Source organism: Pelophylax lessonae (assembly GCF_965119305.1).
Source record: "Pelophylax lessonae genome assembly, chromosome: 3".
Taxonomy (NCBI): domain Eukaryota; kingdom Metazoa; phylum Chordata; class Amphibia; order Anura; family Ranidae; genus Pelophylax; species Pelophylax lessonae.
Window position 1 is genome coordinate 261,421,566 of NC_138770.1, and position 107,562 is coordinate 261,529,127.

Consider the following 107,562-nt stretch of genomic DNA (forward strand, 5'->3'; position numbering starts at 1 on the left):
GCAGGAGCTGGAACATGTTACACACACCCTAACTATGGGTGGAGCATTTAACATGTTCAAAAGTTGAACTTATCCTTTAAGTTTGCAAGCAGTTTCTATAGTCACAAGGCAGAATGTTCAATGGCTGATCAAGGTTCAAAAGATGAACCTAAAGCAATTTCTCTATCGCTCATTGACAGACGTAGTCTTCTTGATTCTCAAGAGCTGGGTTATGTTGTCTCCGCAGGAGTAGGACTAGGCAGAAAGACAAAACGTTCTGGCTCCACCTTAGAGGCAGTCCCTGAGGGTATATCCTCCCTCTCTCTGCTACAGGGAATCAGTTTTTTTCTGTCTAGTCAGGAGTAAGGACCTAAGTTCCTTGCTGGGATCTTTTTGGTCCTGGCAAGATTTTTTCTTTAAAAAAAAAAAAAAAAAAAAAAGATTTTTTTTAGGCAGTTTTTCTCCAGTGTTTTTTTCCTGTGAGATCTTCAAGCAAATACGCCGGACTGGGCGACACTAGTGGTCACCCCAGCCGGCCTACGAGCGTGCGCAGACCATTGCATTGCGCTTGGTCGGCCGCTACACATTCAAGTAAGTATGCGGGGCCGGGCGACGGGCTGGGTGTTGAGATCCAGTGGTCACCCCGGTTTCTGCCTACGAGCGCGTGCAGACCAGAGCTCCGCGCTGGGTCGGCCGCGACGGAGTCCCAGTGGAGGGACTGACCTTGCGAGTTAAAAGTCTCGCTTGGACGCCAGGAACCAGAGAGTCGAGGCGTCCGGAATGGTCCACAACCCCCCACCCCGGTGGAGAGGGTATTGTGAAGAGAGGGTGCCTGTCGGTTCGGTATGGTGAGTAAACGTTCCCTTTTTTCCTTCCTCGTTATGAGGCAGTATGAATTATGGGCCCCTCCATACATGGTCAGTGTATATCTGACACTAAAAGTCCCCCTTGTAAATACAGTATGTGTTTGGTGGGAAGTGGACTTGGTTTGAGAGCTAACACTCTACCCAGCAGACTGTAGCATTACAGCAGACATAGGAGGTATAATCCTACCTTATTTGTAGTGTATCTCCTGTAGATAAATAAATCGCCACTTAGCAGAGATGCAGGTGGATGTGCTGGGAAAAACGATTTTGGCGGTCCGCCGCCATTTTGCCGTAGACCAGGTGCATGTATGTCCTCAGGTCACGCCGGCCGCCATGTTTTTGGAGTCTATCGTCTCTTGTATGGGGGCGGCCATGTTTCATGAGCCCAGCTACCTCGTGGAGAGCTGGGAACGCCGGAAGGCGTACACAGGGGGCGGAGCCACGTCCTTCTACCCGGGAAAAAGCAACAGCTCCTTCCAGTCTGTAAAAAACAAACGCTGACTGCAGTTGGTTGGAAACTTCACTGCATCGGTTGGTGAGCCTTGGGGGTCCCTCTCTCTCTCTGTGGGGATCGAGAAGCAGGTACTCTGAGGGGCGCTATTGCGCTAGGGGGAGACACATAAAAAAAAAAAAAAGTTTTTTTTTGTTTTTTCTGGCAAAGGTGTCCTGAATTAACATGGACCCTGCCACTCATGTATCTCCTCCGGATCCCCTCGAGGGGTCTGCAGGATCCTCCAGCACCCCACTGACGATTGAATCATTGTCAGCTATTATGGAAACTTTTATGTCCCGGGTGGAAGTGGCTTGTCAGGGACAGGGCGCAAGAAAGCGTCCCCGCCTAACCCCTTATTATCTGAAACCTCGGATTCAGACTCTGAGCCTATTTCTGCAGTTGCAGGTACTTCATCTGGGATTGGTGTCTCGTGTACTGTCTCTTCAGACAGTGAGGAGGATGTTTCGGCATCAGCCATAGCCAAAGAGGAAGCGTTGGTAAACGCACTCATTGTATCTGTTCAAGAAACCTTAAGATTACAGGGTATTCCGTCGGAAATAGCTGAAACTGAAATCCCTTTTGGGACTAAAAAACGCATCAAAGTGGCAAAGGTTTTTCCATTGCCCAAATGTTTTGGCAATCCAATCGAAGAAGAATGGCGTCTGCCAAAACGCACTTCTGCTATTTCTAAACACATTAACAGGCGTTATCCGTTTGAGGAAACCCTCATTAAGAAATGGACAAGAACCACCTGTGGTGGATTCACCAATTGCTAGATTGAATAAAGCCACGGTTATTCCTCTAGAAGACGCTCCGTCTTTTAAAGATCCAGTGGATCGCAAGATAGAAGCTATGTCTCGCACCATGTTTACCTTGATTGGATCAGCTTTCAGACCAATAATTGCTATTGGTCTGGTTTCGCAGGCTGTAACTGAATGGACCAAGTGGTTACGCCGGGACTTAGAAGAGGTCCCTCAGGCGGTATCAGATTTGTTGGAACAAATGATACAGGGGTTACAGTTTGTGTGTGATGCGGCGTTAGACGCCACTCCATTATTGGCGCGAGCATCAGTCTCAGCGGTGGTTCTCAGGCGTACACTGTGGCTAAAAGGTTGGTTAGCCGACCAAGGTTCCAAAAAAGCATTGGCTAATATCCCCTTTTTAGGAGAGCGTCTTTTTGGAGCCAACTTAGATGAGATCATTAAGGATCTCACGGGTGGAAAGAGCACCTTTTTACCGCAAAATGTTAAAGGTAAAGGAACTCGTCAAAAACGAGGGCCTTCTTTTTCTGCTCACAAAAGGTTTTTTCGTCCCGCGGGTGAAAAAATTAAGTCCTCCAAAGCTCCTTCAGGAGGCTTCAGGGGACGTTGGTCGGGCAAGCAAAAGCCCGCCCCCTCCAGACCTGAAGATAAATTGTCCAAAGCCTGAAGGTGCGCCCCCACCCATAACTGGGGTGGGGGGACGTCTTCGCCGGTTCCCGGATCCATGGCTTTCCAGAATCCCGGACAAGTGGGTTTGCGAAGTCATAAGGTCAGGGTACAAGATCGAGTTTCGATCTCTCCCACCGGCGCGATTCTTCCCTTCCAATATTCGACTATCCCCGGATCGTTTAGAAGATCTGCGGAGAGCAGTCACGGATTTACTACAACAAGGAGTGGTAGTCCACGTTCCTTGGACAGAACGTTTTCAGGGGTTTTATTCAAACCTATTTACAATACCCAGGAAAGAGGGCAAAGTGCGTCCAATTCTGGACTTAAGGGCACTCAATTCTTTTGTCAACATAAGAAGATTCAGAATGGAGTTCATTCGCACAGTAGCAGCCTTCCTGCATCCAGGGGATGTCCTAGCGTCCATAGACATCAAGGACGCATATCTTCACATTCCCATTTTCGCAGGACATCAGCGGTTTCTACGCTTTTCCGTAGAAGAGAACCACTATCAGTTTGTGGCGTTACCTTTCGGTCTCGCCACGGCTCCTCGGGTCTTCACAAAGGTGTTGGCCCCAATGTTGGCACTACTGCGCCAAAGAGGCATATCGATTCTTGGTTACCTAGACGATCTTCTGCTTCATGCAGAGTCTCCTCAGACCTTGCTACAAAACATAGAAATTACTATAATTTCTTTACAGGAATTCGGGTGGCTGGTGAACCAGCAAAAGTCATTTCTGGTTCCCACCCAGAGGCTCGAATATCTGGGTCTAATTCTAGACACAGTCAGGACAAGAGTTTTTCTTCCGGTAGGGAAACTCCGGAAGATTCAATTAGCAGTCCAGTTGTTACTATCCAACAGCTGGTCTTCTCTTCGAACTTGCATGAGGGTTCTGGGGTTGATGGTGGCTTCCTTCGAAGCAGTCCCATTTGCCCAGTCCCATACCCGAATTCTTCAGCAAGAGATTCTTCTCAGATGGAATCGGAATCCGGAATCCCTGGACAATCAGATCCGATTGAGCAAACAGACCAGAGAGTCTCTGGTCTGGTGGCTTCGGTCTCCGATGCTCAGCCAGGGAAAGTCATTTCTGTCAATATATTGGACGATAGTGACCACGGATGCCAGTCTATCCGGATGGGGAGGAATTCTCGGTCAGTTATCTGTCCAGGGACTTTGGTCCCTGGAAGAATCCAGGTGGCCGATAAATGTATTGGAACTGAGAGCGATCAGACTTGGTCTGATTCACTGGACCGAGAAGCTCCAGGGCAGCCCGGTTCGGATCCAGTCGGACAATGCCACGGCCGTGGCTTATGTCAATCACCAGGGGGGCACCAAGAGTGTCCGAGCGGCCAAAGAAGTGGCTTGCATTCTTCGCTGGGCGGAACGATTTGTTCCAGCTATCTCTGCGGTGTTCATTCCGGGGGTGGAGAATTGGCAGGCAGATTATCTCAGCCTTCAGACTCTGGATCAGGGGGAATGGTCCCTCCATCCAGAAGTTTTCCACCAGTTGTGCCTACGGTGGGGCACCCCGGATGTGGATCTGTTGGCATCACGATTCAACAGGAAAGTACAGAGATTCGTGGCTCGCTCCCGCGATCCTCTAGCAGAGACCGCAGACGCACTGATCGCCCCGTGGGGGCAATACCAGCTAATGTATGCCTTCCCTCCTCTCGGGTTACTGCCAAGACTTCTTCGCAGGATAGAGGAGGAAGGAATTCCAGTAATTCTGGTAGCTCCGGACTGGCCTCGTCGAGCTTGGTACGCCGACGTGGTCAGACTGGTGGCGGACGTCCCGTGGAGACTTCCTCTCAGGGAGGACCTACTGTCTCAGGGACCGATCTTCCATCCTGCTTTACGATCGCCTGGCTATTGAGACCCAGGTGCTGAAGGACAAAGGTTTGTCAGCTTCAGTTATTCCTACTCTAGTTGAAGCAAGGAAAGCGACTTCCAGAAAGATTTATCATCATACATGGAAGTCCTACATTGCATGGTGTGAACCTCTGGGGTTCCGTCCACGGTCTTATTCGGTTAGTCGAATATTAGCTTTTCTGCAACAAGGGGTTGAGCAGAAACTGGCCTTGAGTACTATCAAGGGTCAGGTCTCAGCATTAGCTATCTTCTTTCAGAAGCCTTTGGCTACTCATTCCTTGGTGCGGAATTTCATCCAGGGGGTGTGACATCTGGCTCCGCCAGTGCGCGCGCCGTTACCACCCTGGGATCTTAATTTAGTATTGTCGGTTCTTCAGAAACCTCCCTTTGAAGATATTAGGGAGATTCCTCTACCTACGTTGTCCCAGAAGGTGGCCTTCTTGGTGGCTATTACTTCTGCACGCAGGGTGTCAGAACTGGCCGCATTATCTTGTTGTTCCCCATATCTGGTGGTTCATAGAGATAAGGTGGTTCTTCGTCCGAATCCATCCTTCCTACCAAAAGTGGTTTCAGAATTTCATCTGAATGAAGAAATTGTATTACCTTCCCTGTGTCCTAAGCCCAGTCATCCCCTGGAGTTTGCTTTACACTCCTTGGATGTGGTCCGGGCGATCAGGGTATACTTAAAAACGACAGACTCGTTTCGCAAGACGGATTCACTTTTTGTGATCCCGGATGGACCCAAAAAGGGGTTGCCTGCATCTGCCGCGACCATTTCCAAATGGATCAGACAGACGGTGGTACAGGCTTATTCTATTAAGGGTCGGGAGCCCCCGTTCCCTGTTAAGGCGCACTCCACTCGGGCGCTTAGTGCGTCATGGGCCTTTCGCCATCAGGCGTCAGTGGTCCAGGTGTGCAAGGCGGCTACCTGGTCGTCGGTGCATACCTTTACAAAACATTATAAAGTTGATGTAATGGCATCATCTGATGCCGTGTTTGGCCGCAAGGTTTTGCAGGCCGCCATTTGAGGAGACCAGTGGTCTGCCTCAAGGGTTTTTTTCCGTTGGAAATTTTTCTTTTGAGTCTCATTCTTTGTTTATAATGAGCCTTTAAAACTTCTAGTTTGGCACCGGTTGGGCCTTCTAGATTGGATTTTGATTTTTGTCAATCCCACCCCTCATTTGTGGCACTGCTTCTGGATGTCCCAGCTCTTGAGAATCAAGAAGACTACGTCTGTCAATGAGCGATAGAGAAAATCGGATTTTTGTAAGATCTTACCGTAAAATCCTTTTCTCTTAAGCTCATTGACAGACGTAGTACCCGCCCCTCTATCATTGAGTTGGGTTGTGTTAAATTCTCTGTTACTGCTTTAGAACAGAACTGATTCCCTGTAGCAGAGAGAGGGAGGATATACCCTCAGGGACTGCCCCTAAGGTGGAGCCAGAACGTTTTGTCTTTCTGCCTAGTCCTTCTCCTGCGGAGACAACATAACCCAGCTCTTGAGAATCAAGAAGACTACGTCTGTCAATGAGCTTAAGAGAAAAGGATTTTACGGTAAGATCTTACAAAAATCCGATTTTCTTTATATAAATCCGCTAGTAATGTTTTACATAAATACACTTTTAAAAAACCTATTGTTGCTATATAGAGAAAATAAGTAGTGATCGACCGATATTGTTTTTTTAGTGCCGATACCGATATTTTGGTCATCGGATATCGGTATCGGCCGATATTTGCCAATATTTTCGGACATTTAAAAACATTTTTTTTTTTAAAGTTACTGTGGTGGAGGGATCTGGGGGTCTGAAAGACCCCAAACCCCTCCTCTGCACTTAAAAGCATTCAAAAGGCCAAGTTTGGCTGTTTTGAATGCTCGCATTTTTTGAATTTGCCACCGAGTACCCAGAAGTGATGCCATGACATCAATTCCTGGTTTTTTACATGGAGACCCGATCAGAGCCAAATGCAGCTTTGATCGGGTCTTCTCTTCGGCGGCCGGGCAGGTAGGATCCCCGGGTCTCTCGGTGGGACGGGTGACCCGGGCAAGCTGCGGAAGGCGGCGGGAGGGGGGGAGACGACCCCTCCTGCTCCTTGTAATGACAGCCGAGTGGCTTCTCAGCCACATCAGTTGTCATTACAAGACAGCCGGCCATCGGCTACGGACGCCGATACCGGGGTGATGCCTCTAGCTGCAAGCATCACTCCGATACATGCACTTTCCTTAAATATCGACAATATCTGTAACCTCAGGGGCCGATTCCGATATATCGGGGAAAGTGCATATCGGCATTGCCGATAATGGGTCGATCCCTAATAATAAGTAAGCTTTGTTTAATCGTCTGGAAAAATGAGGCAATGAGAGGAATATATGCTTTCCAGTAAGGGGCAGTCGACAACTCGAGATTCCAGTATAATTTCATCATAGAAGTTTAAAATGCCATCCTAACACTGGCAGACTTCAAAAAATGGTAAATATAGCAGTCACCCTCATTGCCAACTAAAATATTACAGAATCTAAAACATAGAATATAAGTTACAGATGAAGTATTAACCACTTGCCGACCGCTCACATGGAGCGTACTGCGGCAAAGTGGTTTGTTATCGTCCAGCGACGTAGACCTACGTCGCTGGGCTCCTCACCTTGTGGGCGGCGCGCGTGCACCGCCGAAGGCTCGCTCCCGCTGTATTCAGACACAGCGGGAGTCGTGCCAGGGGAGGAGAGGCGGATGATCACCGTCAGCGGGATCGAGTGAAGAGATCCGCCCGCTTGTTTAAACAAAGCGGGCGGATCTCCTATGTGACAGGCAGGGACAGATTACAGGATTCAGCATAGCTGAACCTGCGATCTGTGCCTGTGTCACACAGTCCCCTCCCCCTACACACGTCAGTAAGCACCAGGCATACATTAACCCCTTGATCACCAATAAAGTTAACCCCTTCCCTATCAGTGTCATTATTACAGTAACAGTGCATATTTATAGCACTGATTACTGTAGTAATGTCACTGGTACCCCCAAAAGTGTAAAAAATGTCAGTTAGGGGTCCGATCTGTCCGTCGCAATGTCGCAGTCCCGCAAAAAATCGCAGATCGCCGCCAGATTGCCGCCATTACTAGTTAAAAAAACCAAAAAAATAAAAATGACATAAATTTCCCGTAGTTAGTAGCTGCGATAACTTTTGCGCAAACCAATCAAAATACGCTTATTGCGATTTTATTTTTTTACCAAAAATATGCAGCAGAAAACAAATTGGCCTAAAATGTTAAAAAATTAGATTTTTACATTTTTTGGGGGGCATTTCATATAAAAAAATGAGAAAAATATTGTTATTTTTTCAAAATTGTCGCTCTTTTTTTGTTTATAGCGCAAAAAGTAAAAATCGCACAGGTGATCAAATACCACCAAAAGAAAGCTCTATTTGTGGGGGAAAAAAAGGACATAAATTTAATTTGGGTACAGCGTCGCACGACCGTGCAATTGTCTGTTAAATTATCGCAGTGCCGAATCGCAAAATATGGTCTGGTCAGGAATGGGGTAAAATCTTCCGGTCTTAAAGCGGTTAAAAATACGCTCATTGAGAATTTTTTTGTCAAAGACATGTAGCTAAATACATTTTGCCCTAAATATATGACAAAAATTGAATATATTGGATATTTTTTAACTGTCAAAGTAGAAAAATATTGTTATTTTTTCAAAATTGTCGCTTTTTTTTATTAATATCTCAAAAAATGAAAAGCGCAGAGGTGATCAAATACCACCAAAAGAAAGCTCTGTTTGTGGGAAAAAAAGGACGTACATTTCGTTTGGGTACGGCGTTGCATGACCGCGCAATTGTCAGTTAAAGTCGCACAGTGCCAAGTTGCAAAAAGTGGCCTGGACGTAAAGCAGGAAAATCCTCCGGTCCTAAAGTGGTTAATATCTCAATATCACTGACTGGCTTAGGATTGTTTTTTTTTCCCCTACATAAATTCTGCATTTATTTTGGAGTCACAAACAAACTGTTGCTATTTAAAGAGGATTTGTAGGCTGTCATTGCTGAACTCTGCTTTTGGTAATGTTCATTCCCTGGCCGTCATGCTGATGTTTTGACGTTAATTCATTCTGATATACTGACCCAGAATAAATCTATACATAAGGAATTCTGTCACTTTTCTGACACTTGCACCATGCTTATTTTGGGACTCTGATTCTAATGTATTGAAGGCAGGCAACTATTTTAGAAAGTGGCCAGCAATGGTGTCTTCTATTGGTCTCATGACATAAAAATAACCAGTCTTGATTTGGATTATACAAAAAATGTAATATCTGGTATTAAAGTTACATGAAATGTACATTATGAATTACTTATCCTTTTGGCCTCTGAACATTTATCAAAAACGTTGTCAACAAGTCCTATTTTTCTGGTGAGGTGACAACCCTACATTGGAAAGTCACTAAAATCTTCACCATATATAACAAGTGTAATGCCTACATATCCTAATTGCCTCAGCAATGTGTTTATAATGAAGTACAGTTTTTCTATAACTATACCAACAAAATACATATATGTTGTTTAAATGTTTTTTACTTTTTTTTTTTTAATCACTTACATTTTTATTGAGTTTATAGAAGGTGATACAAAGCCATAAAAGGCTACAAAGTGCAGGTTAGCATGCAAAATGCAAACATATATACAGAGCAATAAACATCAGTAACATCTGTAAACAGAATTCAGAAGGTGAAACTAAATATTGCCTAGGGCAACGTAGTAGGGACCGTAATGCAAGTGAAGCAAACAAGCGCTTTAGATCTTTAAAGGTCAATACGTGGGTTAACAGATAAATACACAATGACTATAGGGGAAATACTGTTTGTTGATCCGATATAGTGGAATACAATAGCAGGTGTAGGATCTGTGGGTCCTAATAAAGTGGGTAAGGCTAGTGGAGACTGTGAGAATTAATGATGGAGGGTACATCTAGCGCCTAGAAGCCACAGCTCCCGTTGTTTAAGAAATGTGTGGGCAGTCAGATGAGCCTTGGTAAAAGTGTTTCATGGCACAGTGTTCTTTAAGGGTATTGAGTACTAGTTGAAAGGAGGGAGGATTGGGGGTTCTTCCAGCAATGGGCAATTGATAGCCTGGTGGCGATTAAGAAGTGTGTAATCAGTGAGTGCATTGGAGTGGGCCAAGCTTCTAGTCCTATTCCCAAAAGGGCCATCTGAGGGATTAGTGAAACAACAGTTCCAGTAAGTGACTTAATGCAGGCCTCTATTTTTAACCATAGAGGCCTTAATACTAGGCAGTCCCACCAGATGTGACAAGGGGATCCCTCCAAGGAGCAATTCCTCCAACAATTGGGGGAAAATGTAGGGAAAATAATGGCTAACTTTGAAGGGGTGTAGTACCACTTGTGGTAGATTCTCATGACTGTTTGCCAATGTGCAATGTTCCTGGAAAAAGTTTGGGGTTTCTGAAGGGCTCTGTACTACAGAGCGCGAGGGGCGGAGAAGTGAACAGATGTTTCCCAATATATCATATGAGGGGATTTACAGTCTGTTTGAGGAGCAGTGAGCAGTTTATATACAGTATAGTAGATATTCCTTTGATGAATACATTGCGAGATTTGTAAAAAAGAATAAGGTTTTAGGTTAGCTGATTGGGGGACCAGTCTATGGATGATAAAGCATTGCGAATTTTGAGATGTACATAAAAGTCTTTGTTGTGAATGTTGAAAATAGCAGACAAATTCTGGAAGGAAACCGGATGACATTTGGTGCTTGTGTACTGCAGCTAGTCCAACAGAAGCTGGACCGATGGGGCGTGACCAAAAAAGATCTGCTGATTGGCTCCCGCCAATAGCTGAGAGCGGTGACCGGAGTTTTTCTGGTGGTGGTGGGGGTGTCCCCTGTCAGAACACAATAGCACAGCAGGTGGGATTGCTGTTCTAACATTGCATGCAACGGCTCTGCTGGGTTGAAAAAAAAAAACACTTGTGTGTACTAGACCCACATGTAACAATCAGTCAAAGATTTTTTTTTTTTTGACATGTGTGCTGATAGGTGGCTCTATAGACATTAATGTCCAACTTTCTAATCAGCCTCTAGTGATTTTGTTAATCTTTTATGGGATGTTCAATAAAATGTATTTGTTTTATATTTGTGGATTCTTTTGGTGCCCAAAAAAATCCAGTCACTTGGATCTTTTGGGATGCAACACCTCGGCTTATATCAGACTTTACTGTGAATTTTGAAGTGGTCTATAGATTCCTCCTCATTTTTTTTTTTATTTTTTTTTTACATTTAAATTTTTTTATTTATTTATATGTACTTTTTTGTCTGAGTTTAGATCTATGTGTGACCCAAGCATATTTTAATCCACTTACTGTTGACTGACTCACTACCTCTGCTGGAAGTCTATTCCAAGATTTAACTACTCTTTCAGTAAAAAAAAACTTTCTTCTTGCTAGTTTGAGGTCATGTCCCTGTGCTCTTGATTTTGACTTCGTACTGAAAATACTACCCTCTAGAACCTTATTAACACCCTTGATGTATTTAAAGGTTTCAAACGTGTCCCCCCTTTCCCTTCTTTACTCCAGACTGTATATTTTAGGTTTTTGAAGTCTCTCCTGATATGTTTTATCCTTCAGACCTTTCATCATTTTTGGTCTATATAGAGGAAACCAGATCTCAGGTCCCGAATCACCTGGTGAGACTGTGGATCCCTGGGCGTAAAGTTGTAGTTCCAGTGTCCACCAGCAGGTGTCTCCCAACAGTCAGCAGATTCTATATATCAGTCATCACCTGATGCAGGGTGCTGGGAGGATACACTGGTATTTCCTGTTACCCATGTTCCTCATTTTGTGTGTGTATATATATATATATATATATATATATATATATATATATATATATATACAGTATCTAACAAAAGTGAGTACACCCCTCACATTTTGTAAATATTTTATTCAATCTTTTCATGTGACAACACTGCAGAAATGACACTTTGCTACAATGTAAAGTAGTAAGTGTACAGCTGTCCCATTCAAAATAACTCAACACACAGCCATTAATGGCTAAACCGCTGGCAAAAAAAAGTGAGTACACCCCTAAGTGGAAATGGCCAAATTGGGCCCAATTAGCCATTTTCCCTCCCCGGTGTCATGTGGCTCATTAGTGTCAAAAGGTATCAGGTGTGTTAAATTTGGTGTTATCGCTCTCATACTGGTCACTGAAAGCTCAACATGGCACCTCATGGCAAAGAACTCTCTAAGGATCTGAAAAAAAAAAAAAAGAATTGTTGCTCTACATAAAGATGGCCTAGGCCAGGGATCCTCAAACTACGGCCCTCCAGCTGTTGCAGAACTACACATCCCATGAGGCATTGTAAAACTCTGATATTCACAGACATGACTAGGCATGATGGGAATTGTAGTTCCTGAACAACTGGAGGGCCATAGTTTGAAGACCCCTGGCCTAGGCTATAGGAAGATTGCCAAGACCCTGAAACTGAGCTACAGCATGATGGCCACGACCATATAGCAGTTTAACAGGACAGGTTCCACTCAGAACAGGCATCTCCATGGTCTATAATTCCTGAAGGAACATGGTGTTTGGCTATCCTTAAAGATATATGGACATTTTATGCTATGGATTATTTGCTCGTACACTTAATTGCGATTTTTGTTTTAGTTTATTTCTGCATTCTTGTTTACACATGTTTTTATAGATGCATTAGCTCACACATTTTAGATTTAAAGGAACAGAACCTTTCCTTTTATTTTATATGTTGATTATCACTATAGTGTGGTTGACAATATTAAAGGGTCATCAGCCTTATATCGCTCTATATAGGTCTTCTAGCACTGGCGATGGATGACTTAATAATCCCTTGGTCTCAATTCAGGCTACTCTATTTCTTTCTATATATCTGCATACAATACAGAGCACAGTACACCCTCCCTTCTATTCCTGGGTTATTCTGCATTGCTTGCCAAAAAGCTAAGGACACTTGAAGTGGGGTGAGGGTATAGAGGAGGTCTCAAAAGTTTTGCCAGGGTCCAATCACCTGAAGGTATGAACCTATAGCCCAGGGTCTAGAAATATTCAGCCTATGTTGTTTATTGTGCACCAAGATATGGGATTTAATGGTAAATCAAAATTCCTCCTATTGTGTTCCTTTCTCTGTCACATTTGTCTGGTTTGGCATGTGATTTGACATGTCAAATCCCATGTCAAATCTGAGCCAATTGACAACAATTGCACCGTCCAAATTGGTGCGACCCCAATTTTGCAGGGCCGCAATGATTTCCAAGAGTAGTTTCTGTACTACTTCTGGCGACTTCAGGGGGCGATTTCCAGAGACATCTGTGCAGGAACCCGCACAGATATCTGTGAAATCACCTCCGAAGTTGGATTGAAATGCTGGCTTGAAATCTTGCAAGTTTAGCTGAATTCAGCACAATTTCAAAATGGCCTCAGTGTAAACATAGGCTTAAATAGATTTCCCATGACTTTCTGTCTATCTGACCATTATAACCATGACAGGAAATGCATTGAAAATCTGTGGACACAGCAGAAAAAAATGTGACTTAGCCCTCGTTCACGCTGAACTCGGCTTTGAAATTGTGCAAGTTCATCTGAACGTGCACGGATTCAAAGCCGCATTTCAGGTCGACTTCGGGGGCCACTCGAAAGACATCAGTGCGGGTTAATGCCCAAGTGTCTATTGAATCGCCTCTGAAGTCACCAAAAGTTGTGCAGGAACTACTTTTGGAAATTGGTGTGGAGCCACAAAGTCTGCGTCGCACTTATTGGGACGCTCCAATTCCCATCAATAGGCTACGATTTGACATGCAATTTGACCTGTCAAATCATGCTGATGTGAACAGGCTAAATCTCTATTCTTTCCACAGTGTATCCAAAACTAAAAATATTCTGGAATTTTTCAGTAACATTCCAGTATGTTTTTTTTTTTTTTTTTTTTTTTTTGCAAAAAGGGAAACACCCACATATAAATTGTATTCATGTTTCACATGCTTTACTAAATCCAGCTGTCATCAAGAGTTGGTCATGTGCCTGCTGCATTTGTCATCATAACATTTTGACTTAACAGCCTAAGGTGTGTATGACTAAAACATGTCTATTTTCTTTAATTTCACACTTTGGTAAATCCAATTTACATATCTACAAATAATGAAACGTGTAACTATTACATTGCTTATCATTCTGGCATCATAGGCAATTGTCATCCAATTGAGAAACATGTCTGAGCAAGAAAACCATATACCTGCTACAAATACAAAGAGGTCAGAAAACAATATCACACAGAATCTAATTAGGTCATCCATTATCATCGTCAAGATAAATATACTGTACATAAATTTTCTTGTCTGATATTTGCTCACATGTAGGGGAAAAGCTATTTAGTCTGCTTTGTGTGTGATTTAGACTTCCAGTAATGTAAAAAATAATTTTGGATTCCTTAGTGTAGCACCCTCCTAGATAGGTGCTAGAGAGTGAGTATAGTTTTTTGATCTGTCTGCCTATCAGAGGAGCACCAGGTAAATTTTATATTCTTTCTGCTTAACAGGGAGCAGGATCTGTAAGTTAGGTCTGCTCAATGTGCTCAGTGTGTGATTCATGTGGTCTGAGGGAGTGTCCCCACTGGTCCAATTGGGAGGCACATTGCACAGTGGAGGAAACCTGACCAATGGATACACAGGCTTTGATACAGACCCAGTGATTGGCACAAGACTGTTGTCTCGGTGCATTGTGGGGTATAGTATATAAAGCCAAGGGCAAATCTGTTCAAGATCTTTGGCTGATGAGCAGAGTCCCGGAAGGAGGGTGGTGGCTGCCTCCTCTTCTGCGGCAGTTGGTGTATGGTCACAGGCAGTTGGCCTAGTGAGCAAGAAGCATGGAGCTGAACCCAGAGGTCCAGGAGAGCTGACTAGGAGGAGTTGGGGCACTGGAGATCCTGGAAAGCAGTATCGTGAGTACAGAGGATCGTGCCTAAGGGCCTGACCATGAAGGGGGCCACTCCCGAGTAGAGTAGTCAGTGGACGGTGTCAGCTGGAGGATAGAAAGGGGGTACTAGGTGTGTGCCCTGAAGTTAAGTCCCCTCCTATCTCGGTCGGAGTCTCGTCAGATGAAACACGTAAGAGAGGAGGCGTGTCGCGCCGTCACTCGTGTCATCCCGCTCGTCCGTGCTGCAGCTGGACGTGGGACCGCTCAAGACTCAATTCTGCTACATGCTCGTACTCTTGTGGATACATGTAAGTGTTATGCCTCGTTTCCACTGAGTGGTACTGTACTGTACGGTACGGTTCGGTTCAGTACGGGACGGTTCGGAACGGTACACCTTGCGTTTCCACTGCCAATAGTACCCTTTCATGATAGGCGTGGTGTAGCAGGAAAGCTTTGATAGACGATTCTCTGTCAACCAATCAAAGTTCTGCAGAGTGTAGCTCCATCCTGTTGGTACGGTACTAATGTGCTTGGTACCCCAACAAAAGGGTCCCAAAAAGTGGTACGGTTCGGAATTAGGGTACCATTCACAATGGAAACGGCATAAATAGCGTACCGTACCGAACCGTACCAGAAAGCTCAGTGGAAACGAGCCATAACTGCCTTAATTTTATGCAAAAAACTGGGGGTAATGCACTATTGTTGGTCCATTTGAATCTTTTTGCATATGCTAATTGCGGAGCCATAAGGAGACAGGACACCATCCATCTATCAATCTTAGGATCGTTACATCAGCTAACAGCTATATTCTGGAGTGAGGAGAGCTTTATTCCCTATGCCAAGTTCATCTGACATCTGGTAAGCGGCTTGTAGTGTGCTCAAACGCCGGGTGAAGGTGCATGGGAATTGAGTTGGCATTGTTGTATGCAAATTACTCACGCTATATATAGATCTATCTGGTAAGAAGACTAACCTGTTGGTGGTGGGGATCGTCTCACGTGGATATCACAATTATTGAATTGAGTTATATTATTTATATCATCATCCAAGTCACAGAAATTTAGGGGTTCATTTTTGCACGTTATTATACACGGATGGACTTTCATTTTTTGGCCTTTTTTTCTTCATATATGTTTTAATCATATTTTCACTATTGTGATTAGTGGTATAATTTTTATTAGGTTTAGCGCACCAATTATTTTCTACACACATTTAAGTACAAAAAGGAACATTACCTCAGATTCATCTTGTGGCAGGCTAAAGCAGCAGCCTTGCCACATTCTCAGATAGAAGTCCTCAGAATTTGTGAATAGTTCAAGTGTTGGAGTATCCCACTCATCCCTATTCCCATCCAAATATCAAATAAAACAACAAAAACAACAATCCCTAGACTGTTTATTAACTGAGCCAAGAAAGTGTTAAGATTCTGCATGCAGTTGCTATGGGTAACAAAGGGGAATCCAAAAAGTGTAAAAAAACTTGCAGCTCCTAAGGGGGCAGTGCTACATTAGCATAAACCCAATCTTTGCTTATGTAGAAGTATTATTTAATGTGAATTTAACCCAAAAACAAAAATGTAATATATTGCAGCTTACCAGTGCTTAGATACTGTATGATGGCTACATTCGTTTTTACTTTTCAGGATAACAGCATTTCAGCAAGTACTAAGACTCGATTCACACTAGCGTGACTTGTCAGGTGACTTGTCAGCCTGACAAGTCGCGCTCCCTCACGGTCCATTGACTGCTACAGAACCCGTTCTAATAGGAGTGACACAAGTCGCTCCGACTTAGAAAAAGGGTCCTGTACAACTTCGCGGCGACCTCGGAGCGACTTGCATAGACTTCCATTATGTGAAGTCCATGCAAGTCGCTCCGAAGTCGTGGTGCATGGGAATGCACAAGTCGCCCCTGAAGTAGTACAAAGTCGTGCCGCCCCATTCTGAACCGAGCCTAAAAATACCTGTTGATATTACCAGAAATTCAGTGCCCTTGTCACTTCTTGTAAGCTTAAAGGAAACAACAAAACACTTTATATTTATTAAAGTGATTGTAAGTGATCACCTTGTAAAACACCCATTTAGTTGAAAATAGAAATGAAAGGCAAAACATTTTTGTATAGATAAAAAAAAATAAAAATAAATTATAAATACCTTTTTTCCCTTTTTTATAAGTAATCACATTCCCTCTGTTCTCAGCTGCATAAGAGCTGGGGGAGGAGAAGCAACAGCACACCCAGTATAAAGCTGAGCCGGTGGGGTGTGTTAGGACAAGTCTGATCATTGGAGGAGAGTACACTGAGTTATCAGTATAGCTAGATATATATAGAATAGCTAGATATATACTATATAGAAATTAATGTAGACATGAAGGGATAGGAAGTGCAATATTCGCAGGATTACTTGGTGAAAATATTTTTAAAAAAGTCTGAAAAAAAGAAATCCAACGCAGCCACCTCATCTAAAGACTAGTGTGTGCTTTAATACATGACATTTTTGGTTCTGTGATAGATATGCTTTGAATTCTAGAGATTTATGTCCACCCAGTTTACCTTATCTGAATGGTATGGATCAAATCAAATGAAAAGCAGCTAGTCTGCAATACTTTTGTTTAGATATGTAAGATCCTGGCATCAGATAATTGTGGCAGCAAAAAGTCAAGCATCCGATGTATGGAATGTTTAGCAGTTAAAAAGGAAAACCATTAAAAATAAAATCCATTTTCTTTCCCTTTACCACATGGCTATGTTTTCACTCACCTAAACCATATTTAAAGAATCAATAAATCCCGACTATGAAAAACTCTCATTACATGTTATGTAACAGTCACTAAATAAATTGTTTTGTGTAGTGTGAAATATACCTGGTTGGTCTTCCTGTAACTGTCCCTCCCATCTTTTCTGTGTCCCCATTGCACCCTGAGCATGTATAGACCAGCTGTTGTCATCTATTGAACATGCTCCAGGGTCACTTCCCTTCTAAGCTCTTCATTTCCCCCTTTATTTTATCTGTTCAGCCTGCATGACTATAGAGTTACACATGTGGACATATACACAGTGGTAAATTACTCTCCCCTCCCTCCTCCTCCATGTCCTCCTATTGCTAAACAGTATCGGGCGGGATATAGTATTCTGATTTGATTACATTCACTAAAAAAACTTAAAAAAAAGCTTAGTTTTAATATAAATCAGTATTAAATACATCAAATGTAATTGCTACTACTGATAAGGCCTCTTTCACACTTCTGCGACTTGCCCTGCGACTTGGGACTGCAAATTCGTATTACAAGTTGTACCCCATTATTTCCAATGAAGATTGTTTACATCTGTGCAACTTCAAAGTAGTCCCTGCACTATTTTGGTCCGACTTTGATGCAACTTGATAACCATGAACCTCAAGATTACCCAGGCATTGTTCAAAGTCTGGTCAGAATCGCAGCAAAATCACACGACTTTCAGGTCGCACAAGTGTGAAAGGGGCCTAAAGCAAAAATGAGCCTTCTGAATAAAATGAAAGCGAGTGTCACACATCTTTAACTCGCCATATAAATACACAAAAATACACCTGTGATGTTCAATAAAGATTTATAAGGAGCTGTAAAACCTTTATTTGATATTGATAATCTAATTTGAATTGCTCTTCCGAAACAGTCATGTTACTGACACAGCACCAATCAGGGCTGTGCAGACACAGAGTCATACTGTAGAGAGCATACATCAGCAGATTAATAGAAGCCCCTCCCAAAGACCTTTCCCTGCAGATGCCAAAGAACAGGGAAAGATCACATGACCACATAACAGTGCTGCAGGAATTAGGTACTTTGAGGTTTTACTGTAAAAAAAATGTTTTAATACATTGGTAGGATATATATAGTTACATAGTTACATAGTTTGTGAGGTTGAAAAAAGACCTCAGTCCATCCAGTTCAACCTATGATGTGTGTGTTTGCTGTTAACCGTACATTGTATACCCCTGTATGTTGTGGTCTTTAAGCTGCCCATCTAATAGTTTTTTGAAACTATCGATGCTCCCTGCTAATACGACTGCTTGTGGAAGCGAATTCCACATCCTTACTGCTCTGACAGTGAAGAACCCCTTACGTATTTTAAGGTTAAACCGCCTTTCCTCTAGTTTTAGTGAGTGGCCACGTGTCTTATTGTATTCCCTTTCTCTGAATAGTTTGTTCCTTATGCTCGGGTCGCCAGTACAGTATTTGTACATTGATATCATATCCCCCCTCAATCGTCTCTTCTCCAGAGAGAATAAGTTCAGTGCTTGTAGTCTTTCCTCATAGCTGATGTCCTCCATTCCCCTAATTATTTTTGTTGCCCTTCTCTGGACTCTCTCCAGTTCCAGCACATCCTTCCTGAGGACCGGTGCCCAGAACTGGACAGCATACTCCAGATGTGGCCGGACCAGAGTCTTGTAGAGAGGGAGAATAATCTCTTTATTTCTGGAGTGAATCCCCTTTTTTATACATCCCAGTATTCTGTTGGCTTTGCTTGCAGCCGCTTGGCATTGCATGCCACTGCCAAGCCTGTTGTCCACCAGAACCCCCAGGTCCTTTTCCATCTTGCATCCACCCAGAGGTTCCCCCCCCCCCCCCTCCTAGTGAGTAGCTTGCTTTCGTGTTTCTGACGCCCAAGTGCATTACTTTACATTTTTCAACATTAAACCTCATCTGCCATGTAGTTGCCCACCCCATTATTTTGTTCAGGTCCGCTTGTAAGGTTTCCACATCCTGTATAGAAGATATTGGCATGCTTAGTTTAGTATCATCTGCAAATACTGAGATTGTACTCGATATCCCCTCCTCTAGATCATTTATGAATAAATTAAAACAGGATTGGTCCCAGGACAGAACCTTGAAATATATGATTTATTTGAATGAATTATGGCAATTAACACTTCTCTATTTAGTATCACTTTAACTTTTTTTCTTTAACCACTTAACGACCAGGCCTATTTCTGACGCTTGTTGTTTACAAGGTAAAATCAGTATTTTTTGCTAGAAAATTACTTAGAACCCCCAAACATTATATATATTTTTTTTAACAGAGACCCTAGAGAATAAAAAGAGATCAATGCAATGCTTTGTCACACTGTATTTGCGCAGCAGTCTTATAAATGCAATTTTTTGGGAAAAAAAATTTTAAGAATTAAAAAATTAGAAAACAGTAAAGTTTTCCCAATTGGTACCTAAAAATCTCCATAGGCGATGCTTTAAAAATTCTACAGGTTACCAGTTTAGAGGTACAGAGGAGGTCTAGGGCTAGTATTATTCCTCTAGCTCTAATGATCGTGGCGACACCTCACGTGTGATTTGAACAACGTTTACATATGCGGGCGTGACTTGCGTATGCATTCGCCTCTGCGCGTGAGCTCAGAGGGACGGGGCGCTTTACATTTTTTTAATTTTTCTTTTCTTATTTATTTTACCTTTAACTTTTTTTATTTTTACACTGTCCCTTTTAAATAAACTTTTTTGATCACTTTTATTGCTATTACAAGGAATGTAAACATCCCTTGTAATAGAAATAAGCAGGACAGGTCCTCCTTAATGTGAGATCTGGGGTCAAAAAGTCCTCAGATCTAACATCTACACTTAAAAGCAAAAACATTTTTTTTCAGCATTAAAAATGGGCCCTTTAAGGCATTGGGAGGAAGCGACATATGACGTTGCTCTGGTCCTCCAAGGCCATAGAGTTGAGTGGGGGCAATCTTGCCCTCACGTAACTTCTTGCCTAGGACCTGAAAGGACCGTATCATTTTCCCCGCTACCAACAGCTCCAGTAAGCGGGGAAAAAGACCGGAAAGTGAAGGGAAAGGTGCCCCCCCTCCTGCCGCTGGGACTACTTTTATGTGAAAGAGGACATCCCGCTCTGTAAGAAAATACCAGGGTTTTGGCAGCTATTTGCTGCCATAACACTGGTATTTAACATCAAAGTAGCGTCATAAAACTGCGGCGGGTGGCCCGGAAGTGGTTAAAGTACATCTCCAGCATACCTCCCCCCCCCCCCCCCCCACGCCCAATCCATATTAAAAAAAAAAAATCCTCAGATACATACCATTAATTCCAGATGTGCTCTAGCCAGTCCATTGATACCTTGAGTCATTGATCTTAAGCTCTGGTGAAGATGGTGGTTGGTCATTTTGCATCACAGAATGGCTCTCACGATGCCCAGACCATCATGATTCATCCCCAGAGGATGTGTCTATGAAAGTGTGGACCCCACTAGAAGTCGATTGAATGATGTTGGACATCATTTAACCCAGAAGGGCCATTCTATGTACTGGATAAGAGGAATTTCAGCGAGGGACCACACTAGAATAGAGGTGAGCATTACTTTTTTCATTGCTGGGTAAAAGACTTTTAAAGGAGTTGTAAAGTCAGAAGGGTTTTTATCCTAATGCAATCTGTGCATTATGATAAAAGAAACATCTGTGTAGCAGCCCCCCTAATACTTACCTGAGCCCATCTCTGTCCATCGATGTCCATGAGTCCCTCAGTCATCGGGGAATCACCCTCCTGGTTGGCTGAGACACAGCCATGGCGCCATTGGCTTCTGCGACTGTCAATCAAAGGCAGTTAGCCAATCAGGAGAGAGAGGGGGCGGGGCCGAATGGTAGCTCCATGTCTGAATGGACACACAGAGCTGCAGCTCGGCTCGGGTACCCCCATAGCAAGTTGCATGCTGTGGGGGCACTTGATAGGAGGGAGGGGCCAGGAGCAGCAAAAAGGTACCCGAGAAGAGGCGGATCTGGGCTGCTCTGTGCAAAACCAACTACACAGAGGAGATAAGTAGAACATGTTTGTTATTTTAGAAGAAAAAAAAAAGGAGACTTTACAATCACTTTAATGATTACATTGACCAGGAATTTTGATATGAATACTGGGTCTTTAAAAGGGTGCACAACTGACACAAATTCACAATTTGAATTTTCCAATTTAAATATCCTCAATGGGAAAGCAAAAAAAACTGACAGGCTTTTAATGCTTACAAATTCTATCCAAAACCACCAAAAAATGTTGTCTTCAGTTTCCATACATGGATGAATTCAGTTACAACACTTTTCTGGCATTATGGCCTCTTTAAAACGGTCTGCACCCAATTCTGAAAAGCTTTGTGGCAGCTTCATGTCAGAACTTTGACTTGTATGCCCAATTAGGGTATTTTCTTTTCCCACTATTTTAAGAACATGTTGCTCGGGCTGTGACATATTCAAAAATAATAAGATAAGCAAACTAGTGGTACTCGGGACCAACTCTGAGTTGGTGCACAGATAGGCACCAGTGCTCAGGAGTGGGGCATGTATGTGCTGGGAAGCTGTCATGAATGCGGCAGCTTCCCAAACAGGGTGTTTTGGTTTGATATGAAGCCAATCGCCGCTGGCATCCTAGCAACCAACAAATCATACAATTAGCTTTCCCTAGCTGACAGATAGCTGTAAATAAAGGAGCAGAGAATGCTGATGATGTCATTACCTAAATATGCCAAAAGATATACTGGGACAATGACAGGAAGCTGAATGGGGATCAGGATGAGTCATTGATTATTATGAATTTAGAAATGCAAAAAAGGGGGGACTTTGAAGGTGCCAAAATAAAAAACAAACAAAAAAATATATAAAAAATAATACATTTTATTACATAATAGACCACTTAAAAAAAAAAAAAAAAAACAATTCCACAATCGTGAATATTAATTAGCATTTCTTAATTCATATATTATTGATGAGACCAGTGCCTTTTATCTCTACGTACTTGGCATCTTTGTATATGCGTTAATTATTATGGTGATGTAGGAGTGTCCAGTATATGATTTCTATGGTGATGTAGGAGTGTCCAGTATATGATTTCTATGGTGATGTAGGAGTGTCCAGTATATGATTATTATGGTGATGTAGGAGTGTCCTGTATATAATTATTATGGTGATGTAGGAGTGTCCAGTATATGATTTCTATGGTGATGTAGGAGTGTCCAGTATATAATTATTATGGTGATGTAGGAGTGTCCCGTATATAATTATTATGGTGATGTAGGAGTGTCCAGTATATGATTTCTATGGTGATGTAGGAGTGTCCAGTATATGATTATTATGGTGATGTAGGAGTGTCGAATATATGATTTCTATGGTGATGTAGGAGTGTCCTGTATATAATTATTATGGTGATGTAGGAGTGTCCAGTATATGATTATTATGGTGATGTAGGAGTGTCGAATATATGATTTCTATGGTGATGTAGGAGTGTCCCGTATATAATTATTATGGTGATGTAGGAGTGTCCAGTATATGATTTCTATGGTGATGTAGGAGTGTCCAGTATATGATTATTATGGTGATGTAGGAGTGACCAATATATGATTTATATGGTGATGTAGGAGTGTCCCGTATATAATTATTATGGTGATGTAGGAGTGTCCAGTATATGATTTCTATGGTGATGTAGGAGTGTCCAGTATATGATTTTTATGGTGATGTAGGAGTGTCCAGTATATGATTTCTATGGTGATGTAGGAGTGTCCAGTATATGATTATTATGGTGATGTAGGAGTGTCCAATATATGATTTCTAAGGTGATGTAGGAGTGTCCCGCGTATATAATTATTATGGTGATGTAGGAGTGTCCAGTATATAATTATTATGGTGATGTGGAAATGTCCAGTATATAATTGTTATGGTGATGTAGGAGTGTCCATTATGTGATTATTATGGTGATGTAGGAGAGTCCAGTATAGAAACTCTAGCCTAAGACCCCGTTCACACTGGGGCGATCCGACTTGCCGGGGCGACCTCACATATCATTGAAGTCAATGCAGGTCGCACCGGGTCGCCCCAAAGAAGCTTCGGACCCTTTTTCTAAGTCGGAGCGACTTGTGTCGCTCCTATTAGAACGGGTCCACATCTTCTCTATGGCAGGTGACCTGTCAGGCGACCAAGTCGCCTGACAGGTCGCCCCAGTGTGAACGGGGTCTCAGTGTCACATTAACCCATTATGATACTTCTCCCTCTGTAAATGCCATCACATTTTTTTTCTTACTTATCTCCAGAGCAAGTAGGAATTCTCTCCTTAGCTTATAGGACATTGTCTGAGGAGCAACACATCATTCCCTAGAGCTAAGATAATGGATTAGGGCTAGGTTCACACTGGTGCGAATTGGATGCGGGTTTCCCAGCATCCGATTAACACGTTAGGAGACTGTGACCGGCTCTCAATGGAGCTGGTTCACACAGCTTCAGGACAACTGTGTAGCAGTTTGCTGGAAATTCGTGTGCGTCTTCTGGTCCATTTCACGTCCGAATTCAGCCAAAAATTCAGACTGAATTTGGACCTGAAATGGTAAGCAGGATGAACCAGACATCCAGCTGTGAGCGGCTCCACAATCCAGTGTGAACCCAGCCTTAAAGTGGAACTGCACTGCATCTGAGGACCACAAACCAAAAATGCTATTTAACTAATGTTTAATATTCAAAGCAAACTCCCCCCATCCATCCATATCTCCATGCTTTATTTTGCTGAGAAATCATTTTGAAAAGCACCCCCTGACATTTCCGGCAGTAGCCATTTGAGTAAGGGCACATGATTTATGTATCATTTACTTCCTGGAATCTATTTGCCCTCAGCTCAGGGATAGGCTGAGCTTAGAACCCTCCCTCTCCTCCTGAAGACTGCTGGGATATATGACATCATTTACCTAGGCATAAAAAAAACAGGAAGTAACAAAAGAAATGTAAAACAAAAGTTGAAAACAAGTAAATATGATATACTTTCCTATCAAATTACTAACGCTAGCAGCATAAGGATTAAAAATAGTTCATGCTGATTGAGAGAGTGAAGTTCCGCTTTAAGAGGGTGTGCTAGGTCTCTTCCTCGCGATTGAGGGCACCCATTAGATTCCATTTCTCAAGAACACTGTGCCTATAGGTAGACCCTTCGTAAATGTAGGCAGTGCAGCTGGCATTGAGTAGTAGGCTTCACAGTGTGAGGACAGCATAATCAGCACTTTAGTCCAGGCAACTACAGGTGAAACTCGAAAAATTAGAATATTGTACAAAAGTTAATTTAATTCAGTAATGCAACTTAAAAGGGGAACTGATGTATGAGATAGACTCATTACATGCACAGCAAGATAGTTCAAGCCGTGATTTGTCATAATTGTGATGATTATGGCTTACAGCTCATGAAAACCCAAAATCCACAGTCTCAGTAAATTAGAATAGTACATGCAATCAATAAAACAGGGAGTGTACATAGAACAATATCGGACCTCTGAAAAGTACAAGCATGCATATGTACTCAGTACTTGGTTTGGGCCCCTTTTGCAGCAATTACTGCCTCAATGCGGCGTGGCATGGAGGCGATCAGCCTGTGGCACTGCTGAGGTGTTATGGAAGCTCAGATTGCTTTGATTGCTTGCATTCAGCTCGTCTGCATTGTTGGGTCTGGTATCTCTTATCTTCCTCTTGACAATACCCCACACATTCTCTGTGGGGTTTAGGTCAGGCGAGTTTGCTGGCCAATCAAGCACAGTGATACCATAATCATGTGACCAGGTATTGGTAGTTTTGGCAGTGTGGGCAAGTGCCAAGTCCTGCTGGAAAATGAAATCAGCATCTCCATAAAGCTGGTCAGCAGAGGGAAGCATGAAGTGCTCTAGAATTTCCTGCTAGAGGGCTGCATTGACTATGGACCTCATAAAACACAGCGGACCAACACCAGCAGATGACATGGATAAATTAACTTTTGCACGATATTCAAATTTTTTGAGTTTCACCTGTAGAGTGCTGATTATAAGAAGCAAAAAAGAAGGCTTATAATATTTATAAATAACCCACTCTTGCCTACACCTGTGAGGTGTCTGTCAACATAGCCCATATAGCATACAGAAAAAAAGTACCCTGCATAGTCACAGGAGAAGAAAATGGGACTACTGAGTTAAGAAAAAAATTGCAGCGAGATAGAATAGTAAAATCTTATCTGTATAACTTTATTGGTGATAAAAATATTTCATGAATGTGCATATACACATCCCGGACAGGAAAAAATACCAGAACCACATCTAATGCATGAAACCATGCTGACATAAAACAAAAAAACACACAGAGCATTTAACACTAGGGATGATTGAATGGTTCGGGTCGACCATCGGTTCGACCCGAACATTGGGTGTTCAAGATTCGGCCGAATTCCGAACTTTTTGCTGTAAATGTTCGGAATTCAGCCACCAGAACCGCCCAAAATGCAATGGGACAGGAACTGGGCTTTAAAAGCCCGTGATTGGCCCAGAAACATCAGTAAAAGCCAATTGATGGGGCAGGAGTCTGCTAGGAATGTGATTGGAGTGACTACGGGGTCCAGAGGCCAATCAGGAGTGAATACGCCACCATACGCCCCCCAGTATATAACATAGCCCCGCCAAACCTCTAGCATTGTAATACAGAGGCTGTGGAAGAGAGTGGAAGCATTTGTGTTTCTCCTGCTGCTTGTAAAGCTCCAGTGTCATTTTGCAATTATTAGTGTGAGGAAAGGAATATGCAGTGTAGTTAGGGTACTATATACCACTATAGTTAGATTCAGAAATCTAGTTTTTGTAGGGATAGTATTAAGTGTCAGGGTGACCGTAGTGTAATTTAGGGTGAACTGACTCTGCCATGTCAGGGTGACCGTAGTGTAGTTTAGGGTGAACTGACTCTGCCATGTCAGGGTGACCGTAGTGTAGTTTAGGGTGAACTGACTCTGCCATGTCAGGGTGACCGTAGTGTAGTTTAGGGTGAACTGACTCTGCCATGTCAGGGTGACCGTAGTGTAGTTTAGGGTGAACTGACTTTGCCATGTCAGAGTGACCGAGCTCTGCCATGTCAGGGTGACCCCACTATGCAGATTCTGGGTTAGGGGTATACATATATATACACACACACACACACACACACACATATATATATATATATATATATATATATATATATACCCCTATACAGAAGTAAAAAAAAAACGCCTAAAAAACGCCTGAAACAAAAACGCCCAGGTGTGAAAGGAGGGTAACACCATCCCTGCGCTACTGAAATTCTAAGAAAAATAATCTGGTTTTTTTTTTCTGGTTCTGGTAGGGCTGGGCGATAAATCGATTTAATCGATTTATCGATTTTTAAGTGTGAAACGATTTTTTTTTTCAAACTCGAGTTTTCACAGGAACCGAACTCCCCAGTAACGGACCACCTGGATGTGACGTCAGCTGCGGGCGGTGCGTCTGTACAGGGGCTGCGGCGCGCTGTGATAGGAGGTTGTTTGTGTGACGGAGGTCCTGTTGTTGTGGGCATGCGCAGTGTGCAGGATCTGTGTGGGGGAGATTGGACGCGGTAAAGCTTTGAGTGCTGAGCAGAGGCGTATGTTGCTGGAAGCGGAGAACGACGTGTGTGTGTTCGGGGAGGAGGCAGAGAAAGTCCCGGGCTGGTGTAACCTGCGTCCTCAGTACTGGGCCTTCCACCTGGACGTATAGTGGTGAGTTCCGCCTGTTCCTCCGGACAGCATCCGGCCAGCCTGCTCCTCTCCTCCCAGGTGTACAGGAGAGGCGAAGTCCTCCCTCCACCCTCTGCAGATCACTGTGGGTCTTCCTCTGCCACATGAATTCTTCCCTGCTGCAAATCGTATGATCAGATTGCATGGTCAGCTCACACACCTTACTATCTGATTGTATGATCTCTGTTATAAGTATGTAGTGCCAGGGCAGGCCTGCTTGTATGGAGGTGGGTGAGATGGAGTAGGTAGGTCCTTCTATTACATACATACATACAGTAGATCTCAAGCTGATGGTGTGAACAGGTTGTAATGTGTGGGGTGAGCCTACAGGAGATCGTACAATAAGATTGTATAGACTCTGTACAGTTTCCTGTAGGGTCACCCCACACACACACACACTACAATCAGATTATATGGACTCTGTTCAGTCTCCGGTAGGGTCACATCACACACACTACAATCAGATTGTATGGACTCTGTACAGTCCCCTGTAGGGTCACCCCACACACATTACAACCAGATTGTATAGACTCTGTACAGTCTCCTGTAGGGTCACCCAATGCGTACAGGCAACCTCAGATCTACCGAGTCTCCGTAGGGTCACCCCACCTGTCACAATCTGATTGTACAATCAAATTTCAGATCTACTGAATCTTTATAATATATGAGGACCTGGCCTATCCATCTCTATACAGTCAGGCAGGTCCTTGTGCCTGGTGTTGGAGTGTTGGATGATCTAAGAGAGATTGTACAATCAGATTGTATAGACTGTATCTGCTATACACAGTACAATCTCCTTTGTATCTCCCTTCAGCTGTGTAGTGGGTGTGACTGATTGGATGCAGACTGAATGGATTGTTCAGGTTTGCTCTGATATAACACTCTTGTTTACAGGGAGGGGTGCAGTAAAATCACGTTGTTAAGCCAGGTTTGTACCGCTCCCCTTTTAGCTGTAGTCGCTGGGGAGGGGGGGAGGGGGGTGTACATATGCTGCAGTCGCAGTGTTTTGCGGTCACACCAGGAATTACCTACTGTCGTGTTTGACCTTTGCTGCTGCCAGGAATTCGAGACCCATTCATGTCCAATGCAGTGTGTGCGGGACACAGGAGTGTGACATTTAGGGGATAAAAAAAGGCATCCTATCGCCTCACTGCCTATTCAACACTTCTGAAAAGTACAGATCACTTTTCAGAGGAGTCCTTGCCTCTAGCTAGTGTAAAGAAGCCCTTATGGTGGCCATACAAGGCCTTCATAAATCATCAGTTTCTTCTCCCTTCTGATTGGAATAATCAGTCCAGTCTCTCCAGAAGGACAGTCACTAAGAACTGTATTCTGCTCTCTCCACAAAGTCGGTCTACAGACTCTCTATACTGCTCTCTCCAATAGAATTCTATACTGCTCTCTCCAGCAAGACCGTCATCAAACATTCTACATTGCTTAGGACAGTCAACAAGCACTCTATTTACTACTCACTCCAATAGAACTCTACTATGCTTTCTTCAGCAAGACAGTCTACAAACACTTTATAAAGTTGCACTTTTGACACTATATCTGATGTCTGCAGTAATTTTTTAAGTGCATTGAAAAAAAAATCGAAAATCGAATCGAAACTCGAATTTTTCTTTAAAAATCGAAGATTTTTTTTTTTTAGACAAAATCGCCCAGCCCTAGGTTCTGGACATGCTACAGAGCTGAAACTTCACAGGTAAACTTTTTAGACCCCCCAGACACTAAATCCAAAGAAATCTCATTTTTTTTTTTCAATAATTTTTTCAATAATTGGCTCTCAAAAACGAAAATTTTTAAGAACTTTTAAGATTCATTGGGTTTTAGGGCTTCAAAATGGTGTTTTTTGATTCCAGAAGTTCGGGTCCCATTGATTTCAATGGGGTTCTGGAATACGAACCGAACTTTCGGGAAATTCGGGTCGAACCAAACTTTTCAAAAGTTTGATCATCCCTATTTAACACTACTAAACGAAAAATACATCCAGACGCCAGGAATATCCACCACACAGGGGGATTACCAATGGCAATCATCTGTCTCTCTTATTGTAAAAAATGCAGTGTAAATGGAAATATCCATGTGTGGCCCCCTGGGAGCTGGAGCTATGGAAGCATGTGTCTAAAGGGAAAAACTGGATGGGGGAACCATGGCGTGGAAATAGATGCAAGAGCCCTGCTGAGAAGCCCCTGACCAGCTATGAAATCTTGCTTTCTTTGGGAAATTCCCTAGGTATGGCTGATTGTTCCAGGTCATAAAGCTATAACGGTTGCTTGTAGGGCTGTGATAAATCTGCAATAGGACAGTTCATCCTAGCTAAATTGCTTGGTTCCATGAAACCATGTCCCAAGAAGACAGCTGTATTCTCTGCCAAAGTAAATTACTGCTTGTCCTGTGCCTTTAAAGATTTGTGCAACAATACGGGTTATATAATGTACCCAGACGTGTATGGACAAACAGCAAATCTCGGCTTCCACTGGATATGGTATATTATGCGATGAGGATCAACTAATGTGTGACGCTTGAGCATCTATGGAGTGCTGTTTAGTCACTGGGGATACAAGTACCTTAACCTCCTGCATGAGATCAGTCACCCGGTCAGCTCAACTGTGATCCTAGACCGTTGTGTTCCAGGGATATTGTGAAATTCCAAATAGTATGCTTTCAAACCATTAAGACATGCTTGTATATAAAATTAGTTTGGTTTGGTCAAGGTATGGAGAATCTTTCTCCTTCCATCCATCCCGGTTTGCATATATAAAGTCCGCCACCCATCTGGGGATGTCGGAGATGGTGTCACGATGAGGGATGACATCAACGCATTTCGCAAAGCAGATGCATAGCTTCATCTGGCCTGACGTCCGGACGTTTTTTTAGTTTGATATTTTTGAATGTTCTCTGTGTTTTTTTGTTTCATGTATTAGATGTGGTTCTGGTATTATTTCCTGTCTGAGATGCTTATATTTACATTTATGAAATATTTTTTATCGCCAATAAAGTTATACAGATAAATTTTACTATGTTGTCCCTGCTGCCATTTTTTGTTAACTCAATGGCCCCTTTTTCTTCTCCTGTTACTATGCAGGGTACTTTTTTATTTTATTTTTCTGTAAGCTACAGCGCTGAGTAGGTTGACAACACTGCAATTAATTCACTACAGGCTCTTCCGTGTTGAATAGGAGTAAGGCAGATTCACTGGCAGGACCACCTGAACAGGACAGATATCCACAACAAAATAATGTTTGAATAGTGCAAGATGGTCATATTAAATTTGCACTGTTTTTTTCCTAACTTGAATCTTCTTACTGCAACTTTGACTAAACAAAAATATCTAATATGTTCCTGGCTATCACATCTTTTCTGTGTAAAGCCTCGTACACACGTACCGATTGTCAGCCGACCGATCGGCCGTCTTTTGTCCGGTGCTGTTGTGTTGGTTGAAATGTGCTCTAGACTGCACATGAATTTTGTCGGCCAACAACAACCAACTTCAGAAGTGATGTCATGTGCTGGTCTACTTTTCGTGTGTTTTTTCTTCACTGAGCATGCCCAGTCTTGCTCATCACATTTTTGTCGGCCGAAATCTGTACTGACTGACGAACAATCGGCAGTTCCTTGTTGGCCAACAAAAATTTTAAAGCCTGCACACCAGATTTTGTTCGGCCGAAAAGTCGCAGTCAGTTGTCGGAAGCATCATACTAACAAGCCGACAATCGGCCGATCTGACGTTGGCCAAATATTTACGGCCGACAATCGGTACGTGTGTACGGGCCTAAAGTCAACTGCTTGTATGAGCTCATCATCATCACCACCATGGATGGATTCTGCAAGAAATAGTGCAGACATCTTGCCAAGCACTTAAGAGAGGGACAGTGTGTCTCAGACAAAGTATATGAATACACATAACAGTTTTTGATGACTTATAGGATAATATGAAAAGGTCTCCTCTGTGATTCTAAAAAAGCATTTTGCCCCTTCCATGGTCAGCTGAACAACCTGCAATGTGACACATACATGCTTGCATGCATGGCAAATGTTTTCATTTTTTCCAAATTTTAATTAGCATAGCTTCTTCTTTTTAGTACATGAAAACACGCCATGGCTTATTTACCAGTTATTGCAAAAATATACAGGTTCATCTTAACAGCCTGTATTTTACTGTTAGGCTCATATGGTTACTTTATAATTACAAAAATATCCAGATAGATGATAATAGTAACCATCATGACCTTCTCTGAATGAAAACTTAAAGCGGTTGCGGCTCAGAATAATTTTTTTGAAATAACAAACATATTATGCTTACTGGCTCTGTGCAATGATATTGCAGAGAGTGGCCCAGAACCTCCTCTTCTCGGGTCCCCCGCCAATGCTCTAGGCTCCTCCTCTTCTCGTTGCACCACCATAGGAAACTGCCTTCTATGGTGGTACACCTGCGGGCTCGAGCGTGAGCTGGTTTGTGTGCATCCATCGACACGCGCAGTGTGGCTTGGCCACACCCCCATACGCTCCTCACAGAATTTGATTGAAAGCAATGGCTCCCGCTGCCTCAGCAAAGCCTGTGAGAGCAGGGAGAGGGGAGAAAGCCACTACAGATGGGCACAGCGCTGGAGCGAGTGAGTAGGGTGGTGGGGGGATAATATTATCACTGGGATATTATTTTACCTTAATGCAGGGTATGCATTAAGGTAAAACATGTCTAGCCTTTAGAACCACATTAATTAGTATGTATACTGTTGAGTCTCTAAATGTGAAAACAGCGAATTATACCAAGGTAAAAAATAAGCTCTGTATTACCAGATGTGTCAGAGTAGCATAAAATATCATTCATATTTTAACTGTTAATATTATTTAACTACAATGTAAAAATTGTAATTCATTGTATGTTGTTTACACCATTGAGTTAATGTAATTGGGACTCTGTAATATACATGGAGCAGAAAACCTATATCTGGCAATATCGTATATTAAATATAAAGAGAAAAGCCTATTTTAATGACTAAGATCAAATTCTAACTGTAGTTCCAAAGTAATTTACAGGATTGGAATAGTTACAGGAATTACTACATTATAGCAGATACATTTAGGTAATACATTACCAAGCTTAGTACATAATAACAGGTGCAGATCATTGTTTCCATCTGCTCTACCAACAAGGGGGACATAATAAATGACAGCTGGTTTATAATAAAACAGAAGTATGGTTGCTTATAAAAATATATATATATGTGCGGCGGCACTTCATTATAATTGCATCTGCAGTTACAATTTTCTCCTAATCCCCCTGTGAAGTCCCATAAATACCTGTGGAGACTGACAGTGAAGTCCACTTAACCACTTGCCGACCAGCCGCCGTAGTTTTACTGCGGCAGGTCAGCTCTATTACGCAAAACGACATACCTGTACATTGCTTCGGGTAATAGACAATGGGTGCGGTGCATGCCCATCCATTGGCGAGAGAGGGAGCCAATCAGCGGGTCTGGCAGACCCAATGTCCGCAGGCGACCCGCGAACACTCCCCATGGATACAGAACGGCGGTCTGCCTATGTAAACAAGGCAGACCGGCGTTCTGTCACAGATGAACACAGGGATCCTGTGTTCCTACTATTTAGGAACACAGGTGTCTGTGTTCATCTATTGAGTCCGTACCCCACACAGTTAAAAAGCACTCCCTAGGAGCACACTTAACACTTTGATTGCCCCTGGTGTTAACCCCTTCCCTGCCAGTGTCATTAGTACAGCAACAGTGCACATTTTTAGCACTGATTACTGTAGTAATGTCACTGGTCCCCTCAAAAGTGTCAGTTACGTGTTAGATCTGTCCACCGCAATGTCACAGTCCCGCTAAAAATCGATTGCCGCCACTACTAGTAAAAAAATAATTAAATAAATAAAAATGACATCTATCCCCTAGTTTGTAGACCCGATAACGTTTGCGCAAACCAATCAATAGACACTTATTGGGTTTTTTTTTACCAAAAATATGTATCAGAATACATATTGGCCTAAATTGATGAAAAAATTAGATTTTTTCATTTTTTTTATTATTGGGACTGTTTTATAGCAGAAAGAAAAAATATTGTTTGTTAGTTTTTTCAGAATTGTCTCTCTTTTTTTGTTTATAGCGCATATAATAAAAATCACAGAGGTGATCAAATACCACCAAAAGAAAGCCCTATTTGTGGGAAAAAAAGGACATCATTTTTTTTTGGGTACAGCGTCGCACGACCGCGCAATTGTTAGTAAAAGTAACACAGTGGCCTGGTCATTAAGGGGGTAAAACCTTTCGGTCCTTAAGTGGTTAATGCAGCTTCCTGTGCCAGTGGGACAATGGTGCTGCACTCACTGCTCCTGAATTCAGAGTAGAGTTTGCACTATCATGTAGTTTGTGTCTGCTTGCATTACAGTGAGATGAATAAATGTCAAAGGGGATAAAGTAAAAATTCCTGCAAGCTACTATATTTTTACAGGAAAGGTTATGCTGCTTGCACTGATCACTCCCCTTAAGGTAAGTGTAAATAAATAGGTAAAAATTATGTAAGTGCTGCGCAAAAATTAGTATAAATGAGTGTATTCAAATACGTGTGTGAATATCCGTGCTATCCTATGTGGATTTATTGTGACAAACTCGTCTAAAAAGCATATATCATTAAATAAATAAATAAATTAATATATATTTATCTCATAAGTGAAAGAAAAAAATATATATTGAAGTGTTAAAATATATAGATATATAAAAAAACCAAAATGGTGCTGGGATAAAGATAAAAATATTGTCCTTGATCCCAGGATAAATAAATAGTCCCAGTCACCAGTGTTCATATAATAAATTGGCAATCTGTGAACAATGGTTGTTCTGACGGTTTGTCCAACGTGTCAGCTCTACCCGTGTGCCCCCCTCAAGGTGGGTTCTCACCTTAGGAAATGTGACCTCATGGCTAATCTTGTGACCTCATGGCTAATCGTGGTAAAATAACAGCATCAAAAAATCCCTGCAGGTGAAGGATGGATGATCTCCGGTGTACTGGCTCCCAGCCTATTTAGATGGACTCACCAGCTCTCATGCATAAGGAAAAAATACAAATCCATAGTGCAAGTATTGTTTTGTATAAAACAAATATTTATTAAAATTATTAAATCACTCACATGTGTCAGGTGCATGAAGCGCACCGGACTATCCAGACGGGAAGTTTAAAACCAATATAGTGACAGAGAAGCCCGACATGTTTCTCACTGTTAGTCTTTGGCGTTCCTCTCACTGCCGAACAGCCTGTTTCACTGACGTGGACTTGGCCCCTCCCCTACGCGTGATGACACAGGGACTAAGTGTCTTCCTCAGGAGAATAAAAAAGGGGGTGCATTTAAGTGCCCACTTGCATGGGATTGTGGCCACCCTCAGTTTAATTTTAATATAGTATAGCCTTAGGCTTAGTGGAAGTTTTTGTACAGGTGGGCTATTACTGGGTTAATTTCCCCTCTGGTGCTGGGGCAGGTATCAGCCAATGAGGTAACATGGAAGGATCTGGATTGCAGGTGCAAGGTGATAAAAGCAAGTGGCAGTCTGGAGTTCCTCCTTTTGCACCTGAAGAGCAAGAAGGAAAGTTCTCTGCAGAGTTACCTGGTCAGCATGGAAGCTTTGCTGAAGCAGCTCATTGAAAAGGCGGAAGGAGCGGGCGGCGAGGACTGGCTGTGGCGGTGTTTAAGCTTGCAGTTTACCAGCACAGGACAGCAGGAATCATAGGTGGCCGGGATCATGTCGGGTGTCGGTGGTGGACCCCCCTCCCCCCCAAGAGCCAGTACAGGCCGTGCGTAGGATGGAAGCAGAAGAACTGAGGAGTCAGGCACCGGAGAGAAGGCAGCGTTATGTGGAAGATGGCGAGCGGGAGGCAGAGCGGCCAGACAGAGTGCAAGATGCTGGGAAGATGGGGGCACACATGCGCCGCCCCAATAAGAAGATGAGAGCCGCCTCACAGTCTCCAGGAAGGAGAGGAAGAAATAAGGCTGACACTCTGCAGGCAGGTCCAAGGACTGGGAGAGGGTGTCTCCTTTCTCCTATACAGGTTGCTGCACTGCCTGTTAACCCCTTGCAGGAGGCATCACTGCTTACCCCCCCCCCCCCCGGACACAAGGGACAGCTGCTGCTGGTGTGCTGCTGGAGGAGATGGCTGGACAAGAAGCTGTTTCACCTCCAGCAGCTGGTGAGTCTTGTCAACTAAAAAATCTGTCTGTGTTGATTGATTCTTTATCTTCACTTGTTAACTCTTTGGCTGTTGGTATTGCTGTGGCTGCAAAAGATTTAACAGCACAGCAATCTCATAGTGCTCCTGTTTTTTCTCCTGCTGTGTCTTCTCATGTCTCCTCTAAAGAACATTTTCAATTTAACTCAGAACAAGTGTCAAACATGTTTTCTCTTTGACCCCATTGACTCAGGCTGGTTTTAGCGTGCCAGAGGCGTGCATGAAAGATGTCATGCCCTGTGAGATGTCGCCTCTGGGTTACCACCTGAACCTGTCGGGCAAGGAAAAAATTTCGAGGGACGATTTTGTGGATTTATTGTCGCTTTTGCCAACGCACAGGGAATTCCTGAGAGGTGCGGGGGGTTGTTCCAACATTTGGACCATATATTGGAAGCTTACAAGAGCTTTGGGGGGCTAGGCTGGTATTTTTAGGATGAATCCTTCAGACAGAAGTTGTCAGTACACCCGTCCTTGAAATAGGGAATGAAGGATGTCGGCCTTTGGCTGAATTTAATAGCCCCCCAGAAACAGGTACCCCCTAAAAAATTACAGGTTAGCACTTCTAACATGGCCTACTGCAAAGGGTTTTGTTTTGCTTTCAATGAAAGCCAATATACAGGGCCGGTTTTAGATAAAGTGTGGCCCTGGGCAAACCTAAAAGTGGGGCCCCAAATTTTTTTATATTCTACCAAAAATATAGCCGCATTTAATCAAATTTAGCCAAATAAAACATACAACTACATGAAAATATGCTTTAATTAAATAACATTAAATAGAATAAATAAGAAATCAAGTGAGCTTTGCACACCTTCACAAATCAGATCACCCTAATTCCTGCACCTTCACGCCTCAGACCACCCCAATTCCTGCACCTTCACACCTCAGGCCACCCCAATTTCTGCACCTTCACACCTCAGGTCACCCCAATTTCTGCACCTTCACACCTCAGACCACCCCAATTCCTGCACCTTCACACCTCAGACCACCCCAATTCCTGCACCTTCACACCTCAGATCACCCAAATTTCTGCACCTTCACACCTCAGATCAGCCCCTGGTAGGCTGGCACTGGCAGCAACAATTTTATTCAAATCAGGATTTCTTCTGCAAATAGCCTGGCAGGCTGGCACTAGCAGCAAATATTTTATTCAAATCAGGATTTCTTCAGCAAATAGGCTGGCATCAGAGTCAGACAATTACCAAAACCAATATCATCATGACACATGATCAAAAAAATGAGGAAAAATAAGGATTTCTTCTGCAAATAGCCTGGCAGTGACATCATCAGATCAGACAAGGCACTGGCAGGCATTGTACTAGACTAGTACTATGCCTGGCTGCCAGTGCCAGGCCAGCCTATTTGCAAAAGAAATTCTGATTTGAATTAAATTGTTGCTGCCAGTGCCAGTATATTTGCAGAAGAAATCCTGATTTCTTTGAATAAAATTGTTGCTGCCAGTGCCAGCCCAGCCTATCTGCAAAATAAATCCCTAAGTAGAAGTCACTCCTCTCTCCAGTCCTCCACTTACCTTGGGTGTGCTGTGCGGTGTGGCTGCAGAGTGTTCCCGCTGGACATAGTACAGGAAATGGTCAGAGACTGCAAACATGATACAAGAGATGGTCAGAGACTACGGACCTGATACAAGAGATGGTCAGAGACTGAGGACATGATACACGAGATGGTCAGAGACTTAGGACATGATACACGAGATGGTCAGAGACTGAGGACATGATACACGAGATGGTCAGAGACTGAGGACATGATACACAAGATGGTCAGAGACTGAGGACATGATACACGAGATGGTCAGAGACTGAGGACATGATACACGAGATGGTCAGAGTCTGAGGACATGATACACGAGATGGTCAGAGACTGAGGACATGATACAGGAGATGGTCAGAGACTGAGGACATGATACAGGAGATGGTCAGAGACTGAGGACACGATACAGGAGATGGTCAGAGACTGAGGACACGATACAGGAGATGGTCAGAGACTGAGGACACGATACACGAGATGGTCAGAGACTGAGGACACGATACACGAGATGGTCAGAGACTGAGGACACGATACAAGAGATGGTCAGAGACTGAGGACACGATACAAGAGATGGTCAGAGACTGAGGACACGATACAGGAGATGGTCAGAGACTGAGGGCACGATACAGGAGATGGTCAGAGACTGAGGGCACGATACAGGAGATGGTCAGAGACTGAGGGCACGATACAGGAGATGGTCAGAGACTGAGGACACGATACAGGAGATGGTCAGAGACTGAGGGCACGATACAGGAGATGGTCAGAGACTGAGGGCACGATACAGGAGATGGTCAGAGACTGAGGGCACGATACAGGAGATGGTCAGAGACTGAGGGCACGATACAGGAGATGGTCAGAGACTGAGGGCACGATACAGGAGATGGTCAGAGACTGAGGGCACGATACAGGAGATGGTCAGAGACTGAGGGCACGATACAGGAGATGGTCAGAGACTGAGGGCACGATACAGGAGAAGGTCAGAGACTGAGGGCACGATACAGGAGATGGTCAGAGACTGAGGGCACGATACAGGAGATGGTCAGAGACTGAGGGCATGATACAGGAGATGGTCAGAGACTGAAGGCATGATACAGGAGATGGTCAGAGACTGAGGACATGATACAGGAGATGGTCAGAGACTGAGGACATGATACAGGAGATGGTCAGAGACTGAGGACATGATACAGGAGATGGTCAGAGACTGAGGGCATGATACAGGAGATGGTCAGAGACTGAGGGCATGATACAGGAGATGGTCAGAGACTGAGGGCATGATACAGGAGATGGTCAGAGACTGAGGGCTTGATACAGGAGATGGTCAGAGACTGAGGGCTTGATACAGGAGATGGTCAGAGACTGAGGGCATGATACAGGAGATGGTCAGAGACTGAGGGCATGATACAGGAGATGGTCAGAGACTGAGGGCATGATACAGGAGATGGTCAGAGACTGAGGGCATGATACAGGAGATGGTCAGAGACTGAGGGCATGATACAGGAGATGGTCAGAGACTGAGGGCATGATACAGGAGATGGTCAGAGACTGAGGGCATGATACAGGAGATGGTCAGAGACTGAGGGCATGATACAGGAGATGGTCAGAGACTGAGGGCATGATACAGGAGATGGTCAGAGACTGAGGGCATGATACAAGAGATGGTCAGAGACTACAGACATTATACAGTAGATGGTCAGAGAGTGCAGACGTGATACAGTAGATGTTCAGAGACTGCAGACATAGTACAGGAGATGGTCCAGAGACTGCGGATGTGATACAAGAGAAGGTCAGAGACTGCAGACATGATAGAAGATAGAAGGACACTAGGGGGGCTGGAGAGCACAGGGAAAGCAGATAGCACTGGAGGAGCTGAAGGGCAAGGGGGGGGGGGAACTGGAGAGAATTAAGGGGGGGGTTTGGAAAGCATTGCAGGGGGGTTGGAAGGCGCAGGGTGTGGATAGCACTGGGGGGGGGGTGGTGGGCAGGGAAAACCAGGGGGATGGAAAGCATGGGGGGGGGTGGTGGGCAGGGAAAACCAGGGGGATGGAAAGCATGGGGGGGGGACTGGATGGCACTTAAGGGGGAGCCAGGGAGCACAGGGGGGTGGAGAGCACTGGGGGAGCCAGAGAGCATAGGGGGAGACGAAAAGCACTGTGGGGACTTGAAGAGCACGGGGGGGCTAAAGAGTACAGGGGGTTTAAGAGCACTGGGGGAGGGGGGCTAAGATCACTGGGGGGGCTAAGATCACTGGGGAGGGGGGCTAAGATCACTGGGAAGGGGGCTACGATCACTGGGGAGGGGGGCTACGATCACTGGGGAGGGGGGCTACGATCACTGGGGAGGGGGGGCTACGATCGGGGGGCTACGATCACTGGGAAGGGGGGCTACGATCACTGGGGAGGGGGGGCTATGATCACTGGGGAGGGGGGGCTACGATCACTGGGGAGGGGGGGCTACGATCACTGGGGAGGGGGGCTACGATCACTGGGGAGGGGGGCTACGATCACTGGGGAGGGGGGGCTACGATCACTGGGAAGGGGGGGCTACGATCACTGGGAAGGGGGTTTACGATCACTGGGGAGGGGGGCTACGATCACTGGGGAGGGGGGGCTACGATCGGGGGGCTACGATCACTGGGGAGGGGGGGCTACGATCACTGGAGAGGGGGGCTACGATCACTGGAGAGGGGGGCTACGATCACTGGAGAGGGGGGCTACGATCACTGGAGCGGGGGGCTACAATCACTGGGGGGGGCTAAGAACACATCACGGGGGGGGGGCTAAGATCACGGGGGGGGGGGCTAAGATCACTGGGGGGGGCAGTAAAAGAAGTTGAATAGGAGGGGGATGGGACAGCTCAGCTGCATATACAGAAATTGATATTTCCATATCTCTCCTGCAGCCGCAGAATGCCTGCAGAAGGGAGGAGAAGAATCCATCCATCCAGCGGCATAAGGAGACATCAAATCCTCTCTATATGCAGCCGAGCCGAGCCGAGCCGCCCCACCCCCCTCCTATTCAGCACAGGCTGCAGTGGCAGTCACTTACCTTCTCTCCCCGCAGCCGCCCCCCCGCGAGCAGCCCGAAGTCGGGCTGAAGGAGCTCCCATCTACAGTGGCTGCCTTCAGTGATCATCGGCGGCCGCGCGGGAAGGAACACACAGACACACACTGACTACTTGACTTCCGGACCGGCTCCGCGGCCAATCAGCCTTCTGCTCAGGGGGGGTGTAACCCACACCCCCCCTGAACAGAAGGCTGATTGGCCGCGGAGCCGGTATAGCTGGCAAGTACACCGGCCGGCGGCCGCCCGCAGTGAGGGAATGTCTTCTAGTGTCTCAGTCTGTGAGTGAGTCTGATGACTCTGAGCGCCGCGGCCCACCGGGACACTGCCCGGTCCGGCCCTGGCTGACAGTGACACGGGGCCCCTGGACATTCGGGGCCCTGGGCATTTGCCCAGTTTGCCCCCCCCCTAACGCCGGCCCTGCCAATATAAGTGGAACGCATCTTGTAAGTACAAGCACGTTCATTTTGTGCAGGACCGCATCCGTTGGCTAAATGCTTTAAGAAGAATGCGGCGACAGCAGTTCTCCCGCAGAAGAATATTTTTCCGAAAAGCCTACACGCCTGTGAGGCTGGAAAAAATGTGTTCGTGGCTGGACACATACCCAAACAGGGAGAAAGCAATTTTTCTCACTGAGGGTTTTGATAGGGGTTTTCCGCTACCTTCTTTTACAGGTTCTGGCTGTGTAGGGGTTAAAAATTTGAAATAGGTAGAGAATTTTCCGCAGGTGGCGCAGGATAAATTTTCAAAGAAATTGAGCAAGGTAGGATTGCGGGTCCTTTTTGAAACCCTGCCTTTTGCCAATTTTCGCATATCGCCTTTGGGAGTAGAGCCAAAAAAGGAGCCTAATGAGTTTAGGGTTATTCACCATTTATCCTATCCCAAAGGCAATTCGTTAAATGATGACATTGCCGAGGAGTTGTGCTCGGTCTCGTATGCGACTTTTGAGGAGGCAATCGCTAGGATTAAAGTTTTTGAGCCTGGGGCTTTGTTAGCCAAGGCAGATATAAAGTTGGCTTTTAGGTTGCTGTTTATAGCACCAGAGGCTTTCAATTAGTTTTTCAGTTGGACGGTTTATTTATTTATTTATTTTTGATAGATGTCTCCCCATGGGGTGTGCATTGTCTTGTTCATATTTTGAGGCGTTTTCAATTTTTTTTTTTTTACACTGGGTAGTGTGCAGCAAGTCGGGTAGTGACGGAGTGGTGCATTACCTGGATGACTGTTTATTTGTCGGGCCTCCAGGTTCGGATGGGTGTTTGCTTCTATTGCAATCCTTTAGGGAAGTTGCAGACGAGTTTGGAGTTCCGGTGGCTGAGGAGAAAACGTGTTTGCCGGCCACGGATATTGTTTTCCTGGGTATTCACATTGATATCGTCCGTTTAAATTTTCGGTTGCCTGTAGATAAGTTAGTTAGATTGAAAGCTTTGATTCAAATGTTCATGGTCAGAAGGAAGGTGTTGTTAAAGACCATGCAGTCATTGTTGGGCATGCTGGCTTTTGCGTGTAGGATTATGCCCATGGGGCGCGTTTTTTCACGCCGTCTTTATTTGTCGACTTCAGGTTTGAAGTCGCCGTACTCGCACATTAGGCTGACTAGCTTGTTGAAGGAGGACTTGTTGGTGTGGGCCAATTTTTTAGACACTTATAATGGGCAATCTTTTTTTCCAGGCGGATTTTGTTTTTGTACCGGACTTTCGTTTATTTACGGATGCAGCAGGCTCAAAAGGTTTTGCGGCAATTTAGAAGACGCATTGGTGCTGTGGTGAATGGCCGGAGTTTTGGAAATGCAACAAACTAACGAAGAATGTGGTTTTGCTGGAGCTTTTTCCAATTCTGGTGGCTTTGGAGCTATGGGGTGTGTTATTCGCGAATAGGCGTTTTTTGGTTGAGACGGACAATAAGGGAGTCCTTTTCGCGGTGAATTGTTTGTCTTTCAAGTCTATTTTTGTCATCAAAGTGCTTAGGCGAATTGTATTTTTGTGTTTGAAGTGTAACATCTGGCTGAAGGCGAAGTATACCCCGGGAGTGTTGAATAATTTAGCCGACGCATTATCTCGGTTTCAGATGGATCGTTTTCGAGAACTATTGCCGGAAGCCGACGAGGAAGGTATCTAATGTCCGGGCCATTTGTGGGAGATTGTCGGGATGTAGTGGCAAAGGCGATTGAAGGTTCGGTGGCTCCTAAAACTTGGGCGAGCTATTCTCCTCCCTGGAGAGACTGGTTATTATGTACGGAAGCGAGAGGTTTTGTTGACGGCCATACGTCCGAAGGGATGGTGCTGGATTTTTTGGCCTCCCGGAGGCGGCAGCAGGTGTCTTATAGTCACTTAAGGAAGACGCTAGCGGGCATTTCATTCTTTTGCCGCTTGAGGGGTTTCGGTCATGTACAAGCTATTTTGCTGTACAACAGGCATTGAAGGGTTACAGGAAGGCGGTGTTCTTGACTGATGACGGGAGACCTATTTCCATTGAGTTGCTAGTAGATATATGTGCTGTAACCTTTGAAGTGCGTAGCTCGGGTTACGCATCCATGCTGTTTAGGACAGCCTTTGCGCTGGCCTTCTTCGTGGCCTTACGCATTGTACCTTTATCAAAAAGGGCTGGTGGTGGCATTTTGTATGAAAATGTAGTGTTGGGTAGGGATGGAGTTCATATTTGGATTAGCCGTTCAAAAATGGACACCCTGGGTAGGGGGGTGGGAATTACCCTGAAGGCTCAGACTGCTGGGAGGGTATGCCCTTGGGCGATGGTCCGGCAGTTTTTGGGTATAAGGCCTCAAGGGGGTTTGCAATTTTTGATCCATCATGATCTTTCCCCTCTTACAAAGTATCAGTTTGATTTTGTGTTTCATAAGTGCTTAGAGTGGTTGGGTTTAAAAAAAAAATTCTGATTTTCCTCCCATTCTTTTCGTATAGGGGCAGCCTCAGAGGCAGCGAGGAGGGGTATTTCGGAGGCTGCAATTAAAGATATGGGGAGGTGGAAATCCAACTGTTTTAAATCATATGTGAGACCTAACATGTTTGTTTAATTCCTTTAGGTGTCCAGCGCACAGTGTGGATTCTGGGCCATTCCTTCATTTTCTGCAGCTCAGCGTAATTATTCTACAAACTTGTCTCTTCCTCAGGAGTCCTTTAAATTATTTTGGAAAGGCATTAGGGGCCTCCAGTGGCATCAGCTTTATTTTCATTTAACTAGATTGTATCAGTCATGGCCCCCCTCCATCCATTTTACTGGTACATGCGGGTGGAAATGATTTGGGGAATGTAAAGACATTGGAATTGTTATTCATGATCAAACGGGATTTGCATTTTTTCTCTCTTTCTTCTCCTAAAACGGTAATTGTGTTTTCAGAAATGGTCCCTCGCCTTCCTTAGCTGTCCTCATCCCAGAGGAGAGTTATGGAAAAAATGAGGAAAAGGATAAATAGGGCCATGGAAAAATATATGCCTTTAATCAGCGGCTTATCATATCGACACGTAGATCTGGAAGGCGGAATACAAGGGCTGTATCGGCAGGATGGTGTTCACCTTTCTGATGTGGGTCTCGATATATTTAACCTAGGTCTGCAGTATGGTATTGAACAGGCCGCGGTGGTGGGGCTGGGCCGTTCTTGATGCTCAAGCCCGGCTGGTGGGGACGTGTATTTTTGTTGGTTAAATCTTGTGATTACAGTTTGCTCGAGTTCTAAAAAACTGAGCAATTACAATTATGGTTTCATTAAGTGAGTTTTGGTTTTAAGTATTATTATTTGATCATTTTAAATGTTTGCTTTACTTATATTGAAACCAATAAAGTGTGCCGCGGCCATTTCTTTGCCAAATACTGTGGATCTGTTTGGTTTATTTCACTAGTTTAAGTTATAGCATAATTGGGCGAGGGTGTGGCCTACAATCCCATAAGAAAGGGGGTGCATTTAAGTGCCCACTTGCATGGGATTGTGGCCACCCTCAGTTTAATTTTAATATAGTATAGCCTTAGGCTTAGTGGAAGTTTTTGTACAGGTGGGCTATTACTGGGTTAATTTCCCCTCTGGTGCTGGGGCAGGTATCAGCCAATGAGGTAACATGGAAGGATCTGGATTGCAGGTGCAAGGTGATAAAAGCAAGTGGCAGTCTGGAGTTCCTCCTTTTGCACCTGAAGAGCAAGAAGGAAAGTTCCCCGCCCCCCCCCCTCCCTTTGTCGCGTGCACCTTTGTGTGGTTGGATCACCCTAGTATTCTAGGGGGGACGTGTATTTTTGTTGGTTAAATCTTGTGATTACGGTTTGCTCGAGTTCTAAAAAACAGAGCAATTACAATTATGGTTTCATTAAGTGAGTTTTGGTTTTAAGTATTATTATTTGATCATTTTAAATGTTTGCTTTACTTATATTGAAACCAATAAAGTGTGCCGCGGCCATTTCTTTGCCAAATACTGTGGATCTGTTTGGTTTATATATATATATATATATATATATATATATATATATATATATTTCACTAGTTTAAGTTATAGCATAATTGGGCGAGGGTGTGGCCTACAATCCCATGTCACAACCCCCCTGAGGAAGACACCTAATTGCTGTGACATTGTTTCGATAAGCTTCTGCAATTTCACAAGATTTATTTCCATCCAATGTTGCATTCATTTTTCACCAAGATCTTGTATTGATGATGGGAGAGTCAGACCACTGCGAAAAGCCTTCTCCAGCACATCCTAAAGATTCTCAATGGGGTTAAGTTCTGGACTCTGTGGTGGCCAATCCATGTGTAAAAATGATGTCTCATGCCCCCTGAACCACTCTTTCACAATTTGAGCCCGATGAATCCTGGCATTGTCATCTTGAAAAATGATTGATGGAATAACCTGGTCATTCAGTATATTCAGGTAGTCAGCTGGCCTCATTCTTTGGGCACATGCAGTAACTATCCAATAGGAAAAAAAATTTTGGCCAGGGAGTGTGTGTATGTGTGTATATATATATATATATATATATATATATATATATATATATATATATATAGAATATCCTACATAAATTGGCCAACGATATATACCTGTTGACTTTTAGGTATAAGGTTTGGGTTTGCCACTACCATGGAATCATAGTGGGTCCAGCATGTTCAAAATTTGTGGTCCCCTTGCATTAAGCAGAAGTCTTCAAACTGCAGTACTTTGCTTGCCCTTGGTGCACTTTCCATCCACTGACACTGACACCATCAAAAGGGCACAATTCTTCCCACTGACTCTGACGATGGGGCACAATTCCTTCCATTGATACCAACGATGGGACACGATTCCATCTAGTGATGCCAATAATAGGCCACAATTACTCCCACTGACACAAACGAAAAAGTATAATTCCTCCCACTGACTCCAACATTGGGGCAGAATCAATAACAACAATGGGGTACTTTTCCTCTAACACCAACAATGGGGCACTATTCCTTCCACTGACATAAATTTCTACTCCCACTGGCCCTTGTCTGGCTCCCCTAAAGTCTGAAGGACAGTGAACTGGCCCTTTGTTTAGAAGGTTTGGAGACCCCTGCATTAAAGTATACATTTGCCAGACCAAATTCTATGTAACTATAATCCCCCACTGCCTTTAAACTGAGGTCTGTGGGTTTACAATGACCAATAATTGTAGCCTTGCTATGTGCTAACCCCCTCACTATAAAAGGATGCCTAGCAGCCATTTGTCAGTCTGTTTAGGAAAAGTTTGTTGATATAAGGTGCTCCACTCTGCTATATTGAACTAAATTGTTGTCTATTGCAGTGTGTGGGCTACATATCCTTGTGTACCCCCCACTCTCCACTCTGTGTTTACATTTCAGAGACCCAAAAATTCTTTTAACTACTTTCTTTTGGTGATATTTGATCACCGCTGTTTTTTTATTTTTTTGCTATAAAAATGAAAAAAGGTTGAAAATATAAAAAAATATTTTTTTCTCAATTCGGTTATAAAACATATCCAATAAAATCAAATTTCTTCATACATGTAGGCTAAAATGTGTTTTGCTAGTACTGCTACATGTCTGTTATATTGTTATGTTTTCTTTTTGTCACCTTACTGTGTGGATTTAAATCTTTAATTACCAATGAATACAAGATCCCTGCGGTTCATGTTACAGACAAAGTGTTTAAGTATACTAGACAAAGTGTTTAAGTATACTAAATTATAAAAAAGAAATTATATCTACCACCATTACCAGCTTCTGTCACCCCTCTTGGACTATCTGGGTTCTCTGTGAAGGTGACACACAATGTTTCTGTTTTGGCAGTGGGGGCTCAGCTGCCACATTTCCAATATTTGTTGCAGAATAAATCCTGTGTTGCACCTCAAAGTTTGTGGGCTTTTCCAGTGCTCTGGCATTGGCACAATGTTTCTGCAGCTGGACCCCAACTGATACACTTTTAATGATTGCTGCAGGGTATATCCTCCTTTGTGTCTAAAAGTTTGCAGCATATTCTCTCTGACTCAAAAATATTTGTGGCTATTGTCTATCAAAAAATACATTCTAATGTTTATTTCCAGATAAGACCTACCTCATCTCTCCCTTTTACTCTGTGACCTTACCAAGCTACTTTCATTAAACACAGCCACTGTACAATATTTGTGGCTGCTATCTCTCAAATACTACACTCTTGTATTTCAAGAGCAAAATCTGTCTTGTCTTTCTTTTTTACATTGCAGCCTAGCCAAGCTGTTTAAATACTGCCCAGCCACCGAACAATATTTGTTGCTATTTTCTTTCAGATAATACACTCTAATTATTATTGCAAGATAAAGCCTACCTTGTTTTTCTGATATGCTGCCTAAGTGGTCTTGTTTTGTCACATGCCACTTTTCAAAGTTGATGGCTTAATTTTTAAGAGTAAACTTTCCAAAAGCTTTAAAGGATAAGTTCAACTTTAGGGAAAAAATAATAAATGCACACATTTTTGCAGGAAAAATGTGCATGTATTATTTTTTTCCTAAGGAGCCTGGGAAGAATTACACCCATAATCAGTGGATCAGGGGCACAATGCCAGACTCCAGCAGACAAGCCGCCGCAGTCTATTCAGAACTACAAGCAATCAGCCGCAATGGCTGACAGTACTTGTAGTTCACAGTAAACTGTGAATGAATGATGTGGCCATGTGTTAATAGTGACAGAGGGTGCCAGGCTGCTACTTTCACTGTCCAATTCAGCTGGATTTAAAAAATAAGGGGTACAATCAAAACTACTAAAACATTTTATATTTCAAGTTGAAGTAAATGAGATTAGGACACTCCTAAAATATTTATGCCAAGTTAAATGTACAAATTAAAAAATAAATGACATATCTAAAATATGTGATATCAGAATATGGTGTCGCTGTCCATGAAAATTGTATGCCAACACCACAAACAACTTAAAGGCATCTCCCAAGCATATAATTTAAAGGATTGCTGTTTTTCCATGTTGCCCTCAAAGTCCCAATAAAAGATCTCTCATCCTGGTATATGGTATTTAAAAAAAAAAAATGTTTTGCTTTGATAAATGATCCCCTTGGCAGTGCCTAGCTCCCCATGCCCTTATTTTATTTTTTTTAAAAACTTTATGAATTTTTTCTAAATATTTGCTTTACAGAAAAAAACAAATAAATGACATTTTAAAAAGAAAAAGAAGTCCAGTATTTAATAATATCAATTATCTGGGTCTTTTCCTAATTCCTTCTCTCTATTACCCTTTACCAAGCCAACTCTGGCAACTAAGTTCCTTTATGCTTCATTCATGATCAATTTCTCACTTCCACCACTCTCTCTTAGTATATAAGCTTTTTTTTCTCTCCGATAGATCAAAATCTGGAGTCTTAGATGTGAAACATAGCATAAAATAAATAAATGAATAAAATAAAAAAATAAATAAATAAATAAATATTGTAACAGAGCAAAAAAAATGAATAAATGAAAAATAAAAAGGGGGAAAGAAATGAATGAGATAAAAAATAAAAATAATATGTGAGCGCCCCTCATATTCTAGATTTACAGCTTGTATACACCCAATTAGGTGATAACATAGCTTTCTCCTGTACAGTTAAGGATTTCTCTATATATAGAGCCCACGGTTGATTCATTTTCTTCGACTTTTGCTCCCCCCATCACCTATTTTAATTGATACATTTTCTAAATAAAACAAGTTCTTTATGTCTGTCTGTACTCTTTCCAAAGTTGGGGGCAATGGGTTGAGCCATTCTCTAAGTTTGCACCTTCTTGCTGTTATTAGACAAATGTGGACCCATTCTGCATTACAATTTTCTGACTGCCCCCTTGGCGCTGTCTCCCAGTAGCTAAACAAAACTAGCATTGGATCTTCCAGAATTGTGTCATTTTAGATGCATAACTTAGTACTTGCTTCCAAAAGTTATTAACTAAGGGACAATACCAGAAATAGTGTGCTAACATGACCTTATTTTCTCCACATTTTGGACAACTAAGCTTGAGTCCTGTCTGCGGGTCATAGCTTTGGACTGTTATCTATGCTTGATGCATTATTATTAATTGTGACTTTTGCCATACTTCGTTTATTATGATTTTACAAACTGTTCGGTATCCCTGAAGTTTTTTAGGTGAAAATCCTGGGACCATTTTTGGATATCAGATGTACTTAACCTCCTAGGCGGTATGATTGTTTCCAATTTTAGGTGCTGAAAGCAGTACCATTATTTTGCTAGTAATTTTTAAGGACGAGCAGCCCAAACCAACTATTTACATATGATTTTGTTTTACTGTGCGTTCTTCTATATACATCTCGGGTATGATAAATTTTGAAACACAAAATCATAAATTATAATATAATAAATAACTATAAATAAGTTTATATATATATATATATATATACAAACACATATATATATATATATATATATATATATATATATATATATATACATGTATACATGTATACATTATATATATATATATATATGTGTATACAGATTATATATATATATATATATATATATATATATGTATGTATGTGTGTGTATGTATATATATATATATATATATACGTGTATATCTATATCTATATATAATATATAAAGAGTAGGGCTGAAACAATGAATCGACTAAATCGATAATAATCGATAATTACAATCGTTGTCAACCACTGTCATTATCGATTAGTTGCTCCGTCGATTAGTTGTGCTGCTTTCTGAACTTTCCCGCCTGTCAGCGAGCTCTGTCTCCTCTGTGAAGCCGATGGCTGCATTCACTGTCTCTCTCACAGCTCTGCACTTCCGTGACCTCCCTCCTCCCTTCTCCCCCCTCCCTACTCCTTTCCTCTCTGCCTTTCCTCTCCGCCCTCTTGCTGATGTCAGTGAAGGAGTCAGTGAGTCATATCGAGGTGAGGGAGAAAAGAGCACAGAAGCAGCAGAACGTGAGTGCCGAGCTTAGTGCTACAGTGTCCTGTGACTGTCCATGCAATGCAGCCCGCCAAAAAATATAATAAAAGCTTCTCCAGATAAAAGAGTTAATATTCCTTATAAAGTGCAATATTCTAATAGAAAAATAAGTGATTAAAACCGTCCATATAGCACATATAGGGGGTCTTTCTATGCTCCCTATTTCATATCTATGGCTGACATGGATGTTTTTATTCACTTATTTTTCTATTATAATATTGCACCTTATAAGGAATATTAACTCTTTTATCTAGATAAGCATTTATTATATTATTTACAGTATATAGCAGCTTAATTAAAAAAAAAAAAAAAAAAAAAAAAAGTTTTTTGGTATAATGCTCGGTTCACATTTGTGCGATGCGGGAAGGCTGCGAATATGCAGCCTGTTCCCGCATCGCATCCGCACAAGAGGCAGTTCACACTGCCATATGCGATACGCAGGGGGTGTCAATTAAATGTTAACGACACCCCCAGTTTGATTGCATATCGCAGTGCGATCTGACAGTTCTCACAGGATCGGATCGCACAAGTGTGAACCACTGTGCGATCTGATTCTGAGGCGGCTCAAAAAATGCCTCATGTGCGATTTTGCTGCGGATGCGCTGCTCCACCTTCTATTTGAGGATGCCCCACAGATGCTCAATAGGGTTTAGGTCTGGAGACAAGCTTGGCCAGTAAGGCAGTGGTCGCCTTGGAGGTGTGTTTGGGGTCGTTATCATGTTGGAATACTGCCCTGCGGCCCAGCCTCCGAAGGGAGGGGATCAGGTTCTGCTTCAGTATGTCACAATCAGTGTTGGTAGTAACTGCATTTAAGTAAACGGTGTTACTTAACGCAGTTACTTTTCAGGGTGACGAGTAATCTATGAGATTACTCGTCCTCTCCCTGTAACGCCGTTGCCGCTACTTTCGGCAGCGTTGCTGCAATTACTAGATGGCAGTAGATGTAAATGTATTCCCCCTCTCTTTCTATGACCGCTGTCCGCGGTACTGGAGAGAGAAGAGGAGGAGACTGTCGAGTGAGTCACACTCACGTCTCAGACAGCACAGCACAGCGCGCCATAGCATAAGAGAGAAGACGAGGAGACTGTCGAGTGAGTCACACTCACGTCTCGGACAGCACAGCACAGCGTGCCATAGCATAGGGCACAGGGCAGGGCATAGAGTCCGGTGGGCGGCGGATTGGCGATCCGACCCAGCCAAGCGGCTGCTGCATATTGCATTGCCAAATAAATAATAATTAATGAGACTTTTGCAAGCCTGGGCTGATTAATCAAAAAGTTAAACAACATAGTCCAGACCAGGACCAGGACTCCACCCACCCACAGGGCTAAGGGCAGCAAGAAGTCCACCACCACCGACTCCACCAACGCACACAGCCCAGAAGAGGAGAGGAGAGAGGCACAGACAGGCAGGCCTGAGGCCTGGAGGAGGACGGAGCCAGAGGGACCCGGACAACAGTGTGCCAGTGCCTGCCAGGCCACACCACCACCAGCAAGCACAGCAGGTACCAAAAAAAAAAAAACCTCACAGACTCAGTCAGTCACAGTCACAGACAGTCAGGACCCCCACCAGCCACCACCAGTGTGCCACGCCACCACCATTGTGCCACGCCACCACCGGTGTGCCACGCCACCACCAGTGTGCCACGTCACCAGTCACCACCATTGTGCCACGCCACCACCAGTGTGCCACGCCACCACCAGTGTGCCACATCACCACCAGTGTGCCAAGCGCCCACACCACCACCAGTGTGCCACGCCACCACCAGCCAGGCAGCCGCCCCACCCCGCAATTGCATTATAGAATATTAAAATAAATCACAGTTACTTTGCTGAGTAACTAATTACTTTTACAATGTGGTAACTGAGTCAGTAACTCAATTACTTTTTGGGAGAAGTAATTTGTAACTGTAACTAATTACTTTTTTAAACTAAGATAAGCAACACTGGTCACAATACATGTCGGCATTCATGGTTCCCTCAATGAACTGTAGCTCCCCAGTGCCAGCAGCACTCATGTAGCCCCAGACAATGACATTCCCACCACCATGCTTGACTGCAGGCAAGACACACTTGCCTTTGTACTCCTCACCTGGTTGCCACCACACACGCTTAAAACTATCTGAACCAAATAAGTTTATCTTGGTCTCATCAGACCACAGGACATGGTTCCAGTAATCCATGTCCTTAGTCTGCTTGTCTTGAGCAAACTGCGGGCTTTCTTGCGCATCATCTTTAGAAGAGGCTTCCTTTTGGGATGACAGGAATGCAGACCAATTTGATGAAGTGTGTGGCGTATGGTCTGAGCACTGACAGGCTGACCCCCCACCCCTTCAACTTCTGCAGCTATGCTGGCAGCACTCATACGTCTATTTCCCAAAGACAACCTTTGGATATGATGCTGAGCACGTGCATTCAACTTTTTTGGTCAACCATGGTCTTGGCCACCGTGCTGCAGCTCAATTTCAGGGTCTTGGCAATCTTCTTATAGCCTAGGCCATATTTATGTGGAGCAACAATTCTTTTTTTCAGATCCTCAGAGAGTTCCTTGCCACACGGTGCCATGTTGAACTTCCAGTGACCAGTATGAAAGAATGAGAGCGATACCAACAGCAAAATTACACTGTTATACCAGCTGTACACTCACTACTTTAAATTGTAGCAAAGTGCAATTTCTTCAGTGCTGTCACATGAAAAAATATAATAAAATATTTACAAAAACGTGAAACGTGAGGGGTGTACTCACTTTTGTGAGATACTGTGTGTGTATATATATATATATATATATATATATATATATATATATATATATATATATATATATATATATTTATATATATATATATATACATACACACATCGCTTCTCGGCCTTTTGGCTAAGATCAAGTGTAGTATCTGTTCTTATCAGTTGGTATGGACCTTGATGGTTAGTATCGGCAGGGACTGAAACAAACCAGGGCACTTCAGAAGAATCTGGGGGACTGGGAAGTAGGCACTGTCAGAGAAAGCAGGATGGGTCCATTTCCTTCTGATTTGAATGGGATCCGCCCCTATCAGTTTGAAGGGAGCAAGAAAGCCGGTTTCGCCAATTTCCGGTTAGTACTGCTCCGGGATGTAATTGGTAAGGAATAGGGATGGCGGTGGGAGGGCCTTTTCCTCCTGGGTTGAATCTGGCCTTTAAGGGAGGGCCTTTTTCCCCAGTTGAAGGCAGGCTCTACCTAAGCTGTCCACATTCCAAGCCTCCTGGTTGGGATGGGCTACACCGGGTCTGGCCGGGTGCCAAGACCAAAAAAGCCTGTGGTGTACATGCCCCTGGGGTGGCAGCCCAGGGGTGCCTTAATTCTCACTGGTGAGGGGCAGCTCACATGAGTTTTTTGGCACCTTGGTCACTGCACCACACACACTTTTTCCACACCTGCCTCTTGGGACGGGCCTTTTGGCTGGCACCAGAGGAATTTGTTATTCCAGGCCGGGGGGCCTGTCAAGGTCTTGCACTTTGACACTACCCAGCACTTCTCCACTTCCCTTTCCCTACTCCTTTTTCTTTGTTGTGTGTCACGTTTGTCCCTTTTTGGTTGATCACTTGCACGACAAGTATGAAGTAGGTCCTCGGGCCTGCCCTGAACGTCTTGGGAGGGGGTGGATATGGCCTTTTGGCTTAGTTCGCCCTCTCTCATGGGGTTTCCCTTTGGGGGCGCCCCACCAAGTACTCGAGGTGGGCTGTTTCGGCAGTTCCCCTGGAGAACGGAGTCTGCCTGGCTTCGGCTGGGCAGGCCATAGTGAGTACCTTAGTCCCCGTCAGGAGTCTTGCGCCCCGGGGGATCAGGGTTAAGGCATTTCCTCTTCGGAGGAGGGCTATGTGTACGCCTTGTGCACTTTTTGTGTTTATCACGTTTTGCGTGTGTGGACTTTTTTATGCACCGAGTGTAAGTCTTTTGAGTGTGTTTTACACACCACAGGCTTTAAAAAAGCAAAAAAAACCCTTCTTCAGTCATGTGGTGATCACAATGGTGACAGTTCTTTGTTGTGGATGGTCATAAGGTCCATATCAGGGTATATAGGGTGTATATTGTGCAGGCAGCTCCTCAAGAGGTAGGGAACCCTCCAAACATGCAGCAGGAAAAAAGAAGAACAAGGGTGCCAGGTCACAATAGAGAATAAACAGATGACAATTTATTGCAGCAACTTACATGTTAAAAACAACGATCCAGAGTACAACCAATGGGACATGAATCAGCAGTACCCGCAGTAGGACACGTAAGGGATGATCAGATCTAGCAGCCTACATGACAGTCCTGTGCTGTATGGCTGTGACTCAGTTCCAGGTGCCGGCTATTGCTGTGGATGGCGTAGGCTCCCTGGATGGGCAGAAACGAGGTTGCGGCCCGCCCTCCACGTTCTATCCAGTCCTTTGATCCCTGTCGGATTCCGTGGAGGAACCGACAGGTCGTCCACGCTACTTCCGGTTCTGGGTCATCGCCCTTGCCGGCCCCGCTGCATACGGCACCTGCCAGGCTGCCCAAATTGTCATCTGTTTATTCTCTATTGTGACCTGGCGCCCTTGTTCTTCTTTTTTCCTGCAGTATTATGAAGAACTATTTCCCGACAGTCCCAAATCAGATTCATACTTTCAGAACTAATCTGAATTCAATTTGTGCCAATGGGAATCAGCTTATATATTAATGTAGAAACTTTGATACATTAAGTCCTATGTTTTGCTGAAGCATAATACGGTTGCCAATCTATACCTAAAAGAAACTTCTATGAAGGGAAATGTTTAAGTTTCTGATCAATTTTCCAAAAATGCTAGCTACCTGATTGCTTGATTTCCATAGATGTTTCTGTTGGGGACTCAGATAACCACCAATGAGAGCCCTTTTACATCTGTGTGGTCCGTTTATGTGTAGTAAGGCACAGTCATTGTTACCACAACACAAACTGTAGGTCTGAAGGGGGCCTTAGTAATGCAGACAGGCAACAAGCATTTTCAGAAGCATTAGTAGCCCACATACTTCGCTCAGAAGTCTTTTTTTATTTAAATTGAATGGAAATTATCCACTGGACCTAACCCCCAGAAAGAAAATTGAGCATAGATTAAGTAACCTTAAATTCAGACAAATACTTTTTCTGACTGATTGCTGTGCCCAATGGGTGTGAAGCATTTAATTTACTTTTCTTTGCAGAGTATCTTCTTTGCATGTGCAGAATTCAGCCATAGAGAATAATGGCAATTTTTGGATCCATGTGTCAAGGTCAGCCATTATTCACTATAGCTGGACCTCAGGCATGTGCAAGTTGCGGGATGGTGGCCTGCAGGATCCACATGAAGTAAGCACTGCTCAGCCACTGGACAAGCCAGGCAGTTAGAAGAAGATTTTATCTGCATCTGAGGTTTATTTATATACAATTTTAATTAAGTAACAAGGTGTGAGCAAGGTTTTTTTTATGATTTCTCTTCCACTTTCATGTCTCTCTTTGGGATAAAGGGGCAGTTCAGTTGTGGATGTATGTGGACTGATTATGTTGTTCTTGTTGGCTCAGAGTGCAGCAGTTTTATACAGGGCAGTATAGAGTAGAATCTTTACATGGGTAGATCTTATGCCCCTTAATTCTGAAAAGAATGGAAAATTAGATGAGACCATCTTGAAAATGAAATTAGCATGCTGACTGCTAAATCCATTTGTATTTTAGAAAATATTCCAATTCAGCTCTCATGAGAGTAGCAAAATTGTCAGTTTATGTTTTTTTAAAACATATTTTATTATTACATCTGATTCATCTGATCAAACAGTATATTCAGTGGATATAAAAAGTCTACACAGTGTAAAATGTCAGGTTTCTGTGATGTAAAAAAAAATGAGACTAAGGTAAATCATTTCAGAACTTTTTCCACCTTTAATGTGACCTATAAACTGTACAACTCAGTTGAACAACAAACTAAAATCTTTTACGTGGAGGGAAGTAAAAATAAAGAAACTAAAATAATATGGTCGCATAAGCGTGCATGCCCTTAAACTAATACTTTGTTGAAGCACCTTTTGATTATATTACAGCACCCAGTCTTTTAGGTATGAGTCTATCAGCATGGCATATCTTGACTTGGCAATATTTGCCCACTCTTCTTTGCAAAAACACTCCAAATCTGTCAGATTGCGAGGGCATCTCCCGTGCACAGCCCTCTTCAGATCCCCCCACAGATTTTCAATCAGATTCAGGTCTAAGCCCTGGCTGGGCCATTACAAAACTTTTAGTTTCTCCTGGTGAAGCCATTACTTTGTTGATTTGGCTGTATACTTTGGGTTGTTGTCATGTTGAAAGATGAAGTTCCTCTTCATGTTCAGCTTTCTAGCCTGAAGGTTTTGTGCCAGTATTGACTCGTATTTTGAACTGTTCAAAATCCCCTCTACCTTGACTAAGGAGCCTGTTCTGGCTGAAGAAAAACAGCCCCAAAGCATGATGCTGCCACCCCCATGCTTCACTGTTGTTATGGTGTTCGTTTGGTGATGTGCAGTGTTGTTTTTGAACAAAACATATCTTTTGGAATTCTGGCCAAAAAGTTCAACCGTGGTTTCATCAGACCATAACACATTTTCCCACATGCTTTTGGGAGACTTCAGGTGTGTTTTTAGCTGGGCTTGGATGTTTTTCTTCATAAGATGTTTTTCTTTGTAAGAAAAGGCTTCTGTCTTGCCACTCTACCCCAAAGCCTAGACATTTGAAGAATACGGGAGATTGTTGTCACATGTACCAGCCAGTACTTGTCACATATTCCTGCAGCTCCTATATTGTTGTTGTAGGCCTTTTGGCAGCCTCCCTGACCAGTTTTCTTCTCGTCTTTTCATAAATTTGGGAGGGCGTCCAGTTCTTGGCAATATTTCTCCACCTAATGATGACTGTCTTCACTCTGTTCCAATGTACCGTATATCTAATCAATATCTAATCAAATTCCAAAACTTGGGAACCTAATTCATAGTTAGCTTTTTCTGCCCTGAGTGTGGCCTGCAGGCATTGCAATATTTAACAGCTGAGAGGCCAGATTTTCTGAATGAAAGATCGCTGATTTTGTTTTAGTTGCAAGAATCAAATGGATTTAGTAAGGAATGAAGAAGAAACAATCAAAAGGGTAATATGTATGCAACTAGGAGCAGGTACAGGGGCCGCATGGGGTTCCCCATTGAGGAGCAGGACCTCCCTGTTAAAAAGATTATCCATGCTACCTCAATGACACCCGTTCCTTTTGTTTTAGAGCCCTCACTCTGTTGCTTTTCTTGGGACAGGGCTTCAAAGCATGAAGCACGTGACCCCCTTCATCCCATGAGACAACATTGGTCAATTGCCAGGCCAAACATTGTCATAGGGGATGGCAGTGAAATCATCCACTAGGATAAGCTCCCTGCAACACCATAAAAAAACAAAATGTGTCCCAAATGCTGGAAATTGTAAACCCGCACACTGTTTGGAACCAGAACTAAGGCAGCGGTCTGAATGCATAGAAAAGGGAACTATGAACCAAAAAAACAACAGGATAGACAGCGTTCTCTGGACTGGTTAATAGTGATCCATTGAGCCATGAAAATACATTCTAAAATGTATTCAATGTAAGACAGGTGTCAAAGCATCACAGTTTATTATAAAAAGTTAAAATGAATATGTAAAATTAATGATACCATGCTGGAAGCTTATAGGCATTGGTGGGCTAATTTCCTCAGGTCCGGCAAGTAGAGATACATAGAAAAGCACGTCTATCCATGCCCTGGGGGAATAACTCCTGCTGCTCGAAAGGCCAAGCCGGGACATACCGGTGTGCCTGGATGACGTCACAACAGGCCAGAAGACGTATTCTTGGGACTGGTGCTGGATGCCACTTAAACCAGCGTGGAATGCAATCAAGTCTGTTTCTGTGACGATGTGTTTCGCATGCATGCGCTTTGTCAAGTCCTTTTTATATCATGGACAATAAACTGTGATGCTTTGAATGGATCATCATTAACCAATCTAGAGAGTGCTATCTATCCTGTTGTTCCATGCAAAACCAGACTTACCAGTGGCCTGCAGCAGGGAGGCAGTGATAACGTATGGATTGATAAGTATATCTTGCTTGGCCTGCAGCAGGGAGGCAGTGATAAAGTATGGATTGATAAATATATCTTGCTTAATAAATCTGCTAAATTCATTAAGCCAGTGTAAACTAGATTGGGAAGAGTGCTTGAACAATGGTTACAAACACGGAGGGTTCTCTCTAAGCTACTAAAAGAAAAAGTCTAATTAAAGAAACTGTTTGTTTTTTTTACAAGTTTTATCTGTTCAGATGTAAAGCTGTTCTTAGAACCCTAACGACAATTTTCACCTGTAACAGTAGTAAAAGTAAGATATTAGATCTTCATTATTGAACTTAGAGTGGGAACTTAAGCTGGACATACTTGGTGGGGTTTTTTTTTTTTTTTGCATCTGTTCAACACAGGGTTGCTCTATTGATCGACTTCTGTCAAACAGGGAGGGCCACACACCAATTGAAATTCAGCAGGACCTTACTGAACCAGACAAATTTCACTCTGTCTGTGCCCAACTTCAGAGGCTTGGGTCCCTGAAGTAAAACTGGATCTGGTACTAATCAAGTGTGTTCACATCCCCGTTGCGTTCCTGCACATTCCTTGTCTGTCGTGATACATTTATTGACACCACAGTGATTAGATTATGGTGACTTTTATAAGTTAATTGTGTTGATATAAATGCAGGGGTGTGAGTCCCCACGCTCAAGAAGTGAACTTGAATTGAAGAAGCCATTTGGATGAGTGATGAAATTTGTTCAACATTTTAGAACATGTCCTGTTAAATGTAACTATTTACTTCCAACTTATCAAGTGTATTCTTTCAAATGTTGATTATTACTACAAAAAAACAGCCATTGTTTTGATCCTGTTGTATTTGCTCCAGGTTTTGTAAATTGCTCCTTTTTTGTTGCTATACAGAAGATTGTCCATTTTGGTTTACAGTACAAAACCCTGTAATAAATGTCACTGTTTTATAATTTATTAGAGTCTTTAATAAAACATATTCAATTCAAGATGAATTTCCTTTATTTAGTTGCTTTTTTTTTATAAGGATGGCGTGATCACAGCCTACATAAGCACAAATTGCTGAACAATTTATGGTTTTGGAGATACAGTTTTAATCTGAGCAGTAATGCCTGGCAGCTTTTTATTAGCACAAGGGTTATACAGTAAAAGACAGATGTATGTGTGTATTACTGTATTGTGCTGTCTCAAGACATTCTGCAATGAGGATGGATTGCTGTAATGAAATGAATAGCACATAGAACCATTACATAAAATGGCCTTGTGATGATCTTTCTTTTTTCTCCATCTGCAGTCTCTTCCATTAGAGGCCGATACAAGCAGCATAAAGTCAGGATTATAGTGTACAAAATGTACAGAAAAGTGTACAGCAGAAAGTATTTATATCCAAATGTAGACCATTTGTATTGAAGCAGCTCCTTTAAGGGTGTTATTACTAAGAGATTGAATGCCTAAAGTTGTGAGAACAAACACAAAGTAACGGGTTAGTTGTTGGAGAGTGAAACTTTTGATGATTTCCTTACTGTGCTTTGTGTTCTTTTAATTTAGACATAACTTTACAAATTACTCTTAGGCTTACTAAAAAATGAACCTTTAACTTTTGAATTAACCTAGTTGCAGAAAGCTAAAGTAAAGTGGGGTACACGCTATGAGAAAATCGGAAGAAAAATTCTGTATGAGGCACAATCGTTAAACTTTTGTATAGTGCACAGCTTTCGACATCCGATTTAAAAATCAATTTAAAATTTCGAAAGGAACAAACAAATTACCGCATACGTGAACAAAACTTAAGATTTTCGTTTAATGTGTACTGTTTTCGTAGGAGAAAAATCGGATACGAAAGACTGCACATGATCAGGTCCAAAAAAATGTTTTTGTCGTACGAGAATTTCACCTGCTGCAAAACATCAAGGAAAACCAGATGATTGTTTGCCTGATTTTCTTCTAGTGTGTACTGGGCTTAACATGAAACTCACATGTAACTCACTCTTTTAGCAGTTGTACTAATTATAGGTTTGAATGTGAGAAACCAAACTAAACTGAAGACCTATGTAGACCCAACACAATTTCTACAATACATAGTAATACACTGCTCAAAAAATATTTAAGGAACACTTTGAAAACACATAAGATCTCAATGGGGAAAAATGTTATGCTTGCTGGATATCTATACTGATATGGACTGGGTAATGTGTTAGGAATGAAAGGATGCCACATCGTTTGATGGAAATGAAAGGTATCAACCTACAGAGGGCTGAATTCAAAGACACCCCGAAAATCTAAGTGTAAAAATGATGCACCAGGCTAGTACATTTTGCTGAAATTCAATTGCAGCAACTCAAAATGATACTCAGTAGTTTGTATGGCCCCCACATACTTGTATGCATGCCTGACAACATCGGGGCATGCTCCTAATGAGAGGACGGATGGTGTCCTGGGGTATTTCCTCCCAGATCTGGACCAGGGCATCACTGAACTCCTGAACAGACTGAGGTGCAACCTGGCGGCATCAGATGGACCAAAATATAAAGTCCCAGAGGTGATCTATTGGATTTAGGTCAGGCAAGCGTGGGGCCCATTCAATGGTATCAATTTCTTCATCCTTCGGTAACTGGCTGCATACTCTATTCACATGAGCCTGGGCATTGTCGTGCACCAGGAGGAACCTAGGACACACTGCACCAGAGTATGGTCTGACAATGTCTCCAAGGATTTCATCCTGATACCTAATGGCAGTTAGGATGCAATTGTCTAGCCTGTAGAGGTCTGTGCGTCCCTCCATAGATATGCCTCCCCATACCATTACTGACCCACCACCAAACCGGTAATGATGATTGTTGTTACATGCAGCATAACATTATTCATGGTTTCTCCAGACCCTTTCATGTCTGTCACATGTGCTCAGGGTGAACCTGCTCTTATCTGTGAAAGCACAGGGTGCTAGTGGCGGACCTGCCAATTCTGGTGTTTAATGGCAAATGCCAATCAAACTTCTCAGTGCCGGCCAGTGAGCACAGGGCCCACTAGGAGACGTTGGGCCTTCAGGTGCCTCTCATGAAGTCTGTTTCTGATTGTTTGGTCAGAGACATTCACACTAGTGGCCTACTAGAGCTCTGGCAGTGCTCATCCTGTTCCTCCATGCACAAAGGAGTAGATACTGGTTCTGCTGATGTATAAGGATCTTCTACGGCCCTGTCCAGCACTCATAGAGTAACTGCCTGTCTCCTGGAATCTCCTCCATGCTCTTGAGACTGTGCTGGGATACACAGCTAACCTTCTGGATGTACCATCCTGGAGAAGTTGGACTGCCTGTGCAACCTCTAGAGGGCCACCTTCTTTAACTCTAAAAGAATAATGTTGCTGTCTAAGGTGACCTTATAGGAAAGATATGCTGTCTGTAACCACCTTCTACCACGGCATAGAAATAATCTGCCTGTCTAAGGCCATCTTCTACCACCTTAACAAAATTGTATACTAGTGGTGTCTAGCGCTTATCATTAGTGGTACACATATGAAGGAACTTAAAGCAGCCCACAGAACAATACTCATGACAGCAACTGTGACAATAGTTGGAATATTCTCAGTGAATTTTGCCTCCCCAATTCTCTCGTGACCACAAAAATGAAATGGCACCCCAAGTACTAAGATTTTTGTTAGTGGAGTAAATGTCCATGCCCTGCCCCCACCCCGCACTGGATGCTCAAAAAGTAAGAAAAGCTGTTATACATTGGATTTTTTGCACAGAGCTCCGGATGGTGAGATTAATTCCATACCCTTTGTCTCTATAACATTAGCCCCCCTTGCAACTTCAACCTTCATACTAATCCTCTCTATAAAGCTGAACTCCAAAAAACCTAAAAATCCTCCCTTGCAGTTGGGCTGTGCCTGCACTGCAAGGGTCAACTGCTTGATTCAGAACATGTGACTTGGAAAAACATTTTTTTCTTACCTGATCCTGCTCCTGTGGGGTCCTCTGCATTGCTAGACCAATCCCTGCAGCCTCATCTTCCCTATGCACCACTTGTCTAAGGTCCTCTGACATCATGAAAACCGATGCAGGTATCATAGCCCTGCATTTAATGTGAGGACACTGAGGAACAGACCAAAACGGGGTAGCCTTTCTATCTCCTAGATATAAATAAGCAGGATTTTTAGGTTTACTGGAGTTGTGCTTTAACCTCTCATTTGCTTGCTCCCTTCATCTGCACATAGGATCTTAGGGACAGAATCTGCTGTACTGAGAATGCTGTTCCTAATCACTAGGGATTATGTAGGGATGCTAGGGACTGTGTGGAGTCATCCTCCTGAACGTCACAGCAAATGCAGCAGAACAATGACTCAAATTGCAATTGAATAGGTCAGTAATTATCTGTGAGCATCTGCCTTAAACAAAAAAAATCTTATCTTCTGCTAATAAGGTGCAGATAGCTTTGCTCATCCCTAGTTGTAAGTGTAAAGCTGGCTACACACTATACAATTTTCTTGTTCAATTTCCTTTAGATTTACCATCAACTATGTAGTGCAAGGGCTTGGCTGATTGCTTACAATTTGAAAGTGTTTAGGTTTAACCTCATATATTATTTGGTAAATCTAAAGGAAAATTGTATAATGTGTAGCTAGCTTAAAGTAATTGTAAAGTGTCATTTTTTTTTTTAATAACAAACATGTTATACTTACCTGCCCTGTGGTTTTGCACAGAGCAGCCTGGATCCTCAGTTTCTGGGGTCCCTGGCTTGACCTTCTGGCCCCTCCCTCCTGTCGAGGGCCCCAACAGCAAGCAACTTGCTATGGGGGCACCCGAGCTAAGACGCAGCGCCGTGTATCTGCAGTTCGGCCCCACCCCATTCTCTTCTGATTGGCTAACTGACTTTGACAGCAGCGGGAGCCAATGGTGTGTCTCAGCCAATCAGGAGGGAGAGTTCCAGATGGCAAAGGGACTCGTGCACATCGCTGGACCGAGAGGGGGCTCAGGTAGGTATTAGGGGGGCTGAGGGGGTCTGGTGCACGCAGAAGGTTTTTTATCGCAATGCATAGAATGCATTAAGATAAAAAAAAAACCTTCTGTCTTTACAATGTACAATGTACATATAACGTGAATTGTTGATTGTTTAAGATGTCAAGGGAAAGAGTTAAAATTCCTGTCAGACTTTTTTTTTTTCTGTAGAACCCAAAGGAAAACTTTTTCTTCACTTCTTTCCCCTGTGACACCAAAACAAGAAATAAGGGGAATGGTTGAGACCGAGAAGACACAGACAGTGATAAACGCATCCCAACCTTCCCTCATTCTAATGCAAATGTGGGTGCGCTGATAGGAGTGAAACTGCTACCTGAACTATACCTAGTGAAAATGATGTTGAAAAAATAGGTGCGCTGAACAAATGTGCTGAATAGGTTGTCGTATAGGCACATATACACAATGAAAACAATCAAGTTAATAAATGATATTGAACAATCAATAAACCATGGTGAACGTGATTCAGCTGAAAATTGAAACCCAAAATAGGTGCAAAAACTAATATGAGTCCACAAAGTCCAATTAATAAAGTCTTCACCAAATTATGTGTTGTGAAAAATTATGAGAAATCAACTTCAAGTGATATTTCCAGTGCTGTGAAACAGTGATTCCCACCACCGACAGGCTTTCCTCCTTACCAGATAGGATAAGGTTAGGCGCAGAGTAAAAACTCAAATAAGCCGGTTGGAAAGGAGGAAACTTCCACTGCAATTCCACCCTGTGAGATGACGCAAATTAGCCTCTTACCAGATGGTGTATATATCAAAGGCACAGGAAAATCTCCTAAGTGGATGTCCCTTCTGTTGATCAGATACCAGTGGTCCTCTCCGCTAACCATATACGTCCGTTTTCTTATTATACTCCCCAGGATGTCATGTGAGGAAGAAGGAATAAGCAGACGATAGTGTAATACCCCGGAGATGTTTATTTAAAAGATGATCATACACTTACATGGGTATGCGGGGAAACGAACAAGAGTATCCAGTAGGTACGCCTATGCCCGGCTGCAAATCGGGCAATGCGTGACGTCTTCTGCTGAAGCCTTGTCAGAGGAAACGCGTCAGAGAGGAGGCGTGTCGCGCCGCCACAGACGTCACGCATTGCCCGATCTGCAGCCGGGCATAGGCGTACCTACTGGATACTCTTGTTCGTTTCCCCGCATACCCATGTAAGTGTATGATCATCTTTTAAATAAACATCTCGGGGGTATTACACTATCGTCTGCTTATTCCTTGTTCCTCACATGACATCCTGGGGAGTATAATAAGAAAACGGACGTATATGGTTAGCGGAGGGGACCACTGGTATCCGATCAACAGAAGTGACATCCACTTAGGAGATTTTCCTGTGCCTTTGATATATACACCATCTGGTAAGAGGCTAATTTGCGTCATCTCACAGGGTGGAATTGCAGTGGAAGTTTCCTCCTTTCCAACCGGCTTATTTGAGTTTTTACTCTGCGCCTAACCTTATCCTATCTGGTAAGGAGGAAAGCCTGTCGGTGGTGGGAATCACTGTTTCACAGCACTGGAAATATCACTTGAAGTTGATTTCTCATAATTTTTCACAACACATAATTTGGTGAAGACTTTATTAATTGGACTTTGTGGACTCATATTAGTTTTTGCACCTATTTTGGGTTTCAATTTTCAGCTGAATCACGTTCACCATGGTTTATTGATTGTTCAATATCATTTATTAACTTGATTGTTTTCATTGTGTATATGTGCCTATACGGCAACCTATTCAGCACATTTGTTTAGCGCACCTATTTTTTCAACATCATTCCCTCACTCTACTATGAATGTTTTTTTTTGTTTTTGACTGTGGCCCATTTGGAGAGATTATTAATCACTTTCCCATCTTACCGGTAGTGTGGGGAAAATAACTCCGTCCAAAGCAAAATAAAACATTTTGTCTGCAGTTGGGCTTTAAACTAAACCTGTGTAATATTTTTTAAAATGTTTATACTATATAAACAGATCTCCAGTTCTATTTTTACAGCAGTAGATATGGTGAATCATGCCGTAACACACATTCAACGAAGAACTATTTCCACAAATGAATTTTTTTTTAATTTCACATGAAAATTTCTAAACCAAGGCTATTAACTGGAAAGTATACAATGTTTGTAATTAGACTACAGTCATTTTCTTAGTAGCACTCCAGATGGCGTTAATTATCTTTTACAATTTCAGAGATTATTATTCTTTTTTTTTTTAATTGCACAAAGAAAGTCAGTTTTTGATTTTGTTCAAGTACAGCGTACTTACAGCATTGTTGTTCCAGGTACATATAATATCACTGACTGACAATTTGTCATTCCACCAGTCGATTCCTGGTAAATCATACAGTGTGGACTTGAGGGGGCCGAAAGACCAGCATACATTTTTTTTCCATGAAATAATTAAAAATCTCAGAAGGTTATTCATTACTACTGTAATGCAATTTTAAAGAATGTGCAATCTAGTTATTGGAAAAACCTGCATTGTAAGAGACATTTCACATTACACATAAAAAAGAACAGAAAGTCTTTCAATTTCTATACAGATTGACCGGGGAGCTGAATGAAATAGGGAAGCTGTTTCCACCTGGGGAAGCAATTAGTGAGAGTGAATGATTTAATTAATGCTATTTGTACAGAGCAAAATGAAAACTATCCTGCATATTACATTTGTAAATTAAATATTTTATTTCCTTTGCTCCTTCAGTTATTCCTTTGTTACTAAAGCTGCCAAAACAACCTTATATTTATAAATGAAGTGCCCAAATCAAGCACATTTTGCAACAACTGGGTAACTGCTGGTCTGTGTAGGGCAGAGGTCTTCAAACTATGGCCCTCCAGTTGTTCAGGAACTACAATTCCTATCACGCCTAGTCATGTCTGTGACTATAAGTTTTACAATGCCTCATGGGATGTGTAGTTCCGCAACAGCTGGAGGGCCGTAGTTTGAGGAACCCTGGTGTAGGGCTTTGCTAGATGGTGATACATAAACACCATAACTTTAAGCAACACGGGGAGAATTCAATAAAACTGCTGTGCCACTTTGCTGACATTATTTTCTCTTGCTCTAACAGCAACTTGTGCGCCAAGTTCAGGTAGTTCTAATTTGCTCCACTTCTGCTTTGTGGGGCAACACATGAGTCACCAATCAAACAGATACTCTTTTGACCAACTAGAAAACATTCTTTTGGTGAACAGAGACAGTTTGTGAAAGTGTCTCACATGCATTACTAAAGTGGCACAGCACTCAACAAATTCAAGTACAGGTTGTAGACAGCACACTACACCACTTTTAGAATGCATGCAACGCACTTTTGAAAAAATCTGTCTATGCCAATCTTTATGAATTTCAGGGACAGTGCATTAAGGCATTATAAGGGGGATAGGCTCAACTTGTATAGATAGCAGGCACGAGACAGGAACAGCCAAGAACACTTCAAGCGGGCTATCTGTCACTTTGTTCACATGGCAGAATACATACCTAGTTTCAGTGCAGAAGGGCTTTGTACAGCAAGTCCTTAGCATAAAACAAAACATCTGCTCATTTAAATGACTAACTTTTCTTAGGTCTGTTCCTGACTAACAGGGTGTTCCCTAATGGGTCCCCCTAAACTATTGGTCTCCTAACTGTGGGCCACAGACCAAATGCGGCCCCTTGCTTGCCTTTATCTGGCATTATTTCTTCTACTGATACCAATGATCGGGCACCATTCCTTCCAAATGATACCAATAATGGGCCACTATTCCTCCCACCGATACCAATGATGGGGCACTATTTCTCACAATAATACCAATGATGGAACATGATTCCTTTCCTCTAACACCAATGATGGGGCACGATTCCTTTCACTGACACCAACAACGGGGTACTATTCCTCCTACTGACACCAATGATAGGGCACTTTTGCTTCTCCTACTGAACACAGGCGCCATGTCATTTTCTTACTCTCACTGACCACCAGGCCTGAGGCATTGTTTGATCCCACTGACACTGGGACATTTTCAACTTCTGCTGGCCACAGTCTGACCCCCTTTAAAGTCTGAGGGACAGTAATCTGGCTCTTTGTTTATAAAGTTTGGGGATTCCTTGCCTACACAAACAAACCTGTCTTCTCCCTTTTTAGTGTCCTGTCAGCTGTCAGTCTTTCCACATAGTAGCAGGCACCCAAAGTAGAGAAAGAAGGATAGAGCCTTGAGCATCAGTCGGCTCACTTAAATAAAGGCTTGTGCACAGCTACGACTAATAATAAAGTCTAGTTACCAGGAAGATGTGGACCTAGGCATTGGAAGCATTATCCCACCCAACGCTCTACAAAGCCTGCAGACTTTAGAACCCAGAACAGGGCTTATTCTGAGAAAATGAAAAGTTTGTATCACATAACTGGCGATGACTGTAATGTTGTGGAGGCCTCTCTTGCGCCTCCTGTATCTGTCACAGAACAGAGAATGGATTGCTCCTAATTATAAAAGGGGCTTGCACCCCCTTTTTAAATTAGAATCATCATCATCTCCATCTTTTAAATTTAGAGGAGTTGTTAAAGCATGCCCTTGCACAACTCTTTGTTAAAGTGGTTCTAAATCCTCAAGGTTTTTTCTTTTTACCTTAATGCATTTTATGCATTAAGGTAAAAAAACCTTCTGTGTCACAGACTTGCCCACTCACCCCCTAATACTTACCTGAACCCCAGTCCTGTGCATGAGAACTGTGGCTCTCCTGACTTAGTCCCACCTCCCTGGGCAGATCAATAGCAGCGGGAGCCATTGGCGAGTCCCACTGTTACCTAAAAGAAACCAGAACTCTTTAGGCATTAGGTAAAAAATTATTCCAGTAGATGTTCAGTGTATAATGTAAATAAAAAGCAGTACAAAGGCATACAGATCTTGCCTGGCCATTAGGGTTGAGCGAACCTGGACTGTATTGTTCGGGATCGTAGCGGACTTTTGAGTATTCGGTACCCGAACATTTCACTGTATGTTCGGGATACAGTCCGTTGTTCGGTAATGTTATTTCATGTTTTGGTGCGGTTTTAATGGCGCAGTTTCAACAGGTGCAAGGCAGCCAATCAGCAAGCGTTTAACTAGTGTGCCCTTAGAAGCCATTACAGCCATGCCTACTAATGGCATGGCTGTGATTGGCCAGTGCAGCGTGTGACCCAGACTCTATATAAGCTGGAGTCACATAGCGCCACGCGTCACTCTGCTCTAACTATACTAGGGACAGGTTCCTGATGCTGCTGAGGGAGAGATAGGAGATTATTGTAGGGGCAGGCTGGAGATTGCTTTCAGGGAAAGAATAGGAAGAATCTTCTTTAATCAGACAGCGATCTACGTTGATTTTATTGTGTGGGGGTGCAGTGCACAATCTTTTTGCCCGCACCTGAGCCCAGTGAGGAGGAGGGAGAAAAAAAAAACTTTTATCAGTCTGTTAGGTGGGCGACGTGCGGCGTGCAGCGGCCATGTAATGCAAGCTCAGTGCATATGTGTCTGCTTAATCTGGATTTAAAAAAGGAAAAAACTTTTTTCCTTCATATTTTACTTTAACATACAGTGTTTAGACACCGCTTTTCTAATCTCCTCTTCAAAAAGCACCAATTTAAGGGGAAAATAATTTTTTTTCAGTTTTTAGGGGAAAAAAATATTTTTCAGTTTTTCATTCAAATGGGTTTTTTTATTCAATAGCGGAATAGAACAACAACAGTATCCAACCTGTTAGGTGTGCGGCGTGTAGCGGCCATGTAATGCAAGCTCAGTGCATATGTGTCTGCTTAATCTGGATTTAAAAAAGAAAAAAACTTTTTTTCCTTTATATTTTACTTTGACATACAGTGCTTAGACACTGCTTTTCTAATCTGCTCTTCAAAAAGCACCAATGTAAGGGAAAAATAATTATTTTTCCGTTTTTAGGGGAAAAAAAATACTTTTCAGTTTTTCATTCAATTTTTTTTTTTTTTTATTCAATAGCGGAATAGAACAACAACAGTATCCAACCTGTTAGGCATGTGCCGTGTAGCAGCCATGTAATGCAAGCTCAGTGCATATGTGTCTGCTTGATCTGGATTTTAAAAAAAATGTTTTCCTTCATATTTTACTGTGACTTACAGCGTTTAGACACTGCAGTTCTAATCTGCTAATCAACAAGCACCAATTAAGGGGACACATTTTTTTCAGTTTTTCATTCATACTTTACTGTGACACTGTCATACAGCGTTTAGACACTGCTGTTCAAATCTGCTCTTCAAAAATCACCAATTAAAGGGAAAAATAAAAATTTTTCATTCATACCTTACAGTGAGATACACCCATTGGATACTGCTGTTGTATTCCGCTTTGCAATAAAAACCCATTTAGGGGAAAAAAATTAAATTGCAGCCTAGTCTGTATATGTTACAGTGAGATACACCCATTGGATACTGCTGTTGTATTCCGCTTTGCAATAAAAACCCATTTAGGGGAAAAAAATTAAATTGCGGCCTAGTCTGCATATGTTACAGTGAGATACACCCATTGGATACTGTTGTTGTATTCCGCTTAAAAACCCATTTAGGGGAAATAAATATAATTGTGGGCTAGTCTGCATATGTTACAGTGAGATACACCCATTGGATACTGTTTTTTATTCCGCTCATCAATAAAAACCCATTTAGGGGAAAAAAATTAAATTGCGGCCTAGTCTACATATGTTACAGTGAGATACACCCATTGGATACTGTTGTTCTATTCCACTTATCAATAAATAAGTCAATAAGTCAATCAATAAGTCAATATTTGGCTACCTAGTCCTCCTCCACCGCCGCTTCCACCTACACTGCCATATCCACCACCACCTCAACCTCCTACTCCATATGGGCCTCGTCCTCCTCCTGCATCATTCAAGATTATTATTTTTTATTTTTATGTATTTTATGTTATTTTAAGTTATTTCCCTATCCACATTTGTTTGCAGAGCACTTGCCATGCTCTTAAGAAGATTTTGCTGCCAATTGCAGCCCTCTAGCCCTTTCCATGTGTTTTTTAGAGCCATTTTAGTGCTCAAAAGTTCGGGTCACCATTAACTTCAATGGAGTTCGGGATCGGGGTCAAGTTCGGGTTAAGTCCGGGTCACGAACCCAGACTTTTTTTCAAGTTCGGCCGGACCCGCCGAACCCGGACATCCAGGTGTTTGCTCAACTCTACTGGCCATTCATTGGCCATCATACAGTGAGAGTCCCACAGGTGGATAAACCTGGAAAAGGGGGGGGTGTTATAAAAAAAAAAAGTTAATGCCTTTTTTATTTCGTCCACAGTGGGACAAATCAGCATTTCACAGTGAGCATTTGATGAATGTGAATTGGCCCTAATGCACTCATCAGTAGAGATTACATTTAGACAATGCAAATTTATGAAGGAAAGCAACGCTGGTTATCACAGCAACTACTTTGATATTTAGAGTTATTTGTGCTAAATATCTTTTTTTTTCCTTGACTTAAATGACTCCTAGGGAATGTGGTCTCTACAGATATATCATAGTGTTTTCTATTGTAACACTATACGAAGCAGTGATAAAATGAATTGTAAATGTTCACCTTGACTATCCTGGGCATCTAAAGGTGCTCCTTTCTTAACTAATAACCAAATTAATTCTCGTATTACCCACACAAGCAGCAAATGCAATTACATATTCTTCTAAAATAAAAAACACAGATGCAGTATTGTACCGGATTATTATTTATATACACTCATCTGTATTCACATAATCAGAGTTTAAACAGTTTTTAGAATAAATCTGTCATGAGAGGAATCTAGGGCTGCTATTGGTGACCTCTTTCTGAAGTTTCAAGCTTGTTATTCTGACCTATTGGTCTTAATACTTTGAGTCAGTGACCTGGAAGAAGTATGCAAGGCACAGAAATGTCAATCGTCTTTATCAACATACTTATTCTGGGCCAGTGACTCCGAGTAGTGAAGGAAGAGGGTCAACATAAACTCCATAGGATTATAGGAGGTTTTTTTTCATCTGGGTTTCTTTTAAACTTAAACTTTGTCCGCACATCTATTTTTACTGGTACCACTGTTATACTGTAATTAGCTGTACTCTTTTATGTTTAATCACTTTTATTAAGTATTTGCAGACAATACAGACTTGCAGTACAAATACAAATCATGGCTAAACAAATGCATCCAAACTTGTACAACCCTGATATGCTGATCAAAATACAATGTTAAACAAAAAAATAGTGTTAAACAATAGTTATAAGACACAGATCGCAATTATAGTATCAAAACCTTCAGGGCATCAGAAGTCAGTGGACTATATTGAAGAAACAGCAGATCTAAAAGAAAAAGGTATGCATCACTTAGGATACTGAACAGCAACTAAAAGTTCTACTAGGGTATTATATCTGAGTTAGCAGGCAACATGGTAAAGCCATTAAATAAAATATACAAAGAAAAAGCATAAGTAGTAGAGAGAAGGAAGAGAACTAAGGAAGAAGGGGGAAAAAAAGCCGGGGGGGGGGGTGAGGGGAGGGGATAAAAAAGGGGACTTTGGGAAATACGTTCCACATAATGATGAATCTTGTCCATTTCAGAAACCCATTCAGCCATTGATGGACCCTCGGCCTGTCGCCAATGCCTGGCTATCACAGAACAAGCTGCTGTGATAAGGTGCCTACCTGAGTTTCTTATAATTTGCCTATAAGAGCCTGGCAACATACTGTATACAATACAGTAATCTCTACTGGGGGTCTTAATAGATGACAGGCTTTGCAACGGAATGCAATGCCAAGCTGCTGCAAGCAAAGCCAGGAGAATATTAGCATGCATTAAAAAGCGGATTTACTCCAGAGATAAAACGATAACTCTCCCACTCTACAAGACTCTAGTCCAGCCACATCTTGAGTATGCCATCCAGTTCTGGGCACCGGTCCTCAAGAAGGATGTGCTGAAACTGGAGAAAGTCCATCCAGAGAAGGGTGAGAAGGGTAATAAAGGGACTAGAGGACCTCAGCTATGGGGAACGACTACAAGCATTAAACGTATTCTCTCTGGAGAAGAGACGCATGAGAGGAGATATGATAGCAATATACAAATACCTTATTGGTGACCTTAGCATAGGAAAAAAATATTTCAGTGGAAGGGAAGTTAAAAAGACATGCGGCCATACATTGAAACTGGAAGAGAAGTGGTTTAAACTTAACCCTTTGTGTAGAGGGTTCTTTACTTTCAGAGCAGTAAGGATGTGGAACTCCCTTCCACAAGCAGTGGTATCAGCAGGGAGCATCGACAGTTTCAAAAATTTTTAGATGGGCACCTTAACGATTGCAATATACAGAGATATGGGAATTAATATTGACATAAAGAAGGCTAGCCCAAAAAACAGGGCCAAAGGACTCAGTCTCGAACAAAGGAAGCTCTTTCGTAAGTAAGCATCCCACACCTAAACTGTGAGGGAAGCTCTAATCATTTAAACTATGTATTTGCTTGATGAAGCACCACTGTAATGGGTCCTTTCTAAACTATACAGTATCTAAATCCAAGAACCACAATGAAAACGTTTTGCACCTTACCAGTTCATATATGTGGTAGCTGCATTAGTTTTTTAGGCTGAATATATTTTCTGCCAGTACAGTAAAATCCTGTCTGCTTGTAAGTTAAAGTGAGCTGAGCAGAAATTTCAAACAATGTTATCAGCTTTTACAAGTACTTTTCTGTGATCTATGTTATATAGAGGGGAGGTATTTGTAGTCCAATTTGGGAGCACAATTTGGGAGCACTAGTGTGACAATGTTGCTCCTTCAAAGATATAGTAAAACAATTAACTGCTTGCCGACCACCCCACATATATATATACTGTGGGACAGCAGCTCCTACAGGTGAAATAACGTACCTGTACATCACTGCCTCTTCCGGGTTTGCGGTGCACACGTGTGCCGCCGGTGACTAGCTCCTGCTGTGATTGGACACAGTGGAAGCTAATCAGTGGGTCCGGTGGACCCAATATCTGCCAGGGCTTGCAGATCAATCCCAACAGAGGCAGAATGGCGATCTGCCTATGTAAACAAGGCAGATCACCATTCTGTGACAGGGGAAGACAGAGATCTTGTGTTTCTGCTAAGCAGGAACATGGATCTCTGTCTTCCCACAGTACAAGCACCCCACACAGTTAGATAGCACTCCCTAGGGACACATTTAACCCTTTTATCTCCCCTGATGTTAACCTCTTCCCTGCTGTATCATTAGTACAGTGACAGTGCATATCTTTTAGCACTGATCACTCTATTGGTGTCAGTGGTCCCCAAAAAGTTTCACTTAGTGTCCCATTTGTCCGCCGCAATGTTGCAGCCCTGTTGTAAGTCACTGATCGCTGCCATTACTAGTAAGAATAAAAAAAATCAATAAAATATCTCATAGTTTGTAGACGCTATAACTTTTGCGCAAACCAATAAATACACGCTTATTGGGATTTTTATTTTTTACCAAAAACATGTAGCAGAATACATATTGATCTAAACTGATGAAGAAAATATATTTTTACATTTTTTATTGGGTATATTTCTATAGAAGAAAGTAAAAAATATTGTTTTTCTTTCAAAATTGTTGGTCTTTTTTTGTTTGTAGTGCACAAAATAAAAACAGCAGAGGTGACCAAATACCACCAAAGCAAAGCTCTATTTGTGGGAAAGAAAGAACATCAATTTTTTCTGGGTACAGCATCGCGTGATTGCGCAATTGTCAGTTAAAGTAATGCAGTGCCGTATCGCAAAAAATGGCCTGGTCATGAAGGGGGGTAAAACTTCGGGAGCTGAAGTGGTTAAGCATTGTCACCCTAGAAGATAAAGTCTGGCCTGGGGATCACCATGTGAAAATAAAGAATATATGACTTGAACAAAATGTGGAAAATTTTGCATTTCATTTGGAAATCAATGTCCCAGAGTCTGGAGGAAGAGTGGAGAGGCACAGAATCCAAGTTGCATGAGGTCCAGTGTGAAGTTTCCACAGCCAATGATTTGGGATAGCCATTTAATCTGCTGGTGTTGGTCCACTGTGTTTTTGTTAAGTCCAAAGTCAGTGCAGCCCTCTACCAGGAAATTCTAGAGCACTTCATGCTTCCCTCTGCTGACCAGCTTTATGGAGATGCTGATTTTATTTTCCAGCAGGACTTGCCACCTGCCCACACTGCCAAAAGTACTGATACATGGTTTAATGATCATGGTATCACTGTGCTTGATTGGCCAGCAAACTCGCCTGACTTAAACCCCATAGAGAATCTGTGGGGTATTGTCAAGCGGAAAAAGAAAACCTCAGACCCAACAATGCAGACAAGGCCGCTATCAAAGCAACCTGAGTTTCCATAACACCTCAGCAGTGCCACAGGCTGATCGCCCCCATATCACGCCGCATTGATGCAGTAATTCATGCAAAAGGAGCCCTGACCAAGTATTGAGTGCATTCTATAATGTACATGGACTTACTTTTCAGTAAGCCAACATTTCTGTATTAAAAATCCTTTTTTTATGGTCTTATGTAATATTCTAATTTTCTGAGATACAGAATTTGGCGTTTTCACCAGCTGTAAGCCATAATCATCAAAATGAAAAGAAAGAAATGCTTGCAATATATCACTCCGTGTGTAACACATCTATATAAATGTAGCACCCTACAAGGTAGGTGCTAGGCAAAGTATAGTGGGCCTTAGCTGCCTAACAGCAGGGCCATGATTTTCAGCTGGGATGTCATGTCTCCCAGGTGTGGCCATTGAGACTGGGGATTCTCCCCACTGGCTCCATGAGAGAGCTCTCATTGGGCAGTGGAGAAAACCCAATCAATGGCGCATTCAGGCCTGTATCTACCCCAGAAAGGCAGATTCTGCCGCACAGGATTCTGGGAGTGGGTAAAAGGTTGAGGGGAGCACATGACGCATCGTCTTTGGTGGGAAGCAGAGTCCCAGGAGGGAGAGTATGGCTGTCTCTCCTCCTGTCAGAAGGATCGGGTGTCCCAGGTGGCTTGCCTGAGGGGACAGAGAGCTGAGCTGCAGAGAGGACCTGGTGGGCCGAGGACCAGCGGAGTAGAGGGGGTCCAGTTTCAGGAAAGCATTCCCAGTTCGTGAGTACTGTAACTGCCCCTGGGGGTCTGCCTAGCTGAGAGGGGACAGCTCTGGTGAAGGTCCAAGGGATCCAGGAGCTAGCTAGCGGTAAAGGGAGTTCCAGTGTTGACCCTGAAGTACAGAGAGGGTGCCTAGTGAGAGGACCCTGAAGTTCAGAGAGGGTGCCTAGTGAGAGGACCCTGAAGTGTAGAGGGGGTGTCTAGTGAGAGGACCCTGAAGTGTAAAGGGGGCGCCAGTGGTTGGGCCCTGAAGAGTTAAAGTGTACAGCCTGCAGTGTGCAGTGTACTGTGTTGAGAGTTGCAGCAGCACAAGCAATTACAAGGAGCTACCTCAGTCAGTGAAGGGCTGGAGGGAGCTGTATACAGGACTTTTGAGCTAACCAGAGTGTCAAGAGTCAAGTCTCAGTACAGTCCAGGACTTTTTGAGCTAAACAGAGTGTCAAAAGTCAAGTTCAAGCACAGTTTAGCAAGTCAGTATTTTTCAAACGCCAGCAAGCGTTGGTCGGCATCCAGCTGGCGTCAAGACAGCGCTAACAGGCATTTTTTCTGCAAAGTGTCCCAGTTGTACCTAGTCGAGCCAGAGGAGTATCCCACTCATTCCCTTCTCCCATCCCCATTATCAAATAAACAAAACAAATGAAAGATGCCAGAATGGTCATTGTCTCCAATCTCACACTTGGGTATTCAGCTTAAATGGGCTGAAGGTGTCACCGGTAACAATGGCAGACCCACATCAGGCCCAATGCCTAGAAAACCTGCTACATAAAATATATGAGTTTTACTTTTTGAATTAAAATACTTAAACAAACTTTTTGATGATATTCAAATTTGTGGAGATGCACCTGTATGTATATATATATATATATATATATATATATATATATATATACAGTATATATATTTTTTCTTTTTATTATATCTTTTCATTTCTTTAATTTTTTTTTTCTTTTTATGTGACAACACTGAAATGTAAAGTAGTACAGCTTGTATAACAATGTACATTTGCTGTCCCCTCAAAATAACTCAACACACAGCCATTAATGTCTAAACTGCTGGTAACAAATGTGAGTACACCCCTAGGTGAAAATGTCCAAATTGGACCCAATTAGCCATTTTCCCTCCCCGGTGTCATGTGACTCGTTAGTGTTACAAGGTTTCAGGTGTGAATGGGGAGCAGGTGCGTTAAATCTGATGTTATCGCTCTCACTCTCTCATACTGGTCACTGGAAGTTCAAAATGGCACCTCATGGCAAAGAACTATCTGAGGATCTGAAAAAAGAATTGTTGCTCTACATAAAGATGGCCTAGGCTATAAGAAGATTGCCAAGACCCTGAAATTGAGCTGCAACACGGTGACCAAGACCATACAGAGGTTTAACAGGACAGGTTCCACTCAGAACAGGCCTCGCCATGGTCAACCAAAAGAATTGAGTGCACTTGCTCAGCGTCATATCCAGAGGTAGTCTTTGGGAAATAGACGTGCTGCCAGCATTGCTGCAGAGGTTGAAGGGGTGGGGGGTCAGCCTGTCAGTGTTCAGACCATACTCCACACACTGCATCAAATTGGTCTGCATGGCTGTCATCCCAGAAGGAAGCCTCTTCTAAAGATGATGCACAAGAAAGCCTGCAAACAGTTTGCTGAAGACAAGCAGACTAAGGACATGCATTACTGGAACCATGTCCTGTGGTCTGATGAGACCAAGATAAACGTATTTGGTTCAGATGGTGTCAAGCGTGTGTGGCGGCAACCAGGTGAGGAGTACAAAGACAAGTGTGTCTTGCCTAAAGTCAAGCATGGTGGCGGGAATGTCATGGTCTGGAGCTGCATGAGTGCTGCCGGCACTGGGGAGCTACAGATCATTGAGGGAACCATGAATGCCAACATGTAATGTGACATACTGAAGCAGAGCATGATCCCCCTCCCTGCCTGTGGGGCATCCTCAAAGGTGGAGAAGTGCAAGGACTCTAACATCCACCAGCTCTGTAATGTCGTCATGGAGGAGTGGAAGAGGACTCCAGTGGCAACCTGTGAGGCTCTGGTGAACTCCATGCCCAAGAGGGTTAAGGTAGTGCTGGAAAATAATGGTAGTCACACGGAATATTGATTTTCTCTCAAAAACACAGTGTTGTACAATGAAAACATATAATAAAATATTTACAAAAATGTGAGGGGTGTACTCACTTTTGTGAGATACTCTATATATATATATATATATATATATATATATAATTGCAATGCATACATATTCACTGTATCTTTAGCAAATAAATTATATGTGGAGCAATGCAAACCTGGTTGATCCTGCCATTCAGTGCCTCTTCCTTCTTGTCTGTGTCCCCACTGCAGCATCTGATCCTGTTTCAGTGAACAGGCAAGTTGTTCACTCCCTCTTTTGTGTGAGTCTAGTCAGCTCTCATGACTAACAGTTATCTTTCTGGGTGTATAAACATTGATGAATGACAAGCCCCTCCTCCAATGCAAAGCACAAAAATACAAAGCAGAGTCTTTATGCAGATGACGGCGGAACAGAATGAAAGACAATGCCAATCAGCTGAAACTCTGGGGTTTATTTACTAAAGGAAAATAGACTGTGCACTTTTGCAAGTGCAGTTGCACTCTGCAAATGCAGTTGCTCCAAGAGCTTAGTAAATGAGGGAGAGCTCTGTTGATTTCCATCATCCAATCATGTGCAAGCAAAATTGCTTTTTTTTTTCTTTTTTCTTTAATGTGATTGAGTATTCTTTGTAAAGTGAAGCTTTACCTCATTTACTAAGATCTGGAGCAACATGCACCTGCACTTGCAATAGTGCACAGTCTATTTGACTTTAGTAAATCAACCCCTCTGTCTCCAAGTTAGGGTCCTTTCACACGGCCGCTCCGTGTGTTCGCAAATCATCCTATTTTTTTGCGGATGATATGCGGACATAATGTAAGTGAATGGCACTGCGGATGTCAGCGGAATACCATCCGCTGACATCCGATTTTCCTCCTTTCAGTTCTGTTCCGTTTTTTCGAATGGAACAGAACCCTATTTTTTCATCCGTGTAAAAAACGGAAAGGAAGGAAAATCGGATGTCAGCGGTGTCATCCACTGACATCCGCAATGCCATATACTTACATTATGTCCGCATATCATCCGCAAACGGATGGGATGATATGCGGGCACACGGAGCGGATGACACAAATGTCATCCGCTCCGTGAAAAAAAAAAAAAAAAGTCCCGCAGCGGACTAAAGCAGCGGAGTGTCCGTGTGAAAGGACCCTTACAACCATTTGAATTAACTAAAATAACAAACTATATTTGTAAATAATGATTCCAATGGAAGGTTAAGTGCCGGTTCACACTTGTGCGGCTGCGGAGATCGAATGTAATTCGGAGCGCACTGCTCCTTCATTACATGCGATCTCATGTGCGGTGCGAATTTCAGCCATACACTTTGTATGGCTGAAATTTGCACTGCATCCGCACCAAAGATGCACAGGAGGCATTTTTTGAGCCACATCAAAATCGGATCGCTCAGTGGTTCACACTTGTGCGATCCGATTCTGTGCATACTTGCAGATCGCACTGCGATATGCAATCAAACTGGGGGTGTCGTTAACTTGACTTAATTGACACCCCCTGCGTATCGCATATGGTAGTGTGAACTGCCAGATGTGCGGATGCGACGCGGGAACACGCTGTATATTCGCAGCGTTCCCGCATCGCACAAATGTGAACCGAGCCTAAAACACTTTATTGGGATGTATTATATATTTCTATTTCACAAAACAAACAGTTTTTTTTTTTTTAACATGTCGTGTGACCTCTACAGAGCCAAATAGTGCTGTACAGTCACTGGAAGCTAGTTCATCAGATTACTCCATGCTCCTCCACCTGATCTTTCCATGCAGATGCTAACAAGCAGAGAAAGATCACATTCCTAGTGCACAACACATCGAAAATCAGGTATTTGTAAGCTTTACTTTATTAAATGAGAAGCAGATGGATGCCATGTAAACATATGTATTAGGGCTCTTTCACACAGTGGAGTCCGTCAGGCGGACTCCGTTTTTCTCAGCGGGAGATTGATCCGCCGATCCCCCGCTGAGCAGGAGGATGACAGCTGTGTGCGGAAAACAGCTGTCAGGTCCCTATGCATCTCTATGGGGGAATCGGATGGGAACAGATAAAATAGGGTTTCCATCCATCCAGATTTGACGGATCGGATCGGATGTCAGCATACATGTCTTCACTGACATCTGATGCCATAGAGATGCATGGGGTGACCGTTCAGATCCGCCAAAAAAACAAGGGGCCTTAAGCTTTGTGCCACTTAATTGTTGTAAATTTAGTACTACTTTAATGAATGTGGAAAGCATAACAGTTTTTTAGTCTATTACTAGTACAATCAAGTGAAGAGTACTTATTGTATGTATCTATAATAGCCCTTTAATGTGGCAGAAACAGAGGCAAATGTAATTATTTGAATCTAAAACAAAAACAACTCTGCACCAGAATAAAACTCAAAAAGCTGTTGAACACAGTGTTCATGATACAAAACACAATAAATATAAAGCAAAAAATAGTGCAGCGCTGTGAAAAATTTGTTCAATAATCATATGTAAAAGTCCCAAATTCCAGTGAAGATGATAGTCCCACGTCTGTTGTGATAGGCAGGAGATCCTGATGTAAACCCAGTGAAACCTTTCACACACAAATCCTGCTTACCGGATCTCCTGTGATCCCGTTAGAGCGGTCAACAAACGCAAAACTTGCAGGAAGTAGAGGTGAGATATATCTACAACCGTCAGAAGAGGAGAACTTCCTGGTTTTAACTGACATTGACCTTCTCTAACCACTGGGGCTGGTGAGCCTGTACACACACAGGCGCTTGTTGACCACTCTAACAGGGGGTCACACGAGATCCAGGAAGCAGGATTTCTGTGTGAAAGGTGTCACTTGGTTTACATCAGGATCTTCTACCTATCACAAAGGTTGTGGGACTATCATCTTCACTGGATTTTGGCACTTTTACATATGATTATTGGACAAATGTAATTTTTTTATTTATTAGTATTTTTTTTTATTTTTTTTTATAGTATGCCCCAAATACTTCAAACTTCATGCACTAAACTTAAGTGTGATGATCTTTTAAGAACAATGAATCCAAAACCCTGTGTTTAGAATATTGGGCTAGCAATACTTGGGGGAACTTTAATAAAATAAAAAATATATATTTTAAAACATCTTCTATTAACCAAAAAGGCAATCTTCTTGATGTTAAAGGTCTAATAATACAAATAAAGTCTCATGTATGAATGCATTCTTTAAAAAAGTTAAAGTTACTTTTCCTTTGCCCTCAATCAGCAGCAAACATCCCCTGAACGTTTGAGACTGATTGGTGGCTTTCAGGATAACACCTGTAGCTTGAAAAAACTTTTAAACATTTTCAGACCTCATTAATTTTACATTTTTACAATGGTCTCAGGAAGCGAAGATGGAGTAAGGGCTGATTGTTGCCCCACATGCACCAGTTTGAAATGTTAAAACTAGGATGTCAACTGATTATTCCCCTACTTTTTTTTTAATTTACTCCACCTAGCTTGGTGCGAAACATCTCTGTATTCTGGTTCGCAGTTGCTATGAGTAGAGCCATCTCCTCGGGGGACAATTCGTTATAACAGACATGAGGGTACAATTAAAAATCTTAGCATTACTAGAGAAATTTCTCATGTACCAGGTACATTATATCTTATTAGACCAGTGAAATTATTGTCCATCTTCAAGCATAGATTTATTAGGCTCCATTATTCCATTTAATAACATATTAATCTTTGAAACACTATATTCTGTGCAACCATATAATGTGATGTTAATAGAGGGTAATGTTACATTAAAAGCAATGAACTGGGCACTTCTAATTTTGATGGTAATGATTTGCTATTAAGATAGAATCACTATCAGAATGTCTAGTGTGGTGGCACCAACTAATGACTGGATGGTATTTAAGTCATGTTTAAACTTGAACCCATGTGAATCTTGAAAATGGTAATATTCACTTATAAGCGGGTTATTTCATGCAAGCAGCTCAATGAGAGCTTACAAAATTTTATTGGCTATTCACAATTGTGTGAATAAAAAATGCAGGGAAAAACTGATATGCCATCACCTAAGTTTACCTGTGTTTATATGTGCATTTTTTAAACTCATAATGCATTTACCTGCTTTTTTTTCTGTTTGTTTTCTGACTATTTTCTGTGGCATTATTTCCTTTTTACAAAAAAAAAAAAAATACAGTAAATCCATTATTAGTGGATACAAACACAACATAACTTACTAAAAGGTAAAACTGTTTTGAGGTAATAAATAAAGTCTGTATGTAAATTAGGTCTTTGGGCTCATTCACATTGGGTACAGTAGCCTGTACAGTGTGAACCAGATTTATATTATTTGGCTAGAACTGTGTGCAGGAAGCCTATGTTACACTATTGGGGTGCAGAAACTGTATGAACACAGTTGCAGATCCTAATTTGACAGGCGTGTATGGCCCCAAATACAGGCAGTGTGTGTTTGGGGCCACTCATCTGCACCTGTACTATTAGGACCTGCGCCTGTTTTTTTCCATTTTTTCACAATGCTTTTTTTTGGGGGGGGGGGGGGGGGGGTTGTGGTGTCAGTAGGGCAGTGGAAAAAGTCAGTAGATTTTTTATATTTATTAATTTATTTTTTATATTTTTACAAGAGATAGGCTTCTGTTCATTCACAAACTGAAGCATAGTAAACTCAGGTGTGAATGAACACAGTGAGTGATCAGTACCGATCATTCAATGTGTTCATTCAGAAAAGCAAGGGGCAGATAAATGACATATTTATTGGCCCCTTCCTTGTTTTACTTCCTGAAAGCATCCTCTCAGCAGCCGGAAGGAGAGGGGGATGCGGGTGTTTTCTTTGCGTTTTGGCACAATTTACTTGTGGAGTGGTGTGGAAAACTGCAGCGTTGTAGCAGTTTTCTGCACTGCAGGTGAACGGCTGCGGGGAAGTGTGAATGGGGCACATGCAGAAAAATGTAGCTACCTACTATAGTGCGTATGAGCCCTAAAACAACAGACAGCAAATTATAACATCTAGTTGCACTCATTTGTTAGTAAAATTTTACAGTGGTCAGAATTTATAAAGTATTGGTGCAAATTCTGGATTTTTTTAAAAACCTTTATATAAAAAAAAGTCAGAAATATAAAAAGCATATAAATGTATATTATATAGTTTATTATTCTAATTTTCCTTCATTTTATGCTTGTGTAGCCCCAGTGGAGCTTTTTGCCCCCCTCTAGGGCTGCCTCCATGCCCACCCGGGAGGCGTCGGCCTTGTGGTCTGTCTACATCGGCTGGGTAAGCACTGTTTTTAACTGCAAGGTAACACTGCTATTCAGTATTACCAATATTATTTTACTCCTTGGTCCTTTTGGACAAACCTTCATAGTTTTGTTTTGTCAACAACTGCGCACATCTGTGTATTCTTTACCCAAATGGTAAAAAAAAAAATTCCCTTTCTTGTAGTCTTTTTCCCATTCCCCCGAGGAAGCGGTTTTCCATGAAACCTGTCAGGAATTTATGGGAGTGTTTAATCCACCAGAAATCTACAACTGGAGGAAGTCATAGGGGAACAACCTCCCCTCCGGGTTGTATATGACATATGTTGATTTTAAGCTCCTAATTAATTCTGATGTGCTTGATGTTTATTTTTTGTAAATTGTCTATTTTGTATGTAATAACATTTTAATACAATTTTATATGTATGTTTGATTACCTGTCTTGGAACAGTACCATTAAAATCCCCCTTCCCTCTTCTTTGCCCCCGTCTCTTTATGTTTTGCTTATGCATATTTGGGATGTAGGTACTCCATTTATCCTATACAATATTATTGCCTGAAACCTTTTCCATTTCGTATATTATATAGTATTTAAATTCACTCATACTTTACACTCAATGGTCATGCAGTTGTAGATAATTGTATTGCCTACTGACAGTCTACAGGTGGCGTCATTACTTTATTCTCGAGTAAGGAACACTCATTTCAATAGCACAGAAATGAAGCTTACCCTATGCTGACACAATAATAATTATTTATTTTACTTATTTAGATAGCTCTGACATTTAGTCCATATTTTTTTAACAAAAAAAGTTATTTATTCACAATATAAAGAAAAATAAAACCAACCATTTTTAATTATTTTTGATTTATTATTTAATTGTGGGAAATTATGTATATGAGATATTTGTAAATAATAATGTTTGCATTTTACTAGCTTACTATGTTCTGTGAGTTTTAGAATGTATAAAATAAAAGCAAAAACAAGTTGCTGTCAAACTGATAAATGTAAATTTAATTTAACATATTTTACAATTGAATTTTAATGTTTGGGCATTTGTTGTACAGTAGAAGTAACAGCCAGCTATACATGGGCCAGTTGTCAGCAACGTTATACCCAATTTTCCAGTAGTACCACTACCTTGTACCTTTGACATTCTCACTAAAATATGATCTTTTTCTATTATTTTATTTTATATTTTCTAAAATGTTTCTAAAACATTTTGTAAGTGAAATGAAGAGTGTGATCATATGGTGGCCACACCTGCTCATGCGTGGGATTATTTTAATACTTTTACTTGGGACTCTGCATAATATGGAATATCCACAGATACAAATCATACTCTGTAATGGCTTTACTGGTGGCCCACTTTATTTGGGGAACATTTATCATGGGTTATTTAAGGTATAACCAAGGGATTTTTTTTGTTCTGGAGATGGATTAAAACAACAGATTTTTTTGCTACATCTGCCCCCATTACGAAGTGTCACCCTCTATATGTGTCGTGTTTACTGTTATCAACAAAAGGGAAAGTAAAAGAAAATAACACATTTTGGGTTGTTCCTAGAACAAAATTAGAGAGGAAATCTGTTTGGCTATGGGACAGGAAGTAAATTGAAATCTCTCCAATGGGACACAGTTGACAAAAAAAATAAACTGACAGGGGTTATAGGCCTCTATTACTCAACGAAAATGAAAAAAAAAAAAAAAAGGTTTTGCCTATAGTTCTACTTTAAGACTGAGAAAAAAAATGTATAACCCTGCTATTTACACAATGCAGAAAGATCTGTCAATACCTTTCGTCCCTGACTGCAGTTGGCCCCAAATGCAACATATCAAGCTATTTACTGCAATAATTAATTGTAAAAAAACTGGACAGATTGCATGGGTGTTCATAGCTAGGGATGCTCTTGCGGTTCGCCCGGCGGTTGGTTCGCGTCAAGCTTTGTTCGCAGTCCGCCGATTTTGCAAACATATGGCGTTGTTCACGGCGGGTATATTAGTTTACATTGGGGAGAACTTTGACCAATGACACAGCCATCAGGTGGAACAGGACACTCAATTGAGATTTTTCAGCACATACACATACCCCCTATCTTATAAATAGACCTGACCTGGTGGCCATTTCACATTCTGATTTTTGTCAGTGTAGGGAGAGGTTGGCTGTGTGCACCAGGGACAGATTGTCAGTGACACAAATCACTCTGTTAAGGTCCACAAAAGTCCTTTTTAGGGCTGGTATTTGGTATAGGTGTACTGTCTCTTTTGTCAGTGTAGGGAGAGGTTTGCTGTGTGCACCAGGGACAGATTGCCAGTGACACAAATCGCTCTGTTAAGGTCCACAAAAGTCCTTTTAAGGACTGGTATTTGGTATAGGTGTACTATTCTTTGGGTATAATACATTTATAATATACTTTCTAATATAGAAAGCATATTATAGTGGATTTGTATTGTGCACTGTGCAGCATTGTGACTGGTGTGGTGAGCGTTTCTGCAGCAATACTACAACTACAAACAGTGACAAAAGCACTTTTAAAAAAGTATAATAGACCAGTGGCCCCCCTAAACGACAGCTTGAAACGGGGTGTTTTCTGAGTATACTTTTATAAGTGTATTTGTGTCCTGCAACAATATTGCCTCTTTTGCTGCATTAACTCTGCTACACACAGTGCCAAACTAACTGGCCAATTTTTTGTAAAACTGGTGTGATAGACCAGTGGCCCCCCAATACCACAGATTGAAGTGGGGTGTTATCTGAGTATACTTTTATTCGTGTATTTGTGTCCTGCAACAATATTGCCTCTTTTGCTGCGTTAACTCTGCTACACACAGTGCCAAACTTACTGGCCAATTTTTTGTACAACTGGTGTGATAGACCAGTGACCCCCCAATACCGCAGATTGAAGTGGGGTGTTATCTAACTGTATACTTTTATAACATTGTATTTTAGTCCTGCAAAAATGTGGCCTTTTGGCTGCGTTAACTGTGCTACACACAGTGACAACAGTTACTGGCCATTTTTTTGTAGAACTGGTGTGATAGGCCAGTGGCCCCCCAATACCACAGATTAAAGCGGGGTGTTATCTGAGTATACTTTTATAAGTGTATTTGTGTCCTGCAACAATATTGCGTCTTTTGCTGCGTTAACTCTGCTACACACAGTGCCAAACTGACTGGCCAATTTTTTGTAGAACTGGTGTGATAGACCAGTGGCCCCCCAATACCACAGATTGAAGTGGGGTGTTATCTGAGTATACTTTTATAAGTGTATTTGTGTCCTGCAACAATATTGCCTCTTTTGCTGAGTTAAATCTGCTACACACAGTGCCAAACTTACTAGCCAATTTTTTGTAGAACTGGTGTGATAGACCAGTGGCCCCCCAATACCACAGATTGAAGTGGGGTGTTATCTGAGTATACTTTTATAAGTGTATTTGTGTCCTGCAACAATATTGCCTCTTTTGCTGCGTTAACTCTGCTACACACAGTGCCAAACTTATTGGCCAATTTTTTGTATAACTGGTGTGATAAACCAGTGGTCCCCCAATACCACAGATTGAAGTGGGGTGTTATCTAACAGTATACTTTTATAACATTGTATTTTAGTCCTGCAAAAAATTGGCCTCTTTGGCTGCATTAACTGTGCTACACACAGTGACAACAGTTACTGGCCAATTTTTTGTAGAACTAGTGTGATAGACCAGTGGCCCCCCAATACCACAGATTGAAGCGGGGTTTTATATACCTTCTTCCACATATACTGCGCTTCTCTAGAGACTTTTGTCACAGGGTAATTTAAAAATTAACAGGCAGAGGAAGAAGCAGGCCCTTGTGCAGGGGTGGTAGGGGTAGGGCAGGAGCAGTAGGCTGGAGCCAAAGTGTATAGTTTCAGAAGGTGCGTTCGATTATGTCAAAGGACGCACAAGACTTGGTTGAGTGGCTCACTCAGCCTTCCTCTTCTGCACCCTCCTCATCCTCACTATCTGCACCCTCTTAACTCTCTGCTGTGTGCACTCCCAAAGACACCAACACCACCACCACCACCACCATATACCCTCCGCTTGAGTCACTTGAATTATTTTCCAATCCATCACAAGACATTTGTGATGTGCAGCCATTCTTGGCACCAGATCAGGAAGAGGAGGTAGCAACAGCCGCCACTCAGCAGTCTGACGACAGTACCCAGATCAGCCCAAGGAGGTTGGTCCCCCCCGCTGTTGCTGCCTACTCCGAAATCTCTAATGTTAGTGGTGGGGAAGGTGACGTAGATGATGGCGTGTCTATGGACGTCACGTGGGTGGCCACAAGAGAGGAAGAGGAGGGGAGTTCAGAGGGAGAGACGGACCAGCAGATAGGAAGGAGACACAGGCAGAAGTTACATTGCACAGGAGGGACAAAGCAGACTGCTAATGTATCAACCATGCATGGTCACATCTGGCGCTCCCAGGACGCCGGCACATGGCTCCGCAGTGTGGGCTTTTTTCAATGTGTCGCCTGCTGACAATAGTGTTGCCATATGCAGCCTTTGCAGTCAACACATAAGTCGCGGTAAGCCCAACACTCACCTAGGGATGACCGCCTTAAGAAGGCACCTGGACTCCCATCACCGAGCCTAGTGGGAGCAACACCGTCAGAACCCACAAAGCCACACTCCAGGCTCTCACCGTCCAACCTCTTTTCCTTCTCCTCTCTCCTCACAATTGTCCTCCACTCAAAGTTCCATCATGCCATCCTCACGTTGTTCTGGAAAAAGGCAGGCTTACGTGGCCCAAATGTTGGAGCGTAAAAAAATGATGACGCCGGATAACCCTCTTGCCCAACGGTTGACTGCTGGCTTGTCGGAACTGATAGCCCGCCAACTACTGCCATATCAACTGGTGGACTCGGTGGCCTTTCGGAAATTTGTGGCCATTGGAACACCACAATGGAAGGTCCCAGGCAGGAAATATTTCTCGCAGAAGGGCATTCCAGAGCTGTATGGCCATGTTCAGCTGCAAGTGAATGTATCTCTGGCACACAGTGTTGGTGCCAAGATACATCTGACCACAGACACATGGTCTAGCAAACACAGGAAGGGAAGGTATACAACTTTTACTGTGATAAATACAAAATAGTTCAGCACTGCTACCTAAATAAATATAGTTCATAATTGTGCAAATAAGATATGTGCAAATTCAACAAAAAAAAAAAAAAAAATATTCAACAAAAAAAAAAACTCCAGTTGATCAACAGCAATGGTAACCAACAAACCAACAAAGTCCTTTGTGCTCTGTTGGAATAAGTTATAAGTCCAATAAATAAATAGATATATATATATAAATATAGAAAAATAGTGTCCATTAAGTGCATATAAAGAAAGTGCTGCTGTGCTCCACTTGCTTGGATAAAGTGCTGGTGCTCCCCCTTGTGGTTCCCTACTTACCACAAGTCGATATAAATCAGGCAGTTGGTATATAATAATCTCTTGGTATATGCAAAGCTCCTTGGAGATGCAGCAAACTCAAAAACATAAGAAGACAGAGCTCGGCATGGTGGCTAGCTGCTCTCGCAGCGTTGGCTCCACCGGCCGGAAGTGACGTCGTTCGTGACCAGGTTCGCTCAGCCAATCGCTAGACGCGTTTCGCCCTCCTCCCAGGGCGCCATCTGTAGTTATCAGCACTTTATCTTTTCAGCAGCAGCTACAATTGCACACTAGTATATTTATTCACATATATTTATTCACATTTATTTATTTATTTATATATTCACATTTACCATAAGCGCGAGGCTTTTTATCTCTTTTATATAACTTTTACTGCCCACTGGGTGAACTTTCTGACGGCCATCAAGCATGAAACCCGTGGCACCCGTGTAGATTTGGTTTTACCGCCATGGATTGCATGCAGGCCTGCCTCTTCTTCTCCTCCTCCTCCTACTCCATCCTCCCACTCCTCCTCGGCTGACTCCTCCTTTTCCGTTGCTACCGTCTTTTCCGCTGCGCCGCCCAAGATCTCCAGAACCTATTCCACATGCCAGGTGAGACGTTGCCATGCTGTGCTGCGTCTGTTGTGCCTGGAAGCCAAGAGCCACACTGGTCCAGCACTCCTTTCAGCTTTGCGTTCACAGGCAGATCAGTGGCTTACACCGCTCAATTTGACAGTTGGTAAAGTGGTGTGCGATAACGGTGCCAATCTGCTGAGGGTGCTGAAACAGGGCAAGATTAAACACGTGCCATGCATGGCACACGTCCTGAACTTGGTCGTGCAGCAATTCGTTGCCAAATACCCTAGGGTCCAGGACGTCTTGCGGCAGGCCAGGAAAATCTCAGGCCATTTCAGAAGATCTTACACAGCCATGGATCGCCTTGCTGACATTCAGCGGTGACACAACCTGCCAGCGACTGCCCGACGCTATGGAACTCAACCTTGTATATGCTTGATAGGCTGCTCCAGCAGAAACGTGCAGTTAACGACTACCTGTATGAACTCTGCGGCAGGACATGGGTTTTTTTCGTCTCGCCTGTGGCTGCTCATACGCGATGCATGCAGACTTCTGCGGCCATTTGATGAGATCACCAAACTGGTCAGTCGTGGCCAGGGCACCATCAATGACATCGTACCTTATGTCCAGGGCCGGACTGGGAATAAAATTCAGCCCTGGAAAAAATTTCATACCAGCCCCATAGCATTATTATACCGGCCCAACAGCATAATGCCATTATTTTCTTGTTCATAAAAGGGAAAACCATGCATTTTAAAGCAGATTTGAAGAGTGTATTATACATAGATATGCGGACATGGTACAGGAGTTGTCAGAAGCTGTGCGGACATGGTACAGGAGTTGTCAGGGGCTGTGCGGACATGGTACAGGAGTTGTCAGAGGCTGTGCGGACATGGTACAGGAGTTGTCAGGGGCTGTGCGGACATGGTATAGGAGTTGTCAGGGGCTGTGCGGACATGGTACAGGAGTTGTCAGGGGCTGTGCGGACATGGTATAGGAGTTGCCAGAATTATTAGGGGCCCTAATACAATGCTGTTCCCCTCCTCCTAATACAATGCTAACCCCCCTCCCTCTAATAAAATGATGACCCCCCAGCCCCCTCCCCCTAATACAATGCTGTTTCCCCCCCTCCACCTAAATTTAGGGGGGGGAAACAGCATTGTATTAGGAGGAGGGGGCCCCAGGGGGGATGGCATATAAGCATTGTATAAGGGGGAGGGGGGGGGCAAGTCAGGCCAGCATTGTATTGGGGGAGGGGGGAGGTTAGCATTGTAGTAGGGGCCCTGATTCCCCCCCCTCCCCCCCCAAATGCAAGAGGACGAGGTACCCCTCCAGTCAATTTACTCTTTCTGGCTGCCTGTCCCAGGCTCTGCTCCGCAGCCGCTCATTCATTCTCTGTCTCTCTCAGTCTTCACTCCAGTGTGACTCACCTCACTGACTTGCCATCATGCTGCTGTTGGCGCGTCTCGCTGTGTGGTAGGGTCCGGGATGATGGATCCATTGGCGCCGTGACTGTCTTGAGTCAGTCGATCCGTCCTCCGCGCAGCCTCCCGCCCCCGCCGGATGTGACGTCATGCCGCTCACAGCGGCTGACGTAAAAGTATATCGGACCGTCACGTCACTCTGGAGCGCAGCGGGGACCGGGGCTGCAGTGGCCATCATCACAGCGGCGCGGCCACGCGGCCCCCGCCCCACTGCTTAAAGCGGCCGGCCCCAATTGCTTAAAGCGGCCCTATCTTTAAAGCGGCCCCAGGGCCGGCGGCCCACCGGGAAATATCCCGGTATCCCGATAGGCCAGTCCGGCCCTGCTTATGTCTTCTTTCTGGAGCATCGTGTCATTGATTAAGCCATCAAGGAGCAGGAGCAGGAAGATGAGGAAGTCGCAATGTTGGATGAATTCCCAGGGGGTGCTACTCCATCTGAGATAAGTCAACAACAGGAGTCTGAAGAGGAGTCAGAGGAGGATGGTGGTGGGGTGGATGAGGAGGAGCAAGAAGAGCATGCTTTAAACCTTTCTGTGATCCCTGGTGTTGTCCGTGGATGGGGGAGGAGAACGAGGATGACATTATCCTGGATGATGAGCTGGAGCCAGGCCACTACACCGCTTCTAGTTTAGTGCGAATGGGGGCCTTCATGCTCCAGTGTTTTAAGGGGGACCCCGTATAAAAAGCATAAAGGGCAAGGACCAGTACTGGGTGTCAACGTACTTAGACCCGCGGTACAAACAAAAAATGGCGGAAATGTTACCATCATCGCAGAGGGCGGTCAGAATGCAGCACTTCCAGGCCTTGCTTCGAGAAATGCTGCATTCTGCTTTTTCGTGCGCTGGCAGAGGAATTTCCACTCACAGAGAAACAGTTGCAGGTAGCAATCCAACAGCGCCTGCAAGAAGAGGGCAGTTTGAAGATGTGTTGGTCACTTCAGCTGTACTCCTGATCCAGCATCAGGGAATGCCTAGACCAACAGGTGTCCAACTACATCGGGTTAACGCCCGATGTGGACGCTCTGAGGAGTGATGAACCCCTGGACTACTGGGTGGGCAGGCTTGAACTCTGGCTAGAGCTTGCACAATTTGCAATGGAACTGTTGGCTTGCCCCCCTTCCAGTGTCCTGTCCGAAAGGACATTCAGCGCAGCAGGGGGGATCGTGACCGATAAGCGCATTCGCCTAATTCATGACAGTGTTGACTACCTCACATTTATAAAAATGAATGAGGCAGGGATCTCTGAGGAATTCAACACATGTGCCAGTAGACCATGTTTGATTACAATTCCTCGTGACAGGCCACAAATATCCGCCAGATCGCCATCCACCCACAGCAATTCATGGTCCTTGTCTTCGGTAAATACAGCGGCATAAAAGGCATTTCATGTCCATTGAATTCCTAATTTTTGGGGCCTTTCATGGCCGACAATTATTTTTTCTGTCAATGCCTAATGTACCTCCAGCCACAGAATACAACATTCTTAGCTATGAGATAAACTCATGTGGGCTAATTTTAGGGGCTTGTACTGGCCGACACTTACTTCTGTATCCTGTGAATGCCTAATGTACCTTCAGCTACAGAATACAAATTCTTAGCTGTCAGGTAAACGCATGTGGGCTAATTTTTGGGGCCTGTACTGGCCGGCACTTAATTCTGTATCCTGTGAATGCCTAATGAACCTTCAGCCACAGAATACAACGTTCTTTGCTGTCAGGTAAACCCATGTGGGCTAATTTTTGGGGCCTGTACTGGCCTACACTTACTTCTGTATTCTGTGAATGCCTAATGTACCTTCATCCACAGAATACAACATTCTTAGCTGTCAGGTAAACCCATGTGGGCTAATTTTTGGGGCCTGTACTGGCCAACACTTACTTCTGTATCCTGTGAATGCCTAATGTACCTTCAGCCACAGAATATAATGTTCTTAGTTGTCAGGTAAACCCATGTGGGCTAATTTTTGGGGCCTGGAATGGCTGACACTTACTTTTTTATCCTGTGAATGCCTAATTTTTCAGACTGGAATTGAAAATCAATGGGTCTGTAAAGGTTCCGCCAAATTGTGGAAGGGATGCGGACCCATTTTACAGACTTGTGAATGGACCCTATATGTATTTGACATGTATTTACCGGCTGCTGTCAGTTCTGGCTGATCTAGGAAAAAAAAATACATTTTTTTGCTGTAAAAAAAAAAAAAAAGGGCAACTTTTCCAATAGCAATCCTTCTGTTATGACAGTGTCCATGTAGTGGGACTATTTGTGCACAGCTAGTAAGTATTTTGTGGCTGCAAATATGACCTAAAGGTTTTTAAAGTTTGCCTCCCTTTAAAGTCAATGGGGCCCGCCGCAAACTTGCGGTTTGCGAACATTTGTGAAAGTTTGCGGCTAACGTTCGCGAACTGCCCCGGCCGATGTTCGCCCATCACTATTCATATCACTGTGGAATAATAAAAGTGATCTATCAAGAGCAGTCTGAGTTTTTTGGTAAAAAATAGTAAAGTTTGGTAAAAAAAATAGTAAAATCTTTGCACTTAAAGTGCACTTATGGCCAGACTATAGATATTAAATCATTTACTGTCATGTGCTTAACATGTCATCCCTGATCCCCCTAGCTGCATGAACGGTGAAGTAATTCATTCTCAAAGATTAAACTGATACTAAAGGTAGTTTATTTTTTAATAACAAACATGTTACCATTACATCTGCTCTGTGAAATGGTTTTTCACACAGCAGCCCCAATCCACCTCTTTTTCGGTCCCCTGCCCGCTGGCACTCCTGGCTCCTCCCCCCTGCTGAATGCCCCCATAACAAGCCACTTGCTATGAAGGCACTCGCGTGTGCTTGCTCCTGAGGCCCACTCTGTGTCCATAAGACTCACAGAACGTGGCTCAGCCCTGCCCCCTGCTCCCTCCTCACTAGCTGGGATTGTCAGCAGTGGGAGCCAATGGCCAATGGTTGCTGTTTATGAGCCAATGAGGAGGCAGAGTTCTGGAAAAGCCACTGCTCTTGTGCACATCACTTGATAAAAATCGGACTTAGGTAAGTATTTGGGGGGAAGGACGGAAGGGGGCAGCTGCACACAGCCTTTAAACCCACTTTACAACAGTGACTCATTATGTTTCAAAGCAATAATCACAAATCTGGCGCTCCTGGGGTGCCTTTAGGGTGGAGGGATAGAAATAAGCCTGTAAGGCTACCCAGCATTTTTTCTGCTGCTAGCCAACGAGCATAGGAAGGGTGCTGATATGGACAAAAGAACATGAGGAAGGCAGCGCATGAACCACACCGGGATGCAATGGCTAAGGAAGTCAGGTGAGCATCCAGTATAGAAAGGGTTAACAGTTTATTGATATTGATAACCGAAAAACAAAGTACATAAAAATGCTTACATCCCCCTGGGCTGGAGTGGACAAGGGCATCTGACAGCAAGCAACACGAGTGCGATTGCTATGTCCATATAATGGATAGTAGTAGTATTTTTCTAAATGTTTGTATCACATTTCTTGATATTTTTATATTAAATAAATGATCAATAAATAAATTGCAATTGTTCCACTAAATAACCTCTGTGTTCTTCCTATGACAGCCATCAGCAGTTTACGTCAGGTTTATAACTGCTCCATCCCACCTGCCTCCTATCCATCCATTAGCAGCCATGTGCTCCCAGTGTGGACACACTCAAATTAAAAGTGTTAGGACTGCAGGTAAAACAGGGTGCCGTGTAGTGGCCTTGCAGCTTACACATGCGTTTGCAAATGCGTATCAACTAAACCCCTGTTCTTTATTTATATCATGAGACAGGTCTACTTGGTTGGTGGCAGACTGGAGGGTGAGTACATCAGACTGGGGGTTGGCTCGCTTCCATGCACCTCTCTTAATCCTTTTCAATTTGTTTTTTCCAGGGATGGAGACGCTGGGCATACCTGCTGGTGTCTCACCTAAAGTCCCACATTGCCCACATTGTTTAGCTAGCATTTAGATAACCCTCTGCCCTGCATAGCTGTCTTAATTGAATATATAATACTACTAGGATTTTACAATTTTCTACAAATTTATTACAACTTGCTTGCGTCAAAAGATGAAGTGTTCAGGCTTAGGGTTTATAGCTGAGTATAAATTATGAGTACAACGCCCCATTCCCCACTAAGTTTGGGGCCATCAGACCTCATAACCTTCACAATTATTATTATTATTCAGGATTTATATAGCGCCAACAGTTTGACAGTACAGTTGCAATACAATTTAATACAGGAGGAATCAGAGGGCCCTGCTCATTAGAGCTTACAATCTAGAAGGGAGGGTTAGGTGATACAAAAGGTAATAGCTATGGGGGTGAGCTGATGGTGAAAATAAAAGTACAGTTGTTAGGTAGGCGCAGAATAGGCTTCTCTGAAGAGGAGGGTTTTCAGGGATTGTCTAAAAGCAAACAGAGTAGGACATAGTCAGACAGATTGGGGTAGGAGGTTCTATAGGATAGGAGAGGCTCAGAAAAGCACGGGGAAGAGGTGACAAGGGAGCTAGAGAGCAAGAGGTCGTGGGAGGAATGAAGACAAAGATTGGGTTGGTATTTTGAGTCTAGGTTAGTGATGTAGCTGGGAGCTGTGGATGCCCATATGGAAGAAAAATATATTTCCAATATATTTAGGGAAATTTTTTTTAGAAATATATGGAATATGGCCAAAATTGTAGCATTTCAAATATATTTAGGGAATTTTTTTTAGAAATATATTGAATATGGCCAAAATTGTAGCATTTCAAATATATTTCCAATATATTTGGGGAAAAATAAATTTTTTAAAAAAATATATTTTAAATATATTTTTCTTCCATGTGGGTGGCCTTGTAAGTTGTTAATATTTTGAATTTAATTCATTGGGTGAGCAGAAGCCAGTGGAGGAATTGATAGAGTGGACTAGCAGACACTAAATGGTTGATAAGGTGGATGAGCCTGGCAGCAGCATTCGCGAAGGACTGAAGGGAAGAAGCAGAACACATGGAGAAATATAGTCATACTATATGTACCAGGAGTGTCAGAAAAACTCAGCGGGATCTTTACCAAACATAGCATCCCTGCTTCTTTTAAGTCCAGAAATACACCAGAACAAAAGCTTGTACATCCTAAAGACTTAACACAAGAGAAACAATTTGGTATATGTAGGGCAGTGTAGTGAGGAAAGCAAAGACCTATACATTAAGGAGAAAACAGCCTATGAACAAATGAATAGACCAGTGTGAGAGGAAAAGTTTTACAGGTCAGCACACAGCAGTTTTCCTACACCTTAAGAAAAAGGGACATTCTTTTGAGGACAGAGAGGTGTACATTTTGGACAGAATGACAAGTGTTTCTCCACAGGTGTGAAAGAAACTGTCTATGTCAAACTGGAACAACCAATAAACAAGGGTGGTGGCCTTCAACACCATTTGTCTTCTAAATATAATGCCATTTTACCATCTCTACGGCAATGCATTGACAACAATTCACACCTTTAGTCATGAGAAATTGAAGAGTTAACACCTGTGAAGCCTTCTTAGCAATCAAGGATGGGATTATGTAACTAGAACAGAGTGATTTCACAACTTTCACATCTCCCGTCCCGTTCTTGCACAATAACATCTGCCTTTCCAGGGTGATTGGACTAAGGTGTCTGTGCTACCTGTGTGAATATATATATATATATATATATATATATATATATATATATATATATATGCTGGGGTAAGTTCCTGGCCCTCATTAGAACTGATAAAATAGCTTGGATAAGCTACAAAATGACTTTAACATTACAGAACAAATCCAGTTTAAGGTGTCTTACTACTGTTAACTATACCAGGACCTAAATACCAGAGAACCTTCACAGACAGTAATGGTAAATCATATATATATATATATATATATATATATATATATATATATATATGTGTGTGTGTGTGTGTGTTTACAGTACTGTGAAAAAGTTTTGGGCAAGTGTGAACAAACGATGTAAAGTGAGAATGCTTTCAAAAATATATGAACATATTTTATTTGTTTATTTTTATCAAATTACAAAATGCAAAGTTATCAAACAGAAGAAAATCTAAATCAAATCAATATTTGTTGCGACTGCTATTTGGCTTCAAACCAGCATCAATTCTTACACTTGCACAAAGGCAGGAATTATGTAGGATTAGAGTTAGGTGTATAAATAATCAGTTATACCAAGCAGGCACTAATGATCATCAATTTCATTTGTAGGTTGAAACACAGTCACTAACTGAAACGGAAAGAGATGTGTAGGAAGCTTAAACTTGGGTGAGGAACAGGCAAACTCTGCTACTAAGGTGAGGTTGTGGAAGACAGTTTTATGTGACAGGTCATACACAATGGCAAGAGTGAGTGAGCACAGCCACAAAATGCAAGGTAGTTTTACTGCATGAGCAAGCTCTCGCCCAGACAAAGATTTCAAAGCAGATTGGGGTTTCAAGATGTACTGTTTAATGTTTTTTGAAGGAGCACAAAGAAACGGGCAATGTTGAAGACCATAGATGCAGTGGTCGGCCAAGGAATCTTAATACAGCAGATGAACGACATCATGCTTACTTCCTTTCCACATCAGGAGATGTCCAGCAGTGCTGGTGGAACTGGCGGAAACCAATGGGACCCAGGAACACCCATCTACTGTCCGCAGGAGTCTGGCTAGAAATGGTAATCATGGAAGAATTGCGGCCAAAAAGCCATACCTCTGACATGGAAACAAGGCTATGTGACTTAACTATGCACAAAAATGACAGCAGGTGCTCTGGACTGATGAATCAAAATTTGAAATTTTTGGCTGTAGCAGGAGGCAGTTTGTTTGCCGAAGGACTGGAGAGCAGTACAGTAATGATTATCTGCAGGCAACAATGAAGCATGGTGAACGTTCCTTGGCAGTTTGGGGCTGCATTTCTGCAAATACAGTTGGAGATTTGGTCAGGATCAAAGGCGTCCCAAATTCTGAGAAATACAGGCAGATACTTATCCATCATGCCATACTATGAGGGAGTCGTGTGATTGGCGCCAAATTTTTTTCTGCATCAGCTCAACAACCCAAAGGGTTTTTTACAGTAAGGGCAATAAGATTGTGGAACTCACTTTCACAAATGGTAGTAACTGCGGGGAGTATGGCTACTTTTAAAAGACACTTGGACATACATCTCCAAGATCAAAACATTCAGGGGTATGGGAAATGAATACGTCCACACACACCTACACAGGTTGAACAGGATGGACTATTGTCTTTATTCAAAATCAACTACTATGTAACTATGTAACTATGTAACCCCAAACATACAGCCAATGTCATCAAGAACCATCTACAGTGTAAAGAGGAACAAGGAGTCCTGGGAGTTATGATTTGGCCCCCTCAGAGCCCTGATCTCAACATCATTAACTCTGCCTGGGATTACATGAAGAGACAGAAGGATTTGAGGCAGCCTACATCCACAGGAGATCTGTGGTTAGTTCTCCAAGATGTTTGGAACAACCTACCTACCGAGTTCTTTCAAAAACTGTGTGCAAGTGTATCTAGAAGAAATAATGCTGTTTTAAAGGCAAAGGGTGGTCAAACCAAATATTGATTTGATTTGGATTTCTCTTTTGTTCATTTACTTTCCATTTTGTACATTTATTAGTTTCCAATTCGTTAATTTTTTTTCGCTATGACTCATTAGTACAATATATTACATTTTACATTGAATTCTCTCTTTTGTGAGACGTGTAGGTAGCATGTCATGAAAATATATTTCTATACTATACACTTCAAAAAGCTATGTGATAAACAGTTTTTTTGTAACAGAAATATGCAATGATGATGTTACTGTTATTTATAAGGAAAAAATACATTTTCAAAGCATTATAATTATGTTTCAGACTACTGCCCCTTTCTACAGTGTTTAAAAAAGGCTATCATCTTCATTTTCTCTGTTTCCAGCATCTGCATTAGCAAAGGTATAATAAATGTTTTTCAGTTTTAGGACATTTACAATGATATACTATAAGTGGAAATGTTCATTGGTTTCTAAGATATTTTTTAGGCGTGGGGTTGTGCTGGTATAAGAGATTTGTGTTTTCTCAGCTATAAAACCAGAAACATAATTGAATCACTGCATTTCCATCCCTTTATAAATGTCACACTCTATCAGTGTGTTGATTAGAAAAGGGAAAGCATCCAGAAACACACTTGCTTCCATATTGTTATACATTGCTGCAACATGTATCACATTTTCCCCTATAACACCTATAGAAAAAACACAGGTATAATCAGATACACATGGGTAAACAAGGATGAGCTGAAAATAACAATCTTGGCCTTATATTTTCTTTCAATAAAATGCAATAGTGCTACCCATAAATAGATGACAGTTGTAGAATGTGATCCAACCATGAAAAGGTTTTCCACCAGGCAATATTTATGTAAATGCACACATTCATATCAGACATGGTAATCTTAACCTGTAGAAAAACCTATAAAAAGTCTTATTCTGGGGAACAATAGGCTATGAACCATAAAAAATCGATTCCAGTAATAGCTCTTTCCACAACAGACATCTCGGATGTCTGCTGGAGCAGATCATAGTTCGAAGTGTAGGTAACAGATAAGGACCATGTAAAAACTTTGGGTACTCTAGAATAAGGGAGTCGTGTGAACAGGAATTTTCTTGTCCATAGGTTTGGCTAATAGGCTTTCTCCGTTGGCCAACAAACATTCTCTGTCTACACATAACCATGTGCCTGGGCTTACTTCTTCTTCCCTGACACTCTCTCTTCCCTGTTGCAGTAGCTCAGGGTTGCTGCAATAGAGGAGAGAGCAAACTGTGTGCAGAGATTTGATTTAGATAGATATTGCTAGAATGCTCCCCCCTCCCCTTCCCAGTAACAGAGTTTTATTACCTGTTGATTCTGCCAGTAAGTTCCTTTAACAGACGAACTTGTTTAGGAAAAGCATCAGTTAGAGGGTTAAAATAAACCATTTAGCTAGAGGTCCATTTTTATTTATATAGGTTAAAACCTTTATCACAAAAGGAAAATAATTGCTGTAACTGCATAAAAGCAATGGCCGGTGGAAGGCTTAAACTGAATATGTTTAGCTTAATTATAGAGTACAGTACACAGGCTGGATATTCCTAGAGCCTGGGTTATGGGCTGCTACCTTCAAGTGATTGGACACTGGCAAAGCTTTGCTGACCATGGACCCCTGGGCAAAATCCTATTACCCTACTCCACTCTGTGAGATTCTTATTTGCTGGTGTCCTTTGGTGATGGATCTTTTCTTCCTTATGAAAAAAAAATGTTATGCTTAACTAGTTAATTATTTTACTACAGATTCTTTAATCAACTCTTCAATGAACTCCTCAATGCCTTAATTATTAATAGAAGCAGTACATCCAGATCAGTGCAACCTCTGTAAAACCTTGGGAACCTTACCTGGACCACATGCTGTGAGGATAATGTTGCTTCAGGCACTGGATCCTGCCTGGGCGCACTTAGTGTAGTTAGCTGCAGGGTGATATATAAGTCCAGAACTGTGGTCCATCCCTATGGAACCCAGATCCAGAAATCTGCAGGGTTTTGCCCACCATGTTAGGGGAAGTCTGCACCCTGATTAGGGACCAGCAACATGGACAGGTAAGACAGGTTTACCTTGTATTGGATTGATACTGTAACCCCATTGATTACAGGTTTCCTGAATAGTATTTGTTAAAACTATCAGGAAACCAGGTATTGTGTTTGAAAACTGATTACTTGCTTACCCTCTTTTCGCACACTGCTCTTGGAGTACCCTCTCAGACTCCGCTAAGTCACCCACAAAACATTCAATCTGCTCGCATGCTAGATGCTTCCCTAGAAGAAGACAGGACCCTATTTTACCACTGGTCTCTGCATCCAATTTTAGCTATATCCCAGGCACCCGCTTATCTGACCATGGCGGATTTTCTGCGACTATGCCAGACTTTCTTGGGCGGCTAAAAGATTTATTACAGCAAACACTGTTTAGAGCACAAAAGCACCAAAATTCTTCTACACCCCTGCTGTCTCTGCCAGAGTCAGAAAGTTAAAAGCTTCCTCTAGAGCACAGGTGTCAAACACAAGGCCCGCGGGCCGAATGCGGCCCCCCCCAGGCCATTTCATGGGGCCCTCGCTTCTCTCCTGCAGCTGCGGCACCCCCCTTGTCTCTGCCCCCACTTTGTCTCTGTAGTCAGCAGCAGAGAGGACAGAACTCCTTTGCCAGATCCTGCACTCCTCTGTGCAGCTGCAGAAAGGCTCATCTTTGCCCACCCCCCCTTCTCAACAGTCCGCAGCAGAGAGGAGGGCAGATCCTGCACCTTCTGTGCAGCCGCAACACCACCTTGCCTTTGCCTCCCCTGGTCCCAGCATTCAGCAGACTCTGGAAGCTGACTCCAACCCTCATCTGATTCTCGTCCAGACCCTGCACTTCTTCCCAGATCAACCCGCATCTCCTTCTTGGCAGCAGCACAAGGTAAGGGGTGCATTGTGAATTAAAGAAGGGTGGGTGACTCCTGACTTCTGATGATGGGGGAATTCTTGACATCCCATATAAGGGTGTAAGGGAGCGTGGGGTGCTCTGGACATCTAATCTTACAGATATCACCGGCCCTTTGAGGGCAACCATAATGCTGATGCGGCCCTCGATGAAATTTAGTTTGACACCCCTGCTCTAGAGGACACAGACATTGATGGAAAAAGGATGACCAAGAGGCAGTATTAGAGGAGGCTGTAGAAGAGGCTGCAGAAGATTTCTCACCCTCTGTCTCCCATACACCCGATGCTATGGCTTAACACAATATGCTTACCACTGTAGATAAGCTTAATTTTGCTGTGCAAAAAAGCCTTGGCATTGTCACACTTGATACTTCTCCATCTCAAGAAGCCACCTTGGGTACGAAGAGACCTGCTAAGTAAAAAAAAAAATTCCCTATTCTTGAACAAATAGAATTAAAGCGTAAATCCACTTTTGTTGAGGAAAAAACATTCACCCCTGGGTGATCTCTGTACATTGCAGGGATTTAACAAGCTTTGTAGCAGATTCCTACCTTTTGTTATTCTGAAGAAATCATTGTTTGTTCCTCTGTGCTTCTGTTCTGAGTGGGTCAAATGGGAGTGGCAGCTGCAGGGCTCTAATGAGGAAAGCTGCTGAGTCTGTATCCCTTTAGACGTGTTCATATTGGGAGTATCTGGTGAGTATCTCACCAGAAATCTGACTTACAGTATATTTTAGGCAGACTTGTAGGACAATTGGTGAGCCAATCACACAAGCAGGAAATGATGTTTCTGGGGTGTGGTCAGTATACATTCTGTGTACAGAACACCTCCAGGTAGCCATATTGCATTGCATTTTCAGATATTTACAATAGCTGCAGATTGAAAAGGAAAGGTAATTTTTAATAACATTCAACTACAATATGATTTGTGTCACAATTGTATACGCTATATTGTTTTTTTCTTCATTTGCTGATTTTTTCCCCCAAGAAAGTGGAGTTACCCTTTAGTGATGATTGGGTTAACCCTGAAAAGATTTTCACCTCTCTAGAAATACTCAGAGAAAGTGGTTGTTCTGGTAGTAGACCCTGGTGTGTCTCCATCCTAAACTAACATCCTATTGATGTTCCTTCATTTAGTTATTTCTTACAGTCTATGCTTACAGAAAATCTGGGATGCTTTAAAGGCTCCCTTTAACTTTGTAGCCTTAGCTCTGCAACTAATTAGATGAGGGCAGTGAACAACCAGCATAATCCTGTCTTCCAAGACCAAACACTTGTAGAAAATGCCTTCTGCCTCTTCTGTGTTGATGCCCTAGAATAAGTCATGACACAGATCTCTAGAATGGCTCAGTTTTTATCCTTATGCACATACAGTACATTATGACTAAAAGCCTGATCAGCTAAAGCTGCTTCAAACATCGCCTCACACATAAATCCTTTGAAGAAGGACAACTATTTGATGAGGATCTTGACAAATGTATAAAATATGTCACTGGAGGAAAAGTTTTCTTCTACAATGGAAAGTTCCTAAATTCCACTTCTGCCTCCCCAAAAAGAAGAGTACCTCATCACTCTTCCTGGAAATTTATCTTTAAAACTTATACTCAGGCTTTGCTGTTGGTCCAATACTTGAAATGCAAAACCTACCAAAACCCTCCTCAAAACGAAGGAGCACCCTCACTCCTAAGAGTGGGGAGATGATAGTTTACCTTTCTCTGGGTCATAGATGTCCCAGACCTATGGGTTCTGTCAGTGGTTTAGAAGGGGAACAATACAGAGTTCAAAACTATCAAACCAACTGAAATCTTCTCAAGGACAATTAGATTTGCAAGCCATCCTGAACCTTCTCTCATCTCATGAAGTGGTTGTTGCAGTCTCTCTGGAGGACAGGTTCAAAGGATTATATTTCAACCTGTTTGCAGTGCCAAAACCCAAAGGTGGTATGCTTCTGGACTGGACCAAAAACCCCTAAACAAGTACTTTAACATTCCAAAATTTTGCATGGAATCCGCAAGGTCAGTTCTTGCCTCTCTAAGAGAAGAGGAATACTTAGTATCAGTAGACATTCAAGATGTTTATCTACATCAGGGATCCTCAAGCTACGGCCCTCCAGCTGTTGCAGAACTACACATTCCATGAGGCATTGTAAAACCCTGATATTCACAGACATGACTAGGCATGATGGGAATTGTAGTTCTGAACAACTGGAGGGCCATAGTTTGAAGACCCCTGATCTACATAGTCCCATTAACCTGCCTCATCAGCACTTTGCAGCAGGAGACAAATACTTCCAATCTGTCATACTACAATAGAAAGGTACCTGCACCCCTTTCTTCCCTCTTAAGAACTCAGGGATTCAGATAACAGGGTACCTAAAAGACCTTCTTCTGGAGGACTCATCTCCTCTTCTACTATCTGCAAACATCCAAATGATTTTTTTTAAGTCTTTGGTTGGGTAATCAACTTTACAAAAGTCTTCTCTCCAAACTTGTCTAGAATACTTAGCCCTCATTCTGAGGCAAAGGTCTTCTGTCCATAAAACAAAATATTTTCTCTAAGATCTTATGCTTCAATCTTAAGATTAAAGAAACATCACTCATGAGATTCTTTATGAGGGTTCTGGGCCAAACGTGCAACAAAGCCAATGGAGAAAGCTACTAAAAGCACGTTTTTTACAGCTGTTTTTTCCTGGCGTTAGAAGTGGATCTGCAGCTCGTTTTTTCTGACGCCCTGTGTGCATGGGGCCTTATTGTAAGTAATCAGGTATCTGTTGCCATAATTGTAGTTTGCTGATTTGTATAAGATATTTATGCTATTTGTATAACACTACTAGATAAACTTTAGATTGTAACTGTTTGGAGACCTCAGCCTAGTGCAGGAATAAATCTCCAAGATGGATGCATGTTGGTAACTAAGCTGGGTCATTCTGCATGGCTGAAAAAATGTCTGGCTTATTTAATAGTACATAAAAAAACAACCAGCAGTTTCTAGTATACCTTTCAGAAATGGGTTAATATTATTTCCAATAAGTCTTTTCAGGGGATTCATGACATTTTCCATTGCTGCTTTAAAAAAAAAAGGGTTTCCTTTGTGGCAATTAAAAATAACATTGTTTTCATCATTGTTTCAAGCCCAAAACAGATACTTCACTGTCTCTACTGTCATCTATTTTGGAGCATGAATCAGAATTCTTGTGAATGAGGTTTGCTTCTTTCACGTAAGCAAGTGGAAGGAAGCTCTGATCAGCCCACACAATGTCTGCATAGGTGACAGGCTTAGAGTTTTTCTTATCTTATGAACTCTACCATAGTGGCAGGCAGTCTGACTAACTAGCAATGTACTAAAAATGGTGCTGAGGTATAAAAATAGTAAAATGAAGAATACAAAGTGAGCCTGTCTTGAAAATGAAATTGTAAGAAACCTGTTTCCCATTAAAAAAGAGAATTAATACTGACCACTCCCATGCTTCCAATCATTCTATTAGGCCCAGTTCAGTGATTTTCTGCTTGAAGCTTGCAGCTCTAAAACGCTCAACAGGCCAAATCCCATGCATTTCAATGTCTCCTGTTTACATCTGAGTGCTCTGTCGTCTGAAACAAAATACCTGTCACTCAAAAAAGTACATGAGCCTCTTTTTTGGCAGATTACAAGCATTTTTGACCCCATAGACTTCAATAGAAATGCCAGACTTGAGCATTTTACATGCGTTTTCTGCTCAAATAGCAGCTCTCCACCTCTAATTTCCTCTCCCTCTCCTCGCCTTAGTGCTAAACAAAAAGGCCTGAAGCTGTAAAAGGCTTGTAATTCACTTTAACCACTTCCACACTGCCTGTTGCATAAATACTGCGGCAGGTCGACCCAGCAGTACATGTACATGATTTTGTGCACAGGTTTTTTTCGCGGGCACTCCCGCTGGGACACAGCGGGAGCCAAACGTCGGGTTCCGGCGGCGGCAATGGCCACCGGGATCCACCGATCATTCGGCGGGATGACACAACAAGTCAGAGAGGAAAAGAGAGATCTTGTGTTTCAGCTAAGCTGAAACAGAGATCTTTTTTTTCCTCTAGTACATCCACTCCCTCCCCCCCCACAGTTAGAAAGCACTCCCTAGCAGCACACTTAATCCCTTGATTGCCCCTAGTGTTAACCCTTCCCTACCAGTGTAATTTATACAGTAACAGTGCATTTTTTTTTAGCACTGTATTGGTGTCACTGGTCCCCAAAAAGTGTCACTTAGTGTCAGATTTGTCCCCCGCAATGACGCAGCCCCGCTAAAAATCACTAATTGCTGCCAATATACACTTATTAAGATTTTTTTACCAAAAATATGTAGCAGAGTATATATTGGCCTAAATTGATGAAAAAATTAGATTTTTTTAAAAAAAAATTGGGAATGTTTTATAGCAGAAAGTAAAAAATACAGTTTTTCTTTTCAAAATTGTGGTTATTATTTTGTTTGTATATAAAATAATAACCACAGAGGTGATCAAATACCACAAAAACAGAGCTCTATTTGATGTCTTGTGGAAAAAAAGACATCAATGCTATTTGGGTACATCGTTGCACGACCTTGCAATTGTCATTTAAAGCAACGCAGTGCCGTATCGCAAAAAAATGGCCTGGTCATTAAGGGGGTAAATCCTTCCGGAGCTGAGTTGGTAAAAATGCTTGTAAAAAGCTGAAAAAATCACTTAAAAAATGCCAGAAAAAAGTATTTTTTTTAAGAGATTGTTTTTAATAAACGGGATTGCACTATTATTTAATTTCTTGCCTTTTGTATACATGATATTGGTCATTGGAGAGGAATTGTACACTGGAGTGGATGGTGCTATTGTGAGAAGGATCTTTAGACGGCTGGGGTGATCTCACACCAGACAAGGCTTTGTGGTCCTTTGAACCTGGGGAATTTGGTGAGCGTTTGCATTTTTCATTTTACGTGGTGGAGCACAATATGTGTAGCACCCTACAAATAGGTACTAGGTAAAACTATAGTGGGCCTTGTCTGCCTAACAGCAGGGCTGTGATTTATCTAGTCATGGTGTCAGGGCTTCCAGATGTGCCTGCTGAGGGGAGAAGTATCCCCACTGGCTCCTGTGAGAGGTGTCTCATAGGGCAGTGTGGGAAGCCCAATCAGGGGACACATCCCAGCTTGTAACTACCCCAGAAGGCAGTTTACGCTTCAAGGGATTCTGGGAGTGGGTGTAAGTTTGGGGGGAAGTGCGTGGCACAGTGTCTTTGGCGGTAGCAGGGTCGCAGGAAGGAGAATGCGGCTGTCTCTCCTCCTGTCTGAGGAAGGTGGATGTCTTGGGGTGTCGCCTGAGAATCCAGAGAGTGCTGAGTTGATCTGAGGGTGATCCGGTGTGCCGAGAGCCTGCGGAGAGAGACAGGGGTCCAGTCCCAGGAAAGCCTACACAGGTCGTGAGAACTGAGGATTGCCCCTGGGGGTCTGCCTAGAGTCAGAGGGGACCACTCCGGAAGAGGTTCGGGGATCCATGGTCAGCTAGCTGTAAAGGGGGTACCTAGGTTGAGGACCCCGAAGTGTAAAGGGGGTACATAGTCAGTGGACCCTGAAGAGTTCAAGGAGCAAAGGGGGCACCTGCAGTCTGGGCCCTGAATTGTATTGCGTGTGCCAGTTACAGTGTTAGCTATTTGGAGTTCCTACAAAATACTACCTCAAGCTGTGCCAGGCGGGGGAAAAGTATTCAAAGACTTACACAGTGAAGCAGTGTCAGGAGTTCTACAGTTCTCAGTCTTGGATCTACTGGACTATAGGTCGGGTATTCAACACTTCCTTTGTTTTACAGAGTGCTCTCAGAGTCAGTGAGTGTTGGCTGGCGCTGGCTAGCGCCAACAGGCATTCTTCCAGGATCAAAGTCCCAATTGTAATTAGTTCAAGCCGAGAGGAGTATCCCACTCATTCCCTTCTACCAGCCCCTTAAATTATAATAAAAACCACAATCAAAGATGCCGGAGTTGTCACTGTTTCAATGGTCACACCTGGGGACTCAGCTCACATGGACTGGGGAGGATTCCGGTACTAATGGCAGATCCACATCAGACCACAGGCCTAGAAATCTTGCTACACATGATTATGAAGAAATATGCATGATATTGGTTGTGGTCACTGAGTGGAGAGCACCATTCATTATTATCGTTAAATGGACTGGTTTTACATTTATCACCATTATTCATTTGTACATCTGTAGTAGATTTGATTATCACATCGAATTTTATTTCGTCACATGGCTATCACACCACTATTGAGTCGTGTTATATTTTATTTCACATATACATATTTTTATCCCATATTAGTATTACCCCTAGAGCCCCTTTCCTTTTTTTTTTATACTGAGTTTATTGGGATTTACATTTAAAGGGGAAGCAGTGGGTGATTATTTTGGTTGGGTTGGCGCCTTCAACAGGTTACACTACAGGCTAAAACTTGTAGTTTCACAAAAACTGGACTAGTAGTATATGTTGGGCAAATAAATTACACAATATACACTTAGCTTTGATTGGTGTGACTTCATAGATGAAGAGTAAAAAACATTTTCAGCATGTTTAATAAAGGCCCTCTTCCAATTTTATTTTAAATTTCTCTTTCAACCCCTCTACCCATCTTATTTCTTTGCTTCTCTCTCATTTTTTATTTTACATTCTTTTTTTCCTTCTTCTTGCTATAACCCTGAGCCAGTTTAGTTTGATTCAGCTCAATTCTCCAGGTCTCCGGGTTTTTTTTTATTCTTCCCTAGCTGTTAAACCTCCTTACATGTTCTTTCTTTCTTTTTTTGTTCCCTTCATTTATACAGTTCGATTTCAATGTAGCGTTAGATCGCTAGATCAATAGGCTATCCGTGCACACCCACTGGCTTACATCCTATTAGACTCTCCATATTGTCAATAGGTGTTTCATCAGGAGCAGATGGTTCGCCCATGGCCCCACTTCCCAACCTACCCCATAATTATCATCAATATTACATAGGATTTAAATTGCTCCAACAATGTGCACAGCACTTTACAAAGAGAAACAGTAAGGTTAAAATACAATTCATCACAAGAGGTTTGAAATATGTGCAAAAGGGCCACCTCATTAACTTTTTCTGAACTGCTATGGCTTACCCTATTGGTGGGTTCACAGCTTTTCCCTGCTGCATTGCCCCCTGATGTACTGGGACATGTAGGATGTGGCTGGACTCCCTGGATATAAGCTGTTAATATGGTTCTACATATATATGTTAATAAGGTAATTAGCTATTGCTGTTGAGTTCTGTATGCAATATCCTCACAGCTTTGGCTTATATATGTGAGATGTATTAAGTAAGAATTTATTTACTAACTAGACATTAAGCCCGTTAAATTAGCGGGCGCTAGAACATATGGCTGACTGAGCGGGGGCTGCGCGTATGGTACAGGAGAATGTGGGGCTGCGCGCATGGTACAGGGGAATGCGGGGCTGCGTGTATGGTACAGGGGAATGCGGGGCTGCGCGCATGGTCCAGGGGAATGCGGGGCTGCGGGCATGGTACAGGGGAATGCGGGGCTGCGGGCATGGTACAGGAGAATGCGGGGCTGCGGACATGATACAGGAGAATGCGGGGCTGCGGACATGGTAAAGGAGAATGCGGGGCTGTGGACATGGTACAGGAGAATGCGGGGCTCCGGGCATGGTACAGGGGAATGCGGGGCTGCGGGCATACTACAGG

The 107,562-nt window shown here is 42.7% G+C and overlaps 1 protein-coding gene across 1 annotated transcript; it reads right to left on the reverse strand.

The window, feature by feature from the left end:
* Positions 1-58,612: 58,612 nt before the first annotated feature.
* LOC309550465 (uncharacterized protein) lies at positions 58,613-106,794 on the reverse strand (the record flags this gene model as incomplete). Its single annotated transcript, XM_082250837.1, has 5 exons — positions 58,613-58,876; positions 64,713-64,876; positions 66,745-66,872; positions 97,464-97,596; positions 106,734-106,794. The coding sequence occupies 5 exons, from the start codon at positions 106,792-106,794 to the stop codon at positions 58,613-58,615; spliced, it is 750 nt and encodes a 249-aa protein (XP_082106963.1).
* Between the last annotated feature and the right edge of the window lie 768 nt (positions 106,795-107,562).